The sequence below is a fragment of the Schistocerca americana genome, chromosome 2, assembly GCF_021461395.2.
Source record: "Schistocerca americana isolate TAMUIC-IGC-003095 chromosome 2, iqSchAmer2.1, whole genome shotgun sequence".
NCBI classification, from domain to species: domain Eukaryota; kingdom Metazoa; phylum Arthropoda; class Insecta; order Orthoptera; family Acrididae; genus Schistocerca; species Schistocerca americana.
In genome coordinates this window covers 526483552-526627730 of record NC_060120.1, presented here as the reverse complement: position 1 = coordinate 526627730, position 144179 = coordinate 526483552, and the positions used below count along the sequence as shown (strand labels likewise).

The window sequence follows — 144179 nt, the reverse complement described above, 5'->3', positions numbered from 1 at the left end:
TCTTTCTCTCCGTCCATTTCCTCTTCCTCCTCCCTCTGTCGATCCACTCCTCTGTCTCGTCCTGTTAACTATCATGCTCGTCAGGACATGTTGCTCATGTAATAAAGTGAATAAAACTGACTAACAATACTCCCTCTTAAGTCACGCAGATGAAGTGCAAGCTACATATGAGGGGCTTGAAAAATATTTATTTGTCCCTGATATGTAGACTGGTATGCAGAGCAGGTTGATGAAGTAGGTCAATACTACACCAATACTCACACCTGTCGTGCAGAGCAGTCTATATTTTGGGTCTTGGGAAATCATTCCTTGTACTTGAAATATAGGCTACCCCGCCAAGCAGGTCGATAAAACAGGCCAATACTGTTTCCACGCAACAAGTATCCTGTATGCCAGGGGCTGGAAAAGACATCTTTTCGCTCTGTCTCTGCTCCTACTGGAGCTAAGAGATTATAAACCACACAGTCTGATTCTTGCGAGGCCGTTTTGTGTCCCAAAGATGGTGGAAATCGATGTAGTGGTTTGGGAGAAGGTTCCAGGCATACGCTCTCTCTCTCAGACACACACACACACACACACACACACACACACACACACACACACACACACACACACACTCAGCTTTACAAATGCAACAGATTAATGAACTTTTGCTTATTATACCCATTCATTATCTTAGGAATAATAATACTTAAATTTTGTATATTATTTGTAGGTATGCTGAGCATAAAATACAAGGGGCTGTTGTCAGTAATGGAAGAGGCTGGCTTCCTAAATTGACCAGCGTCTTATGTCGAATCGCGCCCAGCACGTAACTTGGCACACCACTCCACAACAGTGATATTCGACAGACATTCTGCCCCATATACATTCTTCATTCTGTGATAGATGTTGACTGTAGTTTGTTATCCGTCAGCTGAGGAAAGAGTAACAGCACAATGATCCTGTTTGGTTGCATTTGGTAATCGCACTACCATAGTTAAAGTTTCTGTACTTACCATATGCGCGTTGGAAAGACGAATGCCACACTAGTCTCTTGCCTACAAATCAGTGGTCACATACCTGCATCAGAAACGCGTTCCATTTTGTGTATGCACTGCAGCAACCCCCTCAAACAGAAACTTTTTGATCGCTCCTTACACATATAATACGCAGAGCTTCACTATGCTGCGCATCGAGGCGAACTGAGCTTGGTTAACATATATGGGTACTTCATTACTGACTGCTTTATCTCAGTTCTAGAGTCCATTAATCGTAGTGGCTGGTGAGTTTCCACCAGTATCTCATCAATATGTGACATTTCCAGTGGAAGAGAGATGTGGAGGATGTGCTCGCCACGGCAGTGCAAACCCCCAATATCGAAAAAAGGTCAATACAATTCGTACATCATGACGTCTTGCGTTATACTTCGTTGTTGAAACATAACATCATGGAGATCTTGAAGTTATGGCATAGCCAAAGCTTTAACACGTCAGGATCGTAACACCTGCTGTCCAAATTACTGGCTATGCGAACCACAGACGAATATGTTGTGTACCCATTGGCACCATATCTAAACACACCAGGTTCTGCGCCCGTATGACGATCTGAAAGCAGTTGTTCTCCTCAGGCCCCGTACACAAATAGCCGGCCGTGGTAGCCGAGCGGTTCTAGGCGCTTCAGGCCGGAACCACGCGGCTGCAACCGTCGCAGATGCGAATCCTATCCTTAGTTAGTTAGGTTTACTTAGTTTTAAGTCAAGGGGACTGATGACCTCAGATGTCAAGTCCCATAGTGCTAAGAGCCATTTGAATATTTGTACACAAAAATGTTTACATCCTTCCGCTGCATGGACATTCGGAACTCATCGAGAAAGATGACTTGGTGCCCTCCTCTGTCCATTGTCGAATTAACAGTTCATGGTACTCCAAAAGTCGTCGCACTATTCGCGTGGGTACTTGTTACTGCAGATAAGCACAGAATCAGACTCAACGTACATGAAGTGGTTCTACGACCCTGTACACCAGATTGAATAGTATGTCTGGTCTCACTGGGATTCTGAGATTCAGCGCTGTTTTGCGTATGACCCTCCTGAATCCGTCGATACCATATTCGCACCGACGCGTCCAACAACATTGTGTAAAGACCAAACAGTATATACGCAGAAGCTGTGTCAGCTTCGTTTGAAAATATAAAAAAAATGGTTCAAATGGTTCTGAGCACTATGGGACTCAACTGCTGAGGTCATTAGTCCACTAGAACTTAGAACTAGTTAAACCTAACTAACCTAAGGACATCACAAACATCCATGCCCGAGGCAGGATTCGAACCTGCGACCGTAGCGGTTTTGCGGTTCCAAACTGCAGTGCCTTTAACCGCACGGCCACTTCGGCCGGCGTGAAAATATCAAACTAACTCATTGCGACTTGGCGCGAATTCCTTTGATGTGCCAGCCGTTTCACCTCAATAAGCACTTGCAAATTACTTTAGAAATTTGATTAACTTCTCATGGTTGGGATTCACAGTTATATAATATTGCTTAAAAGACATCATATTCGCCGTTGACTGTATAAAATAATTATTATTACGATTGTAATTTCGGCCTTAGGGCCATTTTCAAGTAACACGGGAAAAGTTATATTCGGTCAGAATATAAGACTCACGTCAGATAATCTTATATTCTGACAGAATGTAACTTTTACAGTGTTACTTTAAAATGGCCCTAAGGCCGAAACTGCAATAGTAATAATAAATATTTTATACAGTCAATGGCGACTTTGATGTCTTTTAAGAAACTTCAGATATTATTTGGTGGATGTAGTCCAATCTTTATCCTCATCTACAATTTTTACACTCTACAGCTCCCTTTAGTACCATGTAAGTGATTCCCAGATTTCTTTACTGGTCTCCTATCATCCTGCCTTTTTGTCAGTGATTTCCATGTATTACTTTCCTCGCCGATTCTGGCGATAACCTCATCATTCCTTACCGTATCAGTCCAGCTAATTTCCCACATTCTTCTGTAGCACCGTATGTAAATGTTTCGAATTTCTTCCGTTCTGGTCCTCCCACAGTCTACGTTTCACTACTATAGAAATCTGTACGCCTCAATCGCACATTCTCAGGAAGGTTTTCCGCAAATGGAGACCTACGTGTGCTATTAATAGACTTCTCTTGGACAGGAGTTCGCTTTTTGCCAGTACCGGTCTGCTTTTCATGTCTTCGTTTCTCAGTGTATCATTTTTTATTTTGATACCTAGGCAGTAGAATTCCCTAAACTATTCTACTTCATGAGCCTTAATTATGACGTTCAGCTTCTCGCTCTTCTCATTTTTGCTACTTCACATCACATTCATCTTCCTTCGACCTACTCTGTCCTTATCCTGTATCCGTTACACAGTGTATTCCATTAAACATATCTTCTAATTCTACTTCATTTTCATTGAGGATAGCTATGTCATCAGCAAATGTTATCACTATATCCTTTCTTCTTCCGTTTTAATTCCAAACTTGAACCTTTCTTCAGTTTCCATGTTTGCTTCTTCGTTATACAGATTGAACAGCAGGGGAAAATGACCACACCGCAGTCATAAACCTTTTCTAATTTCAGCATTTCGTTTGTGATCTTCTGCTCTTATTGTTCCCATTGGTTCTTGTACATATTTTATATTACCCGCCTTTTCCTACAGCTTGCCCCTACTTTTCACAGTACTTAAAATGCTTTGCGCCCTTTTACAGTGTCGAACGTTTTTTCCAGTTGGACCAATCTATGAAAGTAACTTACTTTCTGTTTACTCTTGCATACGTTATCAGCCGCAACGTCAGAACTGCCTCTCTGGTGCCATTACCTTTCCTAAAGACAAAACTTGTCGTCATGTAACACATCCTCAATGGCCTTTTCCATCCATCTGTATATTTGGGTTTACGGTATCTTGGATGTATGAGCTTATAAGATGATTGTTTTATAATACTCGCACTTGTCGACTTTTGCAATATTGGCAATTACGTGGATGATGTTTTTTCGAAAGTTTGACGGTATTTCGGAGGTCTGATACATTTTACGTACTAACATGTTTTGTTGGCACTTAACGTAACAATTGTACAAATTCTGACTGAATGTTATCCATTCCTATTGCGTTATTCGTTCTTGGATCTTCGAAATCTGTTTCAGCCCATTTCTGCCTAGCATATCATATATCTCACGTAACATACTGCGAACGGCTGAAAGCAAAGGGAAACTACAGCCTTAATTTTTCCCAAAGGCATGCAGCTTTACTGTATGGTTAAATGATGATGGTATCCTTTTAGGTAAAATATTCTGGAGGTAAAATAGTCCCCCATTCGGATCTCCGGGCGGGGACCACTTAGGAGGACGTTATCAGGAGAAAGAAAAAAAAAATACAAAATAAAATAAAAATAAAAATAAATACAAATATAAAATAAATAAAATACAAAAATATAGTTATAAATACAAAATCAAATTGGTGTAATGCCGGAGTACGTTTAACAGTGAATAAAAAAAATAGGAGCACGGTGGGTTAGCTATTACGAACAGCATAGTGAACGCATTGTTGTAGCCAACATAGACACAAAGCCCACACCTGCCACAGTAGTACAAGTTTATGTGCCAAATAGATCCGCAGATAATGAAAAGATTGAAGAAATGTGTGATGAGATAAAAGAAATTATAGAAATAGAGAAGGGAGAAGAAAATTTAATAGTCATGGGGAACTAGAACTCGACATTAGTGAAAGGAAGAGCAGTAAAGGTAGTAGGTGAATATGGAATGGGGATAAGGAACGAAAGAGGAAGCCACCTGGTAGAATTTAGCACAGAGCATAACTTGATCATAGTTAACACTTGGTTTAAGATTCATGAAAGAAGATTGTATACATGGAAGAGGTCTGGAGACACTGGAAGGTTTCATATAGATTGTATAACGGTAAGACAGAGTTTTAGGAACCACTGTTTAAATAGTAAGACATTTCCAGGGGCAGATGTGGACTCTGAGCACAATATATTGATTATGAACTATAGATTAAAACAAGAAACTGCAAAGAGGTGGGAGTTTAAGAACATGGGACCCAGATAAACTAAAAGAACGAGAGGTTGTAGAGAGTTTCAGACACACCATTAGGGAACGATTGACAGCAACAGGGGAAAGAAATACAGTTGAAGAAGAATGGGTATCTTTGAGAAATGAAATAGTGAAGGGAGCAGATGATCAAGTAGGTAAAAAACGGAGGGCTAGTAGAAATCCTTGGGTAATAGAAGAGACATTGAATTTAACTGATGAAAGGAGAAAATATAAAAATTCAGTAAATGAAGCAGGCAAAAAGTAATACAGAAGTCTCAAAAATGAGATCGACAGGAAGTGCAAAATGGCAAAGCAGGGATGGCTAGAGGAGAAATGTAAGGAGGTAGAGGCATATATCACTAGGGATAAGATAGATACCGCCTACAGGAAAATTAGAGAGACCATTGGAGAAAAGAGAACCACTTGTATGAATATCAAAAACTCAGATGGAAAACCAGTTCTAAGGAAAGAAGGGAAAGTAGGAAGATGGAAGAAGTATATAGAGGGTCTATACAAGGGCGAGGTACTTGAGGGAAATGTTATGGAAATGGAAGAGCACGTAAGTGAAGATGAAATGGAAGGGAAATAGGAGATGTGATACTGCGTGAAGAGTTTGACAGAGCGCTGAAATCTCGTGATGACTGGGTGTTGTGTGATGTCCTTAGGTTAGTTAGGTTTAAGTAGTCCTAAGTTCTAGGGGACTGATGACCATAGATGTTAAGTACCATAGAGCTCAGAGCCATTTGAGCACTGAAAGACCTGAGTCGATAGAAGGCCCCAGGAGTAGACAACATTCCTTTAGAACTACTGACGGCCTTGGGAGAATCAGTCCTGACAAAACTCTACCATCTGGTGAGCAAGATGTATGAGACAGGCGAAATTCCCTCAGACTTCAAGAAGAATATAATAATTCCAATCCCAAAGAAAGCAGATATTGACAGATGTGAAAATCACCGAATAATCAGTTTAATAAGCCACAGCTGCAAAATACTAACGCGAATTCTTTGCAGACGAATGGAAAAACTAGAAGAAGCCAACCTTGGGGAAGATCAGTTTGGATTCCGTAGAAATATGGGAACACGTGAGGCAATACTGACCCTACGACTTATCTTAGAAGAAAGATTAAGGAAACGCAAACCTACGTTTCTAGCATTTGTAGACTTAGAGAAAGCTTTTGACAATGCTGATTGGACTACTCTCTTTCAAATTATAAAGGTGTCTGGGGTAAAATACAGGGAGCGAAAAGCTATTTACAATTTGTACAGAAACCAGATGGCAGTTATAAGAGTCGAGGAGCATGAACGGGAAGCAGCGGTTGGGAAGGGAGTGACACAGGGCTATAGCCTCTCCCCGATGTTATTCAATCTGTATATTGAGCAAGCAGTAAAGGAAACGAAAGAAAAATTCTGTGTAGGTATCAAAATACATGGAGAAGAAATAAAAACTTTGAAGTTTGCCGAAGACATTGTAATTCTGTCAGAGACAGCAAAGGACCTGGAAGAGCAGTTGAACGGATTCGACGGTATCTTGAAAGGCGTATATAAGATGAAAATCAACAAAAGCAAAACGTGGAAAACGGAATATAGTCTAATTAAATCAGGTTGGGCTAAGGGAATTAGATTAGAAATGAGACACTTAAAGTAGTAGATGAGTTCTGCTATTTAGGGAGCAAACTAACTGGCGATTCTCGAAGTAGAAAGGATATAAACTCTAGACTAGCAATGGCAAGAAAAGCGTTTCTGAAGAAGAGAAATTTTTTAACATCGAGTATAGACATAAGTGTCAGGAAGTCTTTTCTAAAGCAATTTGTATGGAGTTTAGCCATATATGAATGTGAAATATGGACGACTGATAGTTTAGAGAAGAAGAGAGTAGAAGCTTTCGAAATGTGGTGCTACAGAAGAATGCTGAAGATTAGATGGGTAGATAACATAACTAATGAGGAGATATTGAGTAGAATTGGGGAGAAGAGAAATTTGTTGCACCACTTGACTAGAAGAGGGGATCGGTTAGTAGGACACGTTCTGCGCCATTGAGGGTTCACCAGTTTAGTGATGGAGCGAAGCGTGGAGGATAAAATTCGTAGAGGGAGACAAAGAGATGAATACACTAAGCAGATTCAGAAGGATGCTGGTGGCATTAGTTACTCTAAGATGAAGAAGCTTGCACAGGATAGAGTAGCATGGAGAGCTGCATCAAACCAGTCTCTAGACTGAAGACGACAACAGCAACAACAACAATATACTGCCTTTGTTTTCTCTTGTTAGCAACAATGCTTGCGTTTTGAATGCTTATTGCTGTATGTCTCTTACATATAAACTCTCTAGTGTTGATATTTATGCGCATTTCTGCCAGTAGAACGCAGACAGTAGTCAATGTCTAGTACTTCAATTACCGAAGGCTTTTTCTGAATAAGTTTACATCTTGTAAATAAAAGTAATACTTTCCGTCGCAAGTAATCACACAATTTTGAAAACTTTTGCTTGATTATAATGTTAAAGATGCTGAAATTTATGATATATGTCAGCCACAAAATGCAATTCATTTTTGTGGTTCTTAATCCATTTTAACTCTGTGTTGCACATTTATTACGCTAGGCTGAACAGTCAATGTAATGCTTCCTTCTTTCTCAGAGGCATGTCTTTGCGTGACATGCAGGCTGTTCTTAAGGAGCAGGAACATTTTGCAATAGACACATTCACTGAGTCTCCTGTAGCTAATCTGGAGACAGATGAGAGGTCTGGTGACGAAGATGGGGTGGACAGATAGATGATCGTGGGCCGAGGCAACTTCATGCTGGTCCAGAAGCGGTTTTGAGCCACAAAACCAGGTTAGGTGGTGAACCTGAGACTGCTCTCCTAGTGATAAACCAGAAAATGTCAAATCAGATGATAGCAAAGCTACTGATCTTAGAAACTGTAATCAGAGAACAGAGATTAGGGGTATCTGCAAAGTGACAACACTATCATTCCTGAGTGTGACTGTAGTAAATACAGAAGCCTGTCTCCAGTTCAGTGCTGTGAACTATTTTGTAATCATGAAATAATTAAATTTCTCATCACTGAATCAACAAAATACGCAATTATCAACAAGTACCCAAATCCAAAAATAATATATGAACACGTAAAATATTTTTTAAGAACTCTGATTCTCTCAGGCTAAAATTTTCTGCCTAGCAGAAGATGCTACAGGGATTTAGGGTTCCACACGAGGAATAAAATGGTGCACAACATGATGAGAAAAGAGAGATTTAAAATATCTGAAATTGATTCAGTCACGTGACAACATACAAATCAATGCAAACAATAAAAAGTGGAAAATTCCGCCGTTAACAGATACGCTAACAAAAGTGTTTTCTCTCCACTTTCAACCGTAGCAAGATTTGCATTGTGTATTGTATCACAGAAAATGAGTGCACTTCCCTAGATATAGTATTAGCGACATACTCTCCATTAGTTTACTTACTATCATGTACTTCATTTAAAAAGTATGTTGTGCCTAGCATGACATACATGTACACCTTCTTTTGCTTCAATTAGAGATTACTTTTTTGTTTAGCTTGTTGTAGTAGATTTCTTCGATGACAATAAAATAACAAAAATCTCATTTTTGATGCTCAGAAGTAAAAATTAATTCAGGCAGAAATGGTTTAAATTCCGCTTCTAATACTGGAACCCCTATCTCTCATATATCTGCTCCTGCTTCTTCCTGTATTACGCCATCTGAAAAGTCTTCCCCCCCACAGACCCTCAATGTACTCTTCAGCATTTAGCGTTGGAATTCCCACTGTCCTCTTAATTTCTTAATGTCAGCGCCTTTCTTTTAATTTCATTCGACTTTACGTGGTGAGTCAGTCTTTCTGACAGTCATTTCTTTTTCTGATTCTTCACATTTTTCACACAATCGCTCCGCATTAGCTTCCGTGCATTTCCTAGTTATCGAATTCCTAAGTGACTTGTGTTCCTGCATTCTTTTTAGAGATGCCCATTCCTCTTCAACTTAACTGGTTACTGAGCTATCCATTATCGCAGTATCTATAGCCGCAGACCGCATCAGGCAGCTCTCTTCATTTCTCAGTATTTCCGTATCCCACTTTTTTGCGCATTGCTTCTTTCTAAGTAGTCTCTTGAACTCCAGTCTGTTCTTCATCATAACTTAATTGTGACCTGAGTCTGTATCTGCTGCTTTATAGGCATTACAACCCAACATCTGATTTCGGAATATCTGCCTGGCCGTGATGTAATCCAACTGAAATCTTCCCGTATCTCCTGGCCTTTTCGAAGTGCACCTCCGCCGCTTGTGATCCTTCAACACAGTATTCGTTATTAGTACATCAGAATTATTGTAGAACTCAATTAGACTTCTCCTATCTCATTCCTGCTAGCTGACTCATATTCTCTCGTTAACCTTTCTTCTACACCTTCCCCTACAACCGTATTCCAATCACCCCTGGAGATTAAGTTTTCATGTCGCTTTACGTACTGAATTACCCGTCCAATATACTGATATACTTTATCCCTGTTTTCGTCTTCCTCTTGCGACGTCGGTATGTATACCTGAGCTATGTCGGTGTTGCTTTGCTGTCGATTTTAATGAAAACAACCCTATAACTGAACTCCTCGCCGTGGCACGCTCTCTGTCCTACCATCCTAATCATCACGAATCCTGTTCGCATTATACCATTTTCTGCTGTTCTTGATAATACCCTATACTCATCCGACCAGAAATTCCTATCTTCTTTCCACTTCACTTCACTGACCCACTATATCTAGATTGAGCCTCAACATTTCACTTCCATATTTTTTAGCATCTCTACCACGATCTAACTTCCGACATTCCACTCCCTGACTCGTACAACGCTATCCTTCCGTTGTTTACTGGATCTTTTCGTCGTATTCACTTCCCACTTGGCAGCGCCCTCCCGGAGGTTAGTATGGGAGACTATTAAGCAAAGTTTTGTTAATGTGTTTTTAATGCAGCGGTTTGCATTGCCTTCTGTGTCGTCATGCCGTTGATCATTGCTCACTTTTCCACATTTTGGGGGCAGGTTCCTACACCAAGGACAAGACAGAGTCGTGGCCCTGTGTCCGTTCCTCCGTCCCCTTTGGCGAGGGCTTTGGCAGAATAAGGGTGACTATTTATGCCTGAAGTGCTCGGCCGCCAATGCTGATTATTTTCATTCAAAACTTCGGCAGTGGTGGGGTTTGACCCTAAAAAAGACGACCTTCTGAATAGTAGTAAACGATGCTACCCATATAAACTAGTTCATTTTCGTTGCTGTTCCCTCCTCTCTGAACTACCTCGTCACTGTTAGATACATTTAACGCCTGTTGGCTAAAATTTTCCTTACTGTCGTTGCTTTCCCGTACACATGGTACACGACCGCTGGTGTATGACTGTTCTTCGCACTATTCCCTTTTGCTCTTTTTCTTTATGAGACTCGAAGAGCATGAAAAACAAGAAGTGTTGAAGTGGGAATGAAAAATGGTTGTAGCTTATCACCGATGTTATTCAGTCTGTACACTGAGCACGCAGATAGCGAAACCGAAGAAAAATTTAAAGAAGGAGGCAAATTTCAGGTAGAAGAATTCAAAAATCTTGAGGTTTGTCAGTGACATTATAATTCTGTCAGAGATAGGGAAGAAGATAGCAAACGGTTTGGAAGTGCAGCTGAACGGCATGTGTAGTATCTTCAAACAAGAGTATGAGATAAACTACAACAAAAATTATACGTTGGTAATGGTATGTTGTCGAGTTAAATCAGACAATGTTGCTGAAATTGGATTAGGAACAAAGGCACTAAAACTAATCTATCAGTTTTGCTTTGTCGTCAGTAAAATAAATAATGACGGTCGAAGTAGAGATGATATAAAATGTACACTGGCAACTGGAGGAAACGTTTTCCTGAGGAACAGAACATTATTAAAAGTCAATATAAATGTAACTGTTAGGAAGTCTCTTGTAAAGGTATTTGTCTGGAGTGCAGCCTTCTATTGAAGTGAAACGGAGACGATAAAACCAGTTCAGACAAAATTAAAATAGAAGCTTTTGAAATATCGTCCTACAGAAGAGCTAGCGTACATCGTGTAACTAATGACAAAGTGGGGAGAAACGAAATTTTTGGCAGAGTTTGAATAAATGAATAAATCGATTCATTGGACACATTCTGATACTTCTAGGAATAATCAGTTTGGTGCTGGAGAGAGGGGTAAAAATTGTAGCCCGCATCTCGTGGTCGTGCGGTAGCGTTCTCGCTTCCCACGCCCGGGTTCCCGGGCTCGATTCCCGGCGGGGTCAGGGATTTTCTCTGCCTCGTGATGGCTGGGTGTTGTGTGCTGTCCTTAGGTTAGTTAGGTTTAAGTAGTTCTAAGTTCTAGGGGACTGATGACCATAGATGTTAAGTCCCATAGTGCTCAGAGCCATTTGCACCATTTTTAAAAATTGTAGCGGGAGACAAGTAGATGGCTACAGGAAGCAAATGTAAATGGATGTATGTTGCAGTAGTTATTCGGAGATATGAGACTTGTACAGAATAAAGTAGCATGCAGACCAGTCTTCGGAATGAAGACCGCAACAAAAATACAAAGAGTGTGAATGTTAACATTATCATCAAGAGTTAGACCTGTTCCGTCTCACAATGTCTTACGCAATCTCTTTAAGATACGTTCAATGCACGTTCCTATTGGGTTACATAGTATCGCAACATTAGCTATCCTATTTTTAGACATAAGCAGACGGGTCTTTCTAGTTTCAGCCGTAGTTGTAGTGGGTTCTACTTTTAGTGCTTGTCTAATGTTGGCGTTTCTTCTGTGATTCAGGAATTAATATGCCATTACGAAGTGGTGGAACTGAATCTCTGATGATTAGATTTGTTTTCATTACAGCAGCAAAGGCGACGATATTATCCTGTAAAGTTAAATTAATGTTTCTTTCAGTGCTTGATGTTTTTAACATATGTTGTATTGATATTCAGAAATGTCTGACTATGAGCAGTTTTAGCTCTTTATTTGAACTGGGAAATTTAAAATGGCACTGTAGATATTTAAAACTGTCTCACATAGTCAGTTATTTCTCCATCTATAACAATTTTGGTTCTTATGAGTTTCAGTTCTTGAAATGCTATCACTTTTGTTTCATGTGTCGCTTTACTCTTTCCGTATTTGTCAGCAACTTGACTCGACTTACGTATTTAAATTTGAACCTTTCGTTCAGGTTTTTCCTACTTCTAGCTAATCGTCAACAACTAGCTAGATCACCAAATTAAAATTATCGTTTCTTACCGTGTCGTTTCACATAATCAAACATTTATGAAAGATAACGTCAATATAAACACTGAATGAGGGTGCGGGATAGCGGGCAGCATTATATAACTCTTTTTATTAATTTCGGTAGAACTGGTCCCGTTACATGCAGTTCCAATGCTTACTTTATCGTTTTTGGGTAACCTCTTAATTTCCATAATAACAATTTCTATTTCCTTTAGTGAAATTTTCCGTTTTACCTTTAAAATGCCTTTTCGTAATTTATATAAACAAAGTAAGTTGGTAGTCTGTATTCAATACACACATCAGTTATCTGGGCCAAGGTACAAATACGACCAGTAGATGATCCAGCTTTCCTAAAACAAGTTACACCTCAGACATAAGTGATTCCCCTACTAGTATTAATTCTTTATTTATAATTTAGCGTGATGATTGTAAGAGGAATTTAGGAGGCTTATTACTCGGTAGATGGCGCGTTATGATTTATCTCCTTTCATGCATACAAGGTGTAGCAAAGCTTCATTCCATTCGTCTTGTTTAAGTCTACTCAGCCATCAAACATTCACAAAATTTTACAGTGTGTCCGTTTCTTGATTATCTGGATATTTCATGATGTCCTTGTTTATATTATTAGTGTCCAGCGACATTCTGTTTTTTGATCCTTGCGTCATATTTTGCAGCGCCTTTATTGTTATCAGACGTACAGTGACACTGGTACTGGTTTTTAATCCTCATTCTTCTTCATTACCAGTACATAAACATTTCTTTAAACTCCTTTAACTATTGTTTTATGGATATTATATTTATTTATAAGGTATTTTTCTTTGTTTACTCAAAAGCTTCGTAAATGTGATGTATAGTTTTGTCTTCCATGAATATTACTTTCTGTTTCACTTACATATTGATGTGTGAAGGCAATGTAATTAAACCTTCAGTTGTAGTATACTATCTCGCTGAATTCTTTAGGAATTGTTTGTGTGGGTTCCATACAGAATTAAAAATAAGTTAAAGCTTTTTTCTGTTACTTTTAGTTTGTCAAATTGAGATGGCTGCTGTAAAAAGTTATACATTGTCACATTTTCGAAAGTAATTTCCATTTCATCTGTGCATCGTGACGCAGCTGACGCAACTGAAGACTGAGCAGTTTGGTAAGAAAACTCCTATAGCCAAGACCGTATAAATTTTTCTTTAGTTTCGACAATCGCTTTCTACAGACATTTGTGTGATCTTCCGGTCACCAAAAATTTATGTTATAAAACATGTTAATTGTGAGCTACAACTGCATGCCTAGTTGATTTAGTAGTTAATAAATGCAAGGACATTATACAAGAGTTTGTCTGAAATAAAACTCTTACGAATAAATCCCTGCGTGCACATACATAACGGTCACAGATGATTGTTAAGACTTAAAATCACAATATACAGTAAAATGGACATTTGCATATCTGCTTGCAAGTTGGTACCCCACTGCTGTACGGGAAGTGTCCGAACACGTCTTCGGTCTGGAACTTCATTTGGGTAGAATTGTCTTCAGTGATGAGTCCCACTTCGAGTGTTGTTGTTGTTGTGGAATTCAGTCCTGAGTCTGGTTTGCTGTAGCTCTCCATGCTACTATGCCACTTCGTGTAGAGCTGCAATAATCAGCGAAGACGTGTCTTGAGACGCTCCAGTTTATTCAACTGATGTCCCCCCCCCCCCCCCATGCGGCCAAGTAACAAAAGTGATGGTCTGGGGTTCCATCCTGGGCCTACTTTTCAGCAAGGTTTCAGCAAGATAATTCACCCCCCCCCACACCCCCCACACCCGTGTCTTCGTGCTTTTCAAACCAAACCTGGTCCATAAACGTCGCCGCATCTCTCCCCAGTTGAGAACATTTGGAGATTTATTGGCGCTCGAACCAGCTCGGTATTTTGAAAATCTGAAGCGTCAATTGGCCATGATTTGGCACGATATCCCACAGGAAGACATCCAACAACTCAATCAATCAATGCCATGCAGAATAACTGGTTGCATGAAAGTCAGAGGTGCACCTAAGCGTCATTGACTTGCTCAATTTGTGAAGCTGTTTCTCTTGAATAAATCAATCAACCAATTTTTCTGTAATCGCAATAATTTTTTGTATGTAAGTTTAAATCACATTTAGTGACTTCCGTTCCATCGGATAAATACTTCATGGTGAGTCTTTTTTTTTCTTTCTTTGAGTGTATTACCCTCATGTCATAAGCTTAGTCGAAATGCACTCGTTTTATAAAGCCAAAGTTGCTTTAGCTGTTGGCTCAAATGTGGCTATGTGGCCGGTTACATTGTCAGAGTGTAAGTTTCTTCCACTTAGTCGTACTGCAAGCGGTCGGGAATCTTCTCAGTTATGGTATTGTAAGGAAACGTTTACTTAAAATTTTTTTTGCTTGTATCGATTGAGCACTTCGGAGAGCAATTAGAGACGTCGGTCTTGGGATGATCCGGCATTTGAGGATCAATCGGTAGAGGAAGAGTTATGGAAACAATGAAGAGGATGATGACGTTCGCCTATGGTTGTTGTAGCAAAAAAATAACGAGTACGGTATTATAGATTGCTCATTTCTTCATATCTACAATTTTGGGCACAATAAGACATGCATTTTATATGTTCCTTTTTTGTGAATATGCGATTTTATTTAGTACTATGTGGTCTAAAGTAACACGTATTCTCCATTTTCGCGGTAGCCCTGAGAAGTCATTTTTATATGACACAGGACAAGATGCACAACCACAATCACTTTCGGTATTAAACGTACTTACTGCAATACTGCTTTGAGGTATTTTGGGCTGCCTTCGGTTACTTTTTCTTTCCCTGCAATGAACTTCGTTCTAAACTAATTGTCACGAATGTTTGGTTTATTTTTACTTTCAATAAAAATGTAATTCTAATGGCTTATTGTAAGCTGATGCTCCAGATGGTACTTTTACGCCTCAACCCGCAGCCCTCAAATCGGCTGCATGGCCCCGTGATGAATTAAGCCCACTGGATCCGGTGCACGTAGCCTACATCTTCGCAGATGGCCCCGCTGGTCACTACTATGCAAACCAGCAGATGACATCACCGTGATTTGTGTCTCGAGCACCGAACATCGTCAGCTATCTCAAACTTGGGCTCTGATGGGCTGCTTCAAAGCCACTCTAATTTGGCCATTGTTGAGAGGGCTGCTTCTCATCTGCGCGCTTTCTGGAACTTCTGAAACCTGCCTCTTACATTCACCCTGCGCAAACCTTTGTGGAGGGTACTTCCTAGAATTCCACTCACTTGCGGAAAGAGGGGGAAATTTAATACCCAAATTTCCCTGTGTATGCTTTAATTAGCCTTTGTCTTCGTGAACTCTTTCTGGAGCGATATGTTGGTGCTGTAGTTCCTCAATATTGGTAAGCGGAACTTCATAAGTGGACTCGAGCGTTGGCAGCTGCCTTCAGATGTCAGCCAGATCAGTCGGAGCCACATTTTCGTGACCTTCTCCGGTGCATCAAATCAACCTGAGACAATTTGTGAGGTCCGTCTTTTTACGTGATAAATAATTACTGATATTCCTATCTGGTATGGATCCCACACACTTGAGCAACATTCTGGGACAGGTCGCACAACTGTTACGCGGGCAGCGTGCTATGTAGGCTTTACGTTCCAAGTATCTTGGCAATGAAACTATCGACCACATGCAGTAGTGTATGTTTTGAGCTTAGTAGATAATTTCAAGAGTGAAAACAACGAGTAACTATCTTTAGAAGGTTCTTGTTTCAGCCTGACTCGAATGCAAAGTTAACTGGAAGTAGGGGCATATCACTTCATAATGGATAATTTTATGTTTTAAGATATCAGGATTAAAATCTCAAGGTGGCAGATATAGTTTATGGAGCAGATGGGGATAAGAACTGACGAAATATTATCTCAAAGTCACAACTGGCTCTTCCACAACAATTGTATTATTAATAGTTTTTAATCGCACTTTCGTATGTTTATATGTTACAATGCTATTTAAAATAAACTGGCAATTTTTTTGCTACTTTCGAAATGAAAGATATGCTCTGGATAAATTTTGTTGGAACCTATCAGCAGTGTGAACTCCCTGCATTCAAAGGTATATCCTCTTCCTTCTCCTTATTAATAGTAACACATATAGTGCGGGCTAATTTCTTTAATGTCACCAACCGATTTGGAGAAAACCGCTTTCGCTTCACACTGGCACTAATAATTGACTCAACTACCAATGTAAACAGCAGCAACGTAAATGCTAGCGGCGGATGGTGAGGTGTGGTGTGGCGATATCAGGCAACGATGTGTAAACAGCGAGGTTGCAGTAAAACGTTCCCTAGGGTTGTAGCATGAACAGTTAATGCATCAACACCTTTCTAAATTCTCTGAGACTGACGACACCATGCACTTTGTATCACTATGTTCCACACTACACACACTGATGGCCATTAAATTGCAAACGACATGCAACAAATATCATATTGGCCTAAAGTGTACCCCTTATTTGGATGTGCAAATAATTACAATTTCAGTAGAGCTGCTTAAACTAGGTGAGAGTAACGCTGTCAAAATTTTTGTATAACAGAAAATTACACAGTGGGTTACTAATTTCGAAATAGGATGTGAATATTGGTTGTTTGTGACAATATCGTGTTTTTCCTCACTTAAAATGGAGAAACATTTCTCACTAAGTGTTGCTATTCCAGAGTAGCTGGATTGTGGTCTGTGGACCCTGTGATACATTGTTCCGTGATGTTATCACTGCACCAAGAGATTAGATCCCGTGAGGACAAGAATACTGTTTGCTCTTCTTTACAGTGTTGTACAGCCACATCGCATAACTTGTGTCGGGATAGGGGCCTGCTCGTAATAGGGACAGTGTTCACGTACGCCACGATGCTTTCATCACCACATATTGTTAACGGAGTGCCTCTTTATATTTTATGACGAGCTACAGTTTCAAATATCGAAATTTATTCCTGAATTCAGCTTCACTGCAATAGGTATATATGGATTACCGCAAGCGACATATGAAAATTTGCGCCAAGCCTGAACTCCAACACGGATTTCCCGCTTATCACGAGCTGTCGCCTTACAACTTAGGCTATCCGAGCAAGATCCCTAGACCGACTGAAACTTCCACATGTCACACGATTGTTACGGTTTCCCTTGACGAGACGCCCGAAAGTGGTGCGTCAACGACGCTGCACGCAGCGACAACACTGCAAATGTGGATTACACCATGTTGTCAATTCAGACCGAGTCCCACTTATTCGTATAGAATTATGACGGAAATATATACGTGGAATGGCGTCCAGGAGGACAAATACTACCGAAAGGCATTCGTGATCGCCACACGGGTCCAGTACTTCACGTGATGGTACAGGAAGGCATTCATTCAGTAGGTGGTGCTGACGTATTTCAACTGAATGCAAACTGCTCGTTATGTACGGCACCCAGACCACTTATCTTCGGGCAGTACCTCAGTTCTGCGGAATACTTAACGCTTACTAGTGTCATTCGGATTTTTAACCACATACCCACGCAAATGAAATTAACCCTTCGAGTGACTAAACGACAGAACGAGGAGAAAGCCGGAAACTGTTGGTATATTTGTAACGTCAGTGTCATTTAGATTTGATTGTCTCTTACGCAGTAAGTCCTAGCTGGTTTGTAATGTGTATAATATTAATTTTTTTCTCTGTGGCACAAGAAATGGAATCATTTGGAAAACATTTTTGTCCCTGATAAAGTGGAAAACGAGAATCTTGGAGTGGAGATTGCCAGTAAAAAATCCGTCAAAATAAATAAGCCAAAATTATTTTTACACGAGGTCATTGCTGCTGTGAACACAAAGCAATGAAACATACATGGTTCACTGCCATCAGGCATAACACAAATACATAAGAATCAATTATGTACAACTTACGCGCTAAGGGACTTTATGAGATTGTGCATTAATGTGCACAGTTTACAATAAGCAGCTGGCCTCTGTCAGCAAGACATAACGTGCACACCACCTGGTAAGACGGCGCAGTTTTGCAATATTTCCAGAGTGTTAAACTGTCCATACACGGAGATTAAAACATTTGAAAAACTCTCATGGAACATGGAAACGGGTAAAACATACACAATAATAAAAATATGAAAACAGACAACCCCCAGCTACAGACACGACATATAAATAGAAAATCTTTCAAAATTATGAATAAATATTTATAAACCCACAGAACCTCATCACAATGAGTGAAAAACCTGTTAATATTTAAGGGATACAGAAAGGCAGTAATTAATGCCAATACCAAAACACAATCAAAGTAATGCACAACTTAGCGTGCACGTATACCGGTACATACACATATATTATCAATTCTTAAATGCGATGGCAGTAATTTAAAAAAAAAAGTTTGGCAGAAGAGCTACAATCATTACAATGGAGAACGCAACCCAGATCAAGGCAGGACTGCCACGATACTCAAAGAACAAATGAAGCTTCGCAAGATACATAACCGTTAGCAAAGATCTAACTTGTAATGATCACTCGCGAAAACACGCCAGTCACTTCTCTGTCGTGGACAGGAAAGGTGAAAGCCTTTGTTTTGAAATGTTTCTCGACGGATTAAATTTCTCTTCGGTGCTCCGCTAGCAGTATAGTGAACAAGGTAGACAGCTGCTAGCATTTTACATGCAGCTGCTACATGTGTGCTACTATCCCGACCCTTCAGACAATAATGTATTGGGGCTGAGTTCTTCTCAGAGGCAAGTGCCTCTCTTCAGAAGGGCCGGAACATGGAACATCAACCCTGTGTGACTCAGTAGAAGGCAGTAAAGGTCTCATTCATGAAACACGAGGGAAAGCATGGCTGTGTCCACACCGAAGCAGAAGAATCACGGTTGCTGTGAGTTCTGAGGCTAATTAGACTCACAGCCACTAAGCGAGGGACATACGGGCTGAGGGCGCACCCCCAGCACATGAGGCACTCCAGCCGGGCGCTATAGCACTCGCTGCTATGTTACATTGTGCAAAGACACAACAGAGCGACAAACCGTTGGCTCACGAGCCGATAAAGGACTCAGAGCCATCCCAAGCATGCTGAGTTTCGGCTGAAAACAAATTTCTGCAAAGCCTATCACGCTCTTATTAGTAAAGAACGAAAGACGAATACAAAAAGAAAAACAGAACAGACAATTGTTGATTAAGACATCATGTTTGTAACAGGAAAACAACAAAATTAGAATAAGTCTGTATATCCTTTCACACATCCGCATGACGCCCCGTGGCAGAGGATAACTGTGGCTGGAGAACATCCCTTTGGGGCTATGGGGAATTGACGAGGAATTCCCACTTACGTGGACTTTCACCATAATATGATTCATTTATCCTCTTCTCGGTAACAAACTGGAAACTGACAAGAAATGAGTGTATTTCTCAGGCATTATCTGCGTAACGCTTCTATCTCCATGCATCACACATCTCATTCTTTCACAACAGCCCTCACAAATTCTGACAATAACATTTCTTCTAAAATCTCACAATTACGTGATAGAATCGACTTCTACACCATACCGATTGGGCGTTCACCAATTACTGTGAGGGAAATGATATTTAAAGCCCTCATTACCAGTCGACTGCATAAATTCCAAAAGATGTACATATCACTGTTCTGATATTAAATAACAGAGGCGTTCGAAGTTTCTTCGGACTGACGCATACACAAAGCATTACGCGATATAATGTGTGCAGAAAACGATTTCGCAAACAGTCCGCTGTAGTGCTCCAACTCAAATACGACGGTGCACAGAAACGAACAATATGCATTTGCAAGCGAACTTCGATAACATTTCAGGCTTCGGAAACAATAGCCGTCTATAACACACTGTTTCCACCCAGTCTGTGCGGCATTAATGTTTTGTGTACTTGCTCCGAATATTTACAAAGCAAAATCGACCATTGAATTGTTTAGCAAAGCTACTAGGAAGAAATTCCAACTAAAAGACGAGAACAAAGTGGAAAATTTAACATGGTGAATATGCGGCTCACGTATTGTACAAATTAGCGAGCGGGTGGGCCGTTAATGTCATCTGCGTAGGAGAGAGATGAGAACGTATTCCGTGCGCCCGCACACACTGCGGCGCTACCCACGAGTGGCGTGATGACCTTTATGCGTGCTTTTTTATGAGCGTGGCGCCGACTGATGCAGGCGACGTGCATGCTAGCGGTGCTAGGTTTTGCAAGGCTGCGGCAGAGCGGGAGCGAAAAACTCTCTGGTCGTCCATTTCGTAACATGGCGGTCACCACTCTTCGTACAGAAACACCGGCCGATTGTGTTGTAAGGAAACACGAGCCTCTACGCAGAGCGTATCTCTGTGTCTGCTGCATATAGGGACCGGCAATCATGACCGACCCATTTCCAGCGGGGCTTTCTATCACTGCGAACCTGATTTCGAAATCATAAGGTACGAATCCAGGTAACAGATACTGTTGCTACCCTGTCTAGCCGCATTAGTGCGAGCACGGGTAAAAACACTGAACAACCACCTACTGCACCGGACCGCCGCTTCGCGTTCAGGAAGAGAGTCATGCTGTTCTGAAGGACCCGACACCTGACGGAGAAAATGTTTTTCCTTCTTTTTTTTAAATTTGTAGTAAGTTCCTATGGGATCAAACTGCTGAGGTCATCGATCCCTAGGCTTACACACTACTTATTCCAACTTAAACTAACTTACGCCGCCCGAGGGAGCACTCGACCCACTGACTGTGGGGGGGGGGGGGGGGGGGTGAGGGGGGGGGGAGCTACCGAACCGTGACAAGCCGCCTCAGACCGCACGGGTACCCCACGCGGCTGGATATGGAATCTGGTGCCGTAGACAGCTGCGCTAAGTTTCGCCGTTGACAAGCCAAGGCGCAAAGAGCCAAATGATATGGTCCTACTTCTGTGGTGGTCAGGGGAGTACGGTAAACTCATGCTAGAGCTCTTCGTATCACGCAAGTGCACTGCAAGCTCTATTGAACGTTGCATTGTCCTGCTGGTAGATGTTGCCATGTCGAGAAGTGTATGTGTGTGTGAATGTGTGTGTGTGTGTGTGTGTGTGTGTGTATGTGTGAATTCCTAAGGGACCAAACTTGAAATGGTTCAAATGGTTCTGAGCACTATGGGACTTAACATCTGAGGTCATCAGTCCCCTAGAACTTAGAACTACTTAAACCTAACTAACCTAAGGACATTACACACATCCATGCCCGAGGCAGGATCCGAACCTGCGACCGTAGTAGTCGCGCGGTTCCGGACTGCGCGCCTAGAACCGCTAGACCACCGCAGGGACCAAACTGCTGAGGTCATCGGCCCCTAGGCTTACACACTACTTAGACCAACTAAAGCTAAGTACAACATACACAACCACGTCCGAAGGAGGACTCGAACTTCTGGCGGGAGGGGCCGTGCAATCCGTGACATGGCGCCTCGAACCACACAGACACTCCAGGCGGCTCCTATCACGGAAAATCAAACTGTACGTAGCGGAGTACATGGCCCAGTAAGGATAGAAGATTCTTGTGTTGATCCATTATGCATTCCAGAATGACGAGATCACTCAGGAAAAGACACGAAAATGTTACCCAACGTCACTAGTCTCGACCGGACTATTCCGATAAATGTTGCAGCTTACTTGTTTTCAGACGTTTCACTCCGTGCTCGTCAGCAGCCATCTGTCCAGGATAAAACGTGATTCATCTGTAGAGACCATCTGTCACCACTCAGATTTGGGGTACTGACGTGCAAATTTCAGCCTTCGTTGCCTATGAACAGCAGACAGCACGGGTGGATGAACGTAGTACCTTTTGAGGAAACCCATACGCAGCAACGGTCGCTGAATTGTCGTGCAGGAGACACTGTTGGCATCCCTTGTTTCACCTGGGTAGTCAGTTGCTCAACAGTTGCACGTCTATTCACCAGTACACATCGTTCACCGCCGTAATCTGTAACGTGTGGTGCACCGCATTTGCCTCGCCACCTGTTTTGGATACAGCCTTTTTGCCACGCACTGTATACTTTAGCCAAGGCGGCAAAAACTTAGCGCTTTCGAAATTGCTTTCGCCCTTGGGCTGAAAACCAGTGATCATGCCAACCCGGAGTTCAGTTAAATCGCTTTTTTTCCACATTACATGTAATATGATCCTCAGATGGTTATACGTCTCATATGGCAGTCCATTCTAGTTGTTTTAATTTTATCCAGTGCACTAATTTGTAATCCAATCATTCGTATAAATTGCCATTCCTTATCCTTCCATTATTATGTCTTTATAGCACCTTCTCCAAAACACGATATCCATGGACTGGAATCTATCTACCATTTCCTTTGTCCAAAAAAAAAAAAGTTCAAATGTGTGTGAAATGTTATGGGACTTAACTGCCAAGGTCATCAGTTCCTAAGCTTACACACTACTTAACCTAAATTATCCTAAAGGCAAACACACACACTCATGCCTGAGGGAGGACTCGAACCTCCGCCGGGACCAACCGCACAGTGTATGACTGCAGTGCCTTAGACCGCTTTTTTTAAAACTCATTATGTTCGATATAGTTCGTTGCGTTTGGTCGGGGCGGACGTCACAAGACATCCGTTCAAATTGATCGCTGCTTTCTTATTACAGAGAGCACGAAGCCCTCTGACCGAACACGCTGAGCCACCGTGCTGGCTGACCGCTCGGCTAATCCCACGCGGCCCATTTCCTTTATCATGTCCACACTTCTAGCACACGGTGCTTTGCACGAAACACTTGTGCAGTCTCTTTCTTGTAGCTTTGAAAATATTGTCCTTCCCTGATACTCGACGTAGTTAGATACAATACCTGCTTTTCATGTTTTGTTTCGTAGATCATGAACATCACTTCTAGTCAAGTCAATTACTGATCAAAATAGGGGTTTTCGGAACAAAATTGCGAATGTTCTTTTCTGAACCGTCCTTCGTGTTTTTTGGGATACTGGAGACGAATGTTATGTTTTCTGCCGTGTAGGATGTCGGATTCTCAACGGAAAAAAGCAAAAAAAAAAAAAAGAACTCCAAAACTTTTTCAGTTTTTCGCTTATATGTGGAATAGTATGCGTTATTCCAGGATGACCAATTCATACAGAATTAAACTACGCTAAATTTCTTACAAAATGCACTGGCCAAGTCTGATATTCTGACAAATGGTACTTACGCCAGAGCAGGCTTAAAAGCGGCGATATTTTGCCCCTTCTGTGAAACGTTAAAAACGCACACTCCCACCCATTACAACGTGAAAAATGTAGTTACTTTCAACACAAAAAATCTCTACACCACTAATTTTACTGCAAGAGGCCTCCGAACCATTCAATTCCCTCATAAGGTAGAGGAAGCAGCGAAATGTTCTGCACCATGCAGACAAACGACCGCTTCCACCTCTCTGTCTCTCTTCGGAGCTATACATTCAGTATAATACGCTTAAATGCGATTTTTTCGAGTGATTGACGGGAACGCAAATTTGATGAAAACATCAGCAAATTATATTTACATTTTATTTACATGGCACTGAATAGAAAGGTGAAAGTTAAATCTGTATGTAGTAATGTACATGAATCATGAAATGAGTGAATTGGGCTCAGAAATGTGTGATCAGATTGAGTCGGTATTTCATCTGGAAACGAAAGAAAACTTTAGTGATCGAATATGGATAGAATAGAAAGATAAGTTATAGCGAACAATCGATGTATGAATAAATGCCTGTACTGATGTAATGCGCGCAGTTTACTCGTCTCCGTTTGGATGTTGGTGGCCCAGACCATGTTTCTTGGAGACTACGAGGTCCAGGTGAAGGTTCTTTGGCAGCTGAAGGTCTAGAAAGTGTCAGGGATGTGGAAAGTCCAGGATGAACAAGTGAGTTTCTTTTCTTTAGTTGAATAATGTTATGACAGGCATTTATAGGCGGAGGTGCATAATGCTGCAAAATATTACATGAACTAGTTCCATCTATCGCCTTGGCTGCTTTAGACTGTGGTACAGCAAGGAACATATCCAGGTCGTGTTCGTCTTCTGTATCAGAATTGTCGTCGGCGTAGCAACACGACCCACGACACTAAGAGCACTGTTTCGTGCAGGACAGTGCTGCTAGCCTACACACACTGATCTCGGCAATCAGTCTGGCATTTGTAAGACACAAGCTGCAGAAGCCTCTAGGGAGTCGGGGTTTTCATTGTGGTAATGAAAGCCACTGAATTTTTTGTCAACTCCCACACCCACTGCTCTGCATTTAAGTGGTTTCCGATGCAACTGCTGGTGGACTCTGAGTGTGTGTTGTTGAGATGCAGCTTTCGTTGGAGGAATGGAAGCCGTGTTTCGTGTTTTCTGGTTCCCTGTAGGCTGTTACCTTGTGGACTGTTGCCATGTACTGCTTGTACCACAGCTTGTTGAGTGTCGTAGTTGGATGGTTACCACCATAGAGGGCAATCAGAAATTTGTGACCACGAGCGGCTATTTCTTTTGAATGGGATGAGGGATCAGTCAATTTATTAATGTGAGATCCGGTTTTTGGAGAGGATCTACAAATATATAACGTTCCCTTGGTTGAATAACGCGGACGTAACGTCGTCACGATTCACTGCTTGGTGGAAGAGCATGTGGTTGGCACTCTATTCACCACTGCATATCCCGGATGGTAGAGGAGCTGAGGCTTGAGGAAATTTACACTGGAGGGGGGAGTTCGGAGACTCGTCATCATGACCAGAATCTCAACATCATCCTTCGAAGTTGCGACACTCTTTTGAGTTGAAGCCAGGGATTCAGGTGTCCACACTATCGGTATGTCTGAACCATCATCTTCCTGCTTGGAGACGATTACACTTCCGTTGCATTTTGTCACGAGTCTGTCATTGTTTTCCACATTAGACAGAAATTTACTTGTGAAAGTGTTGGTGTCACGTCGCTGCTGAACTGTACCTCTACACACTGCTTTTAGTTCGCCGTCCACAAGAGTTCCATGGACTTTATAATCTTCTGTTCATTCGACCACCCATCATTCCCAATTTTCGCTCTCTGACTGTATTTACTTGCACATAGTGGATATATGAATCGTAAATTTATTCCACTCGACCATACGATGAACTTGTGCAACAAAATGCTCGCATCAATCACGTATTCGTCCAAATTGTATTCAGGGCAGTAGGGATGGGGGTTGACACAGAATGGATTCGCTCTCATTACCGCACTGAAATCCCCAGCTCCAGATAGGTTCCTTTGGTTTACATCACGGAGATAGAAGACAGATTGCTAAGGTCGGTGTGTGCAGGTTAGCAGGACTGTCTTGCTCGAAGTTGTGCAACAGTGACAAGGGTCGTGGCGCAACATAGGAGACAATTTTGATGTAAAAGACGAAGACGACCTTCACAAGCCCCTTGCTGTACCGTGGTCTAAAGAAGCTGAGGCCCCGGCCGGAGTGGCCGTGCGGTTCTAGGCGTTACAGTCTGGAGCCGAGCGACCGCTACGGTCGCAGGTTCGAATCCTGCCTTGGGCATGGATTTGTGTGATGTCCTTAGGTTAGTTAGGTTTAATTAGTTCTAAGTTCTAGGCGACTGATGACCTTAGAAGTTAAGTCGCATAGTGCTCAGAGTCATTTGAACCATTTGAAGCCGAGGCGTAAGAAGGAATTAGTTCATATAATATTTCAAATGTGTGTGAAATCTAATGGGACTTAACTGCTAAGGTCATCAGTCCCTAAGCTGACACACTACTTATCCTAAATTATCCTAAGGACAAACACACACAGCCATGCCCGAGGGAGTACTCGAACCTCCGCCGGGACCAGCCGCACAGTGCTTATTCATACTTCTCTGTCATAACACTGATGGTTCAATTACAAATGTTTCAATTGAAGAACAGCAACAACTCATTGTTCAGACTAAATCTTCCACAGCTCCTGACCTTTGCAGGACCTTCAATTGCCAAAGATACCTCCCCTGGACCTTGTAGTGGCCAAGAAACGTGGTATGGGCCACCAATATCAAAGAAATTTCTCGTACTTTTCACTTTACTCTCTTACCCCTTATGAGACAATTACGTGATTCGGAGGTCCCTTGGAGTACATTTAAGGCTCTTTCACGATGTGTAGAGTTTACTGTAGATAATAAGTAAATTTTTCGAGTTGTAGTAGGTAGGAGTTAGCTGTTTTGACTTTCGCAGACGGACAAAAAATTGGTGTTTTAAGCGAGCTCTAGCGTCGGTATCGCTCTTTACAGTATCAGATCCAACTACTGCATTTTGTTGGATATTTTCCGTACTTTAATATTCTATGGAGTGGTCATTCATTTTCAAAAAACGCATTGTTATCGAGACATAAGTGGAAAAGCCAAAAACAGCGAAAAAGTTGAGGATTTTTGCGTTGTTCGTTAAAAACTTGACCTCCTACAATGCAGAAAAATTAAATTCGCATTCAGCCTTCCAAAGATGGTAAAGAACCTTTGATAAAACGAAAACTTCTGCAGTTTTGTTACGATATAACCGCTATTTGATTGAGCTATTCCACGCGGTATGAGTTACAGGAAGTACTCACGAGAGCTATGCCTTGAATATTTCCGATCAACATCCCACTTCTCGCATTCAGTCTCCAATTTTCTAAGCAACTAACACACGTCTTCTTTATCCACAGCAAAAATCTATTGGTCTTCTAGAAACGGTACACTACCCATACTTTCATGTACTATTGGGAGACCCATACTTCTACATTATTTGCCTAAAATTCTTCATCCTGTCAATAGGTTTCGACGATGTAATGCACAGGCCTTTTTTTAGCTTCAGACTTTATTTTGTTAGACAGCAAGAGAGACGGCCAAGGAGATATGTATAGAGAGGGGGGGGGGGGGCAAGGAACGAGAGAGAGAGAGAGAGAGAGAGAGAGAGAGAGAGAGAGAGAGAGAGAGAGAGAGAGAGTGAGTGAGTGAGAGGGGAAGAGGAGATGGAGTTAGAGGGGTTGAGGAGAAGATGGATGGGGGAAAGGGACTTAGAGAAAGGAGAAGGAAATGGGCAGACGGGAAAAAGAAAAGATGCAGAGGGGAGAAAAGAGGATGAAGATAAAAAGGAAGGAGGAGATCGAAAACAGCGGGAGAAAGAGAGGGGAGCGGCGGAGATGTACGGAGAAAGGATAGAGGAGGAGCTGGACTGGCAGAGTAGAGAGGAAGAGGTTGACAACGAGTGGGAGGAATGCAGAGATGGTATTTGAAGGGCTGAGGAGGAGATAGATGGGGAGAGGAGATGGACATAGGGAGAGGAGGAGCTGGATAAAGGTGAAGAAGTAGACGAACAGAGGATCCGAAGTTGATGTACAGTTCAGCGAGAGACAAATTGGCAGATAGTTTGGGAGTGGTGCAGGAGGTGGACTAATAGAAGTCTGCAACAAATATATACCCAGAAAACGCCAAGTACTCTTCTAGCATTTATTAAAAATAAGAATTTCATGAAGTTCACTTCAGTGAAAGGGCGTAGATTTGGAAGACACATATTCACAGATTATTCACAAAGAAGTAGATATCAAGCACTCGAAACAGAAGACGTTAACTAAGAAATATATAAGGATTGTCCGCAAGAATATTACTCATACTCATTTAAACAGCTTGTGCTCGCTCAGCCGGTGCACCTGGGCAGTCATAGCTCTGGTGTAACTAATTTTGTAAACCATGATACATTACCACATTATCTGCTGAACAATTATCTTCTCAAAAATTACATTAGGCTTTGCGCTAGAACTCTCTGAGTGCTATCCAGAAAAGTGATCATATCTCTCATCAGATCTGTGCGTCGTTTTTGTGTACATATTATTGCACAGAAAATGACATTAGCGTTCATCTGAAGAACTTTTGGGGAACTATTTAGAAATGTGATCACCTGTTTTCTCTTGAAATTCTGCAAATCTTCTCAAATTTTGTGCATACTACTATAAATTCGCAGCATATCTATCAAGAACGTAGAAAAAATACTTATTTCTCGCAAGTCTGGAGCCAACTTCACCAAACTGTCTCGTCGAAACCTTTTGGTCCTGGTACACTAATATACGGCGGATAGCGTTGTTGGAGGCTCTGACGACATGTTAGGGTTTGTGGCAGGGTGGTTCTCCAGCCGAAGTAGTTGTGGCCTGAAGTTCAGACCGTGCATCAGGCCTGTCTACTACTAAGGTCGTTGCTCTCTGTACCCTTCCTAAAACACACTATGAGAGACGTAACAAAATATACTGCTAGAAATACTTATTATTTGGGGACGATAGGTCGAAGATGGATCATCGTGTGACTGTTCAACTTTTTCGTGTCCCGTTTCTTGAAGAGCGTTACCATCAGTGTTGAATCACTTGGCAACTCACATTCCTCCTTAAACAACAAAAGTGATCCAACAAGCTTTGACGACCACTTTCCATTTGTAATGCGGTAAATAGCATGAAATGACTGACGGAACTGCAGCACGCTCTCCTGCAGTGGTAACTTTCTTTACGGAACATTTTGAGCAGTCCGGATTAAATTTGTCTCCGTTTCTACCATATTAATTCATTGATACGTTAACGGCAGTTTTATGAGCTGGTCACACGGTGCCGAAGTTGTTTCTGAACCAAAAAAATAGAATCCACCTGAACGTGTGATTCACTGTCGAGACCCAGAGAAGAAAAGCTGCCATTTATGTTTCAGATTAACTAAAGCCGGATGACCCCTCGGGCAATCTGCCTCCCACAAGGTGATACACAGTGCTCCCAGACTACGAAAACTTCCTCATTCAGTCCAGAAGAGAGCCGTTTGAAGTACATTGATGTACTTGGATGAAGACATTAATCAGATAAGGGACTGGTTCGAAATATCGGCTGTCAAGATTGAGGCACTAAGTTAGAGCTGTCCATGAAACCAAAATGTTGAACTATGACACTGAATCACTAATAACTCACGTATTGCGCTTCTCCTCTTCTGTGGTGCTACATCAAGAAGAATTTTCCTCGAAAACTGGGATTATAATCTAGGACGACTAAGGGGATGTTGGTTCCACTTACAGAGCGCAGAAGTAGCTATATCTGTCATTCCATCTGTACCGTTGCCGACAGCTCTGCAAAACACCAGTGGTACGTTAAAAATCGGGAACTCAAGATATCATCAGTTGCTGGTCAGAGCCTCACCAACAAACCAGAACTACGATGATAATGAAATATTTTTCACGCTTCTATATGTTGAGATTCATTTACTAAAGGAGCTTTAGATAACAAAGCGTGCAAAAACATCTTCAACCCGGGTAATGTCTTATAAGTTCAGTGCTGTGAGGAAGTGAGGTCTCCGCGTTGGCGATTCCGCCGAATTGGTTAGTTTCATGAGAGAGCAGTGGCCCCACCAAGGCTGACACTGGCACAGTCTCTGGATGCATGGCATAATGACGGCATACGCAGATTAATCTCAAGCCATTTGCTGCTCAGTGTCACCACAGTTGCAGACACAAAAATGAGCTGCTCCCGACGATGGTGATGGAGGTGACCGAAGAAAGCTCGAATTTTTGCACCGAGTTGATATGGCAAGAAAATCAAGATGGAGCTTTGCTTGATTGCGAGAGGCAAGATCTGAGACGGGGATGGATTTCATTGGAAAACATGTATTAGCTACACAGATGAGTACAGTTGGTCCCTCAGTGCATCCAGAATAATCGAAAAGGGCTTCATATAGCGGTAGATTTAAAATTGTATAAAGTTCATGGTGATGACTATGTGTGAAAGTAATTTCACATGTCCTCAACCTTTCTTAAAAAGGTAGGCATGTTACAGTTTTTTCCATTTCCTACGTGGTAGAACTTATATCACAGAAATAAATTTTGAGAGCCAATGTTTCCAATAATGAGAATTAAAAAAGGAAAAGGAGAATGAAGTAGGGACATAAGCAATTACGTTAAGGATTTCGATACCACTCACTGGGTACCAGAACTGTTGTCAGAACTCTAGTGCGATTTTGTATGTATTTTGTTGTGAAAATGGCTCGGTCATGATTGCATTTATCTCATAATCTATTGTGTGCACAAAAGAATCTCACTAGGTTTTTCTGTAGAATTCTTGGGGAGCTATTCAGAATTGTGATTACAACTATTTTTTTGTGAAATTCTGCAGAACGTTTGAAATTTTCTACAGCTAGCAATAGAACTTTCGCATATCAATCAAGATCTTTGAAGAAATGTATGTTTTTCGAAGGTCGGGTGTCAACTTTACCAACTGTCCCTAACTTCGGTGTTCAAAGTACAGGAATCTTTACAGTAGCGAATGGCAAACCTGATTAATTTCATAAAGACAGGAACTGGAAACCGTTGGTGATAATCATAATCGTAATAATATTAATAACGTTCGGGAAGCTGATGCGGGATATCTGTGCACGAGCTGTAGTTGGTCTATGCTTATCTATACGTTCGTTACGGGAGTGACATCTTGCAGTACGTTCGGGAGTGACACCTTAGAGTTTGTAGTATCACTATCTTGGTGATGCCCTACCGTGGCTCAAACAAACCTACGATCATTATTCATGCTATCCTTCTTTGTGTACATTTAATACCCCCTGTCAGCACTATTTAGTATGGGGCCCATACACTTCAGCAATATTATTAGGGTGAGAAGCAAGGGCGGCTTTTAATCTCATTTGTAGACTAACTGAATTTTCTGAGTATCGCTTCAATGAAGTGTAGTCTATCACCTGCTTTACATGCAACTGATTCCACGACTCATTTCATTCGCCTAAAAACTGCTACATCTCAGTGTTTCCTTGAGCTGACTGATTCCAGTTGTGACTCACTGATAATGCAGACATAGAATACTACTTTCTTGCGCCTTCGAAGTGCAAAATCTTACATTTCTGAATATGTGAAGTAACTTAGCAATACGTGCACCATTTTGACATATTACTAGAAGAACCAAGCTGCTAGTAAAAAACATAATATGTTCTGGTAGAGAGAGAGAACACAGGTAAATGTGTCTGAAAAAAGAAACAATGTGCATGGTTAGCGAGGAGTAACAAGAAGAGAAATTCGTATGGTTTATCGTCTGCATCATTTGAACGTTTTGTACATATTACGGGAAGCAACTCCTGAACAACCAACTGGTCGGTGTGCATCGTCAAAGTTGAGTAAAAGCATCATCCACACTGTGTCGTGTCAGTGCAGGTCAGTAAGCCCTGAATATCTGTTGTTACAGGGGTGCAGGTGCTGCTCCAACAGGAAATTAGCGGTAACGTGCGATACTATCACTCATGTGGTGTGTATTGACAAACACGGAAAGCTGTCTTGCCTGCGAGGAATAGTGAGGTTATCAGCCAGACTGACAACTACGTACCCTCCTACCCTGTAACAGGCTACATCATAGACCTACAGCAATATCTTACCTACTTAAGAAAAAGAAGACTGGCAGGCTTATCCAATGCACTACACTATATCTTAAAAATAATGAACCGTTGTAAGTTCCTTGAATTACAGTTTAAACATATTTTGAAGAGAGGAGGAAACAACTTTATTCATCCATTACTGATGTTCATCTTACTATCTTGTAGCTGACTTTAAAAATTCTCTGACCTATCTGATTATCTAATTATTATGTCATATACATCTAATTATAATGGTTATCTAATTATAATGTAATATACAACCTACGGAATGTCACCTGCTCCAGATGTACTGGTACCACTGTTTTGTCAGATCCATTTCACAGTATAGTATCGCATTAAACTTCTTCATCCACTTTCCATAATATTGTTTTCATGCTTATATCCTTTTTTCGTGCAGTCACTCTACCATTCATCATTTTCTTCTACGCCCAGTACCAGTGTAGCATCATAATTCTGGCTCATTATTCAGTTTCTACTCCTTTCTCGAAAACAATGCTTAATTTTTCTATAAGTAGCGTCTACCTTTCCTACACACATGCTTGATTTAACAGTTTCTGCTTTTCTATTTTAGCCATTCCCATTTTAAAGCGTTACAGTTTCTGTAAATATAACTTCTTAAAATTAAGTGTTCCCTTGCTTCTTTATTTTGCTGCATGTCCTGTCTTTCCAATTTTCGTGTATCAAATCTATAATATATCCCATTATCCAAAGGTGTCTGGTGGGCCTATTCTTCCTGCTTAGTTTTCAACAATCTCTATCTTCACTGTTTAATACATCAAAGCTGCACATTCATCTTTCCCTGCATTCCATCACCCCATTATGGTTAGACGCCATCTGTTGTTTCTGTTCTCAACAATCTGATTCTTTCCACTTATGTAGACCCCCTTTCCTGCCTTTCTGCAAATTGTTGAACTTCATAGTATAATTCATAAGTGATATATTTCTGTCATAGTCCACATTTGCTCCTTGAAATGTTTAGAGTTCAAAATATGCATTCTAAATCTCCGCCGTACCATTATGTACATTATATGAAATCTCATGATGCCTTCAGGTATCTTCTGCATATGCATCTTTCTTCCATGACGTTAAAACCAGTAGCTACGAAAAATTTTACCAGGCATTTTGTCATTTCATTCCAATTCTCCTGCTCATGTGTGCAGCCCTTTTCCTTATTCTATTTTTTGCATTAACGAACTGTAGTACCCCACCACTGCTAAATATTCAAGTCCTTTGACGTACTGGATAGTTTATTGCCAAGGTTCTTTTAAATTTCTTTTCATCCGTCTGTGGAGCCAGCTAAAATCTATATGTGTTCCATTGTTGTGAGTCGTGGCTTCTTTTCATCTGGATAATCCGTTCACTACGCAGGTCATGCTGGTTAACTTGCATTCCTATATCCTTCTATATAATTAGACTTACTCCTGCATAAGCTTGTGTAAGTTTATGTTGATAGCACATACTCAGCTGACAATAAATCCTGTTCTCTCTGCCAACGCACTAACTCTCACTGTATCTAATTGTATCTACTCACTCCTCTTTCGAGATTCTGTAGCTTATCGCAGCGATTAAGAGATCTAACATTCCACACACCTACTTACATAACGCCAGATTTCCTTTTTCTTATGACATCAACATCCTGAGTAGCTTTGTCCAGAAATTCACGTAAGATAACGGGTGTAGTTTTCCTTTGATTTCGCCTGTTTCTCTATACTAACAAAGCAACGCAATGCTGCATAATGATTTAAGGGCACATGATTCATTCACACAAATTTTTCCCTCTGTCGACTTCTAAAAAGTCTACTACCCCTCTTCAGGGTCCATATCTTAGTGTAGCCTCTGTCTAACCTCTCCATAGATTTAGCTATTTCCACTGTCTGACAAGAACAGTGAGGCACCTAGAAGACTTCGTCAGATATCCACCGTCAGTGAATATGTAAATTATCCGAGCTGAAACTTTATTCGACAAGCAGAATGGTCACAAGAATATCAGTATTGTCGTGTTTAGAGCTGTAATCAGGTTTCGTACAGTAAATAATTGTCATGTCTAGTGTAAAATATTGAGGAGATGGAAATGCAGGATACTTGTATGAGAAAATATTATCAGCACCTGACCGAGTTTGAAAGTGGCCTCATGTAAGTCTCTATTTGGATGTCTGGTGTAACCGCGCAATAGCCATATTTGTGCTCCATTCCAATGTGACAGTGTTTAGTTGTCGTACTGTATGAGAACTCTATGGCAGGATTATGCATCATCAAGGTTCTGGATGATCCAAGTCTGACATTCACAGGGGAGATTTGCCTTATTGTACATCAAGTAAATCGTAACCCCTTCACATCTGCGTCTGCCAGTTCTGTAAGTTTATATTCCAACCAGTTCTACATGAAGCTAGGAAAAAATTTTGTAGTGATGTGTGACTGGAATTCCGTAGTAGAAAAAGGGAGAGCAGGAAATAGTGCAGGAGAACATTGAGTTACACAGCTAACACTTGGTCAAGGAATCGTGAACGAAGGTAATATACTTGGAAGTGCCCTGGGGACACTGAAAGGTTGCACACTGATTACACATGGGTAAGAAAGAGATTTCAAAAATATATTTTAAAATCTAAGACGCTCACAGTGGCAAATGAAGAGACCGATTACAATTTATCAGTTATTAACTGCAGATTAAAACTTAGTAAATGGTGAAAATTTAGGAAATTAATGAGACGAGGCCTGAATAAATTGTAAGAACGAGATATTGTTGAAAGTATTAGAGGGTACAACAGGCAATGTTGGACTGAAACAACAGAAGACAAATTGGTAGCTTTCAGAGTTAAAATACGGAAGTCGGTGGATGATCACATCTGTAAAAAGACAAGGCCTCTTAGAAATCTCTGGATAACATACAATATTCTGAATTTAAGTGACGAAAGGAGAAAATATGAAGTGCGGAAACTGAAACGAAAAAAAGGAATTCAGATGTATGAAAAATAGCTGAACTGGAATTGCCGGAGGTCAAATGTAGCGCTGTAGGACGTCCATAACTAGGAGAACTTATTATTTCATTTATTCTTCACAGTTGCAGCCTATTACCTGAGAAGATAAAAGAGGACATATAGGTCACATTTTTTGTGGATGATAGTAAAAGTGTATGTTAATTATTTAGTCCTACTACATAATAATAAAATGACATAGGTGAATAATAGATGTCGCCTAAAGCAAGACCTTTGAAAATAAGATAAAAAGCTGTATGAATATCAGGAGCTCAGGTGGAATACCAATAATAAGCAAAGAAGGGAACGCTGAGGGGTGAAAGGAATATAGGGAGTGTCTATATAAGAGAAACCCTTTCAGATAGTACTATAGTTGGAAAAGAAGTAGGTGAAGACAGGTGATGATCAGATGGCAGATATGATACTAAGAAGAGAATTTGACAGAGCATTGAAAGACCTAAATGGGAACAATGCCCCCGAGTAGACAACACTCCCTCTAATTTATTGAGACCTTTGTGAGAGCCATCGATGACAAAATTACTCCATCTGGTGTGATAAATACGATGTGGCACGTGGAATACCCTCGCAATTCACGAAGGATCCACTAACTACAATTCCAAACAAGCGAGATAGTGACAGGAGTGTATACTACCTAACCATCACTTTATTAAGTCATGGTTGCAAAATACTGCAAGGATTACCTTAAAAAAATGGATAACTGTTACACGCCAAACTTACGGGATCAGTTTGGGTTCCAGAGAAGTTTTGGAACGTATGACCAAATAATTACCTACGGCTATTCGTAGAAGTTAGGTTGAAGGAAGGTAAAACTACTTTTACAGTGACATCTCGTGGAAATCGGGTTTTCTGCCGGATATCAGCATCTTCCAAACATGATATTTCGACGTCATTACTTGACGTCTTCATCAGGTGTTCCCAATGTTTGGAAGACGCTGATATCCGGCAGAAAACCCGATTTCCACGAGATGTCATCAGATCTCCGGGAAAGTCTAAGATACTTTTACAGTATTCTTACATTTAGAGAAAGCTTTTGACAGTATATGCTGGCCAAAACTGGCTCAAAATTTTATATAGCAGGGATAAAACCTGGCTGGGAATGATTATTTACAGCTTGTGTAGAAACCAGACTGCAATAAAAAGACTTAAAGAATGTGAAAGTGAGCGAAAGACTGAGAAACGTATGATTTAGGGATGTAGCTGACCACCAATGTTATTCAATCTGTACATTGTGCAGGCTGTAGCAACTATTTGGAAAAAAATAAAGCCATTAGGAAAAAATGAAAATTTTAAAATTTGTAAATGACAATGTAATTCGGCTAGGGAAAGCAAAAGCTTTGTAACAGTAGTTAAAAGAAATGGATACTATCCTCAGAAGAGGTTATAAGATGAACATCAACAAATGTAAAACGAGGGCAATGGAATATTCTCGAATTTAGTAAGGTGATGCTGAGGGTATTAGATTAGGAAAGAAGACACTAAAATTGGTACATTAGGTCTATCATATGGCCATCAAAATAGCTGCAGGTGCATGAAGTAGAGAGGATATAAAATGCAGAATGGTAATAGTAAGAAAATCATTTTTGGAAAGAGAAGTTTGTTGACTCTAAAATCTATTTTAAGTTTTAGAAAGTGCAGTCATTTCTGACGTTTTATTTTGACTTTATTTGTTTATTTACTTTTTGTAAGGTAGTCTCATATGGAACTGGAACGTGGACGATAAGCAGTTCAACGACAAGAGAATACAAGGTTCTGAAATGTTATGCTACAGAAGAATGCTGAAGCTGAGATGGATATATCGAATAAGAAACGAAGAGGTAGGTACGGAGTCGAAAAACCTGACTAAAACATAAGATCCGTTGACAGGACACATCCTCAGCCACCAGGAATTAGCCTGGAGAGTTGCATCAAACCACAGATCATAGCGAAAACAACAACAATATCTTCTTAACATATGTTTACTGAGACAAACATAATCTTACCTCTTCTACTATTGGTAGTCTCACGGCAAGCTGATATTTGAGTTTGGGTTTTGCACAAATTCGATTTCGTGTTGTCAGTAAAGTTGGTGGATGTTGTAACATCAGCCTCTGCTCAGAAGTAGAAGCTTTAGTGTCGTATTTCGGAGAAGGAATGCCTGCCTCCCCTCTCGTCATCTAGAGCCACGCACTACCGACGGCGCCCTGTGCTTTGGGAACTGCTGGCAAAGTTCTTGTAGCGTTGTTGCGGAGCAAAGGAAACGCAAGTTTCTGACAGGCACCGATAGCAGACGCATAGGGACCAAGCGAATCCAGCGTTGCGCACCCACTGAGCCACGTCTTCGGTAGCACGTCCAGTCTCAGTCTCAGCGTCCGACAGTCTGCAGTCTTACGCAGTCTTTGATCGTTCGTGTCTCAGTAACATGAGTATCACACTGCATGATCCTCTTCAGTTTGCTGGACTTTATTGCCGTTTGTTCTTTTGTAAAGTTTCTTCGCAGTACTCGGAGAAAGATATAACTTATGTAAACTTCTGTTCATTGTATTTATGTGTTCACTAATTGTTTCTGCTCCTGTACAGTTTCCCTACGACGACAGCTGCTGCACCACTCCTTAGAAAATCTGTGTTCACCGTGGCATAGGAAGTAGTGCACAAAACGACATATTTCACTTTTCCCGCTAATGTTTATTAATCAGTTTTTACAAAATAGGTAAAAAGAATAAATATATAGGACGTGTCTTTGGAAAAGAACACTCTGTAGCGGTAGGACAGAGGTGAACTTTGTGGCAGAGTATATTGTAAACTATTGATTTCACTTACTGAAGCAGGTTTCCCATGTTATGTTACACCCAGTCACTATTTGTTGACGCCGCTCCTTGGCAAACAAGAAGAATGTGTAGGAAGCTGTCTAAGTGTATCCAGTATTTTTATTATAAATGTCATGAGAAATTAACATCATTGCCTGGTGTAATTTCTAGTGTATGTTGTGTGTTTAGATAGGACTTTGTACTGGGTACGTGACGAAATTTATGTAGTGATTAATTGCCAGCTGAAATTGTTTGTGGAACCATGTGGACATCCTAGCTTCCTTTTCCCTTTCAGTGCTCTTTGACTGTTCAGTATTACCTTTCTCATGTATTTGCAGTAGTTTAAAAAGTTTATCAGGATGATGTACTGTCCACATTTTTCTCTAAGTAACACGTGCCCATGTATTTGATTGCGGACCTTCATCCATTGAGCAGATATATTAAGAGCTCTGACGTACAGTGGACCACATGCCATTTGAGAGCATGTTAAATCTAACAAGACGATTTGTGATTGATCTGTATCACCTAAATACATTATTCTTAACTTACTCTCAGATACTTCTAAGGTCTCAATTACTTCCCTTCAATAGAGCCTCATGTGTAATTTATTCCACCTCTTAAATTTCAGCTGCTAAGTTAACTTTGACACTGAACGTGTCTACAAAGGGCAGAGATTGTTTTAAGATAGACATCGATGCTCAAATTATTACCAACGGGTGTTATTTCACTTCATGCACATTTCATTAAGACTGTTTCGTAAAACACATTGTTAATGGGCTGCACCAAATAGTGGAGACAACGGAGCTTTAAAATTTCAACGTTTTCTGCTGTAAAATGGATCACTAATTGCCAAATGGTTCAAATTGCTCTGAGCACAATGGGACTTAACTGCTGAAGTCATCAGTCCCCTAGAACTTAGAACTATTTAAACCGAACTAACCTAAGGACATCACACACATCCATGCCCGAGCCAGGATTCGAACCTGCGACCGTAGCGGTCGCGCTGTTCCAGACTGTGGCGCCTAGAACCGCTCGGCCACTGAGGCCAGCCCCTAATTGTCAGTAAAAAAAAATTTAATCACACACTCACAAAAATTACGAGATCGAATGAATTTACTATCGTAAACAATTTTCCTGTAAGCGTAAAATTAGAAGCTACATTTGACCTTTAATTTATCTTGATTCTTTTTCGTTTGATCAGAAATTCTTTCTATGTTACAGAACAGCTCCTTATCACATATCGGATGAGTGTACTTACAAATTAATGTTAACTTCACTTATGTTATTTATGACAGAAAGAGATCTTTCTTCAGGCCGCAGTCTTTCAATCGAAAACCTCTCCGCTCTGTTCCGAGCTGGTCTGGTAGCCCTGCGCGGTGGACCGAAGGTTGTTTTTTTCCTCCAGATGCGGTGAGTAGGACAGGTCGTCGTCGTCGTCGTTTGGCCTCAGCTGCCGGAGTTTGCCGCGGGCTGGACACACGTTTCTCACCTTGAAGAAGCAGCGGAACAGAGGCACCAGGGGGAATTCTGCAACAGGGTAGGGAGCGACGTCCAAGTGCTGCCAATTTGTACACGGTTACGTATAATGTTGTACAGGATTTTTCATAATTAATGGTTCAAATTTAAACTGATTAAAATACACGATAGTAGAAGCAGGATGATCTAGTGATAACATATCGGTTGTGAGACTGCCGTGCAAGCGAGGTAACTACCCGCCGCTGACCTCAGCATGCAATGATTTGCTAGAGATTACAAGTATATTTGAAATTGAACTTATCGAGTGAGCCCTCACCTAACTGGGTTCGGCTCTCATTCATGGCCTATTTTTGGAGCATGCAGTAGATGTACGATGTAGCACACGTTGCTGCTGATGTAACTGGATGTAACATGACACCTGACGCACCAATATAGTCCAGTGGTACCTACAGCAGGGAGTGAGCCTTGGCCTACCAAAAACTGGTTCAAATTGCTCTAAGCACAATGGGACTTAACATCTGGGGTCATCAGTTCCCTAGACATAGAACTGCTTAAACGTAACTAACCTAAGGACATCACACACATCCATTCCCGAGGCAGGATTCGAGCCTGCGACCTCAGAGGCAGCGCGGTTCCGGACAGAAGCGACTAGAACAGCTCGGCCACAGCGGCCGGCTTAGCGTCCAATATCATCTGACAAGTATCCTTGGGATTTTAATGAGGTTGCTTCAAAAGGGAGGTGTACGAGAATCCCACTGATAACGCTTGAGGCGCATCGAGCTGTACAGGGATGTCAAGATCTACGAGATGATCCGTGGGTACTGGAATCAACTGGTGACTTACTATACACACAAATGCAGTGTTGCACTCAAAGGCGAGAGGCCACGTGGAACATCTCATTTAACTGTCAAGAGTAGCAGTAAAATATCATGTAAATCTAAGGTGGATGGAGAAGAAAGGAAAGGAAAGGGAAGGAACTATCGATGTCAGCTGCGTCGGAAATTTATGCAGAATGAGCAGTGTTGAGCAAAAATATGTGGAAGACCAGAAGTCGAGCATTGGATTTGCAGCATATTACTCACTTTCGGTAATCACTGCCCCATCCGGACACAGTGATTATCGCACTTGGACAGACTATGTCGGTGCACCTCCTGGCCAGCCCACATTCCCACCTAGCGCCAGGTATCCACGGTTTCCGTCCATGTCCTCCACGCTCACTATGAGACTCTCATCATGAGATACAGGAGATCGACCGTAATTGTGCGTCCACACTGAACCTTGTGGATCCATTGCTCATTGAGGCGAATCGGTTTAATGAAAGAGTGGTGTCCGTACGGGGACCGCACATAGGTAGCGCTAGGTGTGAATGTGGGTCGGCTGGGAGGCGTACGAGATGGTTCGCGCAGTCATAATAAACGCTGCGTCCGGATGGCGCACTCGTTAACGCAACTGCCCAGCAAGCGGTAAGCGGGAGGTCCCGGTTTAGAGTTCTGCTCCAGTACACATTTTCACGCGGAATCGCTGATTCCGTATAAAGTCCAAAGGCAGCTGACAACAACTGTTTTCTCTTTCCTTTTGTGTCTTCCCACTCCACTCTCAATTTACAATAGACGTATCACAGCTGCGGATTCAATGTGCTGTGTCCGAAAGAACAGACACCGCTCATTCACACAAATTGTAACACGTAACGTTCTGAAGTAGTGTTTGCTAAGGAAGACCAATAGTGAAATTTGACCACAATTAGGTGGTGATCTGATCATAGAGGTTACAGTTATACATTTGAACTAATTAGGACAACATTTCAGTCTGAAATCAATGGTAGCTTCTTACTTAGAAAATCAATCGTTTTTCGACCCATTTTTGATGAAACATATTTGCTACTATTATCACATACGTTTACCCGCTTTCATCAGTAAATATAATATCACCTGTATAATTGCACTTAACAAGTAGCATGTCCAATAATGTAAGCAAGTGGGCTATGTTATCTTTCATTACAAATGCGAAACTTATCAAGAATAGGGGAAACCCGAAGATAAAGAAAAAATTACATATATCGATGGAAGGTAAGACACAACGTGTCGATACTACACAAACACAGATGAAAGCCAAGTAAAGAAAGTTCCTTTTCCTTCTGAAGCTAATTCTGTCAGCCTTAGTGTTAATTACACTCTCGCACACTTATTACTACCACTGTTTACCTGCTTTACACTGATTTACATAAAGACATCAAACAGACAGAAAAAACTCCGTTTAATACCTAATTGTATTAATGTAAGAAAAAACCATTATTGTCAATGCATTTCTGTTCGTATTGGTAGGTGTGTCAGTTCCCTCAATCCCTACAATACCATTGCTGCACACCAGATGCTCCTACACAGCAAAAATAATTTCAGATACCTTAGTGCCTTCTTTAAAAATTGTTTAATTCGTGTTGTGTTGTGTTGTTATTTAGGAAAAGATAGTAATTAATAAATAAACGCATACAAGTTCACAAATTGCAGTTAGATACAAAAGGTGGGGGGAAGGGGGGTGGAATTACGGAAACACCAGAATACAACTTGTTACCATGCCTAAATATAAGCAGGAAAACCGCTGGCATTGAAAATAGCTCCCAGTCCTCTCGGAATGGATAAATACAAGACCTGTACGGTTTTCAAGGGAATCATGTACCATTCTTCCTGCAAAATAGTGACAAGCTCAGAGAGCGACGATGCAGGTGGATAGTGATCTCGCACCCTGCTCTGCAAAGTAGATCACAGAAATTCCATTATATTGAGATCTGGTGACATGGTGGCTAGGGAGGTTGCCACAACTCATCCTCCAGCTCACAAAACCAAGATGCGAGCTGTGTGGAAAAGGACGTTGTCGTATTGGAACGTAACATCACCACTGGGGAACAAACATCGTACCACAGGAGGGACCTGATCAGTCAAAATGGTCGCATAATACTTGCCAGCAATGCGACCTTGCAGAGTAACCTCGAGACTCACGGAATATCATGTTACGTCTGCCCATAATACTCATCGAACCCTAGCCGTATTTCATTCCTGAGGTGTATACTCAGCCACATGTGTACACTGTGAAATAAGATTCATCTACCGAAGTGGATTTCTTCCATTGCTGCATGGTCAAGTGTTTATGGCTTCGGCACCACGTTTCCAATTAATGTCTTTCTGTAGTGATAAGTAGTTGGTCCGCAGCTCGTATCTCGCGGTAGTAGAACCACCAGCAGGGCCTAAAACTAAAATCGACTTCAAATACTAATTTACCACTTAAAAGAAGACTGAGGGCCTATAGTAGATATTCGACTGCCGTTAAAAGAGTTCGGCTGCTGAGGGCTCCGTTAAGGTCCCAACAATATGACTAAATGACAAAACAAGGAACAAAGAACTGTCTCAGCTTCACGCAACAATTTAAATAATGCACCTGTGCAAACTGACTGAAAATAAATATTCTCACTTTCAGTCATTTCGTATTCTAAATTGAAAGTCTGAATATGTTATTGAGTGAAACATTACAGATACTGCGCGTGCAATCTTTAATTCTCCTACAGTATTTGAAAAGTAATATCAGATAACAACAATAGCCAGTCATACAGGCTACACAGCTTTACTCCTGTTGCCTAAAAAAAGCGTCATACATACATCATGCATGCCGGTCAGTCCAGAAATGTCGCAAAATAACTAATATAAGACTTTTATCCTTTCGCCATGGCAACATGGGTTGTGGACTCGGTACTGTTCGGCCAACTGTTCCACGCCTAGACGGCATGTAGCCCCCATCAGTCTCGTGCCCGGCACAAGAAGCTGACTGGCGTCTTGTAACTTCTTTGTCAACTTAATATAACAAACTTCTCCACAGATCAATAACAAAACGACTTTTTCCCCCTCTTCTCTTTCTCTCCTATCACTCATCAACATTCTGAATGTAATATTTTTCTGATTTAAATTTGAAATTAATATTTAGATTGGAATGGTGGACAATTTTTACTGGACAGCTGCAATGTGACAATGGTACTTCAGGAATGACTATAATGTTTCGTGTTGTTATGTCCACTAAAATTTTAATTAGTTAAAAACTCCTTCTATAAACTCCTATGCTACGAACACTATTGCAAGAAGCCATAATTTTGTGTTTCTTACTGCCCTTTAGTAATGGGATCCTCACACCTTCATGAACGGGACTTCGAACAATGACCTACATGTTTCGAGGAACAACACTCTGGCAAAACGATCAAATAAATGGTAAGGTTTTTCGTTTTGTAGGATGGTCAGATTTAATCTGAAACGATTGTAATGGTTTTCAGGGTAGGCTGTGCTGCCAAATAGTTGTTAAGAAAAATATTTCACACGTTACACCATCCTCGGGTTGATAAAAGTTGAAGTTAGCAAATTAGGCGGCGCGAAAATTAAAGGGCCTGCGTGAGATGTTGCCGCCAAAGGCGTTCTTCCTAACACCTGACATGAGAGCGACACAACAGTTGGGCAGTGGATGGTAGGAAGGACTGAATAAGAGACAGAAGCTGAGCAGTCTCGCGCGCAATGACCTGCGCTATGAAAACAACTGGCATTAATTGAATGTGATGCGCCGTTTGAATTTGCGCACAATACGGCCTGACTGGCTAACTGGAATGCTAATGAACTCGGGAAAGGTGCAAGGTATTGATTTTTCTTTTCCGTGATATTTATTTCTCAGCACAACGTACCATACAGCCATGCAACACCCTACAAGCTTTCCAGACTGTTTATGACCATCCTATATACATCATAATCCATGAAATAGGATAAAATACTTTTTTACTTTAAGTGCCGGCCGGAGTGGCCGAGCGGTTCTAGGCGCTACAGTCTGGAACCGCGAGACCGCTACGGTCACACGTTCGAATCCAGCCTCGGGCATGGATGTGTGTGATGTCCTTAGATTAGTTAGGTTTAAGTAGTTCTAAGTTATAGGGAACTGATGACCTCAGCAGTTAAGTCCCGTAGTGCTTAGAGCCATTTATTAGTAATGTATAACGATACAGGGAGGTACAAGCAGAGGTTTACATTCAAGTGTTACCTGAAACCTCGTCAGAGTGGCCCAGCAAAGAACTGAGGGATAGTCGCCCAGTTCTCCGCCGTTGCAGCTGCACAGCAGCAGGCCCAGGCTGTGATCACAAGAATGTCTAGATTTAATACGTGTCTTGTGCATACTACGTGGTATGGTAAAACGCTCCGCGGCACCAAATTTATGGAGTATATTTTTTGTTACTGTCCTGTGATTATCCGCTGCTCGTATTCTCGCGGTAGAGTTCTCGCTTTTCGCGCACGGGGTGCCGGGTTCGATTCGCGGCGCAGAGAGGGCTTTTTCCCTGCCTCGAGATGACTGGGTGTTGTTGTATCATCTTCATGCAATGTCAAACCACTCCACTAGGACCTTGCCTAGTACGGCAGTACGAGTCTCCCGCATCGCTCCCCTACGCTCTATCACGGAGTCTGGGACTTCTTCATCATACTGTGATTTAAATAATGACCATGGATCATCCGTAGTTATCTCTCTCTCTCTGCTTCTGGTTGTAGATGTACTGGTTGAAATTTTTTCAACACTTTCAATTCGTAAAGGAACAGCAAATCAATTTTACATAATCCCTTGTGATACAGCTCCTTTATATTGCCTATACATTGTGACTATACTTACATCGCTTTATATCAAAAGCTTTATTATGGGTTACTATGTGCCTGTTCTAATGCTGCAACGACCCCCAGTGCTGACATAAAAACCATTGTTACTGATGCACTGCCGCTTTATGTTTCACTTGAAGAATGTACGTCACTAAAGCTGTTTCATATCTGCTCAGCGCTCACCACGCCCACTATTAAACCACTGCATAACTGCACTCTACAAAGGCTTCCTCCCCATCCATTCAGGACATTGGGATGTTAGGAAAAGTTTGAGCAGCAACAGATAGGTGGTGTGTTGTGCTTCGTCCTGTTCTGACCTGCCGTAAGACAGATTCTGAAAATCGTGAGAAGGAAAATCGTGAGAAGGGTGGTGGAAGAGACTGACCTGATGAAAGTGAGAGTTCGTTGTTGCGTAATTACGGGAAAGTTCCGGTAACTATACCGCAACTACAAAGGATTGCATCGACGTGCCGCGTACTTTCCTGTGATAGCATACATTTGTCCCTGTTATGTGACATGTTTCTCAGGGAACAGTAATAATATTTGCTTGTCAGTTCAAGAGGTACTTACCAACGATTGGAAGTATATTCATCGATTTAAAGTAAATGGTGATTCATAATCCGTCTTTCCGTGTATTAGTGACAAGGCACGAGACATGCTAGCCACTGTGGCTACAACACATGCCAAAGCTTACTTTCTATCTTGTGAACCATATGTGAAGTGAAAGTGCAGTCCAGGGTGCCTGGGCAAAACAACAAGATGGTCGAATCAGACAATGTGGTTTTCATGCAAGAACTGTCAACTATGAGTAAAAAACCGTGTGATAAAGTCCATATGGCTAGCAGCGAACTCAGAATTAATGATTTGCTGAAGAGTGTGCTGGAAAGCTCCAAAGCTTGGAAGACAATAATACACTTCCGGCCATTAAAATTGCTACACCACGAGGATGACGTGCTACAGACGCAAAAGTTAACCGACGTGAAGGAGATGCTGTGATATGCAAATGATTAGCTTTTCAGAGCATTCAGATAAGGTTGGAGCCGGTGGCAACATGAGGAACGCTTACAACCGAATTGTCATACACAAACACTAGTTGACCGGCGTTGTCTGGTGAAACGTTGTTGTTATGCCTCGTGTAAGGAGGAGAAATGCATACCACCACGTTTCCAACTTAAAGAAAGGTCGGATTGTAGCCTACCGCGACTGCCGTTTGTCGTATCGCGACATTGCTGCTAGCTTTGGTAGAGATCCAATGACTGTTAGCAGGATATAGAATCAGTGGGTTCAGGAGGGTAATACGGAACGCCGTGCTGGATCCCAATTGCCTCGTAACACTAGTAGTCAAGATGACAGGTATCTTATCCGCATGGTTGTAACGGGTCGTGCAGCCACGTCTCGATCCCTGAGTCAACAGATGGGAACGTTTGCAAGATAACAAGCATCTGCACGAACAGTTCGACGACGTTTGCAGCAGCGTGGACTATCAGCTCGGAGACCATGGCTGCGGTTATCCTTGACGCTGCATCACAGGCAGGAGCGCCTGCGATGGTGTACTCAACGACGAACCTGGGTGCACGAATGGCAAAACGTCATTTTTTCGGATGAATCCAGGTTCTGTTTACAGCATCATGATAGTCGCATCTGTGTTTGGCGACATCGCGGTGAACGCACGTTGGAAGCATGTATTCGTCATCGCCATACTGGCGTATCACCCATCGTGATGGTATGGGGTGCCATTGGTTACACTTCTCGGTCTCCTCGTGTTCGCATTGACGCACTTTGAGCAGTGGATGTTACATTTCAGATGAGTTACGACCCGTGGCTCTACCCTTCATTCGATCCCTGCGAAATCCTACATTTCAGCTGGATAATGCACGACCGCATGTTGCAGGTCCTGTACGAGCCTTTCTGGATACAGGAAATGTTCGACTGCTGCCCTGTCCAGGAGATTCTCCAGATGTCTCACCAACTAAAAACGTCTGTTCGATGGTGGCAGAGCAACTGGCTCGTCACAATACGCCAGTCACTACTCTTGATGAACTGTGGTATCGTGTTGAATCTGCATGGGCACTTGTACCTGTACTCCCCATCCAAATTCTGTTTGACTCAATGCCCAGGCGTATCAAGGCCTTTATTACGGCAGAGGTGGTTGTTCTGGGTACTGATTTCTCAGGATCTATGCACCGGAATTGCGTGAAAATGTTATCACATGTCATTTCTACTATAAAATATTTGTCCAATGAATACCCCTTTATCATCTGCATTTCTTCTTGGTGTAGCAATTTTAATGGCCAGTAGTGTAATTCATTAGTACAGAGAGTTTGCAGACATAGGAAAAAAATTTCCTCGCCAGAGCTCACGTGTTCATAGGTCAGGCACCAAAGCATTAGAGAATTGCAACAACCAAACCAAGATCAATTCTCAGAAGTGCTGTATTTCGTGACGATTAGAGATGTAAAAGAAGTTCCGAATAATTTTTGATTCAGTTTCTATCAAAATTGCTTTAAGAAAGGTGGAGTTCGTCTTCCTCGTTTTTTGGTACATAACGACATGTAACGTCGAATTGAAGATCTTTGAGGTTCTACATTTTCATATACTTCCATTTTGAAGCTCTGAACAATGGCGCGGTGTTTCTAGAGTCAGCAACTAGGGCGCGTCGCGAATTGTCAGCAGCATCGCTTCGCCTGTGTTAAATGTACCAACGCGCACACTGACAACACGTGCAAAAAGCCTCAGCGACGACGAAGGCAGCGCGTGAGAGACAGCGGAGGACGCACTCCGTGTTGGCGGGGCTCCAGCACTTTCCGAGATACAGAGAAAAACAGGTTAAGGCAACAGAACCAGAATATGATTCAGAGATCCAATAACTAAGATGCGAATATAAGAAACCGAAGGGCGAGAAAAGAGAATAGTAAAACACCTATAAACGACGAATAGAGCAATTGAGTAATATCCTGTCCCCTTCCTCTCCCCACGAGAAGAAGATACGAGCAGCAAGAAACCAACCAGAAAGACAAAGATTGGACTAGAGTCCTAAACAAGGTATTCACTCCTTTAGTATGAGACAGTGAATTTTGCACGACTTCAAATGGAGTCCACGAGTTAACTGAGGACCTTTTTCTTACCTCTTCAACAATCAGGTTGGTCAGCATCACGTTACCGTACATTTCCGTCTTTTCTGCCTTCGTCCTTCCTCTTGAGAACGGTAAAGGTGGTGCAGCTGATTTCCTCCAGTATCCTAGTCTCGGACTGCGTCTTTTATTTTCTGCTTCTACTGTCCTTTCATCATGCTTCAAATGATACTATCATGTCTCTGCACATGGACGATCCATGAGTCCGTAACTAGGAGACTAGGTTTCTCTTCCTCCACTCCGTAGTACCTCTTCATTTGATAGCTTTTCTACCCAGGAAATCTTGAGCACTTTGCTGTAGCCCCACATTCCAAGCGCTGCTACTGTACTTTATGTTTTTCTGCTATCCCGGCTGTCCATTCTTCATTTCCGTACAGCAGCACAGTCCCAACAAACGTCTTCATGAGATTTCCCGTGAGATGTTTATCTATGCTCCTGGATGTGAAAAGACTTCTTCTCTTGTTAAAAACAGCTTTTCTCTGGTTGATTCTGCTTGCAATATCTTTCCTTAACCTTCCGTCTGATGAAATTTTACTCCCTAGGTAGCAAAGTGTGCAAGGGTGTGCAGTCGCACAATGTTAAGTATATGTTCTCCACTAAGATTTTTGTTTCAACATTATCAATTTTCAAACTGTATGGAGAGCTGAGGATGTTTTCCATGTGGACCAGCATTTCTTATAATTGTTCGGAATCATCACTTAACACTGCCATATCATCGGCAATAAGTTCAGTGAGAAGAAATAAAAACCTTGAAGTTTCCCAATGACTTGTAATTCTATTAATTCTGTCAGAGACGGCAGAAGACTTGGAATAGCAACCGAACGGAATGGACAGTGCCTTGAAAGGAGGCCATCAACAAAACCAAAGCAAGAATAATGGAATTCAGTGGAATTAAATCACGTGATGCTCAGGAACAAGACTGGGAAACGAAACAAGTAATGTAGTAGATGAGTTTGTTATTTGGGCAGCAGAATAAATGGTTCAAAAAAATGGTTCAAATGGCTCTGAGCACTATGCGACTCAACTGCTGAGGTCATCAGTCGCCTAGAACTTAGAACTAATTAAACCTAACTAACCTAAGGACGGCACACAACACCCAGCCATCACGAGGCAGAGAAAATCCCTGACCCCGCCGGGAATCGAACCCGGGAACCCGCGCGTGGGAAGCGAGAACGCTACCGCACGACCACGAGATGCGGGCAACAAATGGTTCAAATGGCTCTGAGCACTATGGGACTTAACATCTGTGGTCATCAGTCCCCTGGAACTTAGAACTACTTAAACCTAACTAACCTAAGGACATCATACACATCCATGTCCGAGGCAGGATTCGAACCTGCGACCGTAGCGGTCACGCGGTTCCATACTGAAGCGCCTAGTACCGCAAGGCCACACCGGCGGGCGCAGCAGAATAACTGATGATGGTAAAGTCAGAGAGGATATAAAATGTAAACTGTCAACAACAAGGAAAGCGTTTATCAAGAAAAGAAATTTGTTACCATCGGAAATAGATTTAAGTAGTAAGAACTCTTTGCGGGAAGTATTTGTCTCGATTGCAGCCGTATATGGAAATGAGACATGGACGATGAACAGTTCAGATAAAAAGAGAATAGAAGATTTTGAAATGTGGTGCTGCAAAATAACACTGAAGATTAGATGATCAGATCACCTGACTACAAGAAGGGATGGGTTCGTAAGACTCATTTTGAGACATCGCGGATCCACAATTTAGTTTTAGCGCAAAGAGTGTGGGGGAGGGTGCTAAACTGTAGAGGGTGATGAATAGATGAATGAATGAAGCAGGTTCAGAGGAATGTAAATTGCGTTATTTATTCGGACAGGAAGAGGTTTACGCAGGTTATTGTAGCATGGAGATCTTCATCACACCAGTCTTCGGACTAAAGACCACAACAACAACAACAGTAAATTGCAGCTTGTCTATTTTCTTACCATTAATTTAAATTCCTCCCACAGCTCCTGGTTTCTCCCTAGCTTCATCTACTGCCGCCTGAAAGAATCCACTGAACTAGATAGGAGGGAGTGTTCAACCCTTACATCCTGCTTAACATTGGGTTCTTCTTGATGTTCTCCACGCCTTATCACAGACAATTCGTCTCTGTAAAGTCTCTGAATTACTATTCTGTCCTCGTACTTTATGCTAGTCTCTATCATCATCTTAAAAGGCTGTAGCCAGTATATTCTGCCAAATGATTTTTCTAAGTCGATGAAAGCAATATTGTATCTTGCCCCTTCATTAGTCTTTTCTCAAGATCAACCGTAGGCCAAATATTGTTTTTGTGTGCCTACATTTTTTCATTGATTATGCGTGACCACTGAATCTATCCTGCCTTCTATCCACCCTAGAATGATACAGGTCAGTATCTTCGAGGCGTGTGTTACCAAACTGAGAGTTGTATATTGTTCATATTGGTCTGCAAGTGCTTTCATTGCTATTGGCACTGTGATACATTTTTTAATGTTTCTTGGGTGCTACTCTACTTCGTATACAGGGTGTTACAAAAAGGTACGGCCAAACTCTCAGGAAACATTCTTCACACACAAATAAAGAAAATAAATTTACAGAAGCTCTCCTGCGCAGGAGAGCTTCTGTTAAGTTTGGAAGGTAGGAGACGAGATACTGCCAGAAGTAAAGCTGTGAGCCCGGGCGTGAGTCGGCCTTCGGTGGCTCAGTTGGTAGAGCACTTGCCCGTGAAAGGCAAAGGTCCCGAGTTCGAGTCTCGGTCGGGCACACAGTTTTCATCTGCCAGGAAGTTTCATATCAGCGCACACTCCGCTGCAGAGTTAAAATCTCATTCTGAAAATATGTTATGTTGACATGTGTCCGGCAACGCTTACTTTCCATGTTAGAGCTCATTTTATTACTTCTCTTCAAATCACATTAATCATGGAATGGAAACACACAGCAACAGAACGTACCAGCGTGACTTCAAACACATTGTTACAGGAAATGTTCAAAACGTCCTCCGTTAGCGAGGATACATGCATCTACCTTCCGTCGCATGGAATCCCTGATGCGCTTATGCGCCCCTGGAGAATGGCGTATTGTATCACAGCCGTCCATAATACGAGCACGAAGAGTCTCTACATTTGGTACCGGGGTTGCGTAGACAAGAGCTTTCAAATGCCCCCATAAATGAAAGTCAAGAGGGTTGAGGTCAGGAGAGCGCGAAGGCCATGGAATTGGTCCGCCTCTACCAATCCATCGGTCACCGAATCTGTTGTTGAGAAGCAAACGAACACTTCGACTGAAATGTGCAGGAGCTCCATCGTGCATGAACCACAAGTTGTGTCGTACTTGTAAAGGCACACGTTCTAGCAGCACAGGTAGAGCATCCAATATGAAATCATGATAACGTGCTCCATTGAGCCTGGGTGGACGAAACTAAAATGAGCTCTAACATGGAAATTAAGCGTTTCCGGACACATGTCAACGTAACATCTTTTCTTTATTTGTGTGTGAGGAATGTTTGCTGAAAGTTTGTTCGTACCTTTTTGTAACACCCTGTATAACGTAAGACATGGACCAGCTCTCCACTGTTCTCCAGCGACCTAGACGATTCCTACTGGTGTATCATCAACTACAGTGGCTTTCCCAGCTTTTAGCTGGCAGAATGCAACCTCTAACTGATTGCTCAAGATATAACCTCCGTTTCTTCCAGATAGATTTCCTCAGCGTTCGCCAGTATCAGATCTTCATTATTTCCTCCATATTCCTTCTACCATTCTACTCTGTCTTTCTGTTTATATAATACTATTCCATCTTCATTCTGGTCTCTACTGGATTTTATTTGCCTGTTTCCAAAGTACTGTTTAAGTGAATTATAGGCAGATTCCTGTCTTAATCATTTCATTCGCCTCTTTGCACTGGTCCTCCAAGAATTGTTGTTTACCCTTCTTTTATTCTCGGTTCATTTCATTCCTCACTACTTTGTGAACTGCTACTAATAAGAAAAAGTTGTTAATTAAGTAACTGATAAAGATAAGACAGGTACTGCATTAAAAAACTCTCTTTTGAATTTTTTTGCCTAGATGCATACATTATATAATATTTCAATGTCTAATACAAACAATCTGTCAAAAATTTTTAGTATAGATGAATGTGTTTTCTTCGTGGCTGCTGTAAGAAGAGAACGACTTAGGTGCAGGATGAGTTGGCGGTCGGAGGTCTCTGTTTCTCCGGTTCTCAGATAACGCCACGAAGAGTCGGAGAAAAACTGGTACAACTCGCTATGAAGACGCCGTCTCTCTTAGCAGCTATAATGTTCACAGTCACCGTAAATGTTCTTTTCTGGAAACACTTTCAGAATGATAAGGCTGAACAACAGTGGCTGTATGATATCTTCTGACTAACAAACTGTTCGCTAAGGGAACGTCTTGAACATACAAGCTGTCGGTGAAATATTGCGCGTCGTTCGGATCGTGACAGTAGCAGATTCGCCCAGTATTGCTAATTCACGAGGTTATCACTATGCACTATACTGCTTAACACACTAATACTTTTTATGAAAGTCCGAGGAACCAATACCGAATAAAGGTTCGTAAACGATATTTATCTGCTTTCTTCCACAAATTCAATTTTTATTCGTGATAATCTGCACTTAAAATTATTTCTGTATGCAAACTTATCTCCAACAATTCTGAAAAAAACATACATGCTCCTTTTTTTTCAGCAAAGAGCGTTGTCGTCAGAGCAAAGAGCATTCTCGTATCAAATTACGGTAGAGCATCATCGCTGGCACTCGCAACCGAAATATTGCAGTCATAGTACAATAAGTGGGGACATTAAATCTGTACTGCCTCATTTTGGTCTTGTTTCAGATTAGATCACATTATTTTCATTATTATGCTTTTTTTTTATGCTTTGCATTCTATCTCCTTACACTCGTTTGCTGCTTATAGGATACTTCCTTTGAGGGGACTCCCAACTGTCTACAAGGTTTCTAGTGTTTGTTCCTCGTATGCCGACCTAATCATTTCATCCTTTATTCATTTCATACTATTTCTCGCAAGTTCTTTTCGGAAGGCTTTTGAACTTCATATCACATTCTCCTGTCACTATGTTATGGGCACTATCAATGTCTGGAGCTGGATTGTTTCTACAGCCTCTTATTTGATTGTGTCTCATTAGAATCATTTTGATCTGATAACTGTTCATACCACCAGGTGCTTTCCAAGTATACCTTCTCTGTGGATGGTGTTGTAACCACGTGATACGTACTAGATGATGTTCTATTGGGAATCCTTCTAAATTATGACGCCTCCGCCCTTTGTTTATTCCTCCACGCCCAAAAGATCCGTTTATAGTCCAATCTCTTCCTTCTCCCACCGATGCATTCCAGTCTCCCATAATAAATAGGTTGCCTCATCCTTTGAGGATGCTAGGATGCTTACAGCATCTCAGTGTATGCTATTTCCACTTCTTCTTCGTCATAAGACAATGTCGGCATGTACACCTGGATTTCACTGTCTTCCTCATTTTTGTGTGAAACTGCACAAATAGTATTCTTCCGCCTGTTTCTTGGTGACCTTCTACTCTACGTCCGAGCTCCCTGCAAAGGACTGCTGCTACCCATCCTATCCATGTAATAATGCCAGCAAAGTAGCTCAGCGTGTTTTTTCATAGCTCTGGCTGCCCTCCGAACTTAAAAATAAGAAGAAAATCAGAGTGAACTATTCAAAGATGAATCTTAATGGTCGTCATGTGACGTCCACACAGAGCAAATGAGGACAATGAGGAGCAAAATGAAGAGGAAGTGGGCTAAAAAGTGGTAGCATCTTTGAGTACTACTCAGTAAGTCGGAGGTCCCGGCATAGAATCCCCCTTCTGCTTAGATTTTGTGTGAAAATCATTAGCAATGGTGTCTAAGACTTCCGGCGTGAGAAATCACCCTCGTTCTGCCAACGGCCTTATGAAAGAGGGCGGAGAAGCGGGCGGAGATTCAGGACCACTCCCTTGCCCTCGGGGTGGGAAATTGCTCGTAAATGGCGGAAGAATCAATAGCGATCAATGAGGATGAAGAAGATTACGGAAACCACTGCTTTAAAGACACAGGACGTGCGACCTGTAATTGAAAAAAAAATGTCATGATGATCTCGTCATTGGAAAAAGATTCCAGAATAGCCCCCATTCCAGTTCCTGCAAGGAGACTGCCAAGGGGCAGGTGACCATGAGAAAACGATTGAATAACTAACTAAAGAGTAACGATCAGCGACTCTAAACGTGAAATGTAAGGCGTTTGAATATCGTAGACAAATCAGAAAATCGGAAAATCTGAGACTCAAGCCAGATGCAGTAGGGGTCACTCAAATGGAAAGATGACAAGGATTTCTGGTCTGACAAGTATAGGGTTATACCAATAGCAACAGAAAGTGGTATAGAGGGAGTAGGATTCATTACGAATAGGTAGTTAGGGAAGAGTTCAGTCACAATGTTGTCCTTATCAGAATCGACAACAAACCGACACCGATAACAATAGTTCAGGTATAATTCCAACGTCAAAATTAGAAGATGAAGAGACAGAGAAAGTATATGAGTGTAGTGAACGGGTAATTTGTTCGTAACGGGAGATGAAAATCTAGTAGTCGTGGGGAACTCGAATGTGACTGTGTAGAAAGGAGTGGAAGAATGAATTACTGGAGAATAAGGGCTTGGTAGTAGCAACGAGAGAGGAGAAAGAGTAATAGAGTTTTTCAATAAATTTCGGTTGGTAATAGCGAGTACTGTGCTCAGCGCTAACAAGAGGAGGAGGTATACTTGTAAAATGCTGGGAGATACGGGAATATTAGGGTTTCATTACCTCACGGTGAGGCAAATATCCGAAATCATATATTGGATTTTCAGGCGTACGCAGGAGCGAATACAGACTTACATCACAATTTATTGATGATGAAGATTAGGTTGAAGTTAACGAAAGGAGTAAGAGAGAAACAGTGTGCAAAAAAGTGGCATACTTAAGTGCCAGGATACGAAGAGATACACTTGAAGTTCTCTGAGGCTATAAATCCTGCAATAATGAATAGCTCAGTAGGAAATTCACTTCAAGAGGAATGCTGACATCTCTAACAAGGACAGTCACAGAAACTAGAAATATTACAAGGATGGTGACTGCGAAGAAACCATGGGTAACAGAAGAAATACTTCAGTTTATCGACGAAAAAGTAAGTACAAATATGTTCGGAAAAATTCAGGACTACAGGTATAGGCTACAAGTACTTACGAATGGAATAAATACGAAGTGCATGGAACCTAAGGTCGAATGGGTGCTTGAAAATCCGAAGGAATCGGGAAAGAAATGATTGTCGGAAGGACTGACTCAGCATACAGAAAAGTCAAAAAAGCCTGCGGTGAAATTATATAAAGCAAGGACGATAACATTAAGAGTACAGTGGAGATTCCACAGTTCAATGCAGAGTCTAGAGCAGATGGGTAGACAGAGTACCATGAAGACCTCTATAAGGAGGAGATTTTGTGTGATGAGTTGATGTAAGTTGAAACGGAAGTAGACAGGGAAGAGAACTGTGATCCAATATTAGAACCTGGATTTAAAACCGCTTTGGGCTAATTCGGATCAAATAACACAGGGTGGATAGGTACCATTCCATCAGAAGTTCTTAAACAACTGGAGAAAGTGGCAACAAAACGAATACTCACTTTGGTGTGTGGGATATATGAGAGTGGCGGTATACCATGAGACTTTAGGGAAAACATCATCCACAACCTGCGAGAATTGTGGTACAATTAGCTTAACAGCTCATTCAAAATACTCACTTTGGTGTGTGGGATATGTGAGAGCGGCGGTATACCATGAGACTTTAGGGAAAACATCATCCACAACCTGCGAGAATTGTGGTACAATTAGCTTAACAGCTCATTCATCCAAATTGCCGAGAAGAATAGCAATTAGAAAAAGGGAAAAACCTGACTGTGTGTTAGATGACTACCACTTTGGTTTTAGGAAAAGTCAAAGGTATCAGGGAGGCAGTTCTGATGTTGCGATTGACAATAGAAGCGAAACTGATCAACAACCTAACAATGAGAAAGATGTTCGAAACTGTGAGAGAAATAGGTGTAAGCTATAGGGAACGACGTGTAATATATAATATGTACAAGAGCCAAGAGGCAATAATATGACTGGACGACCAAGAACGTAGTGCTTGGTTTAAAAAGGTGTAACGCAGAGTTGTATTCTTTCGCTTCTACTGTACAGTCTATACAACGAATAAGCAGTGACGGGAATAAAAGAATGGTTCGACAGTGGCGTTAAAATTCAAGATGAGTGGATATCAATTATAAGATTCGCTGACGACATTGCTGTTCTCAGTGAAAGTGGAATAGAATAGAGAATCTCTTGAGATGAATAAAGTCTAATGAATACAAAATATGAATTGAGAGTAAAATGAAGGAAGATGACAGCAATGAGAAGTAGAAGGAAAGAGAACAAAGAGAAACCTGACATTAGGATTCTGGAAAGCGAAGTTACGAAATTCTGCTATCTAGGCAGTAAAATAATCCATGATAGACGGAACAAGGAGGATATAAGCAGAATGAGATTTTCACTCTGCAGCGAAGTGTGCGCTGATATGAAACTTCCTGGCAGATTAAAACTGTGTGCCCGACCGAGACTCGATCTCGGGACCTTTGCCTTTCGCGGGCAAGGGTTCTACCATCTGAGCTTCCGAAGCACGACTCACGCCCGGTCCTCACAGCTTTACTTCTGCCAGTATCTCGTCTCCTACCTTTCCAAACCTTCCAGAAGCTCTCCTGCGAAACTTCTATAAAGTTTGGAAGGGTAGGAGACGAGATACTGGCAGAAGTAAAGCTGTGAGGACCGGGCGTGAGTCGTGCTTCGGTAGCTCAGATGGTACGCCTGCACGGTAGGTCAGCGTGTTCGGTCAGAGGGTTAGCTGCCCTCTGTAATAAAGAAACTGAGTTAATGGATCAACAACGAACTGAAACGGGTGTCTTTCGACGTCCGCCCAGAACAGATACAATGAACGGAAACGAACGCAATGAAATTAAAAAAAAGAAAAAAGATGGTAGAGCACTTGCCCGCGAAAGGCAAATGTCCCGAGTTCGGGACTCGGTCGGGCACACAGTTTTAATCTGTCAGGAAGTTTCAGGATATAAGCAGTCTGGCACAGGAAAAAGAGGAAATTCGTGGTCAAGCAGTCTACTAGGATCAAAGCTTAGACTTAATATCAAGACAAAATTATTTAGAGTGCATTTTTGCAGCACGGTATTGTATGATATTGAAGCAAGGACTGTTGGAAAACAGAACTTACTTGACCGTTCCTTCTTCTCAACAGGCTCTGTACTTATTCTTCACCATTACTGAGTGTAGCATTACCATTTGCGAACACTATCATTGATAACCTTTGACGTAAATTTTAAACCCATTCTCGAACATTACTTTTATCACTGGCATCACTACTCCGATGTACGGTTTGAACTGTAGCGGTGAAAGACTACACGCCTTTCTTACAGCCTTTGTAATCGAAGCACCGCTATTTTGATTATTCCCACCCGGTTCTTGTTGGTATTACACACTATCTGTGTTTCTCTACATCCTATTCCTATTTTTCTGAGAATATCAAACATATTGCACCATTTTACATTGTTAAAGCTTTTCCTAAGCCGAATAATCCAACAAACATGTCTTGACTTTTCCTCAGTCTTACTTTCATTATCACCTACAAAGACTGAATTGCCTTTATCTTTTTAAGTGCCAATTGATCGTCGCCTTACAACTTCTCGATAATCTTCCTCATACTTCTGTACATTGCCACTGCTAGTAACCTGGATGCCTGACACGTTGAGCTGATAGTACGATAGTTTTCGACTTACCTGCAATAGATATTTGGATGATATTCTCTGTAAACTCTGTTGTTGTCTGTCATGTATTCTACCCTTTAATCTCAATGGTAGTTGTTTTGTCACACCCCCCCCCCCCTCCCCAAGATTCTAGAAATAACTGTCGAATATCTTCCAAAGCTCCCTCAATCACCGACTCTAAGACTGGAACCCCTAGTTCTTCCACATCAAATTTCTTCTCATGTTAGCCGGCCGGAGTGGCCGAGCGGTTAAAGGCGCTACAGTCTGGAACCGCGCGACCGCTACGGTCGCAGGTTCGAATCCTGCTTCGGGCATGGATGTGTGTGGTGTCCTTAGGTTAGTTAGGCTTAAGTAGTTCTAAGTTCTAGGGGACTGATGACCACAGCAGTTAAGTCCCATAGTGATCAGGGCCATTTGAACCATCTTCTCATGTTAGCATCAGGCAATTAGTCCCCAAATAGAAGCCTTCAGTGTTCGCTTTTCACTTACCCACATTCTTCTACGCGTTTAACAATGAAATTCTTATTGCGCTCTTATGTTTACGCTCTTGCCTTAAATTTCATGGAAGGTTGTTTCGACTTTTCTACACGCTGAATTAATGCTTCCGACGACAGTTTCTTTTTTGATTTCTTCACATTTTCGCGCAGCCATTCCGTCTTGACTTCTTTGTCGTCCTTCTACTTAATTCCTAAATGATTTATGTTGCTGAGTATCTCCCGGTTACTTCCCCAACCATGCAGATTAGAGTGGGGGACTATACGGAACGTGTTGCCAATGGAGAGATGACCATGACACTTCTTCAATTAGAGACCAAATGTCCTGCAGGTACAAAATATGTGTCCTTAACCAAGTTGTTTCCGTTGCCTTCCGCAAACTCATGTTGTTGATCATTACTGATTCTTCCGCTGTTTAGTGGCAATTACTTATCTCAACGACTAGAGAGTGCCCTGATACATTCTCTAATCTGAAGTGCTCTTTGGAGAGGCAGTTGACAGTTGATTAGTGTTCATGTTTTAAGCAATGGATGGGGGTAGTAGGACAAGGAGAGCGTCACCCCAAAGTAGGTCACCCCAAAGTGGGTCACCCCAAAGTACCGCTATCCAAGATGGCGGCCGTCAGCCTAGAGGCAGGGTCACCCAAAAGTACTGTTATCCAAGACGGCGTCCATGACGTAAGTGTGTGACATCGCATGATGTCAACTGATGATGTGATTGACATCTGCAGATGATGCGATTGACGTCCGTAGATGATGCGGATACCGTTTCAAATATGACGGCTTTTGGTGGGAAGATAACTCAATTGTGCTACCTCTACTAACCTAAGGAAATGGCGGGAAAGAAAGGGCCACCTCCTCTAACCCAAGTTACCTCTTCCTAGGAACTGGGCATAAGTCTTTATTTAAACAATTAGAGGCAGTACCACCATCAAGTATGTTCGCCATCCTCTTGGAAAACGTTCCCGAATTTTGCTCTAAGAGATTACTCCTGCAGCTGAGGCAAATTAGTATGGTATTGTCTTTCAATTCGAATAAAATTTTTTATAAATTTGTTTACATTTCATTAAATTTGTTTAAATTTGATTAAATATACTATCTAACTACAGCATTAGTGTCGTGCTATCGTACTAAGAGGGTGAGATATCGATAGCTCTATCACTGGACATAATTCCTTATTTAAACAATTAGACCCACTACAACCATCATCTCTGTTCACGAAATTTGCTCTAACAACGGATGGGAGTTAGTATGGTGTTTCCATTCAGTTCGAATATAATTACTATAATTTTTTAAGTTTGTGTAAATTTCTTTAAATTTGTATAAATTTCCAGAATGAGATTTTCACTCTGCAGCGGAGTGTGCGCTGATATGAAACTTCCTGGCAGATTAAAACTGTGTACCCGACCGAGACTCGAACTCGGGACCTTTACCTTTCGCGGGCAAGTGCTCCACCAACTGAGCTACAGTTTTAATCTGCCCGGAAGTTTTGTATAAATTTATTTAAATGTGTTTAAATTTTTTAAATTTATTATGTACCTACAGCATTAGTGTTGTGCTACCGCCACAAGAGGCTCAAATATCGGTATTTTAATAGCTGTATTACGTGCCTGGGACGTAAGTCTTTGTTTAAACAATTAGAGCCACTACCACCATCAAGTGTTTTTGCCATCCTCTTGGAAAGTATACATGAATTTTGCTGAGGAGTGTTAGTATGGTATCGCTCTCACTAGAGGCTGCTCATTCATATAGGCAAGAAAAGGAGTTCACTACGCTTCCAAACACCTACTTTTAACTACCTTTCAACATCATCCAACCACATTTCCTACATAAATCGAATTACATATCTCATCTAGTTTATTACGCTGAGACAAAACACTCACCGGTCAGGAGGGGAGGAAAATTGACGTGAAAAAAGGAATCAGCCTGTTCTTGGCTACTGAAGAGAGGCGGTAGTGTACTTTATTAATTTTTTTGAACAATTTATTTAACTACGGATTTCACCTAATTTATTTATTAAGCTGATGCAAAACACTCATCCTAACGTGCTTAGAGTTACAATATACAGTTTACAGACCTCGAAACTACTCCTAAATAATAATACATTAAAATGATGTGCCGAGATGCCAACAACTTATAAATTACGAAGTCGCGCAGTGGCTAGCACACTGGACTCGCATTTGGGAGAACGACGGTTGAATCCCGCGTTCGGCCCCATCCTCATTTAGGTTTTCTGAGATTTCCCTAAATCGCTCCAGGCAAATGCTAGGATGGTTCCTTAAAAGGGCACGGCCGACTTCCTTCCTTGTCCTTCCCCAATCCGGTGAGACCGATGATCTGGCTGTCTGGTCTCCTGTTGCAAACAACCCACCCCCTAAATTAGCGAAATAATTTAGTATGTACCAAGCAAACGTGCAATGTACTCGTAGATCACTGATATAATGCATTCAAACACCCTCACAACGCTTAATCACCCGAAAATATTTCAATGCACAAACACTCACTGCAAGTAAAAAGCCCAACTTATCAACCACTGAAACCCTTCAGATGTAAGCTCGAGGAGCAAAACTTTTTTGCAAGAGGATGGCGAACACACTTGATGGTGGTACTGCCTCTGATTGTTAAAATGGCTGAATGAGTGCATGTAATGCAGCTATCGATATCTCAGCAACTTGTGGCGGTAACACGACACAAATGCTGTAGTTAGGTAATAAATTTAATCAAATATAAACAAATTTAAAGAAATTTAAGGAAATTTAAACAAATTTATAAAACTCTTATTCAAATTGAACGACAATACCATACTAACTTGCCTCAGCTGCAGGAGGAAGCTCTTAGAGAAAAATTCGTGAACATTTTCCAAGAGGATGGTGAACATATTTGATGGTGGTACTACCTCTAATTGTTTAAATAAAGACTTACGCCCAGTTCTTAGGAAGAGTGGTCTTAGGTAAATGGAAGTGGCCCTTTCTTTCCCGCCATTTTCATAGATTAGTAGAGGTAGCGCAATTGAGCTATCTTACCTCAAAAAGGCGCCATCTTTGATAGCGGTATCTGCATCATCTGCCGACTTCAGTCGCATCATCAGCTGACGACATGTGCCGTCATTTACTTGTGTCACGGATGCCATCTTGGATAATGGTACGTTGGGATGACGCTGACCCTGGGGTGACGGCCTCCATGTTGGATAACGGTTCTTTGGGGTGACCCACTTTGGGGTGACCTACTTTATGGTGACGCTCTCCTTGTCCTACTACTGGCTGGGATTAGAGCCGAGACCCAGAAGGTTTTAATTACATCGGAGATAATACCTGAACAGGAGTTAATAAATTAACAAGAGGATAAAAGCACCTGAAAAATTGGGAGAGTCGTCCGTTACCCTCTGGTTTAGGGAAAGAAAGAGCTGTGGAAGATTAAATTGTTGCCTCGACATTGAACAACACCTTATACATTGCTGCGGATTTACAGTGTGGTCAGAAACGCTGCAAATGTGGGAAGGATGTTGCAGGATAGGTTGTGAGGAGAAAAAATTATTAAGAAAAACAATGTAGTTGTTACTCTGTTTCTTTGTAAAGTAGCAAGTTAACCTATAACGAACTCTGCACACTCAAATTCAAGGGGCCCGCCAGAAACAATTAGTGTCAGTTGTTCTGACAGCACCGAGCATGGTGGCTCAGTGGTTGACTTATTGGACATGCGTTCGTGGGGACAGCACTTCAAATTTGCGGCCGGCCATCGAAATTTGGGTTTTCTGTGATTTCCCTAAATCGTTCCTAGCAAGTGCCTGGATGGTTCCTCTAAAAGAGTGCCTGAAACATTCCGAGTTTGTCCCTAATGCTGTCGATATCGACAGTGCGTTAAACCCTAACATTCCTTTCTGTTTCTGTGCTGTCCTATGGCAGGTTGTAGTGAACGAGACTACCTAATGTTTGGCTCCGGTTCGATTCTTACCACCTTCCCTTATCCAGTACTGTATCGCTCTCTCCTTCAATTTTAAGAAACAAATGAAAGAACACGTTTAGCCACACCATCTCTGGCGGGCCTCTTGAATTTGTGCGCCCAAAGGCCTGAGTGGCCAACTTCCATGACAATTACCTAAGAAACGGCGCAACATATCGATATTTTTTCCCAGTATCTATTTCCCAGCACTACCCACCCTGCAACAGCTTTATTAGTTTGTCAGTTCCTGACAAACTTTACGAAGATATAAAAGTAGTGCTACTGACAGGAACATAAAATGCGGCTCTGACCTTTCGAGGCAACATTCTTGGAGACGTCTCTTCACGTGTATGATTATGGACCTCAACAGGCGCAGGACGGACAGACGAGTGTTCGAATCCCGGCCATTTCAATCAGTCAGGTAGGTTCGCGAGAGCACCAACACCCACAGAGTAAGATAATCATTCTGTAAACACTGTCACATTGTGGGTAACCCGTTCCCCTGACGTGTCCTTTCTTCCAAGGCTGCTAGTCAGCTAGTTATGTGGATGATTTCTATAGAGCTTTAATCTGGAAGGGAAGTTTCCGCAGCTACTAAGATGTAAACGTATGTACTGCGTTGTTCCAGAGGGCGTCAACATTTAAAGCCACGTTGACAGGTAATGGCTTACCCTCGAGTCCCGTTGGTGTACAAAACTTACAGCTGTTAGGTCATTGCCAAGAGATATTACTAGCGAACATGTGCGAACACGTCCAGAAACTGGCGGACGATAGTAGAGAATTCCGGACGTCGTCCAAGTGGTTTAATAATATTTTAGGGTGTTTTCTGAAGTTTCAGTAAGTATTAGGGTCGATTAGAATAAAATTTGTGCTGACACGGTTCATGCCATGAAGGTTTAAACGTCGTCTGGGCACTATGACAGCTTGGTAAAACTTGAAAAAGTGGTAAAAAACCTGTCATTAAATGGTACTTGGAAATGGTCTACCGTTATCAAAAAATTAATAGATACTTTGTTTTGAAAAGTTTCAGAGACGAATGCTGACAAACGAGGCTTTATCATTCAGTGCCTTTTGTTATATTCATATACGTATAACTTTACATATAACATATCTCTATCTGTATTCTGTGAGTTTACTGTTTATAAACTGTTTTCATCCTGTATAAGTACTGATTCATTTATTAGTTATTTTCATTTGATGTTTCATTTGATATTACGTACACTGCATTATTCGTTTCCAAAACATGTAAAATCTTTTGGGGATATCTGTTATTACATGCAGATACTTCTATCAGGTAGGGATGCAGAGCTTAGCAAACGGTTCATGATTCCCTTTAACACTGTTACAAAGATCTTTGTTTACTTAAATTTTCAAAGTTTAGTAAATCGACAAAGAGATCTTACAATGATACCTGCAGGTGTTATACCGTATTTTAACTGTAGAACCATAGTTTAGTACGTGCTTCCGAAAGAAGTAAATCATTTATTGTGAGGTATTGCAAACAGTATGCGTTCTATGACCCACATTGAAATTGTTAAGGACGTCTACAACAGATCGTATTATAAATCAGTTACTAGCACTCTTCGAGTACGTATCAGTTTTACTAAGTACCATGTTGAGCTATCTCAAATCAATCGCAAATGAAGGGCTCTGTTCTTTACATTTATAGCCGATCTGGTCACCGAATAGTGATGTAAGTGGAACAAATAATTTCTTTGCTATTTATTATTTATGAATAGGCATTTGAAGCTGTAGTTTAAACAAAGTTGCACGAAGAAAATAATACAGCTGTATAAATTATGAAACTGTATAAATTAAGAATGTCTTTACCTTCCTAGGGAACACGCAACAGAAAATGTTTCTTTGTATTTACGTTTTTACATGCACGGAGTTATTCATTGTAGAATAACACGAAGCTCCGTTAAAATGCAGATATTCTATACTGCGAACACACACCATCTGTTTTAGCGAGTGTATAATAGCATGGGGGCAGCTGTGCTCGACAACCTCCCGTAATCTGATCTACCGAGCTCACTCAGTTTTAAAACATTACAGCTGTCATCTTTCGTAACAGAAATGAAATAAACATAAAAAACTACAACAAAACTAATCTTTCAATTTGTTTTGTGTTTTTTAATTACACGGCGAGACAGAACTTACAAATCTATCATATCTCAACCAGGATAAGATTGCTTTTATTGGAGCACTAATAAGGCGAATATGTTCCTGGTTATTAAAAGACTTTGACTCAAAATTCGGGTACCAGCTGTCTCGTTCTACCTTCCTCAGCAACTTCGGAATTTCTCCAAAACCTTTCGCGCTATTTTTAACATGCAACTACCCTCTCACTACCACAAGCTCCAATAATTGTGGACCGCTCACACCAACCACTTCATAGCTTGAGCCTAACTCAAGGGCATTATCTCTTTGTGTCTCGGTCACTATCCGCTGCCTCGATGTCACAAACTCCTTCGTTATGTTCTACTAATATTGCCTTCTCTCACAGTCGCGTCTCCCCCTCCGCATTTCTCTCCCTTATTGTTATTATCTCATTCAATTCTACTCACTGCTGCTGCCTCTTCTCACTATCTGTCTCACCATCTTTGCCATTCTCGTAGACTCTGTGTCTCGTTATCACTGGCTCCTCCCAACTTAACTTTCTCCTTCTGCTTATTCCTCTCCCACTGGCACTGTCTGCTTCAATCTCTTCGTAGCACTGTTACTCACTGTCAGTTACGTTCCATTGAACTGTGCTCCTCTCTTTCTCTCACACAGAAATTTTCTCCTGGGCTCTTTCTACACAACAACTGCCGTGAACGATTTTCCAGTATTCAATACTTTTCTTTCACCGGCTGCCTCTGTCTCCTCCTCCATCAGAATAAAACGTGCGAATACGTTTGCACGTCAAAATTCTTGGGAAAAATTTAAAAGTAGGATGAGGAAACTGGTACCTCACCTTACAGCTAGAGTTTCTTAATAAACAGGAGCGTATTTATCTTTTACGTTGTCCGATAGGAGCTTTATCCCACTGCTCCCCTTCTTTCGCCTGTTACAGAAGGCATGCACCCATATGAAGACAACTTTATACGTCAATAAAGGTTTCGTAGTTTACTTGTGTGAAATTTAAATAACGCATAAATACGTTATTTTACACCTCATACCGGATTTTATGCGCTCAAGAATTTTGCACGTGGTTCTATACTGCAACAAAATGGTGTTCCCAGAACCACTGCAATGATAACGGAAACTCTGTACTGCATATTTCTCCTTGCTACATCACTTTACAAACTACGTTTCACCTAACACCGGATTTTACGTGAACAGGTAGGGTAAATTTGAACCTCTGCATTTCCGAAACAGATCCAGATGTCACGAAAACATTCAAAGTCAATCGAGATCTGAATCTTTAGGAGTGTACTGTAAAAATTACTGCCATTTTTTGGGCATAGCCGTCTTGGAAATCGCGGATCAGTTTTAATACTTGAAAACAATTTTTTTCGAGTTTTCTTAGGAACCACCCATGTTCTAAATGTTACTTCCAGAAGATTCTTAAGGCCCACCGAAGACCATATAAAATGCAAAAAGAAATAATCGATTTGCTCTATTTGCCTAAGCTGGATGTAGTATGTAATATTCAAACTTTGACCATGTACTGTAGGATAGTTTCAGTAAGACGATCCTTATGCTGGGTATACAAATGGACCCTAGCCGAAGGGGTATTAAAAACACTTGAGCCTATCTTCCTGTCACTAATAGAACCCGATGTGTGAGCTCCGGAAAAATCCCGTTTTTATGTGCTTCGTTTTGGTACATACTAGGTAGAGCATAGGCAAGAATAAGCAACAGAGTCTGAATAATTCTTTATTAATATTTCCTTCTGAAGAATACGTTTCTTATGGGGATTCAAACCATGGTCAAGGGGTTTTAAAATAACTTCAAATGGCTCTAAGCACTATAGGACTTAACATCTGAGGTCATCAGCCCCTAGACCTTAGAACTACTTGAACCTAACCAACCTAAGGACATCACACGCATATATGCCCAAGGCAGGATTTCGAACCTGCGACCGTAGCAGAAGCGTGGTTCCGGACTGAAGCGTCTACAACCGCTCGGCTACAGCGGTCGGCCAAAAATCTTCCAGTTTGCAATTGATTGGCTGTTTGTTAATTCATCAAACAGATTTCATCCTATGGTTGCTGTTGCAACCATGAACAAAACTCTAAAATCAACTAATATATGCTACCAGAATAGGAAAATGATGCATGGCGTTGTATTCTGAAGCACGTTTGTTAAGCTGCGACTGAGGAAGAAATAGTGACTGTTTTTATCGTTGGTAGGTGATATTTTTTAAATGAACTACATGGCTCCATAGACCTTTTTAAGTCTCAAACAACTGTTGTGTGTATAAGCGCACTGAAGCGATTAAGGAAAATTTGTACCAAGCCCAGGATTCAAATCCCGGTTCTTTTGTTCAAGAGCCACATACTCTAACCACTATGCCAGTATGGCACAGAGGCTTTGCACAACTACAGCGATAATCCTAGCATGCTACCCTAGTCCGATCTTAACTCCCATTCACGTCTCAGCATCTGCCTCGCAAATCCCGACATTGGCACAAATATTCATTATTCACTTCATTCTGCATATATATCGGCTCATGAATGTACCGTGTGTTCACGACACCGGGCTTCCTAATCCTGAATTGGAAGAAGTCAGTTGAAGTCGGACAACCTTCGTTGCGATAGTTTTATCCTTGACCGGTGCCAACATTAGCGATTAGCGACCGTAAGAAATTGTGTCTATGTGTACAGTAGGAGCTACAGAGTGACTATACGGTGAGGTGCTAAAGTATTAAGCACATGTGGAGTGACAGTGCTACTTGAGGAAAATGCGGATTGTAGCCGCACATCGACGTTTGCACCATAGGTTTCTGTGGGTGGAGCCTGCTTCCTCTACTCCACGCAGCTCAGATAGAACTCGGTCAGGGCATCGTAAACAGACTGTAGTGGAGATCGAGGGTCGTTAACCCGCGGTGCACGTTTACGCAGAGCACCTTTCTCGGGAACCTTTTTTGCTAGACCTCTACTGAGAACGAAAGATCAGTACTGCCATCTATTGAGAGCTCTCACAAACTCCACGGCACCAGCTCGATGAGTGTCTTAGCGCGCTGAACATATTTAAGTTTGTGTGCAAGGCGACTAAATTTTATTACACAAATAATGAAGCTCCTTGGGTACATTTTACAATTGAGGAAAGAAAACTATGTCTTCGGTTACAATAGATTATTTTAATTTGCAAGGTACATTTGTACAATTTCAAAGGGCGGAAGTTACTGTTGTACTTCAGAAACTAAGCAAGCATGGGAGCGTTACGCATGTCTGACGGGACACGTTTACGCACTATTTAGCATCTCCATCCTTTCTGATATCGCACTAACAAAGACTTGCGCGACCAGAAGTTGGAAAAGCAATCTAAAAAAAAGAGGAACACGGAAATAAAAGGTACACATTGTTAAAAAAAGGAGCGTATTAAAAGCTAATGAACTTCAAAATATCTCTGAGCACTTTGGGGCTTAACATTTGAGGCCATCAGTCCCCTAGAAGTTAGAATTACTTAAACCTAACTAACCTAAGGATATCAAATACATCCATGCCCGAGGCAGGATTCGAACCTGCGACCGTAGCAGCAGCGCTGTTCTGGAATGAAGCGCCTAGAACCGCTAGGTCACACCGACCGGCGATGAACCTCAAGCTGAACGAATTAATATAAGGGCGCAAAGATTAATAAGGCTCAAAGATTGCTAGGAGCAAGAACACGGGAAATTGCTGACGGGCCTACTTTTGATATCGACTTTAGTGCCCTGCCAAAGAAAGTTTTTCACACGGCAACTCTCCATGTACTCCTGTCGTTAGCCATCCTCTTAAGACACGCGAAAGTTCCGCCTCCGTTTATGTCGTCTGTTACCGTACGTCTCCTTCTTCCTCCCAATCTCCTTTCACAAACTAATCCTTCCAAAGCGTCTGTTAACAATCACTCAACTCTCAACGGATAACCAACCAAGTGTTTCTTCTTCTCTCTTACAGCCTGCAACAGACTGATGAAGGGGATGTAAACTGGCTTTGTATTGACTTGTTGAAACGATACAACCAATCAAAAAGAAATGCCTCCAATTCGATAGATGCAAAATTGGGACTCATTGCGATTGTACGTCGGGAGGGACATTACTTTCTGTGTGCTTATGTTGCAATTCGGACGTAATGATGAATGGGCCTATAATTAACATTCAAATTTCTACATCTACATCTACATCTACATTGATACTGCGCAAGCCACCCAACGGTGTGTGGCGGAGGGCACTTTACGTGCCACTGTCATTACCTCCCTTTCCTGTTCCAGTCGCGTATGGTTCGCGGGAAGAACGACTGTCTGAAAGCCTCCGTGCGCGCTCTAATCTCTCTAATTTTACATTCGTGATCTCCTCGGGAAGTATAAGTAGGGGGAAGCAATATATTCGATACCTCATCCAGAAACGTACCCTCTCGAAACCTGGCGAGCAAGCTACACCGCGATGCAGAGCGCCTCTCTTGCAGAGTCTGCCACTTGAGTTTATTAAACATCTCCGTAACGCTATCACGGTTACCAAATAACCCAGTGACGAAACGCGCCGCTCTTCTTTGGATCTTCTCTATCTCCTCCGTCAACCCGACCTGGTACGGATCCCACACTGATGAGCAATACTCAAGTATAGGTCGAACGAGTGTTTTGTAAGCCACCTCCTTTGTTGATGGACTACATTTTCTAAGCACTCTCCCAATGAATCTCAACCTGGTACCCGCCTTACCAACAATTAGTTTTATATGATCATTCCACTTCAAATCGTTCCGTACGCATACTCCCAGATATTTTACAGAAGTAACTGCTACCAGTGTTTGTTCCGCTATCATATAATCATACAATAAAGGATCCTTCTTTCTATGTATTCGCAATACATTACATTTGTCTATGTTAAGGGTCAGTTGCCACTCCCTGCACCAAGTGCCTATCCGCTGCAGATCTTCCTGTATTTCGCTACAATTTTCTAATGCAGCAACTTCTCTGTATACTACAGCATCATCCGCGAAAAGCCGCATGGAACTTCCGACACTATCTACTAAGTCATTTATATATATTGTGAAAAGCAATGGTCCCATAACACTCCCCTGTGGCACGCCAGAGGTTACTTTAACGTCTGTAGACGTCTCTCCATTGATAACAACATGCTGTGTTCTGTTTGCTAAAAACTCTTCAATCCAGCCACACAGCTGGTCTGATATTCCGTAGGCTCTTACTTTGTTTATCAGGCGACAGTGCGGAACTGTATCGAACGCCTTCCGGAAGTCAAGAAAAATAGCATCTACCTGGGAGCCTGTATCTAATATTTTCTGGGTCTCATGAACAAATAAGGCGAGTTGGGTCTCACACGATCGCTGTTTCCGGAATCCATGTTGATTCCTACATAGTAGATTCTGGGTTTCCAGAAATGACATGATACGCGAGCAAAAAACATGTTCTAAAATTCTACAAGAGATCGACGTAAGAGATATAGGTCTATAGTTTTGCGCATTTGCTCGACGACCCTTCTTGAAGACTGGGACTATCTGTGCTCTTTTCCAATCATTTGGAACCCTCCGTTCCTCTAGAGACTTGCGGTACACGGCTGTTAGAAGGGGGGCAAGTTCTTTCGCGTACTCTGTGTAGAATCGAATTGGTATCCCGTCAGGTCCAGTGGACTTTCCTCTATTGAGTGATTCCAGTTGCTTTTCTATTCCTATTCTATGTAGGCCGTGTTATGCTTACTCACGGAATTTCGCCAAAAAATTTCTGTATTGCCAATGAAATTATTTATTTTAGTATGATGAGCGCTCTTAGCAAGTTCTTAATTTTGTTTACTGCCAGTAAAATATATTTCGAAAATTGTAGAGTACTTTATTTTGTCGTTATTGTGTTCTACGATATGCGTAAATGTGTCTCTGTAGGGACATGAACCTGCCCCATACGACGGCTACTTGAGCCAGTATAAAGTTATTTTACACTCTTAAGTCAGATGTTGAAATAGAACTACGTATACCAAGTTACACTTTAATAGATGTGTTATACACTAAAGCAGCAAATAAACTGGTATAGGCATGTGTATAGAAATACAGAGATATGTGAACAGGCAGAATTCGGCGCTACGATTGGCAATACCTATATAAGACAAGAAGTGTCTGGCGTAGATGTTAGATTGGCTACTGCTGTTGCAATGACAGGTTGTCCATATTTAAGTGAGTTGGAGCATAGTGTCATAGTTGGTGCACGAGTAATGGGATACAGCTTTACTGAGGTGGCGATGAAGCGGGAATTCTCCAGTACGACCGTGTCGCCAGTGTATCGAGAATGTAAGTAATCCGGTAAAACATCAAATCTCCGTCATCGCTGCAGGCGGAAAAAGGTCCTGCAACAACGGGACCAACGGCGACTGAAGAGATTGTTCAACGTAACAGAAGTGCAACCTTTCCGCAAATTGCTGCAGATTTCAATGCTTGGCCATCAACAAATGTCTGCGTGCGAACCGTTCAACGAAACATCATAGATGTGGCTTTCAGAGCCGGAAGCCCACTAGTGTACCCTTGATGCCTACACGACACAAAGCTTTACGCCTCGCCTGGGTCCGTCAACGCCGATTTGGGCTGTTGATGACAGGAAACATATTGCCTGGTCGGACGAGTCTCGTTTCAAGGTGTATTGAGCGGATGGACATGTATGGGTATGGAGACAATCTCATGAATCCTTGGACACTGCATGTCAGCAGAGGGTTGTTTATGCTGGTGGAGGCTCTGTAATGGTGTGTGAAGTTGGAGTGATATGGGACCCCTGATACGTCTAGATACGACTCTGACAGGTGGCACGTACATAAGTATCCTGTCTGATCATCAGCATCCATTCATATCTATTGTGCATTCCGACGGACTTGGGCAATTTCAGGAGGCCAATGCAACACCCCACACGTCCAGAATTGCTACAGAGCGACTCCAGGAACCCTCCTCGGAGTTTAAACATGTTCGCTGGCCACCATACTCCCCAGACATGAATATTATTGATCTGGGATACGTTGTAACGTGCTGTTCAGAAGAGACCCCCACCCCCTCGTACTCTTACAGATTTATGGACAGCCCCGCAGGATTCATGGTATCAGTTCACTCCAGCACTATATCAGACATTAATCGAGTCCATGCTACGTGGTGTCACAGCACTTCTGCGGGCTCTCGAGGACCCTTCACGTTATTATTCACTTGTACTAGTTTCTTTGCCTCTTCATTGTAAGATTGAACATTTTACACACGATAAGTGTAACAACAAAAAATTAAAAACTCCCAAAGGTGATCCTCGTAAATCTGCCCCAGTCTTCATCACTCTTCAGACATTTCTATTCTCCCGCCTTTACGTGAGCAACAAAACCATTCCTTTGCTCCTGACAATGAAACTTAATGCAGACACTGAAACACCGAATATCTGAACTAATTGCAGGCGATGATATTGCCGAGTGTTTTTTATTCATGGAAGCCCTTTAGTGTCTGCGACTTATGTGTAATATGCACGAACGAGATGCCTACTTACGGTAGTTGAGAGTACATAGGCACTGCTGGTACATGCAGTAGTTGCTGAACGAGTAGTAGTAGTATCGATTGTCAAAGGTGGCGCAGACGGGGTCGCGCGTCGCCGGACAGGGTCCCGGGCACGGCGCCTCCGTGACTGACGAGTCGTCGGAAGCCGACTCCCTGCTGAAGACCGCCGCAGTCGGCGCCGCCAGAACTACAAGCAAAACGAATTCTGCTGTGAGCTTTTCGCCCACATCGTCCATACTACCACTGCTGCTAATACTACTACTCCCAACGTTATTAAGTTACTTTTCCCAATCGATTCTGTGTCCGTCTGTTCCCTCACGTCCATTGGTGTCAGGCCAATAGTATAACTGTAGCACCCTGTATCTCTGTGCTTCTACTATTCGAAAACATACGTAAAGTGTGATTACTGACTGTTACTGATTTCGTTCTGTCTTTAATTACTATTTCTAAAATTCCGATTTTATACAAAATACAAGACCTATGGTAATATACGTGTAATAATGAATATACTGTTAAAACATTGATACTTTTTCGGTGTTTCTAGCAGAGGTCCTTGAGGCTGTGGCACTGATGGAGTAAATAAATAAACAAACCAATGAAAGTTAATAAATAAAATATACGAAAGTCTACTCAAATATGAAGCGCTTACTTCAATAGTGGTACAAGTCCATTTTTGTTCATTCTGAGATACAGAGTCCTAAAGTTAAATGAGCGCTGAAAAATTTTCAAGTATGTGTACTTGAATATTTCTGGTGTCTCAACTGCAGATTTTTCTGTGCTCTTTTAACCTTAGGACTCTGTATCTCAGAATGAACAAAAAGGGACTTGTACCACTATTGAAATAAGCCCTTCATACCCGCGCTGCCGCAAGTCTTGTTATTGGAGTCTTTTGATCTGTCTGCAGCTGTGGAAACAGAGAAAGAGCACTCGACTCTGAGTGTTCGAAGGAAATGCAGTTCTTTTCGGTGGGAGTTGGAACGGCGACACTCTGTCAAGCGTAAATGCAAATCGACACATTTGTATATTTAAAGTGGTATGCCTCTGAGAGGAGGCTCAGGAACAGCTATTGCGGTCGTTAATCAACTGTTTTTATAGCGTAGGGTTACTTACAGACAAAACATTATTTGGTCTACACATACATGATGTTGCTATTTTAAAATGTTTCTTGGATTCTGTCCTTCTTTACACAAGATCGGAGTTAGAAAAGTCTGACAGACACGAAGTTAGTTAAAACATTCCATTCTACGTCAGCAAAATATCAGAAGAGTGTAGAAATAACGGTACAGTGACATCTGGCAGTACTATAAAGTCACTGCCTTCTTGAAATTCAAATATGGTGAAGCCGCTGTGAGCTGAAGCTAGCACTAGCACTATCTTCTAGTAGTTCATAGAGAGGAGATTGTTAAGGAGTTGAATATAATTTGGTGTGGCATTGAACAACACGGGAGAACGGATGCTGCAGGTGTTTCTACCGCAACGAGACGTAGTCCCTTCACGTCCAATGAACATTCAGTGCCGGTGGAGTTTCAGATCTGGCGATTGTAACTGCTGAACAGAGACTATCGGTAACATTGCAGAACAGACAGAAAAATGGACTGAATGACTTCGGTTGCCTCCTGCCCAGTTCAGTGTTTCGTCAACCAACTCCAGAGGAGAAGAGCCAGTCTAAGCCACGGTTCCCCGCTGTTGAGACGTCTCTTAATGACCTAGATGTCGACGGACATTAAACCCTAATCTTCCTCTTTCGCACTGAGTAATGGTCGGATCTAGTCGGGGATGTCGTTGTTACGTTCAAACAGTTGTCCTCTCCGGGCCAATTCTTGAAAGTTGAGAGATTGGGCTGAGCAAAGGTTGCGAATTTGTACAGGCGTTGATAACCGCGCACTTGAGCGCCCAACAGACCAAACATCATAATCATCATCATCTCCGGGTCAACGCATCACTTGAAGGCGTAGCAACTCAATGTACCTCCATATCGAATAGATACTTCCGCCCGACAATGGTAATTCTGAGAGACGGAAAATGACCGTCAATACGCCTATGTAACCGCTCTTCTGATATTCTCACGGTCCTTTAGGAAGACATACGAGGTTACCAGCTGTGTTGTAGCACGATCATTCTGAAATACGGATCTTCTAAATTAGCACGACAAGAATTAGAGTGGAGAACGTTGTTTTTCTTCCTAAAATTCCAATTTAAATCCCCTGAGAGCATCTCTATAACACATTCCTATGGCTTACATCGCCATATCAGCATCCTATCACCTCATTTCCAAATTATTTCTGTTTCTTCTGTCATATCTACTTTATACGAATATCACCCAAGACAAAAGCGACTCTCCACTGCTCTCAGCCACTTGCATACACAGCAAGGACAGCCTCCTATGTGGCTGCCAGCTACTATCACATTCTTCGTACGCCTCGTGTGTGACGTAGCGTAGGAGATAACAAAAGTTAGAAAAATTTGAATTCCTACTGTCCATGTGATAACTGTAGGAAAGAATATCTTTACACTGATTACAATAATGATGTCATTAATTCTGTATGATGTAGCTAATATTTACTCGTTAGATGAATACTCTACAGCTGCTCACATTAACACCGTGTATGTGATACCTCTTCATGATGCGCCGTATTTCATATGGAAAACAATATCCACTGTAACTTGGGTCGTCAGCTGGCTGTCTAGCCAATTGTACTCCACCACTGTTTTAGTTCGAGCTTAAATTCCTGATGCCAAGTAATCTGATACAACACGTTGTACTTTTTTTCTTTCAACACAATCCAGCAATGACGCAAATTCTGTCATCCATGTTACGTAAATATCTACGGAATTGGACAGTGATGTTATCTGCCGGAAAAGAAATTAATGTCGTGTTACGTTGTTTTGTAGAAATTATACCGTATTGAAGTTACATCCATTCATGATTCCCTTAAAACATGTAGAGATGTATCAATAATCTGTACTTAGATTGGGAGAAATCATTGATTAAAGAATTGAAACGGGAATTGCAGATTGCAGCCAATGTTCAATATTTTGCGAAACGAACAAAGTGAAACAAATTTTCGGAAATAAAATTAGACGGGAAGGTGCAACGTTTTCTGATGATCTATCTAGCTTATGTAAGGATGGAGAATTCGGAATGTGTTCAATGCTGATCAAACGACCTTTACGGTGTTACACATCATGTTCAAAAACTCCTTAGACATCTAAACACTAGCAGTCTACCTCCTGCACAATACTTTCAGTGCCAACGCACGCTACTTTGGTCAGTCTCCATTTTCGAAGTTTGCATTCCGAACACGAGATTATTATCGCTACCACGTCTTGGAAAAATGTTCAACAAATGCCAGGTAGTTTCTTAAAACAGCAGTTACTCTTCGAGGCCGTGCTATTAAAACACCAGTGAGTTCATGCTTGCGATGACTGGCAGTAGCCACGTAATCGACATAACGTTGAGATAGCAGTGATTAGAAGATGGATATAATTCTCCAAAACCGATCACATCTGCCTCACTTTCGTTGAAACATTTCCTGTCGTGTAGCAAGATTACCAAAGAAGGTCAGTAATTACGATAGCAAGATTACAGTTTAATAATGTCCGATACGAGTACCTGCGACCACAAGCAAAGCACGAAACTTCATGCTGAACAGGCGGGTTGCTTTCTGTTGGCAGCTGCAGTCTGCAGTCTGCTGTTATAAATCTTCCACAATCAGCTCAGCAACAGCCGCGTACTCTTTGAGACCTTTCGGGGTTATCATTAGACCCAAACCTGGAGATGAAACACTCTTTCGGCGATTAAAAAGCAGTTTTCTGTGTAAATTGGCAAGTATTCTGAAGGGAAGACACGAATATTCTGTACAGTTATAAATATAAGTATTTTTTGCAGTTTATTAGTTAGATGCTAGCCACAGTTTTACGGGTTATTAAATTCGCCTAGTAGTGGATTATAAGAATTATTTGTAAATTTTGTAAACAGTTACATATGTATATCGCAGATCATAGATACGATTTATTAACATGGTGTAAAGTACGTATCATAAAATTAAATCATTTTGCCCTTCAAGCCTATTACTGCTTGTATATGAAGCGATAGTTATTTAGTTATGTTGTTAAAGTACCTAGAGACATTTAACGATTTACGCCATATTATATTATTTAATCACGATTTTGTAATTGCGACCGTTGTTTTAAGTTGTTTTTATAAATAGTTTCTTTCTGTCTATCATTTTGACTAGTGGGAAAGCATTACAAACGACAAACTACTTACAGGACACATTATCATTTCTCTCGAAATAGAATGAGTTGGCAAAAAGATATTGAATGAGAAAAATTTTGTGTTTTGGATTACCAGTACAAGTATCAGCAGCTTAGGAACGAAGATAAGGATTTTACGCCTAGTCGATGGCATCATTATAAATGAGGTGCGGGCTCGGATTTGGAAAAGATGAGGACAGAAATCATTCTGTGTTCTTTCCAGATAACAATTCCGGCATCTGGCTTAAGCGATTTGTTCATGCTTCTCAGATTACAGCTTGCACATCTTTTTGACGTCAGCCTGTTTGCGTGGGAATATGTATGGAAAGAGGATATCAAAATGAATATTAAATCAGGACGTCACGTAACGTTGGTATGAAGCTGTTCGTATTTCGTGCTTAGACCGAAATTTTATTGATACGAAACTGGCCATACTTTCAGTCATTTATATGTCAGTAACTGAAATGGCGGTGAACTGTTGCTTCTACGGAAGCAAATATAATTTTCTCTCAAGTAATAAGTACCAGTAAGGAAGTAAGAGGCGCCTTCTGCATTAATGGTATTGAGACAGCGAGTGTTGCTGCAACGGTCTTCAGTCCAAAGACTTGTCTGGAGCAGCTCTCCATGTTACTCTAGCCTGTTCAAGACTCTTCATTTCCGAATAACTGCTGTAACCTACGTATATTGTAATAGCTTACCGTATTCATGTTTTGGTCTCCTAATACAATCTTTATCCCCAATACCTCCCTCCAGCCGGCCGCTGTGGCCGAGCGTTTCTAGGCGCTTCAGTCTGGAACCGCGCGACCGCTACGGTCCCAGGTCCGAATCCTGCCTTGGGCATGGATGTGTGTGATGTCCTTAGGTTAGTTAGGTTTAAGTAGTTCTAAGTTCTAGGGGACTGATGACCTCCGCTGTTAAGTCCCATAATGCTCAGAGCCATTTTTAGCCACTTCCCTTCATTACAAAAGTGATCATTCCTTCATACTTCAAAATAAGTCCAATGAACCGATCTCCTCTTTTATCTGTTTTGTTATAAATTTGTTTTTCCCCATTTGTATTCTGTTCATGAGTTATTCGATCTACCTTTCTTATCTCCACTTGTATTATAAAACCTAACGTATCGGAAACTCTTATTCTCGTCTTGTGTAGGCTGCCCATCGTTCACTTTTTATTTCTGCATAGGTTACACTCCAGACGAATACCTTCAGAAAAATTTCTTCTTTTCAGTGATACATTTCTTAACACGCGTGCAATTTATATCCTTTGCACTTCACCCATCATCAGTTTTTTCTTGACTAAATAGCAAAAGTCACCTACTACTTGTACCATTTTATAATGTAATTCTTACACAATCACCTGACTTAGTTCTACTATATGCCAATACCCTTCTTTTACTTCTTCATCTAAGAAACTATTTTCAAGACTTTATCCAGTCTATTCATCTGCTCTTCCACGTCTTTTGCTATCTCTAACAGAAAGATTAGTTTTTATTTCTTCTCCCTGTAATCTGATTCCCTCTCCGAATCTTTGCCTGGTTGCCTTTTGTGCTTCCTGTGAGTATAAGGGTAGTCAAATGAAAATGGAACATATGGAAAAAAGCAGGAGCACCGTTTATAATATCAAAAGTAAATGCCGTAACTGTTAATAAACTTATCCCACTGTAGTCAAATGAAAATGAAACACATGGAAAACAGCAAGTGCACTGTTTCTTATCTCAAACAGTAAATGCCGTAACTGTTAATAAACTTTTCCCACTGTCAGACAAGATGGTCAGTGCGTTCATGGGAAAATGTTTGCAGCTTCCTACGGAAGCAGTCTTGCATCTCTTCGACCAAAACAAATCGATAGCCAGGTATATCTTCCGGCCTCAAAAAATATAGAAATGGCTTGAGCAGAAATAGGGACTATAGACCATGTGTACGAGCTTTCCCGCTAAACTTGCGCAGCATACTCTAAAAAACACGAGCAACATGAGATATCCATGTTTTTGACGTCCTGAAGATGGACAGTCGTGGTCATCGATTTCCTTCGAAGTGCTGTACGCCTGAGTACACTTATGATTGCGTAGGCATCCCCAGGCATTTTTGCATGACAGCAATGATCACCTTGTCTCTCAAAGGGATGGTATTAACATCTTGGCAATTACATTTGACATATTAAATAGTTTACTTACTTCTTTTAAATGTGACTTGTATAATTTTGCCCCTTACACATATTGAATAAGGTCGCGTAAGAAAGATACAGGTGTATTACCTGTAATCATACAGCTGAGGATTGTGTCCATAGCCTCTCTACATGAAAAATGAAAGGAAGTAATAATGGGCAAGCGAAGGGGGAATACTTTTCAGCTAATAATGGTGGTTCAACAGTATGGCCTGAACGTGCACTTCCCAATTCATAGAGAATATTGCTTTTCTTGGAACTGCTTTTGTTTCTGAACTGGCCCGTCAATCCACATTACAGGAGATGACATCGCACACCAATCACAATCTCTTTTTACCCCGACTGCTTGTGTAACTCGCTGTCTGACGTTGGAGTTCGCTACAGATGCCTCCTACTGCATTACTGTAAGCACTACTCGACAAACGCCCTAGAGGCCTGGTGTTCAAAATTCAAATATAAATTGCCCTCTTTATTTCTCCACAAATTCGTTCTATTCCACTGCCCCGGAGAGGTTATCTTGGTATAGCTGTTGATGAAATTGTACACAAATACGTGGTAAGAAGAAATATGACAGCAGATGATCACTGAACTGTGGTAAGAGTTGCCTCCTACCGTTCTGCAACTGTTGTGCTGCTGAGGAACCGCCTGCACACAGACACATGGTGAGAAGGGATAGGGTAGCAAACTATCACGGACGTGCAGGAAGATCGAAACACGCTATCTCAACTAATGGAAAAGACTACACTGCTGTAATAACCCATCACCATGAGAAAACCAAAACTCGTAAGCAGTGGATCATAAAGCAACACATGCATTGATGATTGAGGACCCCAAAGATCGCGCCGGGAGAGAGTGGGGTCACCTTTGCCCTCTACAGCTCCCTCTAGTAACATGGAAGTCATTCCCTCATGTCTTAGCAGATGTCCTATCATCCTGTCCCTTCTCCTTATCGGTGTTTTACACATATTCCTTTCCTCTCCGATTCTGCGTAGAACCTCCTCAATCCTTACCTTATCAGTCCACCTAACTTTCAACATTCGTCTATAGCACCACATCTCAAATGCTTCGATTCTCTTCCGTTCCGGTTTTCCCACAGTCCATGTTTCACTACCATACAATGCTGTACTCCAGACGTACATCCTCAGAAATTTCTTCCTTAAATTAAGGCCAGTATTTGATATTAGTAGACTTCTCTTGGCCAGAAATGCCTTTTTTGCCATAGCGAGTCTGCTTTTGATGTCCTCCTTGCTCCGTCCGTCATTGGTTATTTTTCTGCCTAGGTAGCAGAATTCCTTAACTTCATTGTGGACACTAACCAGCTTAAGACCTGCCCTTCTACCTCCCCTCATCCCTCCCTCTGCTCCCCTCCCCCACCCACACCACAAGCCGCCCACCCCCCCTTGCCCCCGCGCCCCATATGTAGAGATACAGATATTACAGATATTCCAGGCCTGTTCTATTCTGTCATTATGTTACACAAAGACATCGATCAGCTGGCAGTGCTATACAATTTCCAATCTGCAGAAATCAGTCTCCGATAGACGGAAGACTCAAGAGCAGGACCATTCCTGGAAGCCATTAAGTGTATTTCGCGGAAAGACTGCCCCCTCTCCCCCTTGTAACAATAGTGAAATACCTGACTGTCCGTCACAGACGAACAACTCAATGGTCGACAGCAGCGTGCTTTCACACGCTCCGGATGTGTCGGCATTTTCTGAAACAGGTTCTCGTGTAAGTAAAAATCAGCATCATCTAGGAATAAACCATTGATTTATTACATCCAGTGTAAGTGACATACACACAATCTTCATATACTACTAGTCATCCCATTGTCGCCGGTCCACCCGCTCTGTTTCCTTGATAGGTTGAGAGCAGTGTCCGCCGCTCATTCGGTCATAACCCGCCATCGCTCGCATTTGTTCAGCCTCTTCATATTAAGTGTCCAAATTCTGTCTGGTAGAGGTTTCAGACGCTCCACTGTACCGAATAAGAGCTTTTTGTTTACGTCTGTGTGTTCTTGTATGCTCACCTCACAGAATGCCGTCTTTAATAACATCCACCTAAGTAAAATACTTGTTGACAACGCTCTGGGTGTACTTGACGGTGTTTGAAACCCCCTCCGGAAAGAATACCCTCACACAACTATTGAAGGACGTTGGTGTTGAAAGAGCGCCATTCCTGCTGTACGGACATTGGTTGAATATACGGTGGAGGAATTTTACACAGCATATTTGCTGCTCATGTAGTAACACACTGCGTGTCTGCCTAAAGTGTTGCAGTTCTTAAAACCTCAACTGCTGCGGTCAGCTCATTTATTTTTAAAAAAGTGACTGGATAAAAACGAACTCTTATTTTCTGCATGAAATATTACCATCGTATACTCTCCAGGTGTGATTCTTGCCTCCAGCTGCAACGAATATTGTACCGTCAGACTTCACCTCACGTCGTGTAAAGAGTGAAGTCTTAAGGTTTTAAAACGATTACTGTGCAAATAGCGAATATGGTACTAAAATCAATAAAATATCCAACTAAATAAGTGTAAACTATCTCTCATGATATCAACTAATCCTTGTTGGACTGACTATTGAACCGAAAGCACTGACTCTTAGGTTGAATATACTACAAAATAAGCATTTAATACCATCTAGCGGTCCTTAAACGTTTAGTTAATTAGTATCTTCCACAGACTATGCGAACTAGAAGACTTCACCAATAACGTAATGCTGCTAGGACCAACCAACAACACGATACCGAATACTGAGCGAACATTCCAACATGGATAGACGTGTTTTCTTGTGAGTGGTACCAGTGCAACTTAGCAGGAGAGAAATTTAATCCTCAAAACATCTATCTTATCCACATCAGCCTGGGTTCTACAGGAAGACGTAACAAAACATCTATCTTATCCACATCAGCCTGGGTTCTACAGGAAGACGTAACAAACCACTAGGTAGGAGGTGCAGGACTGCGTCGCCAGAAAGCTGTACGCCACATGGACTGTCACAGTAAAGTCATCCATCTTACCGAATTTATAAAGTGATGACGTGTCCACAAGGTTGCAGGTGATAGAGAATGATGGTCGATGGAGAATGATTACTTACAACAGATGCTGTGCTGTGTGAGGAATCACTCAAATGCAGCCCTTGCTTGGGCTTCAGACTCAGCTCGTAAGAACTACATAATCCTATGACTAATACCATAACTTTCTAGCAGAAGAAATGTTGTCTTCGACTTGGAATCATGTTTATCCGTTCAACCACACTGTCGTGTTGTAGAAGTCTTTTCGTGATTACTACCCCAACTAGCGAATCACATCCATGGCACACGCGCCCCATTTCGAAAAGAGCTGCCCTTCTTTGAAGTTTTTCGAGCCTGTCTGCTAAGTATCTCGTTAGTCTCTTTGCGTCTTGCACCTGTACCTTAGTCTTAGAGCCAACCTCCTTGCAACATTGTCTATGTGATAGTTCCAATTTAATTTACACACTGACTGGAAGTCGGAGTGCTCTATACGTACTACCTTCTGCGCCTCAGAGTGAGCTGCGTTAATGCGACTGGACAGTGTATGAACCACTCAATGGAAATGAGAACATGTTCTCATCGATCGTGCACACGGTGTAAGACCACCGTTAAACGGTGCAGTCTCCCACGACCTGAGGCAGGAAGAAGACAGTGTGAGTAGTTTCGGTGGTGCATCTTATTGTCAAATTTGGAAGATTTCACATCAGGAATTTGCTACTGCTGATAGCATTGTGGTGCGTTTACAAAATACAGGTACTGCCGTCCGAAAGAGGCGACCTCTGCATTGTGCAAGAGCCTCACGTCAAATTGCAACATCATTTAACAGGACCCAATATCACAAAACAGCGTACAAGCGAGAGGGGGAAATTTGTGGTCGCCTGTACTTCGCGTTCTGCCAATATCTAAACCGTTTGCCAAGATGTCAAGGGCACAGGGACTGGAAACGTGTGCGAGTCTCAGATGAGAGTAGGGTAGTTATGGCGAGAGTTGGAAACGTATAATGCACCAAGGAACATCGTAGTGTTTCTAGAGGAACTCTTGTCAGGATAGGATGTTAGGCACGACTTGAATCTCTTCAAGCACAGGAAGTATACAGTGCACCATCGGTTGTCAATCGCGCTGGTAGAGGAATCGAATGATTTGCCAGAACAATTTCCTACCACACGTATGAGAACGTTGCAGAGCATTCATAGCGTATCACTCTGCCTTTGGCCTTCACTTCTAAGATTATAGATAGGCAAACATTTAGCAAGTTGAAGGTATCACCATAATGCACTGGATATATGCACATGTGTGACACCTTCACAATGTTATACACACCGAAAGGAATGAGCACTGTAATCCGATTCAATTGCCACAACTCCTATTCTGCGAAAATTAGTTCCCAAGTAGAGCAGCACAACTCCCGCAAATTGCACACCCGTCATTCAGATCAGAGGAATTCGATGGTTAAGGAGTGCTCCTCAAATGACAGTCAGTTACACAGTTACGTGGGTAAAGATCAAAGTGTGCATGTGTCTGTGTGTGTGTGTGTGAGCGTGAGTGTGTTTTGATGGACATCAAAAATTCACCGAAGCTGTTAAAGGGCAGTTTATCAACTGCGACTGAAACGAGCACACACATTTATGGTACCGATGTAGCTCTATTTATTACAGTAACACGGCGCTGCACAGCTAGTGAAATACACTACTGGCCATTAAAATTGCTACACCACGAAGGTGAGGTGCTACAGACGCGAAATTTAACCGACAGGAAGAAGATGCTGTGATATGCAAATAATTAGCTTTTCAGAGCATTCACACAAGGTTGGCGCCGGTGGCGACACCTACAACGTGCTGACATGAGAAAAGTTTCCAGCAGGTTTATCATAGACAAGCAGCAGTTGACTGGCGTTGCCTGGTGAAACGTTGTTGTGGTGCCTCGTGTAAGAAGGAGCAATGCGTACCATAACGTTTCCGACTTTGACAAAGGCCGGATTGTAGTCTATCGCGATTGAAGTTTATCGTATCGCGACATTGCTGCTCGGGTTCGTCGAGATCCAATGACTGTTAGCAGAATATGGAATCTGTGGGTTCAGGAGGGTAATATTGAACGCCGTGCTGGATCCCAACGGCCTCGTATCACTAGCAGTCGAGATGACAGACATCGTATCCGCATGGCTGTAACGGATCGTGCAGCCACGTCTCGATCCCTGAGTCAACAGATGAGGACGTTTGCAAGACAACAACCATCCGCACGAACAGTTCGATGACGTTTGCAACAGCATGGACTATCAGCTCGGAGACCGTGGCTGCGGTTACCCTTGACGCTGCATCCCAGACAGGAGCGCCTGCGATGGTGTACTCAACGACGAACCTGGGTGCACCAATGGCTAAACGTCACTTTTTCGGATGAATCAAGGGTTATTTATAGCATCATGATTGTCCCATCCATGTTGGGCGACACCTCGGTGAACGCACATTGGAAGCGTGTATTCGTCATCGCCATACTGGCGTATCACCCGGCGTGATGGTATGGGGTGCCATTGGTTACACGTCTCGGTAACCTCTTGTTAGCACTGACGGCACTTTGAACAGTGGACGTTATATGTGTTAAGACCCGTGGCTCTACCCTCCATTCGATCCCTGCGAAAACCTACATTTCAGTAGGATTATGCACGACCGCATGTTGCGGGTCCTGTACGGGTCTTTCTGGGTACAGAAAATGTTTGACTGCTGCCCTGGACAGCACATTCTCCAGATCTCTCACCAATTGAAAGCATCTGGTCAACGGTGACCGGGCAACTGGCTCGTCACAATACGCCAGTCACTACTCTTGATGAAATGTAGTATCGTGTTGAAGCTGCATTGGCAGCTGTACCTGTACACGCCATCCTAGATCTATTTGACTCAATGCCCAGGCGTACCAAGGCCGTTATTACGTCCAGAGGTGGTTGTTCTGGGTACTGATTTCTCAGGATATATGCACCCAAATTGGTGAAAATGTAAACACATGTCAGTTCTAGTATAATAGATTTGTCCATTGAATACCCGTTTATCATCTGGATTTCTTCTTGGTGTACCAATTTTAATGGCCTGTAGTGTAGGAAGAGCGAACTTATTCAGAGTAAGGCTGGTGGTGTGCTATCATTGGCTCCTCTGATTGACCGGCGTCCCGGTAGGAGGCGCAAGTCCCGCCCCCATTCGCTCGCTTTATCGCTGTTTGCGAGTGAGGAAAAGGCGACACCCGTGCCCTGGTTGACGGTGTTGGTGCCAGGCGGCAGCAGGTACGGACTGATGGGGCCTGTCTGTTGACAAGGTGACCTTTGGGGCCTCTTGGTGTATTCTGAGCCGTAAGCACTATAGCGTCCGTTGTTGCTGATTTCTGAGTTATGGAGAGGGAGTGCACCAGCAGTTTGCCTTGTGGAACGTTCTCACCGTGTGCAGTTTTGATGTTGGCGGCCGGAAAAGTATTTTGAACGATGGCAGATGGAGTACTAATCGTGCGTATTGTGTTTACGCCCTCAGTGAACCTCGCCTCTGGAGTCTCAAAGGTGACGTTTTCTTGCAGTTACTGTAACCTATTTTAAGCTTCGAGTGTAACTTTGTAGATTTGCTTAGTGATTTCTATTTGTCTGGGGTAGGAAGTGTTGTAGAGGCTGATGTTCTATTACAATCTCTGAGTTAGGTTCGGGTTACATGAATGTTTACATAAATGATCCACTTACTGAAGTGGTAAATTTGTCTATGAACGTATCTACTTCGATTGTGCCGGCCATACTTGGTGAGCACTGGTGTTTCCGTTTTTGTTCCTCAGTTTTTTGTCATTTCTTATCTGCTGCAAATTTTAAGCGATGTTTAATCAGCTTTAGATAATTTAAACTAACATTCTTTTAAATTTTGTTTACATGGGTTTAAATCTTGAGGCTCTGCAACCTCAATCACATCTGTATATGTGCATCCTAAGGTCCGTGTCAGGCGGGCTAAGCTTGTCTCTGTTATTCTGTAGGTTCAAAAGAGCGTTCGATGTCTGTTGGTAGATCTGCTATTCGTTATCTCAAGAGGCTTATCCTTTTATATTAATGCTTCCAGTACAGTTATCAAAATTTCTGCTGATAATTAAAAAATTAGGTCTTATTCACTTAACTTGGAGTTAAGTAATTGCTTTGTGAACCTTACGCTACTTGAAGGGCTACATAAAGTCTTGAAAGACCCGAAGACCGTATTGCCGTAGCACTTGACTTTAGTGTCGTAATATGTATGCTACTCTTTCACAACATTTGCTTCTGACCTTACAATTAACGCGGCCCTTGCCCTCGTGTACGTACTCCTGTATTTCGGTCTCAGCATGTACCCACGCAAAGTCTCCGGTGACTATTACCTCTCGCTGTAATTTTGATTCCAGTGCAGCTGCGAAACAAGTTAAGTGTTGCGGATACTTTGTTCCATGGGCGGTTTTAAGTAACTGCCGTTTCAAGATTCCTCTGTCTTGTGTTCTGACGTAACGAGCCTAAGAATTTTCTCTGCATGAGTTTACGAACATTTATTGTACTTAAGTTTTTGCACCCGTGGTCTAGGGGTAAAATATTTGATTAGAAATCAAAACGTCATCAGTCCCGGGTTCTAAACCGCCACTCCTTAAATACTGATTAAAAATCAGCATTGACGGTGGAAGACTTCTCCCATAAGAAGTCCCCCTCTTTCTGCCAACGGCCTTGTCAAAGACGGCGGAGAAGCGGCCAGAGGTTCAGGGCACTCTCTTGTACTTGAGATGGGAAACTGCCTCTAAAGGCGGAAGGATCAACAATGTTCAACGGAAATAAGATGCAGAAGGAAATGGAAACAACTGCATTAAAGACACATAACATGTATCTATACGACATGTGGCCTGTAATTGAAAAAGTGTCATGATAATCTCGCCATTGGCAAAAGATTACGGAATAGTCCCGCAGAGGAATGCCAAACGGGAGATGATCGTGAGAGAAAGCTTGAATAACCGACAAGAGGATTGCTTTCGATGAGTAACGGCGTGGAATCAGAAGCTTGAACGGGTTACGGATGCTAAAATATTTGAAAAGGGAAATGTAAAGGCTAAATCAAGGGTCTGACGTGAAATGGGGGGATGACCAAGATTTCCGTTCAGATGAGTACAGCGTAATGTCAACAGGAGCAGAAAATGGTATAACGGGAGTAGTATTTGTTATGAGTAGAGTGTGTTACTATGAACAGTTCTGTGATGGGATTGCTCTTATCAGAGTCGACAACAAAACGACATCGACAAAATGGTTCAAATGACTCTGAGCACTATGGAACTTAACATCTGAGGTCATCAGTCCCCTAGAACTTAGAACCACTTCAACCTAACTAACCTAAGGACATCACACTCATCCATGCCCGAGGCAGGATTCGAACCTGAAGCGCCTAGAACCGCTCGGCCACACCGACCGGCCAACAACGATAGACATAGTTCAGGTGTACATGACGACTTCTCAAGCTGAATATGAAGAGATAGAGAAAGTATACGAGGATATTGCAAGAGCAATACAGTACGTAATGGGAGATGATAATCTAATAGTCATGATGGACTGGGCCGCAGTTGTAGGGAAAGGAGTAGAAGAACCAGTTAGAAGAGAATATGGGTTTGGACAAGGAATGAGAGAGAAGAAAGATTGTTTTCTGTAAAATATTTCACCCAGTAATAGCAAATACCTGTTCAACAATTATAAGAGGAGGAGGTATACCAGGAAAAGGCCGGCTCTTACTCGAAGACTTCAGTTACATTACATCTTGGTCACACAGAGATTCCGAAATAATGTACTGGATTGTAAGGCTTACCCAGGAGCAGATATAGACTCAGATTAAAATGTAGTAGCGACGACGATTAGGCTGAAGTTTAACAGATTATTCAAGAGGAATCAAAAGCAAAGAATAAAGAAGTTGGATACAGAGTTCTAAGAAATAACGAGATAAGCTTGAAGTTTCCTAAGGCAATAGATACTGGACTGAGGAACAGCTCCATAGGCAATAAAATTGAAGAGGAACTGACATCTCTAAAAATGCGATAACAGAAGTTGGAAAGGAATGCATAGGTACAAAGCAGGTAATTGCGAGGATGCCATGGGTAATAGAAAAAATACTTCAGTTGATCGCTGATAGAAGAAAGTACAAAGATGTTCAGGGAAATTCAGAAATACAGAAATGCAAGCTACTTAGGAATGAAATAAATAGGAATTGTAGGGAAGCTAAGACAAAATGGCTGAATGAAAAATGTGAAGAAGTCGAAAATGAAATGATTGACGGAAGGACTGACTCATAAAATAAGAAAGTCAAAACAACGTCCGCTGAAATTGAAAGCAAGGGGACTGGTGGAAGGAGTACATTGAAGGCCTCTGCAAGAAGTAGTAACAATCGTCAATTTACAAGAGATAGGAGATCCAGTATTAGAATCAGAACTGATTAGAGCTTTGGAGTACGTAAGAAGAAATAAGGTAGAAGGGATAGAAAATATTCCATTAGAACTCCTAAAATCAATGGGGAAGTGCCAGCAAAACGAGTATTCACGTTGGTGTGTGGAATATATGATCCTGGCGACATACCATCTGACTTTCGGAAAAATACCATCCACACAGTTCCGAAAACTAAAAGTGCCGAAAAGGGCTAGAAATATCGCACAAACAGCTTAACAGCTCATGCATCCGAGTGGCTGACAGGGATAATATACAGAAGAATGGAAAATACATGTGAAAAAAGTGTTAGTTGACAATGTTTGGTTTTAGGAAAGGTAAAGACACGAGAGAAGCAATTCTGCAAAGCGATTGATAATTGAAGCAAGACTAAAGAATAATCGAGACACGTCCAGAGGATTTGCCGGCCTGGCAAAAACGTTCGTCAATGTAAACTGATGAATGATGTTCGAAATTATAAGAAAAATAAGGGTGTACGATAGGGAGAGACGGGTAATACACAATAAGTAAAAGAGCCAAGAGGGAATAACAAGAGTGGACGGTGAAGATTGAAGTGCTCGTATTAAAAAGTATGTATGTAATGCAGTGATGTAATCTTTTGCCGCTACTGCTATACGTCGAAGACACAATGATGCAAACAGAAGAAAATTTAACGAGTGGAATTCAAGATGAAAGGATAGCAATGATACAATTTCCTGATGAGATTGCTGTCCTGGGTGAAAGTGAAGAAGAATTACACCGTCTGTTGAGTGGAATGAACAGTCTAATGGATTGAGAGTAAATAGAAGAAAGACCAAAGGAATGAGAAGTAGCAAAAACGACAATAGCGAGAAAATTAACATCACGATTGATGGTCGCGATGTAGACGAAGTTAAGCAACTCTACTATCTAGGCAGCAAAATAACCAATGACGGACGGAGCAAGGAGGACATCAAAATCAGAGTAGCACTGGCCAAATGGACATCCTGGCCAAGACAAGTCTACTAATATCAAACGATGTGCTTAATTTGAGGAAGAGATTTCTGATAATGTACAGCACTTCGTGGTAGTGGAACATGGACTGTGACAAAAACGAAACAGAAGGGATTCGAAGCGTTCCAGATGTGGTGTTGCGACAAATGTTGGAAATGAGATGGACTGATTAGGAACGAGATGGTTCTGCGCAGGATCGGAGAAGAAAGAAGTATGTGGAATAGCTGGCAAGGAGAAGGGAAAGGATGAGAAGACAAGTGTTAAGACATCAGCAATGACTTCCAGAGTACTAGAGGGAGCTGTGAGGGCAGAATATGTAAAGGAAGACAGAGATTGGAATACATGCAGCAAATAATTGAGGACATACATTGAAGTGCTATTCTGAAAGGCACAGGAGAGGAATACCTGGCGGGCTGCATGAAACCCGTCAGAAGACCGAGGACTCAAAAAAAAAAAAAAGTTTTGAATGTTTAAATTCCATCTGTAATTCACTGCTCTTGATAGTCAGTTTGGCCAAACGTGGTTGCACACTTGTTGTTATTCATTGGAAAATTACTGGACTTAGTTTCTGTTCTTGATTGTTGTGTAATTTAATGTAATAACCTTTACTTAATAACGTTATTCATCATGATGGAAAGTATGACGAGATAAGTAAATAAATATATCCACCTGCGAAATATGCTGAATTTAATTAATTTGTTATATTCAAAATGCTTTAAGAATTCGCTTCATTGATACACACTTTTTTTCACCAAATCAAATTCTGTTTATAGACGAAGCTAAATGCTTATTGATTGCTACTGAAATATGCAAGGTAGTGATACTTCCTTCAGAAAATGTGTGATCGAGTTTAACTTTATTATTATTATTTCGTTCTTCACTTAAACACTTTCAAAAAATGGAATGCTATTTGTCATTCTCTGACATGGCAACAGCTAAACTGTTAAACATACAGAACGTTTTATTCTGGGTTTAGTTGTATGCAATGCTTCCTCTAGCATTTTATATAGATGTAGTGTGTCTAAAGCGTGACGTCAGGGGGTGGAGTGAAAACTGGATGATCGTCAGCAGTGAATGAAGTGTGTGGAAGATGTTGTTCAATGTGCAGTCATCGACATTTGCATGATATATGACCACACTTGGCGATAGACAAACGAGTGGACATGCACAAGATCGGCTAGTGATGCCACGCACCCCTTTCAGAGGCCACCCACGACTTGCAGCGCTCGCTGGTAAGCATTTGTGGTCTCGGGATTTCCGCACCGCCTACCGGCTTGCGCTTTCCAAGTAACTCGTTAGCTGATGGATAAGTGTTTTCCCACAGACCCTGCGGAACTGGTGTGCGGCGGAAAGGTTGAGTGGCATTTGGGATATTTTTACTGCAGCTCAAGCGGTGGACCTGGCAGTCCTCTTTGCCTTTGAGAAGTAGAGACCCGCCGACCTCTGCTGGGACCTATAAGAGAAACTGTTGTGTTTCAGCCAAAACTGCGAGTTCCCACATACACAGTGGGTAACAGCATACCTCCAGACTCTTCATAGAAGAAGTCTAACAGTGAGATAAATTGAAAAGGGCAGGGAAGCCTTTGGTGGTATTTTGCATCCGTCCCAGTATAATCTGTTGCCATGTATAACAAAGCCACCGACTGCTTTAACCCATGAGTTAAAGGAAGTTCTTTGTCGGCATGCTGCACCTCCTCCCCCCCCCCCCCCCCCCCCCCCCCAGGAGGGTGCCTTGTCGTCTACATCAAAGCTGCCTGCCTCACAATTTTCTAATTTTCCTCAGATCCATGGATGTCTTTGAAGAAGGGACTGTTTCTCGAAACCTCTTTCTTTGCCGAAGAGAGCATATGTTCACCATAACTCATACAGATGCAAAGATAGCTTTGAAGCAGCAGCTGAATGATAAGGCAGTTACAATGTTTATCATTCTTTGTCTCTGTCATCCGATCTTTCTAGGAGGATCTTATAATCCGCAGTCGCTTCAGAGAGGCGCAGCTTCAGAGGCCTACGCCAGAAAGGATTCCGATAGTTGCTTAGAATCATTTATCTTCTCGGTATTTTATAACCACGTAACGGAGCCGCATTGTTAGCTGGCAAAACAGTAGGGTACTCCCAGATGAATGAACACAACTAACACGTAAACACACTGTAAGTACTTCGCATCACTGTCACGCGATCGTATCACCACCGTACTTGTGCAAGCCCCAAGCAGCCGGCTGTCGCAACATGTTGCATAAAGATCGGAACATACACGTCCGGGCCGTGTCAGAGCCGAGCGTCGGGCGAGTGACGGCCGTGCTCCGGTCCGTTCCTGCAGGGGCCACAAGTGACCGGGGCACGTCCGTGTCTTTGTTGTTCCTTGTAGTGACTCGGACGCGGTGATCTGTGTTTCTGTTTGTGAAAGCTGTTAAACATGTCCACTAATTTTAGTAATAGTGAATTAGGATTTATAGCACTTGCTTTAGATGAAGAGGAAAAAGAACGAAGGCAAATAATAAGAAGAAAATTATGGATCCACAGTGCCTGGGAAACAAGACCAGTACAGGGAGAGTTTCGAACATTATTTTCTCATCTGGTAGATGATGAAACTAGGTTTTATGAATATTTTAGGGTGACGCAGTACACTTTCTGTGAACGTTTAACGAAACTAGAACGAAGACTGAGAAAAAACGACACTTTCTGGAGAGTATGAGTTTCACCCAAAGAACGACTGGCTGTTTTTTTTGAGGTAGATTAATGAAAAATACACAGAACACAAGTAAATGAGAAGTTTTAAGGACAGCATTTTATTTCATTACTTTAGTAATGGAAAGATAAATGCATAAGTTAGTAAATAATACAGTTAAATTTCTACTACCCTAAGAAAAACGAATGCGGACTATTCAGTGAATTAGTTTCTGAAGCTGATGAGAATGCAGGGGAACTTGGAGGATGAAGGCTTTGGTTATTTATATACGAACTGTGGGAATCCCTTTGCATATCCAGAAGCTGCTGTGTAGGTTCTGTTGACTCGTTTTCCACAGGTGAAGGATATGGTGTTGAAAAAGATTTTGCTGAGGAATTAGAGGATGATGGAGTGAATTGATGGACTGATACGTCATTCATGAGTTGCTTCAGTTCAAAGTCTTGTACAATTGAAAATATCCTACTTTGAGTCGGGCAAGACGAATATCCGAAAATGCATTCCGTATATTGCAACAGAAATTTCGAATATTTAGGAGAATCCATCAGGGAGATCCTAATAACATTACAATGATTGTGACGGCTGCGTGTGTGCTGTACAACTATATTCGAAGATTGGAAGGTTATAGGGTGCCCGAACAGAGGATGGATAAAAAGGAAACTGCTGAGGGATCCGGAAGATCATCAAATCTTCGAAACCTACCTCGAATTCGTGGGAAATCAACAGATCCTGCATTTACTGTACGAGAACAACTCAAAAAATTCCTGAATTCTCCACAAAGGACTGTGGGATGGCAAGAAGATGTCGCCTTGGCGATATAACGGTGACATAAGCTGAACATCTGTTTGTAAAATAAAAAGTAAATAAATATCTTTCGGGCCGGCCAGTGTGGCCGAGCGGTTCTAGGCGCTCCAGTCTGGAACCGCGCGACCGCTACGGTCGCAGGTTCGAATCCTGCCTGGGGCATGGATATGTGTAATGTCCTTATGTTAGTTAGGTTTAAGTAGTTCTAAGTAGTAGGGGACTGATGACCATGACCTCAGATGTTAAGTCCCATATTGCTCAGAGGCAAATATCTTTCGGGTATGAAAACTTGTATAGTTTTTATCTTACCTTTGGCTTGTAGATCCGTTGTAATTGTCCTCCAAACTCTGTCTTTGTATTCGATATTCTTGTGGTTTTCACTTCCCTGATCGTAAAGAACAGGAAACTTACGAACTTCTTCTATTAGTCGTTCCACATCCATGTTTTGTACACAGAACAGTCTTGCGCAGTTGCACAGCTCACAAGACAATTCTACCGTCAGGCCGTGTCCGTCACGTGAAAAATTAAACACGGCGAATCCCACCCGGCCCGGCCCCGGCCCGTTGACGTTCCCCGTGCACGGCCCGGTCAAGTGGGGCCAGCTACATTTGTTTTAATGATGTTTTTCGTTGTCCGGGTGACGGCCAATACTCGGACATGTCTCGGCACTGACACGGTCCGGACATGTGTGTCCCGACCTAAATGCAGTTTTTTCTGGAACCACGTATTGGCTCGGAGTTGATAGTGGAGGATGTATACTCTGTCTGACTTGCGGTATGTGTTAGGTGATCTTTGCTATTTTTTTTTAAATATCAGTTAGCGATGTTTTTGAGTCATATGAAGATACGTAGTCAGGAGTTGTAGAAGTCAAGAAATACACATTCCACATTAACAACAAAAATTTTCCCTCAATATAAATAAAAGTTTCACCTTCCTCTCGAACAACTTATTTTCCTGTCAACTCACAAGTGGGGAAGGTGGGGAGGGGAGAGAGGAAGCGGGAGATGGGAAGTTCTCTGGTGGTGTTATCATGAACTAGCGCTCCAAAATTTGAAATTCCCACAGTTTTTTTATTTCTATCCGTTTTTAAAAATTTCCTACCACTTTCAGTTTAATTAACTTGCATATCAATTTTATTAATTTGCATACTGATTTAATTGTGATGTTGCCACATCTACAAAGCAGGGAGAGGAGGTGGGTGACCATCCAAGAAGATCCACCGTCTTGAATAAATTTGGTAACAACGCATTGTTAACCAGGGCTGACTTCGCTCTAATACCTGTGCTCTAAAACCAAACAAAAAAAAAAAAAAAAAAAAAAAAAGAACGCACTACGAAGGAATTACCCGAATGGGACGGAATTCAGTGGATGTGATGTTTTTGTATTGACAAAAAATGAGTACTGTTGCAAATAAATGGGATGCCTTATTGAAGGTAAAGGGCTTCGCAAATTTCGCAAATTGATCAAGTCTGTAACGCCTAGATCCACATCTGGAATTACACAAGCGGTTATTCGGCCTGGAACTGATTTACAGGGTTGTTGGATGTCCACCTGGGAAGTAACGTGTCAAATTTTGCTCAACTGACATATTAGATAATTAAAATCTTAAGTTGATGGAGGGCCCTGTCCATAATGCTCCAAATGTTCTTATTTGGGGAGAGATCCGGCAGCCTTGCTGTCTAAGGCAGGATTTGGCAGGAACGAAGACAAGCAATAGAAACTCTCGCCGTGTGCGAGCGGACGTTACTTTACTTGAATGTAGGCCCAGGACAGATTTTCATAAAGGTCAGTAAAACGGGACGGTAGAATATTGTCGATGTACTTCCGTACTGTAAGGGTGCAGCGAACGACAACCAAACGGGTCCTACTATGAAAAGACATGGTACCCTAGTCCATCACTCACAGTTGTCCCGCATTACGGAGGACAATTAGACTGCTATCCCACCACTTTTCGGGGCCTTTCCAGGTACATCTTCACTAGTCATTGAGGTCAGTTGTAAGAGGGACTCATCACTGAAGACAATGTTAACTCCATTCAATGACATTCCAGGCAGATGACGTGTCTGGCGGCATCCTGCACGGTGACGGAATACCAAACAGATTGTTGCCCGCCTTGCGTCCCAACAACCAGGGGTGGTGGAATATGACGCTATTTCCTTTAGTGGTAGGATCCATTTAGTAGTCGTCCGCGGCAGCTTTCCAGCACAGTCAGCGATATTCAACTATCCGTTTTGTTGTCCTGTATGGCAAATCATCCTGGGCTTACGTATGAGCCAGATAATGCCCGCCCCTATTTGACAAGAGATTCTACTGGTTTTCTTCATTCTTGACAAACGATGATACCTCGGCAAGCAAGGTCGCTGGAGCTATCCACAGTTCTTTTGGAGCACTATCGACAGGGATGTCCAGCCAATACGGAATTTTGACGATCTAACTCTCCAATTGGGGTAATTTGGCACGATATCCCTCAGGAGGACACCGAACAGTTCTTAATCAGTCCCACGCCGAATAAATGCTTGCATAGTAATCACATGTGAACCAAAATATTATGTATTTGCTCAATTTCTGATGCTCTTTGTTGTAGATCAGTGGCCCCATTGCTCTGAAATTGCCATAATTTCTTTCTCTGTAGTTGTGCACAACCGATTTCAGTCACATTCGGATAATACCTTGGTTGCGATTTTTTTTTTTTTTGTTCAGTGTAGGTAGGTGACAAAAAATCTAAATATTTAAAATGCCTGGTAACTCACAGTAATATTTTGTTATGAAAATCGTACATTGGGCAGAATATGACTGGTGCCTGAAGACAGGGCCTCTGGAATAGATAAACAGTATCTCAATCAGTGCCATACCTCACCCGGTAACGTTATAGGAGTCTGGAATGTCCCGCTGGTTCCATGTGAGCATTGCCGTGTATATTAATAAGGACGCATAGAAATTTTTTGCAACGCTTTGAACTGTAAGCTTGTAATATCAATTATAATAGGAGGTCACCGAAACTTACATATTTCAAAAGCAACTTTGCTATATATGTGCACAAAGAAAAAAATCATGTGTATATATAGTCATTAAGAGTGGTAAAAGAAAGTAGAATCTTTCATATTCCCAAATCTGATGATGTCTTCTTTATCACACATTGAAATCTCCAATACGTGAGCAACAGTTTTATTGAAGGGGACGCTTAAATATGCATTGAAAGTAACTCGAGATATTTATTACTTTTACACTTGCGGTCTGATAAATTTACAATGCAGATTTTTTAAAGCAAAACATTTCGGATCAGACGTTGTTGCACGTGATACAACGAAATTCCCATTGTGTTGTCATTAGGGAAAAGTTGACCTGTTGGCGTTAACGGAAAAATTATCAAAGACGCTTTTCAAATGGAGTGAGAATGCAAGAGAAATCAAAGAATTATTTCAATAATGTTTATAGCTGCGGTGCATTATTTGTTATGATCACTTATGGGGCCCAAACCTGAGACACGATTTGACGTGGATTCACTTTCAGGTACGACATTATTTATCACAGTTCATGCCAAATGATTTCTACATACGGTCGTTCAACGCATTATGCGAAATCATATTTTTATAACATGGACCCCACTGTTCGGATAGACTGAATGATCAAATCAGTCGTGAAACACTGATAACAATGTAATCCGTGAAACCGCTATCGAATTACAGCGCTCAAATCCTTTTGTCCGTTCAGGCTATCATTTGCACAATTCAGTTTCAAAAATGTGTTCAACATGCCCATATTTTAATCGCTTTATCTGAAATCGGTAAACATCGATATTATGGTAGACATTTGTGCTCTTGGTAATATCGTGTGTACAGAAATTCCGTATAATCCAACCCACCGTAATCGTTTATAATTTGTTGCTGAACATATGATGTATGGACAATTCATAAAAATTCTGTATTTATGAAAGGTGACAAATGCACAAATAATGGCTAAGGATATCTGTGAAATAATATGACAATGGATATCCATTGACGGCGTAATAATGCTGTTAATATTAACCTTCGAGGACAGTCTCTTGACAATTGTTACGCTGTACCATAAAATCCTAATTTGCTTGCTAATTTGGTTGCCATGCGAGTGTCAGAGACTGCACTACATTAGGTGTTAAATACATTCAGAAATATGTATACATATGATATGATAATGCAACTATGGAAATAATCAATGAAAGAACAAATGCTAATGAAAAGGTTCACATTCATGAAGTTAGAAATTTTTTAATGGCCCTTATTTCGCACCAACTGAAGTGCTAGGGTGTAACTGTGAATCTACAAAGCAATTTCAGTCGCACACTATCATTACGCTTCATATTCATATACTAAACAGACCAAATGTTTATTTCAGAGTAGGATAAGAACGGGATGCAGTTAAAAATGTGAAAAGTTTATTTTCATTCATTGCATTAAATGATCCTAATCCATCATCGAATGGTTACCGTTATGCTGACATGACTTTCAAAGCGTTCAGTAGATCCTGACAAACATGGAAGAACGCAGTGCATAGAAATGATAAAATTATTACATTAATGTATGCGGTGTCTCCAAGGGTTGTAGAACTTCATAATTCCACGTTTGAGTCCTAAATCATTTTAAGATGTTAGTACTTACGAGGGAATTGTTTACAACACATTTACTGAAACAGGTCACGCTAGCGGTATCACTTCTAATGACAATAAATGGCATGAATGTTTAAATGGAGCAAAGGAATTTTGTTTGCTTTTCAAATTCATCATTTATTTAGTGTAACTTGTGCATTGAGAGCACCAGTAGATGCTGTACCATTATGGCTTAAATTTAGAACGTTTATTAGTGAAGATTTCTTAAGGAAATACAACAAAGAACACAGCGCTATTAGAAATTAATGATATTTGGAATGGTTATAGTTCAACATGTCGATTACTTCCATTAGCTTTTTCAAAGCAAATACCAGAGTTCAATGACGGAGATGTGTTACATCCAGGCCGTGAATATGTTGAACAGAAACCAGATGGCAGTTATACAAGCTGTAGGGCATGAAAGGCAAGCAGTGATTGAGAAGCAGTGGGACAGGGTTGTCCTCTACCCCCGATATTGGGCAAGAAGTTTAGACCAGAAGAGAAGAGAAGCTTTTGAAACGTGTTCCCACAGAAGAATGCTGACGATTAGAGGGATGTCTCATGTAATTAAGAGGAGGTATTGAATAGAATTGGGGGAAAAATAAGTTTGTGGTGCAACTGGACTAGAAGAAGGGATCTGATGGTAAGAGACATTCTGAGACATCACGGAGTCACCAATTTAGTGTTGGATGGAAGTGTGGGAGGGAAATGATCTAAAGTGAGGACGAGAGATGAATACCTAAGCAGATTCTGAAGGATGTTGGTTGCTGTAGTTATTCAGAGACGAAGAGGCTTGCATAGTATAGATTAGCATGAATAGTTTCATCAAACCTGTTTTCAGACTGAAGACTGCAACAACAACAACAATAACTTCAATTAAATGAATACCCTTAGCAGCGTACAGGCGTTGATATAAGTCGATGGGGACAGTCGAAAATGTGTGCCACAACGCTACTCAAACCCGGGATCACCTGCTTACACGACAGACGCTATATCCATCTGAGCCACCGAGGACACAAGGGATAGTGCGACTGCAGGGTCTTATCTCTGGCACGCCTCCCGTCAACTTTGGTCGCAGAATACGATTCTTCCTATTCCTCTTTCTTGCAATTTACATGCGTAGTAAAAAAAATCTCAGAAATAACTGACAAGGAGAAGCAGAAGTTGCATTAGTTGTATAAATTATTCAAATACTTCACCCTTCGCAGTGAAATATTTCGCTTCAAATATAAATAAAATCACTAAATAAAATTTCTTGACAGTAATTTGGTACTGCAGGTATAAGTGTCCTATGATTTTGTCCCTTAAACAGAAGTGTAATAGAGGAGCTGATTTTGATATTCCACCGGATTGCTGACATTGTTAATGAGCGATATATTAGTGCTCGACGGGTTGCAAGGATGATTTCGAAATGCTCTGAATTTGCTAATAATTTTCTCTTCTTTTATATACATTTATCATACCGGACAGCAACTGTACGGCTGTGAAGCATATTTACATTCTCATTCAATTTGGTCTCCCTAACACAACAGAGACATTTCAGAATTCCAAGATTATCGAGAAGTACTACATCGTGAAACTTAAGTTCTTATCCGTAACACTGCGTGTATTTATTTTAGTAGGGCATACTGTTGAACAGAAGTTCCGATTCAGTACTTGCCTAATTAAGCACAATAGCAGTTGTCGTAAGGGGCGGCTAGTAGATGCGCTGGAGGAGCCTGATAGTCAATGTGCGAAAAGAAAAGAGCCAAACCAGATATTGAATGAGCGGAAAGAGTTTTCACTTAATGCGTATTTTGGAATATACGATAAAGTGCTTTGCTAATTCAGTGATGCCGAATGTCTCTCACAAATCGTTAATATGCCTACATAGTGTGTGGTAAGCGCAACCATGCCACTCTCGGCGCTCAGCATACTGCCCTCTTTCGACTACCTTCATTTGTTGTTATGTAAACCTGTGCATATTTCACGTTTGGTTTGAGTAGTAACTGATACGTATTAGTTATAATATTGTAGTTATATGCAAGAGTAGCCGTAATTTTTAGGCTTTAAATTTTAACTTAATATGATGATGGTTTTAATTATATGAGTGTGGTATCAGCGACATGGCAATAGACATAACTTCTTATAGTTCAGTTTCTACTTTTAACAGAATTATCGATCCGCTGACGAATTTCGATTCGCGGGAATTAGGTAGAAATTTATTTTGATCGTTTGTTTTACTTGTATGCTGAGAGTAAATGTATTCCCACGTCACATTGTATATTCATCTTTGTACTATTGCACCCACTTTCTCTTCTAGCATTAGATATACTTTTCTTGCATTAGATATACTTCTGGAGATGACTTTTGACGAACGTGGCAGCTGTTAATCCGAGTAAACAGTGAATCTGACAGAGCCTTTCTTCATTGTATAAAGACAAATAAATGTAGATTCTCTTTTGAACACTGTACTTCGTCAATAACAATAACGAAAGCTGTAAATTTTTTCTGCTAATGTAGTAATATCACACTTATTTGGCTGTAGCTCTACACTTGGACGTGGCGTTTTCGTTGCCGATCAACAGATGGCTCTGGCTCCTCTTCTACTGCGTTTCATCAATGTGGCGGGTGTTATTTGGCGTTTTCCAGGCCTCTTACAACAAGTATTCCCTCACAAGTTTTGTAAATATATATAAATACTCTCCGTATTTTTTTACATGTACCATTTGTATACTAGGAATACGAGTTCATGAAGCCCATATTATTACGAAACGTTACAAGTAGCACACAAGAGATTCACGTTCGCAAAGAATAAATCAATAAATTTCTTCAAGTATAGGAATCATAATTTGTAATAAGATGACAAATTACGATACAAAATTTTATCACCTCCTCGCGTTATTTGTTTCATTGCAGCAGTACTTCTAAGTTTTATACTTTCGTTCAATGTATTTTGCATGATTGCGGTAAATTACTTTGTTGTTTAACAGTACAATGGGGTGAAATTCAACACGGAAAAACGTTTTGTTAGTGTGTTTCTCCATACATAGTCCAAATAGCATATTTTCAATCGTGGCGGGTTTTGGACCTTTGGCCACCCTAAAGGTAACTTGCCGAATGTTCTTCCTGTGATTGGGTTCCAGTCTTCAAAATGCTTTTCTGGAATAGCTACAAAACAGCACCCACTGATGTTATAAGCTCTTCAACTGAAAGATCTTCCAGGCATAAAATTCTTTAGAGATGGGAGTAGGTGGAATTTAGACGTTGCCAAATCTAGTAAACGAACTGGATGCTGCAACAGTTCTTGCCTCACATCCCTCAGTTGTACCACTGTCAGAATACTTCTAAGGGGTGAAATCTTCTGATCACTTTCTTTTGCAATGCAGGTCCCTTCTCATCCGCTTTGTGGATCCAGATGGTACACATCAGTTACGTAGTGTATTCCCTTTATAGTTCTTCTCTTTGCGAGACAATTAGTGAGAAAAAAAACCCTTTCCAGCCCGAAATACACTCTCCGCAATTGTACCGCACATGAAGCAGACTTTTCCGTCGCAGGGACGATGATTTCCTCCCACTACTTTTGTTGTTGTTTCGTTTCTGGTCTATCATCGTTGGCACGCTTCTATTGTATAGCAAAAACTCGGCACAGTAGCTCTTTACTGAAACGATAAAAACATTATGGACAACTTTTTGGTTTACTTTCGTTATTGGTAACAAATGAAATCTTGCACTTGTGAATCACGTTACATTTGATGGAACTTTCTCAACACCTAAAATAAAATGTAAATCATAGAGAGAGAGAGAGAGAGAGTGAGATAGGATATCTTTTGATGGCACTTAGTCATGCACAACTTAAGCGTGAGCGTGAGGATTGATTCTGACTACTCGAAAATATTTCTGGTCTCTGACTGAACCGTTATAAAAGCAAAGCACATGAAATATAATAATAACTGTTTAAAACCAAAGGAAGGTTTTTTCCAGCTGGCTGCTTTTCGTCTGTCAAGCAGTATGTAAATTAATCAGTTGTTACGACGTACGCGTATTAAAATTTCGAACATGGAGATATTTGTCGAATTTAAACACTGTACATTAATGTTATATAGAGTGTTCCTATTGAACTGTATCGACAATTACCGAAAAATGAATCAGTACCATCCGTGGTTCTCCCGCTAAAAAATCTTAATGTACGGACTATGGTACTATTTCAGTCATAGACTTTTGCAGCTTATAAAACATCCAAGAAGACGTGTAACAATTACTCCATGCCAATGACCGATGCAGGTATATCTTTTCAGCAGTAGGATTCCAGATTGAAGGCTGCTTATTTAAAAGGGAAAATATGGTAAGAATTAATTTCATTTGTAATTGAAAATCAGCTAAGAATTTATTGGGTGTAACAACGCGGCCGATGACGCAACTTCTCGGTTGGGAGGAAGCCTTCAAAAGATTTTCGTAAATACGTCTCTTTCGAGTAATTTGTCGAAAGATGTTTCACTTAGAGTTAACAATGAATTCAGGCTTCAGGCGATTCCAAAACTGTCACATTTTTAAACGCTATTCTCAAAACAGCGATAAAACTTAACCCTTTGTTAAATTAGAATACTGTAACACACTGACGAACGAAGATTTTAGAAATTCGAGTCATATTCGGGAGAATCAGGGTTGAAATCCAATGTCCACACTGATCTTAAACGACGTTATATGAATGTAGAAAGAATTCCACACACATACCAAGCAGATTTCCTTTCTCTTGTTTGTGGAGCGCGAGGTCATCCTCCATGTGGCGTGATATGTTTAAATTGCAGCTGACGGTAGCTCCCTCTTAGCCACGAAACATGCATTTATCGGGGTGAGTTGGTGAAAGTGTACTAGTAGAATGCGGACGGGAGTTTTCGTGGAGTGGGATCACTTCACACAGTGTTGCTGGCCGTTGTTCTTCGATGTTTGTGTTGCTGACAGTAAATTTCAGCTGTAATGGTTACACCTCACGAATGCAATTCGTGGAACACCGCACTGTCGCTGTCCACTGGATCCATAACATAATCTTTTGGGGATGAGCGCATATCTGTGTGCGGAGATTTGCTGTTTCATTTGGGCTCAACCATTCCTTCCTTTCCAAACGACTGGAAAGATGGGTTGTAGACGATCCAATTGATGATGAGCAGGCAGAGATGCACATAAGGCCACCGACTGATTTTTATGATTCTGGCTTAGGGTATGCAGTGCCCATACACCAGATTTTTGAACCTTTTCCATTGCACGCAAATGCCAAACGATGGCGAAAATATGATCACATTTCATCACATTTGCTAGTTCTCGAGTACCCTGACATCGATCATTGTGGATTAATGCGTTCAACCAATCGTCATCAAACCCGGAAAGTCTTTCTGAATGTGATCAGTCAATAATGTCAAAACCATCCTCCTTAAACGGGAAAACCGTTTTCCGTCATGCTCTGTCCAGCAGCGCTATCCCCACACAGAGAGAAAATTTTTCTCGCTGCCTTCTCTGTCGTCACCGTCCTATTGATCTCAGACAGAAGAATATACCGGAAATGTTCGTATTTCTCCACTTGGCACTCCGTCTTCTAGCGTCCACGGCTCCACTCACTATCTCCTGTCGACGAAGTGCCAATACGTAGACTGAAATAACAATAGTGAAATACAAATTAAAATGAGTCGACAAATAAAACCATAGCAACCGGAATACCAAAATTCAAAACAAAAACGCTTCGAACTATTGCACCAGCCTCATACATATGTCACCCGATAGCGAGGTTGATACCCTGCGACGTCCGCCATTTGTTACTCTTCCGGCAAGGGGCCCCTGCGGGTCCCTGGGCCTGGCCACTGGCGTCAACCCAGGTATACATTCCCAGAAAACGCAGCCACAGGGTACTTCGAATCCTGGTGTGCCAAAGCATCTTCCTCGCTTTCGTCGTAGTTTCGTTACCTGTCTTTTTACTGGATTTCAACTGCACTAAGTTTTGGATTGCTGTTATACGGACTGTAAATGGTGTTACTTGATCTTAGGCTATCTGGATTGCTCGCTTGGTGTTTCTATAATTTACAATGACCCAGAGCGCACTGGAATTGTATGGAATGAAATGATTACAATCTGTCTGTGTAATAAACAATACGTTGCACCATAGGATCTGTAGTAGTATTTTTCGGACTTCTTGCGTAACTCTATGACTTCTTTACGTTCGTTTGGATTGCTGCAGATTTGATGATACCAGCATTATCACGAACATATAGTTTACTGACAAGGGAACGTCCCCATCGCACCACCCTCAGATTTAGTTATAAGTTGGCACAGTGGATAGGCATTGAAAAACTGAACACAGATCAATCGAGAAAACAGGAAGAAGTTGTGTGGAACTATGATAAAATAAGCAAAATATACAAACTGAGTAGTCCATGCGAAAGATAGGCAACATCAAGGATAGTGTAAGCTCACGAGCGCCGTGGTCCCGTGGTTAGCGTGAGCAGCTGCGGAACGAGTGAAAGGTTTAGTTTTTTATTTTCAGTTTATGTGACAAACTCTAATGTTTTCATCACTTTTTGGGAGTGAATATCACATCCACAAGAAAACCTAAATCGGGCAAGGTAGAAGAATCTTTTTACCCATTCGCCAAGCGTACAAGTTACGTGGGTCGACAACATATTCCTGTCATGTGACGCACATGCCGTCACCAGTGTCGTATAGAATATATGAGATGTGTTTTCCTGTGGAGGAATCGGTTGACCTATGATCTAGGGATCAAATGTTTTCGGTTCCCATTGGAGAGGCACGTCCTTTCGTCTACTAATCGCACGGTTTTGCGGTGCGGTCCCAAAACACAGACACTAAACTTATTATAGTGAACAGAGACGTCAATGAACGAACGGACAGATCATAACTTTGCGAAAATATTGAAAGTAAACTTTTCACTCGAGGGAAGACTTGAACCTAGGTCCTCTCGTTCCTCAGCCGCTCACGCTAACCACGGGACCACGGCATCCTCAGGCACATACTCTCCATGATGCTGCATATCTTGCGCATAGACTACTCAGTTTGTATATTTTGCTTGTTTTTTCATAGTTCGACATAACTTCTTCCTGTTTTCTCGATTAATCTGTGTTCAGTTTTTCAAGGCCTATCCACGGTACCAACTTATAACTAAATCTGAGAGGGGTGCGATGGGGAGGTTCCCTTGTGAGATCCTACCACATGCGTCTCAGATAGTCGGTTCCTACTACTTGCTGTTACTGGGTTCCCAGGCCTCTCTGCGTACTGTCACAAAACTAGATACTTCAGTTCAGGACATGTCTCGCTGATTTGTTACTGGTGTTAATAGCTCAAGAGACTGTAGTCGAACACGAGAGAACGTAATAAAACATCATACCTGTTGTAGATGTTAGTTCAAGACTGAAACAAAAGGTAAACTCAGCGTGAGCTCGACAAAATCTCAGAAAATAATACCTTCATATTACGTGACCAGTCAACTGCTAGCATCCATGCTGAGCACAGATTGTGCTATAAGTCGATAATGTAATGGGCCATAATATCCTCAGTGCTATTAATTCCGTCCGCCTAGGTATTACCGGGTTCCACACTTTAGCTGTGCATTTTTATGTGATTTCAGTTTTGTTAAAATAGTCTGCTCTGTGCAACACGTTTGGCCTCCGTTTGACGACACAATTCATCTTTTCGCATTCATATGAGTTAGTGCAGCAGTCAGATTAACAACCTGCTATTTCTAGTGTGAGCAGTGGTTCGTATTCAAATATTGAGCTGTATTTCAATCGCGAGTAGTAGTTTCTGACGTGTACTCGCTATTAGCAATGGATTAGCCTATGGTGCTTTATCGACCATTACAACGAATCTTCGGATATTCGTAATCTGATCTCCATTTTCTTCTCTGGAACGAGGTCTGGAACTGTTGTTATGGATTCATTAACTTCATTATTAGACAGCATTTTACTTTTCGCCTACTGAAAAAAGGAAGCGGAGGGAAAATGATTCGTTACAAGATATGCTTGTTTTGTTATCAAAAATGTGCTCTTCATTTACCCAGACACACAAACTCATATGTGACGCATGTTTAGAAGGCTGAAAATTAATTGAAAATTTTTTTCATTCACGGCTTTCAAGAGACTGATAATAGCGAAAATGATTGGAAATTTTATAATGAAAAATACATCTAAATAATTGTATTTTTGAGAATTTTTAAGGGGGAGAAAATTGCAAACATTTGTTTTTTCCTTTTTGTATTTCTGATTTTTTTTTTCATCGTTATCATGTGTTTCAAATACTGGCTTTAGTATGTCACAAAATTTTAACTGGAAGTTTCGTACAAATGGAGAATAAATACGGGAATATATATGCACATTTTAAATCCTTACCATAACCTTTCAAGGATTTTACAGGTCCTATCCTACTTAATTGACTCTCCTACATTCCCCTTGGCAGTGTTATTAATGCTTACCATACAGTTATAATAACAATTGTAATGCGTAGGCAGGTCTTTCGTATACGTAATGTATATCAGAATCAGTTTAAATGTTGTACTATGCCACCCAAATCTGAACGTTTATCTGGTCATTATTGCTATTACTGTAAACACTGTATATTTTGATACCACTGTTATTAAACCTGAAACTTTGAATTTTATCCACATCACGCATTTCCTTTCCAATAAACAAGTTAAACACAAGTAAAATTGTTATTATTCTCCCAGAGTATTTCAGGCACAGCGAGAGACTGAAACAGAAACCTACTTAAACCTCCTTCAAAAATGGTTCAAATGGCTCTGAGCACTATGGGACTCAACTGCTGAGATCATTAGTCCCTCAGAACTTAGAACTAGTTAAACCTAAATAACCTAAGGACATCACACACATCCATGCCCGAGGCAGGATTCGAACCTGCGACCATAGCGGTCTTGCGGTTCCAGACTGCAGCGCCTTTAACCGCACGGCCACTTCGGCCGGCCCTAAAACCTCCTTCACTTCCTACGAAAATTATTAAGCAATCTACACAGAACGTCGATGTTCCTGAGGGCCGTATGTGGGTACGTTTGTAAAACATTCACTGTAGCATTCTGGAGAAGCAGTCTCCGAGGTCAGCATTCGACCGCCTCTTGCGGCAAATGCTGATAGAGCAACGCTCACATATCGCGCTTGGGTCCTCATGGTCAGGGCAGCAGCCCGCGGCACGTGCTAGGTGCTTCTTCAGCAGATCTTGTATCGTTTTTCACTGCTTCCAGAAAATCAGAAACTAGGGGCAACTGTATGTCGCACGACCATCCTTTGTGTGTTTTTTTACGGACGTCCGCAACTTTTTCCAACGCATGACAGTTTCTTGATATTACACTTACATATTTATCGTTATTTCGTAGCTGGACACATGTTATCATCTTTTTTTTTTTTTTTACTTACAGTGAAGTCTTCACTATACTGATAGTTTTAATAATTAAAATGAAGGGGAATTTTGCAAATTCTCAGATATTTTCAGCAATTTTCCGTTGGCCTTTTAATCAATATATGAGTTTGTGTACAATGTTAATGCCGCTAAAACTCAGAAACGAGTTCCAATGCGACCAGTGCAGTTACATAGTGTAGTAGCCCTCTATCTCCCACCCATGAAGAAGGTTCCCATTTATACCTGAAGAGCGTGGTTTTGAAGATATAAAGGGTGGGAAGTTTCGTTCTCTAGCAGTTTCTAGAAAATTCCAGAATATTCGAGAGTATTTGAGAGCCTTCCACAACATCCATAATTTTCCGGGAAGTTCCACAATGATCCGGGTCGTTCTGAAATGTTCGTGAATAGTCTGTAACATTGTGGAAGAATTCAGAATATTCGAGAACATCCCGGAATATCACAGATTAATGTGGAACATTCCAGAACACTCTGTTGTGGAGTGTACTGGAACAGTGTGGACCATTAGAAGTCACTGATTGGGCTATACATTGGTAGAGGTACATTAAGCAAGATCTGTTGTGGGTTCGAACGTCAGTTTACTTTTATTGACGCAGGGAGGAACGCGAAAAATAGTGCAGTGAGTGAAGAAAAACAAACAGTGAAGTGTGAGTAATCAGAGTGATACAGTGACTGAATATAAATCGAATATAAAGTGTGAGAAGTGTGTCAAGTGTATTTAGTGATTTGATGTACATTTTAGACAATGCTCAAACGTAAAAGAGGAGAAGAAGATCTTGACAGTTCTGAAGCGAAGCGGCGATAGCAAAAAGAACAGCGAAAACACGAAACAGACGAAGAGCTCGAAGCACATTTTAAGTCCACAACGACCAACAAGGAGCACTGTGAGAAGCAAAGAAATTGAAGGACAACGAAATGAACGGACTGAAGATCAATAATGCGGCACAAACTTATAATGAAAGACTGCGAACTCAAGCCAGCCATGAAAATATCATTTTGTGTGTATAGACCGAAGTGACGAGCGAAAATTTGTACTAAGGCCAGGAAACAAACTCGGGACCCAGCTCACTACGCAGGTGCGTTAACCACAAAGTCGCCTTGGGGCAGTGGTGTACACAACTCCACGTATTACCCTGGCACGCCTCCCTTCTCGATCCAATTTCTCATGACAACCCCAGTCACTTTAAATTACCCCTTATACACGAACAGAATTGTCAAGGCTCTCCATGTTCTGGAATAGTACCTCAGCTTCGAACGGTAATTGAGGATCCAGCCCGAAACCCAGGAGCTGCTACTTACACAGATGATACGACACAGATGCTGAGACTTTACTGGTCCTATACCGGTCTTTACATTCGATGATGAGGTGCTGTTTCAGACCATGAAGCGCCTTGGCAATTGTGTTCGTGTGTAAAGGGGGTAATTTAAGGCAGACAGGGGCGGCAGTGAGAAGTTGGATCGAGAAGACAAGTATGCCAGGGCAATCCATGCTGTTGTGTGAACCTCTGTGCCGAAGTGGCTTAATTGCTAATGTACCTGCGAGTGACCCTTTTCGATTCCCGGCCTTGGTACTAATTTTCACTCGCCGTTTCAATATATATACACAAATTTGCATCCGTATGAGACCTGTAAAGTAACTGCAACTGTGTCATTTCGCATGAAAATATCACCCTTCGATAATTGCGGGCGTGAACAAGTAAACTATACAACCTAACAAACGAAGCATTCCACTACGACCCGACGAAAGGAAATAACAAACACAAACTGGTCTAACCGCATAAATAGATAACAGCTGCGAATTTTGCAACGCGAAAAACTTAAGTAGAGAAACGTGAGTGGAAAAATTCCATTACCACCACTAGAAGCACCTTCGCAGGAATTTTTACATTACGCGACTGGGAAAACTCCTGAATCAAAACACTTTCTCCAAAATATAAAAGCGTTCAACGCCTGCTTCGAAATGACTTCTCAGGTGTCACTTCGATCAATACTAACAGAGATGAAATCGATTATGCTTTTTTCCATCCAAGGACAAATATATTACTACCTGGAATCATTACTACCACTACCCAACGAAGATCATAAAGTATGTTTCACCGGCTATGAAGAAACAGCAACTGATCAACACTGCAATGGAACGAATGATTTCTCATTACTATGTAGCTATAGTCCGAGCCGATACTGACGACATTGGAATAATAGTAATCTCAACCTCATCGTACATGGGAGATAAAGACACTTGTATGAATCGTTTCAAGATGCAATGACCTATATAACAAAATATTGACGACCTGACCTCTTCATAACATTCACATCCAATTCGCTGCGGCCAGAAATCAAAGAACGAGTCGCCATGCATCGACATGACATAACAGGCCGAGTTTTCCGACGAAAAAAAATGTGATTTATTGAAGTCTCACAGAATAATTCCTACGTGTTTCAGAACCAGGTATACACAACACCTCAGAGCACTGAAAAGCAATAGCTCACACTCAACATTTGCAGACCATCTGATAGCACACAATCACCACCCAACAAACATAGAAACTGACTTACACATCCTAAAAACTAGTAGCAGCTTATCCCAAAAAATTAACTATAGAAGAAAACTGTCACATCCAAAAATCAGTAGCCCAAGGAAAAAGAGTACTCAATGAATACACATCACTATGCAACAAAATACTCTTCGCCACAATAGATGAACTATACAAATAAAACCCACACCAAAACTACTCATGGGAAAAAAAATTCAAATAAAAATCTTTCTACCACTCCCTCCCTCTTTTAATATCTCTATCTCTATCTCTGTCTCTCTCTATCTAGCATCTCTTTCTCTCTCTCTCTCTCTCTCTCTCTCTCTCTCTCTCTCTATCTATCTATCTATCTCTCTGCCCCAGTACTCAACACATATATGCAAACCCACACAAACCATACACCACTGACTCCAAATACAATTCAAACTCACACGCGCCTCACCCAGTCAAACATGCTACGAAGCAAATAAATACCACACAGTCACAACAACACGCAGTGGCAGCGAAAACTCCCCCTATGTTTTGAGAAACCGAAAAAGTGCAGTGCCTAGCGACCGTAGGGGTTAAGTAAAGACGCTTGCTGTGGTAAACGTCATGAAAAAATGTTATCAAAGAGCTAAACTTCGAAATTACAAAGAAACAGAGCTATCAGCGAACTACTTCAATACATTGCTCGTAACAAACCACTCCTCTCTGTCAAACAAAAGGAAATTTACAACATTATCGTGCACCACACTCACAACAACACTGGCGGAATTACTTGGCACACCAGGCGGAAGCGGGGAAACTTTTCTAATAAATCCGTTGCTGCCGGAAATACGTGCTAAATAACACATCGCATTTGCACTGGCGTCATCCATCGTAGCAGCCACGCTTATGAAAGGTGGACGAACTTCCCATTCATCCCGACAACTACTGTTAATATAGCCGATCCGCACGGCTGCCTCCGTCGGAGGTTCGAATCCTCCATCGTGCATGGGTGTGTGTGTTGTCCTCAGCGTAAGTTAGTTTAAGTTAGACTAAATAGTTTGTAAGCTTAGGGACCCATGACCTCAGCAGTTTGGTCCAATAAGATCTTACCATAAATTTCTAATTTCCAATACAGCCGAAGAACAATTCCCGGTATGTAAAATCTTAAGAACATCTGGACGGGGTGAACTTCTGATGCAAGGTAAATTTGTCTTCTGGGATGACTGCCCAATGGCACATAAAGAATTACTCGAAGTCTTGGACAGAACGTTACAAGGTACGCGAGAAAACCCTAAAGTGATGGGAGGAGCTCTACTCGCACTCTCAGGAGATTTTCGACAAACACTTCCAATTATCCCCAAGTGGAGACCAGCAGATGGGATCAATGCATGCTTAAAAAATCGCACTTATGGTCACACATTCAAATACTCGGCTCAAAAAAAAACAAGAGGGTTGATCTATCGAAAGACGAAACTACAGCAGATTTTGCTCAACAAATTTTTACAAAATAGACGAAGGCACATCTCCTACTGACCAGACGACCGGCGTCATTAATCTCAACAGTGATTTCAGCAGCACAGTCACTGCTGAAAACGAACTCATCAACCAAATTTATCCAAACATTGTTCAGAACTATACCAATCCGGACTGGTTACTTGAAAGGGTAGTTTTGGCTACTGAAAATAATATAGTTGGTGAATAACACGAGCCAAAAATACGTTTGAATGTTTCACTTTAGTGCTATAACTGGTTGACCAAAACATTTATGTAACGAAAAATATTGCCTATCTGATGATGGTCATGGTGCCTGAAACATTTTAAAAAATATTTGCGGATGTTTGCGTGTATAACAGCCGCAGAGATCACAAGATCCCACATGGATAAAATAACATAAAGATAATATTATCGGCTATATCAACTTTCATATTCAAAAGAAAATTCCCAGTGAAGAAAGAATATGCAAATCGATCGATATGATGCTAAATGTTGAAGATAGTGTGAGCTTCACTACAGAACTTCCAAACTCTTTTCAAGTATCAGGAATGCCATTACACTGCCTTCGACTTAAAAATCTATCTCCAATCATACTACTCAAGAAATTTCAACTACAAAAACGGTGTAATGGAACAAGGATAATCGTCAAACAGCTATCGAATAACACCATCGAAGCCAAACTTATGATAAAGGGCACACTCTATTTACCCAAAGATACCACTGATCTCTACTGAATTGCCATTCTAATTTAAAAGACTGCAGTTTCCAATCAAATTAGCCTATAGTTTTACAATTAACAAAGCGCAAAAGTAAACTTTAAAATATTGTGGCATCAACCTCAAAGACGCCTGCTCGTCTCACTGTCAGCTTTACTTTGCTTGCTCTCGAGTAGGAAATTCGAAAAGTGTGTACATATATAACTCGGATAACAAAATGAAAAATGCTGTTTATAAACAACCTTTGTAAATAGTAAGAATAGGTTTCCAAATGAAATATTTGTATCTCTTATACTTTAACAAATATTGTAAATAGAACATATTTTCAACTGAAGTTTTTAACTTCTTGTGCTTTATCAAGTATTCTAAACAGCTAGATTACGTTTTCAATAAAATTTTTTACCTTTTATATTTCAAAGTTATTCCTTTTATTCCAACTTCCATACAATCCCATATCAGCTCGCTGAAGGAAGCCGTGTACCCAAGCTAATTTCTTTAAAACATGAAAACAAGGGCTTAAATGTACGATGCACAGTGTCCTGTCAGACTGTTTATGTCATCTGTTTTTATCTACTATTGTGTAACGCACCATTCGTGTCGAAAGATACTATCGTGGCTTTTTATTAAACTTTTTATGGAATAACCTAAAGAAATAGTTTAACACTCTTTTACTGTACTCATCTACAACTTATACACATGTCACGTGACTATACAGAAGTTTTTCTCCCGTCAGCATCCTTTGCCTTACGTTTGTTTAGCACAACTTCGACTAACTGCACTTTGAGGCACCAGGTATGTGAGAGTTCATAATATTTTGTTGTTATTTCTACTACACATGAGGCACGTGTTCAGGATACCACACACCCAGCTAAGAACCATATCTCACCTTTTGTACTGTCTAGGGGACCATCGTGAAATTCGGTTTTTTCAATATTGTTACCTTTGCATAAAAGAGTCATTTTTGTTTTTCTCACTCTTTCAACAATTTTTTTGTGATATACTGTAACAGATTTTTCATTGTGATTTTCGCACAGCAATGTACCTCTTAGATTGTATTAATCAACTCTCACCTTTTATACTGTCTAGGGGACCATCGTGAATCTCGGTTGTTTCAATATTGTTACCTTTGCATAAAAGAGTCGTTTTTGTTTTTCTCGCTCTTTCAACCTTTTTTTGTGATATACTGTAACAGTTTTTTCATTGTAATTTTCGCACAGCAGTGTACCTCTTAGATAGTATTAATCATGCTTCTTTGTTGATTTTTCAGTAACACCCACCGTCATCGTTAGGGGAGTGCTGAACCTGGGTTTGTGTACTACAAAGTACATCTCTTCGATGTGCAGTAATTCAAACAAGCAGTAACCATTTATTCTTCTCTCTTGGGAATACAGAGATACATTGCAGTCAGTAATTTAGCCGAGGGACTGGGCAACAGTGTGAACATTTGATTTATGGGCCGGTAATGTGCGAGAGCACCACAATTACTAATATTCAATGTTTGATACACTATAAGAGAACGGACAATCCAGTGCAGATGACATCTTGGTAGCATAAGGCAGCGAACAGACATTCTGAGCCAAGAAAGGAGATGTTACGTGCTCCATGGTATGACAGAGGTAATCAAATGCAGCAGACTTAGGGTAATGGCTAATTTCTTTAGAATAAACATACCGAGAACGTGTCTTAAGAACCGCGTCCCTTCTTTTTGTAACCAATAAACAAACACCATCTCGATCATAACATTTTATTAACCGACAACCGGTGTCAATCTGCGCTGAAGATTCTCCTCGCGTCTAGATTCGAACAAAAAGACAATGCCAATAGTGGTTTTACAGTAGGGTGTACGATTACCACGGGCGGCAATGCACGTTCTGCAAAGTGCTGCCATTCCGGCCTGGAAGCCTGGTAAGTAGTTTCTATAGTAGGACGATCGATTCCCTACCATCATGGTTGAAACCGGCAGGTTGGTCATTGATGCACGTGGATGCTTATGTGAAAGTATACGTCTGCCGATTGTAGCCCAAGTATTTTCTTTTGTGTGTCTTCTGACAGGTTTGGTAAGTCCGCTGTGCCAACCTCTAGATAACCGAGTAATAACTGACACCTACGTCCTCAAGTATTTGTTGGATGTATTCCTATCTCCTCGTACAGTTTTCGACCTCACCGCTCCTTCTAGTATCATGGAAGTTATTCCCTAGTGTCGTAACAGATGTCTATCATCATTTCCCTTCTTCTTGTCGGTGTTTCCCATGTACTCCATTCCTCGCCGAATCCACTGAGAATCTCTTCATTCCTTACCTTATTATTCCACCTAATTTTCCAAAATTCTCCTGTAGCATCACATCTCAAATGTTTCGATTCTGTTCTGTTGCTCTTTTCCCACAGTCCATGTTTCACTTCCATACAATGCTATGCTCTTGTCGTGTATTCTCAGAAAGTTCTGCCTCTAATTAAGGCCTATGTTAGCTACTAACAGACTGCTTTTTGTAACTCTCCCACTCTGTTCGTCTTGGGTTACTTTACACAACTGCTTAGTCTCTTCTATTTCGAGAGCCTGAATTTTGATGTTAAATTTTTCGTTCTTCTCATTTCTGCCCGTACCCATAACTTTACTCTTTCTTCAATTAGCTCTCAATACATATTCCGTGCTCATTAGACTGTTCATTCTATTCGACAGATCCTGTACTACTTCTACATTTTCTCTAAAGATGTCATCAGCGAATCTTATAATTGATATCCTTTTACCTTGAATTACAATTACACTCTTGAATCATTCTTTTGTTTTTGTCTTTGGTTCTTCATTGCTTCTTCGATGTATAGATTGAACAGCAGGGGCGAAAGCCTACGTCTAATTGTTACACCTTTTTTAATCAGAGCCTTTAGTTATTGGTCTTGCACTCTTATTGTTCACTTTTGCCTCTTATATATAGTTTATTTTAAATACCTTTCCCTATTGCTTACCCTTATTTTTCTTATAGAGGCTTTATTCTGTAGTGTACTGGAAATAACTTGCTTGCGGATAACATTTTGATCAGCACGTCAGTTTGGTAACGTTAAGTCGAGGTGTTCATCATGTAGCATGTCACCACTTTTCATTACCTTCATTCCTCTATATCAGTACATTATTTTACGTAGTGAAATAACATGTCATTTGCACTAATTTACTTGCAAAATCTTCCACGTTTCAGCAAACCTGGATGCACCTGATTCCTAAACAGAAAAATTACACTCAAAAAAGAAAAAAAATGCTATACACCAGGAAGGAATTATCGGGATGTGACGGAAACCGATAAATGTTAAGCACAAACAAATGACTAAATTTCCAGAAAAACTGGCTAATTTAATCAAGAGAAAGAGTTTCACAGACTGTGTAGGTCAATAACTCTTTGGTCCACCTCTGGCTCTTATGCAAGCATTTATTCGGCTTGGCATTGATTTGTAGAGTCATTATACGTCCTCCGGAGGGATATGGTGCCAAATTCTGTCCAGCTGGTGCGTTATACCGTCAAAATCCCAAGCAGGTTAGAGAGGTCTCCCTGTAATGCTCTAAAAGTTCTCAATTGCGGAGGGATCCGGTGACCTTGCTTACTAAGATGGGGTTTGTCAAACACGAAGACATGTAGTAGAAACTCTAGTCATGTGCGGGTGGCCATTATCTTGCTGAAATGCTAGTCCAGTATTGCTTGCCGTAAAAGACAACAACACGAGGCGTAGAATATCGTCGACGCACCTCTCTAACGGCACTTCGAATGAGAACCAAGGAGGTCCGGCTGTGGAACAAAAGCAACCCCAGACCATAACTCTTGGCTGTCGGGTCGTATGGCGCTCGACATTAAGGTTGGCGTCCCACCGCGGACCGAGGCATCTCCAGGTACGTTTTCGGCCTGAATTATCATTGTAGACGAATTGTCTTCAGTGATGAGTCTCGCTTCGAAATGAATCCTGCTTGCCACGTTGGCAACCATGGTCGGTTTATCTCTCATCAACGCCGAATGTTTGGAGCATTCCGATCTGGTCCCACCAACCAGATCGGTATTTTGACGATGCAGCCCAGCAACCAGACAGGATCTGGTACGATATCCCTCAGGAGGACATCCAACAACTTTGTCAATCAACTCAGTGCAATAAATTGCGTAAAGACGTTATTAACTTGGCCAATGTATGAAGCACTTTCTCTTGCAATTGCATAAGGGAGTTATTAACTTGAAGAATGTATGAAGCACTTTCTCTTGAACAAATCATCCATTATTTTCTGAAATTATAATCGTTTATTTTTCTGTACATATACATCACACCTACCGATTTCCGTCCCATATTGGATAATTCCTTTACGGTTTTTTCAAAGTCTGCATTCTTATAAAAATTCTAAGGCTTCCAGTCGTAATTTTATGCCTGCTAAAAATTTTAGCACAGATACCCTTTCGTCTTCCATTCACTTGTGAATTCTAAAAGTTTTCACACTTTCTTAATTGCTCCAGACATAAAAATTTAATAAGCTGAGCACTTTTCACGCATCCATTGAATTCCAGAAAGCTGACTTGCACAACCAATGCACCAGATGGATACCACCTATATCATCCCAGAGGGACGCTATTTGACCCGATAAGTCATTGTCGCACGGATATAGTCAGTGGCTAGTTCTCGTAATTATGCCTTGCATTAAGATTGTTTTTAGACTATGTATTATGGCATTTGTTGGGTTGCTCTAAAATCTCCATTTACGAAGCGGAGCATAAAGAACCATCGCTGCACCATACGTCTTTTCTCTAAAATCACAGAAGACCGCCTCTGCATTCACCATGAAGCAAAATAGCGCTTAATTTTGAAAATGCATGCATGGAGTAGTATTTGCCGAACGTTTCAAGTAATAAATACTTAAGACTTACTTTGTATCACGAAACAAGTAGGATCCTATACCGGTTACAAGAATGTTCCGAGTTTTTCATTTTATATGAAAGTGAAAGTGCTTAGGTGACTAACGAGATGCTGGTGTGGGATCAAATCGATATCGTGTCTACACCAGTGATTGCAAAGAAAAGAAAAAAAATATTACCTGCATATTAAATCACTTCATCCTGCGTGTATCATATAAACATATTTATGTGGCGGGAGCAGAGAGCTGCTACAAACTCTAATGCTAAAATTGAGATTTCCGACGAATCCTTTCCTGTACGGTAGGCTTATTCCATCCCTTAATGTGTCATCGAAAGTGTTTTGACTGGGTCATACATCGTTCCTCCATCTGACGGAGCTACACGATATTCCTTCAAGACGCAGTAATGGTTCACTTTTAAGATGTTCCTCTCAACACTCGTAGCATCAGCGCCATCGTACATCAGCACGTACAGCAGCTCCTGAGGGAGATAATGCATGATGGACAAGTCGCAGTGTAACTCATAATTGGCTTACAATATTCCATACTTTCTTACTTTGCACTTTGAATCGTGGTCTTACACTAATGTCATGATAAATATGGACCGTCTTCTATGAGTATTTCTCGCAGTTTTAGTATCACCGACGAATTTTTCCTTTTTTTAACTTCCACTGAAAGTACAAATAGTAAATTTTCTATGAATTTAAACGAGGGTATTTGGTTAGTGGTACTACAATTCAGTCTACAGCACCCTGCCTTTTGTAGCTTCTGTTGTTGCCTATCAATTCCGTTAAAAGCTAATACTAAGTGCAGCACGTCATCGGAAACATTGGGATGCTTAGGCTCCCTCTTTATCAGAAATTAGACGTAAATAGTATTATCACACCGTGCGGTGTATTGTTGGCGTCCGAGTTTGTTCTGTGGGACGTGGTGGGTGATGAGGAAAAGCGTGCGTGAACTATGGAGGAGAATTTAGAATCTGTGTGGGATATTTTTATTTTATTAGTAACTCATTTAAGCTCTTGGAATGTATTTCTGTGTCACTGTGGTGGTGATCGTGTGTTTTGAGGTATTACGCTAATTTAGTATATTTGCCTTTAGTTTTATTTCTAGAAATACGTGTAGCATTTATAGATTTGGTTACAGCATTTGGCGTTGTGAACAGCAACTAAATTTCTACTATAATGGAAAGCATATTCTAGCAAATTAATGAAGGCTGTTAGAATCTTATGCAGAGAATCAAAATATGTATTAAATACAAATGAAACAAGATAAAAAGAAATTGTAAAAAAGGAAGACGTACGATAATGGTGCCCTACATCAGCGACGTTTTTAATGTGCGTATTAATGACGTTACACTGAGGTGGGATACAACGTGTCGGAGATCCCTTTTCCTGGCGTAGTGCAGCAGTTCTACGAGCATGGACTTAGAAAGTCATTGGAAGTCCCCTGCAAAACGTTTGAGCCGTGATTCCTCTCTAACCGTTCCTAATTGCGAAACTGTAGCTACAGCAGGATATTATGAACTAACTGACCTCCCGATAATGTCCCATAAGTGTTCCGTAGGATTCGTGTCGGACCATCTGGGTGGCAATATCATTCACTCGAATTGTCCAGAATGTTCTTCAAACCAATCGCGAACAGTTATGGTTGACTTTATATCATTAACAAATATTGCACAATGTCAGCCTCAAAATTCACCATAAACCCAGAAAAATATTGTCTTCCCACGAAATGCCATGTTTATTTTAATGTATGTGTTAATGACATAAGCTCAAAGACTTGAAAATGGAGTAAAACGCCGAAACCTAGATCTTAATTAAATAAACATCAATACAGGCAAATAGTGGTGTACTCATTGAAAACTACGGATCCATGTCGTCAACGTGGCACTTTGCAAGCTGGTGGCACCAAGAATTCCTGCTTAGAAAAGAAATGGCATCCGAAACCGTCACATCTGTTTGTGAGGCCAAATGGAGGGCAATAGTCGGGTTAGTATCCCACCACCTCCCGGAGGGTTTCGAGACATATCTTCGGTCTGGAATATATTGAATAGAGTAGAACTGCCTTCAGTTATGACCCCTGCATCGCATAGAGCCCTGGTGACCACCGAAAACGTCTCTGGAGATGTCCCGAGGCACTATCATCCGCCATGCGGATCGGCAGCCGGAAGATATGCTCTGAGGTGCCATTTGTCTTCGTAACAGGACCTCTTTGGATGTCGTCAGTGCAATCTTTGCAGCACGGAGATACGTCAGTGATATTCTACTCCTCGTTTTTTTATGTTAATGACAAGCCATGCTGTGCACGCATTTCAACAAAATTATCCAAAGAAGAGCGGCGCGTTTCGTCACAGGGTTATTTGGTAACCGTAATAGCGTTACGGAGATGTTTAACAAACTCAAGTGGCAGACTCTGCAAGAGAGGCGCTCTGCATCGCGGTGTAGCTTGCTCACCAAGTTTCGAGAGGGTGCGTTTCTGGATGATGTACCAAATATATTGCTTCCCCCTACTTATACCTCCCGAGGAGATCACGAATGTAAAATTAGAGAGATTAGAGCGCGCACGGAGGCTTTCAGACAGTCGTTCTTCCCGCGAACCATACGCGACTGGAACAGGAAAGGGAGGCAATGACAGTGGCACGTGAAGTGCCCTCCGCCACACACCGTCGGGTGGCTTGCGGAGTATAAATGTAGATGTAGATGTAGAATTATAGCTGTCCGTATACAGCAACAGATTCTACTGCTTACCTTGTTGCTTGTCTAATCTGACCTTATCCAGCGAGGTCACCGGATGTCTCCCTATTTGAGAACGTCTGGTATATCATTGTCAGCCCCCCCCCCCCCCCCCCCCCCATCCTCGAAGCAAGCTCGTGATCTTGACGAACTAACAAGCCAATTGGACACAATTCGGCACGATAACGCTCAGGAATACATCCAACTCTATCAATCAACGTCAAGGGCGCGTATCTGCTTGCATAAGGACTAGAAGTGGATTAGCTCACCTTTCTATTGCTCAGTTTGTAAGGTTTTTTCTCTTGAATCAATCATCCAATTTTTCTGAAACTAATCATTTATTTGTCAGCATATGTATATGACATCAACCGATTTCCGTCCCATTCGGATAATTTCTTCATGGTGAGTCGTTTTTCTGTCTTAAAGTGTTTGTGTGGCACCATTCATAATGCCTTTGGAAGTAAGACTACAGAAGAGACGTGAGTAAAATAGTTCTTTCAGCGCTTCTTCAAGGATGTGAATGCTGTCTAGTTGCAAAGCGAAATTATTTGAAATACAGAGTGCGGAAATTAGATATCTGAGACAAACGAAATGCTGCTCAAGGCTATATAAAAACAAAACAGCGTTGCAAGATCCAAGCTAGTGCCAGTTGAAAGCAGAATAGCAAATACCGCAAGAACTGGTACGAATGTGTACAAAGAATGGCGAGTACGCGAATTACCAAAGTAGCCTCAACTTACAAACCGGCCAGAGGATCTAAGAACAGATGGACAGACAATTTGTGAAGACAGAACATGTTCAAAGCCCACATAGAAAGTTTCAACATTCGCCTCTAAATGACTTTAGGAATATATTAGAACCACCAACATATTGCTGCCGTAGGGAGCGTCAAGACAAGAAAAAAAATGGTTCAAATGGCTGTGAGCACTATGGGACTTAACATCTATGGTCATCAGTCCCGTAGAACTTAGAACTACTTAAACCTAACTAACCTAAGGACATCACACAACACCCAGTCATCACGAGGCAGAGAAAATCCCTGACCCCGCCGGGAATCGAACCCGGGCGTGGGAAGCGAGAACGCTACCGCACGACCACGAGCTGCAGACGTCAAGACAAGATCAAATAAGTTACACTGCTCACGGGGGCATTTAAGCCATCAATCTTCCCGCGCTCCGTACATGAATGGAACGGAAAAAAACCCTGGAACTGGTAAAGTGGGACCTACCCTCTTCCATGCACTTTATCGAACATGCAGATAATCGGTGTAGATGTAGAAGAAGAAGAAGAAGAAGAAGAAGAAGAAGAGATTTACATCCTTGAGTGGGTGTTTAGAAACCTTTAGATCGACATCTATTTGATTAAAGTCTTATATTAAGCTGTCTCTGTTCATTGAATTTCATCCTTGCCACTTATGTACAACATACTGCGTTTCCTAATTGTGTGGTGGTACCATTAGTTGTGGATATGCGGTGACTACTTTTTTCCATCTCCCATCGGTCGCGATATGTAAACTACAGTGAAAATCAACAGGGGTTTACGTCCAGTATTTAGGTACGTCATCTATACGTAGTCATCGCTCCGACTAACACTTTCCGCAGCGTGGAACGAAATTTCCGATACCCTCGTCAAAGGCGTCTGTGATTTGTACATAGGTCTGTACCACGTTGGGTAAAAATGCTATCCTCGTAGTAATCGGGTCAAATGGGGGAAGATGAAAATCAGAGGAACCAAGTCCGGAATGTATGGTGGATGATCAATTTCCATCGAAAATAGTGCGGCCGAAAATTGTCATGATGAAGGAAACGCCTGAAGTTAACTTATGTAGGCTGCCTGAAATCAGGTGAAACCCGTCAGCCAAACTTCATACTCGACGGAAGACTACTGTATTTTCTAGGCATCTTTAAGTTCTCACAGTGTGTCAGAACTGAACGATGTGACGTGCCGCGATAGACAGGCTTACTAGAGAACTTGTGCAACGTATCTGCAAGGCTTCATCATGTTTTCACTGTGGTTTTAATTTCGCGACCGACCAGAGGCAGAAAAAAATTGGCCACGTACAATTCCTGACGTCAAGCAGACAGAACAAACGTAGTTGGATGCCAATGTAACTTCCTACACGTGCACACCATCGGCGGGTATGTAGATAACTAGAGTGGTAGTTCTCCGTGGCACGTGAAGCGGCCACCAGAGAGCTTTAGTACTGTTCTGTTTACCATTCAGGTCTGGTAGGTTTATGAGGGTCGTGAACATTTTCAGATGTTGAGTGACCACCATGAAGGACATGAAGTTGCGGCGACAGCATTATTAGAACTTGAGAGAGTTTGAAAGAGGTGCCATTGTTGGAGGTCATCATTTGTCCGTTTTTGTCGAGTCGTGTAAATCCTAATTTGTAGGGCATTCGAATGCAACAGTTGTCCAATGCTGGGCTGTATGGGGACGTAAGGACGGGCATACTCGTCGTGAAGGTTCCATTCGATCATGTCTGACCAGTGCAAGGGAGGATCGCCGCATGTTTTACCAGTCATATCCATTCACATCTCCACCTATCGTCCGAGAACGAGTAGTGTTGTCCCTGCAACATTCTGTGCCGTAGAGCCCCATTGGTCGGAGGTAGGGAATTACCCCGTAATGCGTAGGCTGCCGTTAACGCCATAACATAAAAGACTGCGTTTTAGTGTCGCTGGACCGGGAATCATGGACTTCTGATGAATGTCGTTGCATTGTATTCAGCAGTTAATCGCGCTTCTGCTGTTCACACGATAGCCAAAGTCGGCGAAAATTGCGGCGACTTTGGAAGAGGTTCAATTTAGTAATTCGCAGTGGTGGTACACCTGGCGTCATGGTGTGCGGGGCCTTCAGGTCACAGATGGAAGTGACTGAGGGTCTTTGGGGGTAGCACAACGGTACGTCATGGACTTCCCCCTTCCTTAGGCGTAGGGCTTACCTCCGATGCCACAGAAGCATGGTGCCATTTTTCAATGGGACAGACATCGTTCACACGTGGCATTTGTCTCTACGAACTGTTAGCGTGATGTTGTAGTATTCCCGGGCGAACAAAATCCCCAGATCTGTCTCAGATGGAACATGGGTTTGACGAGATTGTAAAATCCACCACAGAGTCAGTATGTAGGATATCAGAGTTACAACATTAGCGGGACTGGTGGCTTCAGGAGAGGTTACAGAGGATTTATGACGAAATTAGTAACCGAATCAGAGCGTGTTTGCCAGCAAGAGAGGGAGCAACATCGTACTCTTACGTGGCCCCATACTGCCAAGTTCTCTGTAATTTTCACTCGATGCTATAGTCGCTGCAAAAACATCACCTACAGTCTCACCATGTGAAATTTCATTTCGTTTCCTTCTCTATTGATTATTGCTTCATTTTTTGTCAGTACTATACACATACACACATATACATAAACTGATCAGCCAGAAAATTATGACCACCTCCCACGTTCCCGGTATGTTCACCTTTGCCACGGATAACAACGGCGACTCGTCATGACATGGGAGCAATGAGGCGTTGCCAGGTTGCTGCAGCGAGACAGCACCACATCGGCATACAAAATCACCTAATCCCTGTAAATACGGTGAGGTGGACAATGACGTCACATTCAATCACCTTCCTCGTACGCGATCGGATTCAGATCTGGCGTGTTGGGGCGGGGGGGGGGGGGGGGGGGGGTGGGGTGGAGTAAATCAATTGGAACTCGCGCACTCCCTTCAGCATGATGAAGAAGATATCGGAATTCATCAGACCATGCACATCTCTGCCTCAGCGTCAACATCCAGTACCGATGGTCACGTGCCCACTTCGGTCGTAGTTTCCGATGTCATAGGATTAGCACTGGCACATGCATGGGTCGTCAGCTGCGGAGGCCCATCCTTTGTAGTGTTCGTGGCACTGTGTGTTCAGACGTACTTGTATTCTGCTCAGCATTAAAGTCTGATGTTAGTTTCACCTCAGTTCGCCCTCTGTCCTCTTTCACCTGTCCGCCCAGACTACGACGTCCGTCGTCTGTAATGAGGGGTGGCCGCCCAACCCCAAGACGTCTGGAAGTGGTTTCACCCCAGTTTCGCCACGTGTTGAAGACACTAGCCACAGCACCCCTCAAGCACCCGACAAGTAGTGCAGTTTCCGAAATGCCGAGCGTCAGGGTCAGCATAACCTGCCCTCGGTCAAACTCAGATCAATAGCGCGCCTCCCCCATTTTACGCACGGACAGCACGTTCACTGACACTACACGCATAGTGCGTGTGCCTCACAGCCATTCCTCGCCAGGTGACGCTGCTATCGCCTGGACGCGTTTACATCGGTAGTAGGTTGGTGGTCATAATTTTCTAGCTGATCAGTGAATATGGTAGACTTGTCACTTGACGTTCAGGTGTGGGTACGTCTGTCTATCTCTTAAACATACTTAATCCAAAGCAATTTGGTTCTGTAGTTACTTTTACTCTTAATACTACTTATACCTATGTTTTTGTTGATTAATATGTGTTTGGGATATATCTATGACTAATATGAATAATCAGGAGCAGAAAAGAAAAATTTGGCATTTTATACAGATGTGTAAAATAAGTAGCAGATATTATCAGGTACCCACTAATTAGAAATTCACAGATCCTCCATCAGCTATACTGTCACGCAAAATAAATTGTTGCCCCTTGATCGTACCACAACTGTCGTGGAATGTGTCTGGGTGAAAACAATAGTCTAGCTACAAAGGGAACAGCCGGCCGGTGTGCCGAGCGGTTCTAGGCGCTTCAGTCTGGAAGCACCCGACCGCTACGGTCGCAGGTTCGAATCCTGCCTCGGGCATGTATGTGTGTGTTGTCCATAGGTTACTTAGGTTTAAATAGTTCTAAGTTCTAGGGGACTGATGACCTCAGATGTTAAGTTACATAGTGCTCAGAGCCATTTGAACCATTTGTACAAAGGGAACGGTGTTCACAATGGTGAGTAGTATTGTGTAAGAAACAACTGTGCAGTCGGAATAGGAACTACCTACACTCATTACTGACGCGGCAGCAATAATTTGCCGTACATGAAGATTTTCTTCCACTGCGTGTTCCAAAACTGCTGTGCAGATAGAAGTCATACAACATAAAAGGTTTGTCGTCATATCGAGTACTTTTTCAGTCCATTTCGTGAACGTACATATCTGAGCTCGGCAGCAATAATTTTCTGTACATGAAGATTTTCTTCCACTGTATGTTCCAAAACTGCTGTGCAGATAGAAGTCATACAACATAAAAGGCTTGTCGTCGTATCGAGTAATATTTTAGTCCATTTCGTGAACGTACATATCTGAGCTCGGGGTTAAAAACGTGACTCATTATGAGATAAGCCTCCTTTCGAACCACCAGAAATGTGAAACAATATTTTTGGAGCACTCTGTACATTACCGCCCATTAAAATATTGTCGCCTCCATAATACTTTAGCTCCGTTCTTCTAGTTGAAAATAAAAGAATTTGTGAGGTGATAAATTTGTACCAAGTACATTATTTCTCAATAAAGTATGTCAGCAATCTGTCGTAGTTAGCAATATAGCTACAAGGTTGCAAGACATATATCATCTTGTTTACTGATTTTAGATCTGTCGTCAGGCGCAGTCCGAACATTGCTTACACTCTGGAAAAGTGTTTGTGATAAGCTTCGCAAACCACAACGGCAACAGCTGAGTAAGGCTGTGGCGGTTATAAATGGCGGACGATATCAGGGCTGCGTTGGAACAGCCGCAAAAATGAAAGCTGCTCTCGTGGTTCTTGCTGGTAAGCGCACGCATCTTAATACAATACTTCGCCGTTATCGGAAGCGTTCTTAGTGAACACTTTGATACTACACAGAATGGCAGTATGTTCAATTCGTACTTTGTAATGAGTGTGGTGATGTATGGTGTACATAAAAGCATGTATTCTCATGGTTTAACAATGTAACAGCTATGTCCGTACTGTATGGTGAAGTACTGGGACGTGTAACTGACCTAGCACTTATTGTCATTGGAAACTAAGTAAACATCTCAGTTTACTCTTAGCTTCATTTTACCCAGTGGTTACATGGAATATCACTTGCTCGATGTTGTTGCACAATTGTATTACTACTGAGGCATTCGTCAGACTCTGAACTTGAGGGTAAAATGAGGTAGTGGTAGTAAGCAATACACAGAAGGCATACATCCTGTGGTTCACAGTTTCCAAACGACTCTCACGCCGCTTAACACTCGTGCTATTTGGCCTTTCCTCCCCATCAAGAGTTGGTGGGTGTGTTGACTCGTTATTTAAGAAACGGGAGCCATATTCTGGAGGACCGTGGTTCTAAATCTGATTCAGCTATCCAGATTTAGGCTCAATGTCATTCTTCTAAATAGCTGACTGCAAGTACACGAAGAGTTCACAAGCCATCCTTGTCCGACCAAGATAGTTATCCGCCCCTAATGACGTGCTCGTCAACAGGTCGAGAAACCATAACAAATCTTGCTAAAATTTCCATTATGTTTGCGTAATGTTCTGTTCACATTTTTCTCGAGAATTTACAGTAGTAAAAGTCCAGTTGGCAGCTGATCCAGAATTTAGGTCAAATACTGTTTTGATGAAGCACTCCAGACCAGTCTATCGTGAGTAATTCTCTTCCACTCCGAATAAAGATACCAACCTATGTACTTTGAAACCTCCTTACCATATTCATTCCCTCGTCTTATTGCTTCCTGTAGAATTTTTACCCCTCATTCCCCCCCCCCCTTTCCAGCCCTCCCAGCACTCTTCCAAACACGCACACAAACTTCTCTCAATTATCAAACGAGCCATTTACTGCTGCATCAGGCTATCAAAAGATCCCCCCTCTTACTCACGTTCTTCCATAAATTTCTTTTCTCCTCATTCCATTTCAGCACCTCATTAGATACTTATCTACCATTCTTAACTTCAGCATTTTTCTACAACAATACGCTTCCAAAGATTCGGTTCCCTTCTTGTTCAGATGGTTCAAATGGCTCTGAGCCCTATGAGACTTAACGGCTGTGGTCATCAGTCCCCTAGAACTTAGAACTACTTAAACCTAACCTAAGGACATCACACACATCCATGCCCGAGGCAGGATTCGAACCTGTGACCGTAGCGGTCGCGCGGTTCCAGACTGCAGCGCCTAGAACCGCTCGACCACTCAGGCCGGTTCCCTTCGTTTCTGAATCGCTTATCGTTCACGTTTAACTTCAATACGTGACTACTTTCTAGAGTTTTGTGTTTCATCCACTGCTTTTCTTTGTGGTAATAGCCTCCTTTGTAAATGTCGAAACTCTATTTGAAAGTAAAATCTTATGATTCTGATGTCATATGGGGCAAAGGTTTGCCTAAACAATAATATATTTTGATAGCTGTTTTTCATTTTTGTCTGTATTTCGAGCCGTAAAACCTTTTTCTCTATCAGCACATTCTACGAAGTTTAAGTTTATTTCTGTAATTATTCACTAGTTCAAATTGGTTCTCAAGCATTTCTCCATTTCTCTAGTCTAACTCATATTTACTCATCGAAATCACTGGTTTCTCTTTGCATTCCTCTGTGTATCACTCAGTGATAGCGAGCTTGGGTTTTCAGACTGGCCGAACTTATCGCATCGTATTCCCTTCTGTACTTTAATGATCGTGATTGTTATTGAACACATCTTTGACCATTCTTGAAGCTTCTAACCTCCTCACTGACTATTGAGTCCTACACATTATTTCGGTACTACACGTTATCGCCAACCCATAGAGACTTGTTATATCATAATATTCAGTGCTTCACGCTCTGATGAGGGGTTAGGATGTTTGCGGAAGGAGACCAGACAGCGACGTCATCGGTCTCATCGGATTAGGGAAGGACGGGGAAGGAAGTCGGCCGTGCCCTTTCAGAGGAACCATCCCGGCATTTGCCTGGAGTGATTTAGGGAAATCACCTAAAACCTAAATCAGGATGGCCGGACGCGGGATTGAACCGTCGTCCTCCCGAATGCGAGTCCAGTGTCTAACCACTGCGCGACCTCGCTCGGAGCGCTCTAATGACATTACTGATGTATATACTTGTTTAATATCGGTATTTTTCTTTTCTTATATCACGCTGCAACACTGCTCCTCTCCGTAGTTCTGACCTTCGATGTACCTCTGCCTTTCGCTCTACCTTTAATAGAGTCCCCCATCTACCATTTGTAAATAACAACACTTTTCATTTCTTCGAAATCTCTTATAAACATACTATCTGAAGCAGCATTTTTCTCACATCATCTTGTTTTCAGTTTATTAACTTCTGCAGATTTACACTGCCTGTTTTCTCATCTTTTAAAATATTCTGTTTCTGACTTCCAGCGAGAAACTAATCTATTTCCTCACTACCTACGCTTCTTTATTGCTTATACGTAATTAAGAAGATTACTTCAGGATGATGCGCTGTCGAGTATTTAGATCTCCTATCTCCGTGTAAAGAATGATGTGTCAGGTATGTTCCAGCTATAAGTGGACTTCTCGATGCTTCCTGATTTTGTAGAAAGGTGGCTGCTAAACGTGGCCGAATGATATGTTCAGAGCCTGGAAGTGTCTACTTCATACTATGCATCCGCATATTCTGTAGTTGTTACTATTGACATGGCTATAAATTTTCGTGTTGTTTATGTTTCACTTTATTAGTTCTTACTACTTTGAAATACTAAGCACTTCTGTCATTTTATCCTCCTATTTACAACTCATTTGTTCCTAGCCGAAGATAGGCAGTACAACTAGCATCCTACCAGACATCTTACATAAACTTCGTAGTCATTATGTAAAGATGATGAAATGATTTTTACGGACTTTTCGGTCTACATGTCGTTCGCCGTCGATAATTTTTCTGTTGTTAGTGACAATGTTACAACTCTTTCACCGCCAATTAAAACTGTCGTTGTTACTCCAAGAGCTATTGGTAGATAACAATGAAAGTTTTGCACCCCAAACAGCAGTGAATTCGGTGATGAAACCAGAGATATGAAACACTAGATGCTGGAAATAGTACAGGTGCAAGAAATTAAATAACAGAAATTTTAATACAGATTTAATGGAGACTTAGGAATGTAACGTAAAAGTGAATCCTAGTGGTGTTCACGGAGCACAAACTCTAGTGGCGAGAGGGTGAGGGAGGAAAAATAAACAAATTGAAATAAACAAATTGAAATAAACAAATTCGGAATTTGTCTTAAATGATTTAGGGGAGCCCCGAAAACGTAAGTACGAGTAGCCAGTCGAGGAATTCAACCACAGTCCTCCTCGCTTAACTGCACTGTCACACTTCCATCGGTGTACGAAAAGAGGGAAACCACTGTGTAGTGGAAAAAATTTTTGCAGAACGAAGTAGGACTGGAAGACCACCGTGATTTCGATATGAAGTAGTGAACCATCATATATAGCAGTGAATCAGCGTCAACATGTTTGTCACCCATGTGTCGTTACTGACGAAGCTGCTGTGGAATTTGACATAAACCATGAATTCACGTGCGATGATCACAAGTGCTAGTTGCGATTATGTACCGAACAATAACACAGGAAATGTTCACACATATCATAATTCACTTTCTGTCTACTATAATTATTTCCTGGGGCCTTTGCCCCGCTTCAACGCGGGGTCCCCACCGGTTACTACGGATCTGGTAATGTCAGAGGGGGGCCGGATTCCCTGCCCGTCGCCACTCCGTACCCCCCGGGACGGAAGTAGTGTATCCCAGCTGTCTACGTCTAGTGTAAGCCGTGAAACAGTGCGAACGGTTTCAAAGGTTTGCAAGTCGTGTAACTGAGTCGGGCCATGGGGTCCAGCATTCACTTAGTGGGTTGTGGAAAACCGCCTAAAAATCATTTCCAGGCTAGTTGGCACACCAGCCCTCATCGTTAATCCACCGGACGGATTCGATCCGGGGCCGGCGCGCCTACCCGAGTGCAGGAAGCACGCAGTACTGCTCTCGCCTAACTTGGCGGGTGCACTTTCTGTTAACTATGTATGGCTGTTTATGTGGTATATGATTCCTTGGCGTTAAGACTTGTGACGAAAATTTTGGTTCCTTAGCAAAACAACATTGTAAGACATGTGTACAACTCGAAGTACTTGTACACTGACGTGGCAGAAGTCATGGGACAAGACAAGACAAAATATATGATTGGCAGTGCATTGGCGGGGCTACCATAATAATCGCACGAAGGGAATTAACAGACTTTGCAAGTCAAGAGTGGTAGTTGGAGCCAGACATGTGGGACATTCCATTTTGGATATTGTTGGATTAGTATTCCGAAATCCACAGCGTCAGGAGTGTGCCGAGAACACCAGTTTCAGGTATTACCACAGACAACGTAGTGGCCAATGGCCTTCACTTCACGACCGACAGCAGCGGCTTATGCGTTGACTTGTCAGTGCTGACAGACAAGCAACACTTAATGAGATAGGCGCAGAAATCAGATTGAGACGCTTGTCGAACGTATCTCTTAGGAGAGAGTGGCGAAATTTGGCGTTAATGGGCTATGGCAGCAGACGACCGACGCGATTACCTTTGCTAACAACACGACATCGCCTTCAGCACCTTTCCTTGGCTCGCACCCACTTCCAGCATAGACGCCTTCTCATATGAGTAACGATTTGGTTATTAAGAGCCGATGGTAGGTTTCGAGTGTGGCGCAGACCTCAGGAAGTCATGGATCCAACTTATCAACAGGCCACTGTGAAAACTTGTGGTGGCTCCATATTGGCGGGTGCTGTGTTTGCACGGAATGGACTGAGTCCTCTGGTGCAACTGAACCGATTATTGACTGTAAATGGTTATGTTCGGCTATTTAGAGATCGTTTGCAGGCTATCCTCAACTTCTTATTTTATGGATAACAATGCATCATGTCACCGGGCTACAGCTCTTCGCTATTGGTTTGAGGAACATTCTGGACAAATCTAGTGAACGAGTTGGCCATCCAGATCGCCCGAAATGAATCACATCTAACTTGTATGCGACGTAATCGAGAGGTCAGGTCGTGCACAAAACCCAGAACTCACAACACTTTCCCAATTATGGACGGCTGTAGAGACAATATGGCTCAATATTTCTTCATGGGGCTTCCAATGACTTGTCGAGTCCATGTCGCATGGAGTTGCTGCAGTGCGCCGGGCAGAAGGATGTTCGATGCGATATAAAGAGGTATCCCATGAATTTTGTCTCCACAGTGAACGTTTTAATTAACATTCGTGGACCTCACAACGTAAACCCATTATGGAAGTAATTGTTACCTGCACTGAGAAGTGGTTTGTGATTATAAACGAGCGACAGCTTGATGTTGTTTCTCGCGCCTGCGTTGCAGTTGTCGCCGTGGTGGCGGTGTGCGGCGCGAGGCGGTGGTCGACGACGGCGCGGCCGTGCGAGGACCGCTGCACCCTCCAGTACAGCCCCGTGTGCGTCCGCGACCAGCACGGCGCCTACTACTTGTTCAGCAACGAGTGCTTCCTGAGGGTCTGCAGATGTCGCACCAACATCGGTGAGCAATGTTCTGAAATTAATTTCGTTCCTTACCCATTATTATGCACACACTAGCTTAAGATGTCTGAATTACGGTACACATTCAATTTTCCCTTTTCATTTGCGATTTTTCGTAGGAGATAAAATTGGAAACGAAATTGTCGCTCCCAAGGAAGAAATGAAAAATGCCGATATTATCGAGTACACTGTAACTGATAATTTTCTTCTGAGTTCACACCATAGCTTCTCTTAAATTTGGAGAGAATCATCATTCTACCACACTGAATTTAAAATTGTGATATATTCAGCACTACTAGTCTCGGATGTGGCCTATTACGAAGTGCTTCGAAAATAGTAACAACACATCATATTGAAAGGGAAGTTACAACATAAAGACAACTCTACTATACTCGACGCAGTATTTACCTGTAACTCAGATGGACACATCGTCCTCGTTTGGACATAAAAACTTGCGTGTCATGCGTAACTGTGCGTAGTATAGTCGTCAAAATACGTGATGTCATTCATAACATGAGTAGAAATATGGGACTGCGAGAGCTATAGCATTAACACACTGTTAAGACGCAACATATAAACAGTAACAACAAGTAGACAAATTTCGTGTTGCATAATAACACAACACATCTATACATAGCTAGATGTGTTATTCTTACACATGTAGAAGTCTAGAAAACCGTACCTGTCGGTCAGAGAGCTCGATTGCAAAGTATCTTACAGTGCTATCTATACTCGAATTCAAAGTATATCTTCTGTCTCCTACTACCAGTAACACGGAAAACGGGATGAAAAACATCAGTATTTACAAAGCAGGCTCAAACATATCCACTGATACAGAATACATTTTACACAAATGTCACATCATAGTTCAGAAACAGAAAATGAATGTTTGAACACATATATTCGTTACAATCATAATAAGCGACATTCGTAGCGCCGCGTCCCGATACTAATATCTTGAGAAATAACACTAAAGTATAAGTGAACGTACACACTTGTCTGTAGTAGAAAAGAAGCGTTTGTCAATGGAATAAAAGATACTTAATGACAGCAGCACATCGTTCTGTAGAATAAAAGACACAGAAAGTCAGCGAAAGTAAAAATTAACGTCAAGGAGCAGTATGTATGCAGTGTTTTAGATCGTACATATAATTACAGGATTTAAATACAGATTTCGTGAATACACGTGTGTGACGTAAGCTTGCTGTTGTCGTAATCTCTGTCGTAGATATCTATAACGTGACAGATCACTCCTCCTGATTTAGTGTTTAATGAGTAGTTAGGCATTTTTGTTGGTTACTGCTTTATTTGGTCCTTAGCACTATATCCTGAGAGGGGGTACTGACATGTTATCGTTGTAAAACACTGACTGGGAACATATTATGTAGATATAAAATTAAAAGCACGACCTATCTAAATCCAGAATTTATCATAAAGTTTGAAGGGAAAATTTAAAATGTTAACAAGAACGAAAATCTCACGAAATTTATTGGTACACGTCAAAAAACATCAGTATAACGATAATCTTCTTCTTCAATTTAACTTTTCTTTATAAAGCTACTGAACTTTAAAATCAGATATTCCTTGCAAGAGCATAAATTGATATATTTTATACAGGGTGTTCACAACTTCCCGTTGCAACCTCTTAGACTTCTACAGGGGAGTGAATACACATTGTTTTGAACACGAACCCATATCCGTAAATGTACCGTTCCAATTCAGATGAGTAACGCGTCCACGTCTGCTGAGGGAAAGAGAAAAGCCTGAGAGATGGTTGCCCCCGTATGTAATAGGGTACCGGGTGACGTGTACTACGTCAGATGGTCACTTACTGTCACTTATTATCTCTCTCGCTGCGCGACCTGTTCAATGCCTCTGCGTCTCCGATGCAGTAAACGGTTTCAGAATACACAGACATCGTTATTGTGCATGGTGAAGATCAATTTAAAGAAAAAGCTACTATTCGGCTACATCAAGAAAGCTTTCCGCAACGTACACGCCATTGGACAAACGTTTTGCCTATTACGCAGCGCCTCCGAGACACACATACCCTCACCGTGGGGAGGCGTGACTGTGCCGCTCCACGGCGACGCTGAACGCCCGATTTTCAAGCTGTACTGCACAGCGTCGAAGAGAAACCGTCAACGAGTTCTCTGACACTTGCACGTGCAGTGGGTGTTAGTCAGTATCGTCCGGGACGTTCTGCGTGAGCAGCAATTACATCCGTACAGAGGGTGCATATTATGGGTCCAGCCGCTTTTCCACAATGCGTTGCCCACTGCATTTGGTTCTCGCATCACAGCATCGATATACTCGTTAACACCTCGAGATCTGTTCTCAAATGAATGTAAGCTCACCAGGGAATAGGTTCTGAAACTGCGAAATGGCTATGCCTTGGCAGACGAACACACTCGTGCCACGCAGGTTCAGCGATTGCAATACTCGTTTGGTATTAAAGAGTGGGCAGTTATTCTGGAAGGACGTATGGCCCAATGACGTGATCGTCCAGAGTAACTGCCCACACTTGAATATGAAACCAGTGTTGCAATCGCTGAACCTGCGTGGCATGAGTGTTTTCGTCTGCCAAGGCATGGCCATTTTGGAATTTCAGGCCCCATTCCCTAGTGAACTTTCGTTCATTTGAGAACAGATCTGGAAGTGGAAACACGTATGTCGATGCAGTGCAACTAATAATCGCATCACAGATTCTGTCACGCTATTGGAATACACAAATGCGAAATAATCAGAAAAATGTTTCGCAGAACGCTGTATAAGTAGATCAGTATATCATGCCATATAAACTCTAAGTACGTTTCACTGTACAGCATGAAAACTGCAATCAATTTGTATGTATCTTACACGTCCGTCGTGAGCATTCATTCCTGCACATCCTTCATTCCTCCTTAAAGAACATCGAATCGTGTGAATACACCTGAGTGTGAACGGACAACCTACCCCAGTAAGCAGTGATAATTCGCGACCCATGTGCGAGCAAGCTTCAAAAAGCAGTACAAAACTTTTTTCTGAAATCAGGTTCTTTTCTTTCTTTCAAGATGCCAGTACATCATATTATTCCCCAATCTCTTGTCTGCAAAACCTTATTTTTCCACACCCAAAACCCTATTTTAGAACATAATGTCCGTTCAATGCGATGGCCTTTGTGACATGACTGAGTTAGTTTGTATTCTCGCATGGTACCAGTCTATTAGTTGACGTTGGAGGCAACGTCTGGCTACATCAATGTCCTTCCAGCGCCCACGTACTATTTCCCGCGGAGAGAACGCTTAATTAGGACTCGGAAGGTTGAGATGCAGGCTGCAGGTTCGATGAGGAAGAACAGTCCAACGACGTTTTGTTAGAACCTCTCTGGTGTGCGAACTTGTTTTAGGCCTTGTGCCATGGAGAAGGAGAACTTCGTTTGCATTTTTATGGGGACGAACACGCTAAAACTGTTTGTTAAATGCCGCAGGACCACAGCTGTACGGCGGGACGGCATGCGGGAGATCGGACAGCTTTGTGCGACCTTGTCGCAGTGACGATGGACGCCTGGACGCCTGGGTCAGGGGCTCACCGTGATTTTGTTCACTGCCAAGTCTGCGTAGATATTCTGCAAGCGCATATGTATACGCGTCAAAAGGAAATCAATGACAGCCCTCTGATTGCAACGCATCTTCGTTACAGACGCCACCCATCGGAATTTCGTTAGCTGATGAGGGAATATTCCACGATATTCCACAGCAAATTCCGTAATTTAGCAACCAAAATGGCCGAGAAAGTCTTGCTACTCATTGAACGCTTCTCGTAGAACAGTAAATTTCTAAAAACGATTTGATCCCGAACAGAAGTTTCTAAAACTTTTTCCTGGTTTTGATGTGTACTAAATCCTGTAGGCATAGAGAACGCTTCTTAAAGCTCATGCAATAACGTGTCTATGAAGCACTGCGGTGGAGAACTGCAATTGGTGTGTTATTACTAAGAGTTCCGCGCAGTTCCGTTTCATGAACCGGATAAATTGCCATAAAGCGCTTGTGTGAGATCATGCCCCCTATATGTGAAACGTGTGTGGCAGGCATGACTTGAAGCATATCTTCTAGGAAGGTGTGCTGAAAAGTAATGCCTCCGAATTTCTTACGTGAAAACTCTTGACGGTTTGTAAATAAAACAAATGTAACTGGCATTCTTACACCTTTCTTCTTCTTAGCTACACATTTGCAGCCCGCCGCTTTAGAGTTCCCAATTGTAGTATGGAAATTGGCGGATATGACGTAACTTTGTCAGTGCTTGAGTAACAGCGTTTTGTAACCGAGTTAATAGTTCTAAGAGTTCGTCTGTCCATGCAGCATAGTCACCACGACGACGCCAGACCACACACAACTGTTTCCAAAACTTAAAGAAAAGCTTCGACGACTTCACTTTGGTGGTGATGAAGCGGCGCAAGCATAGGTGATTCTGTGGCTCCGTCTACATCTATATCTACATGGATGCTCTACAAATCACATTTAGGTGCCTGAGAGAGGGCTCATCGAACCACCTTTACAATTCTCTATTATTCCAATCCCTTATAGAGTTCTGATTTCCCTTATTTTGTCCTTTTGTCCTGGTGATCGTTTCTCACTACGTACGTCGGTGTCAGCAAAACATTTTGGCATTCGCGGAGAAAGTTGGTGATTGGAATTTCGTGAGAAGATGTCCAGCCAAAATCTTGTATCATTTCAGTGACACACTCTCCCATATTTCGCGATAATACGAAACGTTCTGCCCTTCTTTGAATTTTTTCGATGTAGTCCGTCAGTCCTATCTGGTAAGGATCCCACACCGCGCAGAGGACGTACAAGCGTAGCGTAGGCAGTATCCTTAGTAGATCTTTTACTTTTTCTATGTATCCTTCCAATAAAAGGCAGTATTTGGTTAGCCTTCCCCACAACAGTTTCTATGTACTCCTTCCAATTTAAATTGTTCGTAATTGAATTTTCTGGGCACTTAGTTGAATTTAACCACCTTTGGATTTGACGGATTTATAGTGTAACCTAGGTGTAACGAATACTTTTTAGTACTCATGTGGATGACCTCACATTTTAGTTATTGGCGATCAATTGCCAATTTTCGCATCATTCAGATATCTTTTCTAAATCGTTTCACAATTTTGTTTTGATTTTCTGATGACTTTATTAGTCGATAAACGACAGCGTCATCTGCAAACAACCTAAGACGGCTGCTCAGATTGTCTCCCAAATCGTTTATATAGATAAGAGACAGCAAAGGGCATATAACACTACCTTGGGGAACGCCAGAAATCACTTCTATTTCACTCGATGACTATCCGCCAATTAGTACGAACTGCAACATCTCTGACAGGAAGTCACAAATCCAGTCACATAACTAAGACAATATTCCATAAGCACGCCATTTCACTACAAGCCGCTTGTGTGGTACAATGTCAAACATTCTATAGTGGGGGCATTAATAAACCTGTCGCTCATAATGAGAAACGTGTTCGTATCCAGAACTGCTATGCTGAGAAATAAATATGTAGACGTGAAGAATAAAGATGTAGAACTTAGTTTTACTGAATAAGTTTGAAGAGCTTTCACACAAAAATTCGGAGGCATTAGTTTGCAGCTGAGCCTCGTATTAGCTGCTATTCATTTCTTTGTCCTTATAATGATATAATAAGCAACCAGTTGCATCTAATAAATTTAATTTCTTGATCACTCTCATCCTCTTTTTATGGGAGATACTTCCTTGTTCCTCATCTTCACAAGTGTTACCGTCATTTGTTTTCGATACCGTTGTATGACTATCTTATGTGCATAAGTTGTGTCTTCTACTAAGAGTTTCGCTATCTTCTGACCTGAGCCACTAATTGGATTTCATTAAAAAGGTGAAAAACTGGCTGGCAGTATTCTCTCCATGTTTTGTTTATGACCTGGAGAACTGGCGCTCCGAAACATTACTATTGTGAATGAAGTTAGAAATATCTGAAACTTGCACACTGTAAGCCAAATTATCAGAGTTTTGTAAGTGCTGACCTAAATCCTTATGCGGTATATTATAGCTGATGACCTTGTCCCGTTTGCGTTGCAGAGTTCACGAGACTGGACGACCCCGACGAGTGTCCCTCCGACGCAAGGACGAAGTGCCCGGACCAGCTGCGCTCGCCGAGCGACGCCTACGGCGAGAGCGTGGAGGCGCCCGAATCGCGGTCAGACTCCTCCGACTCGTCCGAAGAGGGTGACAGCATCAGGAGGCGCCACGAGCAGAAAGAGCGCTTCTTCTGAAGACACCGGGCGCAGCAGGGCCGCGTCTAGTGCAGCAGCTTGGGCGTCACCACTCGATATGTTCCCCACGACAATGTTCCCGCTGCAGTAGTACATTCCACTGTGCCACTAATATCTGAAACACTGTTATGCACCATTGCGTTACTTGTAGTTTTTTCGCATTGAAGAAGCACTGCGACATGCTTTTCATCAGCTGTCTGTCATTTGGAAGTCATATGCTCTTAATGAAAAATTTCTCTTATTTTTTCTAAATTAAAGAAGCTGCTGCGATGTTACATCTCGTTTCTTTTAATTAGTCCTTCCCAGTTTGGAATAGCCTTTTTGGACGTGAGGCATCGGACTTTGGATCCGTAACGATGTTGTATAGTAGCAGTTAACAGCTCAGTAATTACTGTTACATGATGCACGCCACAGAAAAATAGTACAAGTAAGCTACCTCTCGTGAAATACTTGCACCTATCTGCATTCACACTCAAGGACACTGTAAAAATTAAATAACATTAAGATGACTAATATTCAGTAGTTAATTACATGATTGACGTGCACTGCACTGACGGCACAGTGCTCAGTATGGCGCAAGGTCTTTAGTCACAAATGTATGAAACATTTACTTTTCATAAGTGAAAGTGTACAGAAGTTCATGTCTAGAATGTATGTGAAAGACAGTTTTCAGCTGAACGTGATGCGAGAGCTTAACTGTAGCGAATAACACTTTAATTTTATCATACAGAATGAAAGTTATGTTTTCACTGGACTTTATTATACCGCAGTACCTATACTGCTTGGCACTTTACCTTATCAAGTGCGCATTTCACAGCCGGCTGATACATTCGCTACAGGAAGCCCGATTACTGTTTAGAGGCATCCGCTGCGCTAGTTGACTTTACAACGGCTAACTATGGTCTGTACCAACTTCCTTTTGATACTGTTGATTAATAAAGGCCTTCTCGCAAATGTTACGTAGTATTCGGATACACTCACTATTTACGTAATGAAACATGAGAGACCCGTTCCAATAATCAAACAGGTGATTATTCAGATTAATTTATAGCAAAACAAATGGAAAATCCAGATATAATAATGTGGACCAGCAAATGCTCTAGAAAAATACAAAAAAGATTTGTTCTAAGTAATCCAGTTCGAATAAATTACAAGAACAGTAACCATAGGCCTCTGGTATCTTAGAGAGTACAAGAACTTTGCCATCATAATACTTGAATACGTGATGGTTGTCCCTGGACGTGTACAGAAACTTCCTGGCAAATTAAAACTGTGTGCCGGACCGAGACAGGAACTCGGAACCTTTGCCTTTCACGGGCAAGTGCTGCACCATCTGCCCGGCAGTTTCATATCAGCGCACACTCCCCACATCTCATTCTGGAAGCATCCCCTAGGCTGTGGCTAAGCCATGTCTCCGCAATATCCTTTCTTTCAGGAGTGCTAGTTCTGCAAGGTTCGCAGAGAGCTTCTGTGTAGTTTAGGACGTAGGAGACGGGGTACTGGCAGAAGTAAAGCTGTGAGGACCAGGCAGGAGTCGTGATTGGGTAGCTGAGATGGTAGAACACTTGCCAGCGAAAGGCAGAGTTCGCGAGTTCGAGTCTCGGTTCGGCACACAGTTTTAATCTCCTCGGAAGTTTCATATCAGCGCATACTCCGCTGCAGAGTGAAAATCTCGTTCTGCATATATCACTTTAGTTGCAAAAATCTGAGAACAACTGTGCTTGTAGTAATAAATTTTCTTTATGTAGACGTAAGATAAATACGTAAAATGGCAATATATTCCACGTCACAAGGCTACTTTATATTAAGTTATTATGGAGTTTATTTCTGAAGGAATATAATGGTTAATCGTAATTCGCCGAATAACTGTTTTCTGTTTGTCATTACGTAAACTAAATTTGGAAAACAGTGATGCACACGTGACATTAGTTATGAACGATAAGGAGAAAAAATAAAAATCGGATTACGTTTTTAATAGGTGCAACATTCTAAATCTAGATCATTGTCAAGTGAAATTTATGACTAATTTTCGTAGCACAACAATATCACAAGGAAATATGAAAAATATTATGATACGGACAAATATGGAAAGGTATAAAAATTTGTAAATGCTTCAGTGTAACGCGTAATTAGGTGAGAGAGAAGATACTCATACATAAACTGTAATAAACATTATCGAAAAGAAGGTGGGACCGCAACCATCGCTTAATGCAGGAAGTTTTCGAAAATCTCGGTTTATTACGAACTGATACTATCCACCTCTCCCCCCTCCCTTAATTATGTGTTGTAGGGACGTTAAACACGACCTTTCCTTGAAATTTATGTCGTACAAATTTCGATGACCAAAGCGAATTTTAAAGAATAGCGATATTTCTTTCCATTAACTATTGAGACATGCTGTAATAAATGAGACAGGCGTATGTTTGATGATGATGATGATGATGATGATGTTGGTTTGTGGGGCGCACAACATCGAGGTCATCAGAGCCCGTTCAAGTTCCAAATCAGTCCAGTTCCAATCTCGCCATTTCGCAAATGATGATGAGATGATGAGGACAACTCAAACATCCAGTCACCAGGCGGGGAAAATGCCCGACCCGGCCGGGAATCGAGCTTGGGACCCCGTGGTCCAGAAGTAGTAACGCTAGCCACTAGACCACGAGCTGCAGATCTACTAGACTGAAAAAACATGCAGTTCACATGGCCAGGATTCTCCTCAAGGTAAGTCAGTTTCTCAAGTGTACGAGCAGCATTAAACGCTAAAAATCAAATAAAAACAGTCTCGAACGCGTTTTCCGATTTTTATTCGTCAGCTACTAGTTCCGGCACTTTCCTCAGACCATCTTCAGGCTTTTCGCCGCCAATAGCAGGGAACGGCACTGTTTTCATTTGATTTTAGCATTTTATACTGGTCATTGCTTTGCTTCAATTATAGAATGTTTTCTGTATTATGAGATCGGACTTGACGTCGTTATGAGATTACGAATCGCAGTAAACTACCATATAGCTATTTAAGTGAACAAAAGGAGTTATATATTCTATGGCATCTCCAGTGATGACTGATAACTGTAGACCCTACGGTAACCGCTGTTCGCTATGGCATAACAATGCTAGGAGGTGGTGCATAGTCCTAACTATTGTAGGATGCCTGGAAGAACGACTGTACTTCCTGATATTACGTATACGATAACATGTCCAGGGCATCCACGTTTCTTTCTCTTTCAGACTACCATTCTGAGGAGAGTAATATGCACAGTACAAACTTAGTGCTGTCATTTTCATACTATACAGCTACACAAATGCTACGTATCTTCATCCGTTTACTCTCTAAATATACCATAGCATAATGCTACCTTACTGTCTGATTCAATAATTGCATTTATACGTCCTACGATATACATGAAGGTAAACGGATAAGTAAGTTGCTACGAAACTAGGATAAATGTAGGAAGGGAGTGACAGTGTGTGTGGTTTCATATAACAGCTATTCTTAAATTGGCAATAAAATGCAATAATTGTTTATTTTTGTAAGATAATTGAAGCTATAGTGGTACACACTCCTGAAAATTATATTAACATAAGTATCATTCAGTGAAAAAGATTTTTCTATTAAACCAGTAGACAATATCCTCAAATTCTGTTAAGAAAGCTCATATGGGCTTCATGCTAGCACATTGTTCACTACAGATTAAAAGAATTTATGCGTAATAGAGTGAGTACTGCCACTTGCAAAGATTCTGAAGAAATTGTCCTCAAAATACGAATTTATTGCGTTAAACCACTGTAGCATTCTGATTAAAGACATTGATCAGATGGTTGGCATCTCGTATGGTTCGATTCCTTGAAACAAGAGTATGAAGGAGCTGAGTAGGCTATGAACATCCCATTAGTTAATTCGAAGAAGGGGAAATCAGTACCCAATTTAGAGCAGGAGCCGCTTAAACCAAAGGAGATTGTTGACGACACGTGGGTCACCGGGAGATCCAGAGAGAAAATAGCACTCAAAAAACTTGGATGTTAAAAGTTTCGAAGATAAATAGATACAAAAATGCCGTTTGTGTAGTGAATTTCAGGACAGGGGCTATTTGAATTTATCACATTTCATGGTTCAAATGGCTCTGAGCACTATGGGTCTTAACATCTGTGGTCATCAGTCCCCTAGAACTTAGAACTACTTAAACATAACTAACCTAATGACATCACACACATCCATGCCCGAGGCAGGATTCGAACCTGCGACCGTAGCAGTCGCGCGGTTCCGGACTGCGCGCCTAGAACCGCTAGACCACCGTGGCCGGCACATTTCATGTTTGTGCTATTTTTTATTACAGAGGTATGAGGCCATATTTTTTTTTTTTAAATGGAACTCTGTATTAAATTTTAGTGTAACATGAAGGGCTTAAAAAGACGGTTTCAAATATGTGTATGTCATAATATTTAGGCGAACAGTTTTTGAGACACAGGTAATTTCTCGTTATCGTGTTCGTCCTTCGAAGCGGCGTCGTCGAATGCGACCTTTCCTGTTGTGTAGAGTACATGGTACACGTCGCGAGTCCGTCCTTACACAAACACGCCCATTTACCATACAATAGTAGTACATACTGCGATATTTTGCTCAAAAATTAACTGATGATGTCGCGCAAATATTATTCAGTTATTTGACAACTGCGATACCAAAATAGTAGACGACATACAGTATTATAATACTACAACATGTTAATTCATTTTAAGTAACAGAAATACAAATATAAATGAGGAGGCCCTTATTGGTCACAATTACTTCATATGTATTTGTTTTTATTTGAAAATATTTACTATTGATCACAATACGAAGCAAATATACACAAAGATCCAAAATACATACTGTACATGATACAAAACTTTACTGAAGCATGTGCTCAAAATGCTTCCCCTCTGCTACAATGCACATTTGTAGTCGCCGTTCGAATGATTTGTGAATGGCTGCGAGGGTGTCACCTGAGATATAAGCACACGCTTCGATGATACGTTGCTTCATATCGTCTGGCACAGATGGTATTTCAGCATACACTTTATGTTTTATTTCTTCCCACAGAAAAAAAAATCAAGAGGGGTCTGATCAGGAGACCGCGCTGACCACTTTACTTCAGCACGTTGTCTTATCCAACAATCCGGGAACTTTTCATTTAACAGCTCTGTAGCCATACGGGAAGAGTGAGCAGGACAGCCCTCATGTTGGAACCACATGCACTGGCGCGTAATTAGTGGTACCTCTTCCCGCAAAATTGGCAGAAAGTTTCGCAGGAACTGTGGATAGTTATTGCCATTTAATAAACCCGGAATGACGTACGGCCCCACAATGACATTTCCGATGATAACGAACCACAAGTTAACACTCCACGGTTGCTGATGCTGCACCTGTCGAAGCCAGTGAGGGTTCTCTATTGACCAGTAATTCATATTATGCAAATTCACATTGCCATGGTTGGTGAAAGACGCTTCATCAGTAAAAAGCAGTAATTGAGAAAACGTTGGATCATCTTGTAGGCGCTGCATAGCAAACCGGCAAAATTCCTGGTGCCGTTCGAAATCCATGCCGGTGACTGCTTGATGGAATGAGAGGTGAAACGGGTGAAATCTATGCCGGTGCAAAATGTGTAGAACACTTCTCTGACTTATACCACATTCCGAGGCGATACGTTGCGGCTAAACAGTAAGGTCGTTTTGTGCCAACGCTGGAACGCCCTCTTTATGAACCTCGTCAGTTGCAGTTTTCGGCCTTGTCCTCTGTATGGCGTTACATGATCCCGATTCAAGTAGTTTCTTGCAAATACGTACAAGAAGCTGGCGGGTAGGACGCTCACGATTAGGATATAGCTCTCATTATCGCTTTATTGCTCTAACAGCATTTCTTCTGCTTTCACCACACACTAGAAGCATATCTAACCTCATCTTTGCTGGTGTACATGTCTGCTCTAAAAAACTGTGACGGAAATGCGATGTCTCATTACCCCAGAAGCACATTTATACCCTTCTCTCCAGCTACCTGGTGCATCATCTTGCGGCATTATCGAGAAGCAGTTCCTCAGTGGTCAACAGGAAAGGTCGCATTTGACAACGCAGCTTGGAAGGACGACACGATACGAGAATATATCTGTCTCATAAACTATTCGCCTAAATATTACGGTATACACATATTTGAACGCGTCTTTTTTAAGCACATCATGGTACGCTAAAATAAAAAATATCACAACATGAAATGTGATGTATTCAAGGAGCTCCTGTCCCTGCAATTCAGTGTCCAAACGGCATCTTTGTATCTATTACGGTTGGGGAGGTACAAGGGGTGTTATGACTTAGCTACCACACCATGTATATTACTTTCGACAGCCAAGAACCATAATCCTTTTGAACAATATGTGATAAATGATGCGAATTTAAAGATGTAGGTATCTTGATGAAACCGCTAAACGACGTTCATAGGAAAATAAAGTTACTGAAATTAGATGACAAGAATCGAAACAGAACGCATTATATCTTGAACCACACTAAAGTCAACAATTACATCATTACGTCAGAATGTCTCTACGCATCAGAAATACTTATTCTGAACTGGAAACAGATAATGCAAACACTTAAAAAACGGAGTGGAAACTTATGAGATTAGTTCAAGATTCTAAATATCAAATTATACACAGATATTGACACAGGCCTTATAGGAGGCTGATTATAATTTTTCCTCAATATAAAGAAAACAAAAACACGCAGAGTTCAAGATGTAACACAAAAACAGAGAACCATAAAGTAGGTTGAGAAGATAAAAAAGATAAATTTCCATCTATAATTCAATAATATCTAGTTGACCAGGAGCTAAAAACGAAGAAAGTTGGATCAATATTGTATGAAGCGATAAAACAACCTAATAGCAAAAGAGCGAAAGAATGATGGGCATGGAATAGAGCCAACCGACGCTCCAAAGTCCTTTCTGCTCTCCTAAATGGGCTCATACGCACTGAAATAAACATAATCCCGGGGATGGTAGGTAAAGTAAATCGGTCTTTCAGAAAGATAAGTGCGTTATGCATTTTGAGCTCTTCGTCTCTCGTTATTTGCTTGAGCTGGACACAGCAATAAATGTGGCTTGCATGTGAGTGACAATGTGAGCTGTCATCAGTGCCAGCATGCCACACTCATTCATCTTTTCTCCCTGGGCGTCAGAGGACAAAAGCCTCCAGTTCGTAGTACGACCCAAGGTCTGCGTGAATGTGATTCTCTGGAAAACGTAATTTTTTTTTTTCTATAGGTCCTTCTAATACCATAGAAGTTATTCCCTGACACCCTATCATCTGGTCCGTCCTTATAATCAGTGTCTTCTATATATTCCTTTCGTCGCCAGCTTTTCGAGGACTTCCTTATCCCTTACTTTAATAGCCCACCTAATTTTCAACATTCTTCTCTAGTACCACAACTCAGATGCTTCGACTCTCTTCCGTTCCGTTTTCCCTCTAGTCCACGTTTCAGTACCATACAATGCTGTGCTCCAAGCGTACATTCTAAGAAATATCTTCCTCAAATGAAAGAATATATTTGATATTAGTAGATTTCTCGGGACCAGGAACACCCTCTTTCAAAGTGTTAGTCTGCTTTCTGTGTCATCCTTGCTCTGTCCATCATGGGTTATTTGGCGGCCCACGAGCAGAATTCGTGAAGTTCGTCTACTTCTTGACCCCATTTCTGATGTTCAGTTCCACACTGTTCTCATTTCTGTGAAATATAATTACTTTCGTCTTTTTCTTTTTTTTCAATTTACTCTCAAACCGTTTTCTGTACTGATTCGACTATACATTCCATTCAACAGATCCTGTAATTCTTCTGTGCTTTATTGAGGATAACAATGTCATCAGCGAATCTTATCACTGATATCCTTTTACCTTCAATTTTAGTCCCACACTTCAATGTTTCTTTTATTTCCACCATCGTTTCTTCGATGTGTAGACTGAACAGCAGGACTACATACCTGTCATTTAACCTCACTCTTCCGAACACTCTGATCTTGACC

At 41.6% G+C, this 144179-nt stretch overlaps 2 protein-coding genes and 1 non-coding gene across 3 annotated transcripts; 2 read left to right on the top strand and 1 right to left on the bottom strand.

The window, feature by feature from the left end:
* Positions 1 to 38569: 38569 nt before the first annotated feature.
* Positions 38570 to 75359, bottom strand: LOC124595411. Its single transcript, XM_047134141.1, has 3 exons — positions 75284 to 75359; positions 71663 to 71857; positions 38570 to 39001 (listed from the first exon to the last, which is right to left on the bottom strand). The coding sequence occupies exons 1-3, from the start codon at positions 75312 to 75314 to the stop codon at positions 38799 to 38801; spliced, it is 429 nt and encodes a 142-aa protein (XP_046990097.1). The 5' UTR covers positions 75315 to 75359; the 3' UTR covers positions 38570 to 38798.
* Positions 50416 to 50492, top strand: Trnas-uga. The gene has a single exon. It is a non-coding gene; the product is annotated as a tRNA-Ser (tRNA).
* Positions 75360 to 84506: 9147 nt separating the features above from the next.
* On the top strand, positions 84507 to 136418 carry LOC124595412 (greglin-like). The gene is made up of 4 exons (XM_047134142.1): positions 84507 to 84640; positions 123957 to 124133; positions 129691 to 129864; positions 135948 to 136418. The coding sequence occupies exons 2-4, from the start codon at positions 124106 to 124108 to the stop codon at positions 136139 to 136141; spliced, it is 396 nt and encodes a 131-aa protein (XP_046990098.1). The 5' UTR covers positions 84507 to 84640; positions 123957 to 124105; the 3' UTR covers positions 136142 to 136418.
* The last annotated feature ends 7761 nt before the right edge of the window (positions 136419 to 144179 follow it).

Bases quoted from the DNA above. Each gene is read 5' to 3' on its own strand.
- LOC124595411 (XM_047134141.1), bottom strand. From the start codon at position 75,314: ATGAAGTTTCGTGCTTTGCTTGTGGTCGCAG. The intron at 71,858-75,283 runs GTACTCGTATCG...TTTTGCTTGTAG, and splicing joins TGCTTTGCTTGTGGTCGCAG to TTCTGGCGGCGCCGACTGCG. The intron at 39,002-71,662 runs GTAAGTAGGCAT...ACCCTGTTGCAG, and splicing joins CCTATGTACTCTCAACTACC to AATTCCCCCTGGTGCCTCTG.
- LOC124595412 (XM_047134142.1), top strand. From the start codon at position 124,106: ATGAAAGCTGCTCTCGTGGTTCTTGCTG. The intron at 124,134-129,690 runs GTAAGCGCACGC...CCTGCGTTGCAG, and splicing joins TGCTCTCGTGGTTCTTGCTG to TTGTCGCCGTGGTGGCGGTG. The intron at 129,865-135,947 runs GTGAGCAATGTT...TTTGCGTTGCAG, and splicing joins CAGATGTCGCACCAACATCG to AGTTCACGAGACTGGACGAC.